General features: G+C 56.8%; 4 protein-coding genes across 12 annotated transcripts; 2 read left to right on the plus strand and 2 right to left on the minus strand.

The window, feature by feature from the left end:
• Positions 1-10,762: 10,762 nt before the first annotated feature.
• CTBP1 (C-terminal binding protein 1) lies at positions 10,763-36,326 on the minus strand. Of its 3 annotated transcripts, XM_066384525.1 has the most exons (10): positions 35,963-36,103; positions 28,005-28,203; positions 25,750-25,904; positions 17,542-17,686; positions 15,743-15,949; positions 14,868-15,082; positions 14,067-14,197; positions 12,967-13,094; positions 12,309-12,426; positions 10,763-11,684 (listed from the first exon to the last, which is right to left on the minus strand). In XM_066384525.1, the coding sequence occupies exons 2-10, from the start codon at positions 28,009-28,011 to the stop codon at positions 11,498-11,500; spliced, it is 1,293 nt and encodes a 430-aa protein (XP_066240622.1). In that variant the 5' UTR covers positions 28,012-28,203; positions 35,963-36,103; the 3' UTR covers positions 10,763-11,497. The 3 variants fall into 3 exon arrangements, with proteins under 3 accessions (XP_066240622.1, XP_066240621.1, XP_066240620.1); XM_066384524.1 differs by lacking the exon at positions 28,005-28,203 and having other exon boundaries at positions 10,763-11,681; positions 35,963-36,326; XM_066384523.1 differs by lacking the exon at positions 28,005-28,203 and having other exon boundaries at positions 35,963-36,326.
• A 12,838-nt stretch (positions 36,327-49,164) lies between these two features.
• Positions 49,165-77,279, plus strand: MAEA (macrophage erythroblast attacher, E3 ubiquitin ligase). Of its 6 annotated transcripts, none has more exons than XM_066383841.1 (10): positions 49,165-49,323; positions 64,437-64,619; positions 66,481-66,684; positions 67,946-68,068; positions 68,731-68,844; positions 71,514-71,590; positions 72,658-72,766; positions 75,288-75,421; positions 76,168-76,363; positions 76,506-77,279. In XM_066383841.1, exons 1-10 carry the CDS (start codon positions 49,255-49,257, stop codon positions 76,599-76,601), a joined length of 1,305 nt encoding a protein of 434 aa, XP_066239938.1. In that variant the 5' UTR covers positions 49,165-49,254; the 3' UTR covers positions 76,602-77,279. The 6 variants fall into 6 exon arrangements, with proteins under 6 accessions (XP_066239938.1, XP_066239939.1, XP_066239936.1 ...); XM_066383839.1 differs by lacking the exon at positions 49,165-49,323 and adding an exon at positions 49,865-50,331; XM_066383837.1 differs by lacking the exon at positions 49,165-49,323 and adding an exon at positions 49,866-50,364.
• Positions 77,280-84,796: 7,517 nt separating this feature from the next.
• On the plus strand, positions 84,797-119,064 carry UVSSA (UV stimulated scaffold protein A). 2 transcript variants are annotated; one of them, XM_066387432.1, is made up of 14 exons: positions 84,797-84,821; positions 85,703-85,802; positions 86,677-87,007; positions 87,647-87,767; positions 88,554-88,883; positions 89,795-89,907; positions 89,987-90,132; positions 96,763-96,866; positions 102,323-102,467; positions 102,908-103,033; positions 103,529-103,712; positions 105,377-105,488; positions 108,405-108,579; positions 110,437-119,064. In XM_066387432.1, exons 2-14 carry the CDS (start codon positions 85,705-85,707, stop codon positions 110,528-110,530), a joined length of 2,079 nt encoding a protein of 692 aa, XP_066243529.1. In that variant the 5' UTR covers positions 84,797-84,821; positions 85,703-85,704; the 3' UTR covers positions 110,531-119,064. The 2 variants fall into 2 exon arrangements, with proteins under 2 accessions (XP_066243529.1, XP_066243528.1); XM_066387431.1 differs by lacking the exon at positions 84,797-84,821 and adding an exon at positions 85,202-85,314.
• Positions 119,065-124,789: 5,725 nt separating this feature from the next.
• NKX1-1 (NK1 homeobox 1) lies at positions 124,790-128,167 on the minus strand. Its single transcript, XM_066384210.1, has 2 exons — positions 127,705-128,167; positions 124,790-125,664 (listed from the first exon to the last, which is right to left on the minus strand). Exons 1-2 carry the CDS (start codon positions 128,165-128,167, stop codon positions 124,790-124,792), a joined length of 1,338 nt encoding a protein of 445 aa, XP_066240307.1.
• Between the last annotated feature and the right edge of the window lie 10,028 nt (positions 128,168-138,195).

The following is a 138,195-nucleotide window of genomic DNA, read 5'->3' on the forward strand; positions in this document are numbered from 1 at the left end:
CCCAGCACTAGCTGAGGCAGCAGCCCCAACCAGCCCTGCCCTGAACCCCGCTGCCTGGCTGGGGTCCATGCGCAAGACACGTGGAGGCCTGGGCACCTCGAGTCCAGAGGGAGGATGTGGGTACCTGGACACAGAAGGCCATACTGGCATCATCCTGGGAGGTGCTCCAGGCCGGGACCTCTTCTTCGCAGCTACATGGGGGTGAATGCATTTGACCCTGCTTCTCGTGTCCATGTCTTCACGAGAACTGGTTTATGCCTGTGGCTGTGGGCTTTGTCAGGAGAACACAGGGTTGACTCTGCTTCTCGTGTCCATGTCTTCACGAGAACTGGTTTGTGCCTGTGTGCTGTGGGCTTTGTCAGGAGAATACGGGGTTGACTCTGCTTCTCGTGTCCATGTCTTCACGAGAACTGGTTTGTGCCTGTGGCTGTGGGCTTTGTCAGGAGAATACAGGGTTGACTCTGCTTCTCGTGTCCATGTCTTCACGAGAACTGGTTTGTGCCTGTGTGCTGTGAGCTTTGTCAGGAGAATACGGGGTTGACTCTGCTTCTCGTGTCCATGTCTTCACGAGAACTGGTTTATGCCTGTGGCTGTGAGCTTTGTCAGGAGAATACGGGGTTGACTCTGCTTCTCGTGTCCATGTCTTCATGAGAACTAGTTTATGCCTGTGGCTGTGAGCTTTGTCAGGAGAATACAGGGTTGACTCTGCTTCTCGTGTCCATGTCTTCACGAGAACTGGTCTGTGCCTGTGGCTGTGGGCTTTGTCAGGAGAATACGGGGTTGACTCTGCTTCTCGTGTCCATGTCTTCACGAGAACTGGTTTGTGCCTGTGTGCTGTGGGCTTTGTCAGGAGAATACAGGGTTGACTCTGCTTCTCGTGTCCATGTCTTCACGAGAACTGGTCTGTGCCTGTGGCTGTGGGCTTTGTCAGGAGAATACGGGGTTGACTCTGCTTCTCGTGTCCATGTCTTCACGAGAACTGGTTTGTGCCTGTGTGTTGTGGGCTTTGTCAGGAGAATACGGGGCCTGGCTTGTGGTGGAGAAGGATAGGGGTCTCGACGGACATCAGAATTTGGGGCCACACACACGAGCCTGAATGTCCCTCAGTGGGGCCAGTTCTCAGCCCAGCACCCACCATCCCCAGGGCCCACTGGCAGCCTCTGGGCTCTTCTCACCTGGCCAAGCATCCCAGTGTGTTGAGCAGCAGCCCTTCTGGGACAGCAGCCTCGGAGACGGAGTGGCTGCAGGGGAGCGGGACATCGTCTGGTGCTGATTAGTCCAGATGCACCAGGCCCTCTCTCGGCATGCCTGTCCTCGCTCGCCCAGACACCCCACCCATAAATGCCTGGGCTGCCTGCCGCCAACCAGGCCCCACGCACTGCTCCCTCCAGGGGTCCTGCCTTGGTTGTTCCCTGTTGTGGCGACAGTGAACTATTCAAAGCAGCTAACCCATCGTTTGGTTCCTGTTCCTCACACGGGCACCACTTGTCACGGCGACAATGCACTGCTCGGAGACCAGATGTTCCTATTCGAAGGCCCCAGGGGAGGCAGCAGCCCTCCCTGGTCCACAGACTGAAGGACTGAGGCCCCATCCCCAGCCTTCCTCACATACTTATTAGCCAGTAGAAATAACTCAAGGAAACAGACAGAAGTTTTCAGGGGGGTGAAGTAAAGGACAAGGAACATGGTGACTTCTAATCTTTCTTCTGAGAGCCTGAACAATTCTGCTATTAAATCTTTCCCTGCCCTGGCCGGTTGGCTCAGCGGTAGAGCGTCGGCCTAGTGTCCGGAGGACCCGGGTTCGATTCCTGGCCAGGGCACACAGGAGAAGCGCCCATTTGCTTCTCCACCCCTCTGCCGCGCTTTCCCTCTCTGTCTGTCTCTTCCCCTCCCGCAGCCAAGGCTCCATTGGAGCAAAGATGGCCCAGGTGCTGGGGATGGCTCTGTGGCCTCTGCCCCAGGCGCTAGAGTGGCTCTGGTCGCAACATGGCGCCCCCTGGTGGGCAGAGCGTGGCCCCTGGTGGGCGTGCCGGGTGGATCCCGGTCGGGCGCATGCGGGAGTCTGTCTGACTGTCTCTCCCTGTTTCCAGCTTCAGAAAAATGAAAAAAAAAAAAAAAATCTTTCCCTGCTGTTTTGCTGTCTCCAGCACGGGGTCAGAGAAGCCCTGGACTTCGATTGGCTCAGAGCTTTGGTCTTAGGACCCCTCGCTGTCTCTGATTGTTTACCCTGACTCGGCAGGTCTTCACAGCATATTCCTACAGCTCCTCCTCTGACGCTGGACAGGCCTGAACTGGGTGGAGGCTCAGGGCCAGCAGAGATTGGGGTCCTTGAGGCCCCAGGCCACAGGGGGTAGGGCAGCAGGAAGTGACCTCATCCTTGCCCCCCAGCTGTGAGCTCTCCTGGAGACACCAGGTGGACATGGAGACCTGCACTGGCCTTTGTCTCCTTCCAGTCGCCCCCATTCCCACTGGGAAGGGGCTGGGAGCAAGAGTGGGGGTGGGAGCCCCCAGCCAGGCCCCGTCCGACTGACCTGTTTGGGTCTGGGGAGTGGCCTGCCCAGCATGTGGTCTCATTGTGGGTGTGACAGCTCCTCTCACGGGGTTCTTCCTCATCCCGTGGGCTGTAGAGCCCCCCTCCAGTATACCCACCTAAACAGGCCCAGGCCCTGGACTGAACACAGGGCCCAAGGGAGCGTCCATGGCTCTTCCATGCAGGGACGCCAGCAGCCAAAGTCACCAGGCCAGTGGCTTACGTGGCCACCCCCCCCCCGCTGCTGAACACCCCCGTTCATCCATTCACTCTTGCCATCAAGAGTGACCACAGTAGTGACCACACAGACCAAGTGCCCTCTACCCCATGGAGACTGCATCCTGGGGCAGAGACCAGCTGATGAGATTTGGGAGGTAATGGTCACTCTGGAAAGAAATGGACATCAGAATTTGGGGCCACAGAGGTGAGAGGGCCATAGGGGCAGGACCCAGAGAAGATGCACTGGGCCTTTTCCAGGCCTAGAGCCCTTCCCCTGTGGGCAGGCAGGTCTGCTCAGTGGAGGGCAGTGGGCTTAGTGGGACATGGCCACCAGCCACCTCCTAGGGCAGGGGCACCCTGATACCCATTCACAACAGTGGGCCCAGCAAGCACTCACAGCACCCTCCGAGGAGAAGGAGGCTCCCCCTGCTTAGCACGTGACCTACCTTTGGGAGAGAATTCAGGGGTTCCTTGAGGAGGAGCAGGCCTTGGCCTCCTAAGTGGTCTTAGTTAGGGCTCGAGAAGAGTTGGGGAGCCTCACTGAGGGGCTGTGGTTTAAGTACCCCACAGGGAACAGTTGAGGGTGCAGGTCTCAACTGAGGGCCTGGCCCGATTGGCCATGTTAAAGACCACCTGAGCCCACCCCACCGACTACCCTGCACCCTTTTCTCCTGTGACCCGGGGAGCTGAGGAGCGCAGTTCCCCCATCGCTGTCATCTTCTTGGCCAAGCCTGGATGTGCCTCAGGACTGGTTTTTCCCTCAGCAGTTTCCAGGACCTTCCATTTGCTAAAACACTCACCACTTTTGTGGAAAGCTGGCCCCAGCCCTGAGCTTGGGCTGCTGCCCATGGGCTGCCCCGTCTGGCTACAAGTCTCCCAGGGTGGCTGCAGGGGACTACACACTAGGCAGACAGCAGTGGCCATTGGCGGCTTTACCACTCACTGCTCAGATGGGAACACTGTGATCAGAAGCCCCAATTCCCACCAACAAGATGGAGGTGGCCTCTTTCCCTGGTGTCGCCTGGGCCTGCCCAGGCCTTTTTCCAGGCACTCAGGTAGCCCCCACCCCGAGGACCTCCTCTGCCTGACCCACCCTCCCAGCCCCCGGCCTCCTCCTGTGACTGGGCAGGAGGGGACGGGCCAGCTCTGTTCTGAACCCCACCAGACTGCAGCACCCAGAGGACAGAGAGGACAGAGGCCCAGCTCACAGCAGATGGAGAGGTCAGGAGGCAGGCGACGGGGAGGAACCGGGAAGGGTTGCTTCCGGGGGCAGGGCCTTCCCGGAGATACACCGCCCGGGAGGACGACCTTCCCCTTCCCCTTCCGTGTGGGGACAGGGGCTGTGTGGGGGGGGGGGTTGGAGGGATGTGATGGAACAACCAGGAAGTACAAAGCAAGTGGGGCGCCTGGTGGAGCCCAGAATTGGCCTGGCTGCTGTGGGGGAGCCGTCAGTGCCCTGGGTGATGTGAAATTAGCCGAGAACAATGCATTTAACCCCCAAGGACAGAAAGGAGCCACCTACCTCATCCCTGCCTCCTCCCTTCCTGGAACTGGAGTGTCATGAGCCCCACACACAGGCTCTGACCAACCTCTGACCCATCTCTGACCCTTGGTTGATTTGGGATGGTTTTCCTCTTTTCCTCCATGGGGAATTTTAGTTTCTGGACCCAATTAGGTCCAGACATAACTGACTTGGACCAGAGCCCTCTGGCCCTTAGCAGAGCAATGAGGGAGCCTGCCTCTTGCCTGGGCACCCCAGGCAATGTTTCTTCTTACTACCCGAGGGGCACCCCAGCCTCTTGATCTGGGCCTTGTCCTGGCCTCCATTCCCAGCAGACTCTGGGGTGTTCAGAGGTGCTGGACTAGGCAGACTCCCAGCTGAGACCGTCTGCTGGATCTGGGTGGGGTAGGCTTTTGGAAGCAGTGTATGGGGGGGCAGGGGGCTTAGAGCAGGCTCCCAGATGAAGGGGACATTGTGCTTGGGAAGTTGATCACTCCTTGCTCTTCTGAGGCTGACCGTCCAGTGACAGAGAAGGATGAAAAATGTATATGTAAACAAGTGGACAGCAAATGAAATTATATTTATAACCCACATTATAGTTAAGATGTCTTTAAAATCAATAAGAAAAAGACAAGTCACAATTTGCCGAATAGAAAATAAAGAGTTTGCTTTAGCAGGAAAGCTCAGTGCTAAAGCATCAACCCAGCGTGCCAGAGGTCATGGGTTTGACCCTTGGTCAGGGCATGTTTGAGCAGTCAGTTGAGTGCACAAATAAATGGAACAACTAAGTGAAAAAAAGAGTTGATACTTCTCTCTCTCTCTCTCTCTCTCTCTTTTTCCCTCCTTCCCTTCTCTCTCTTTTTCTCTCCTTTTCTCCCTTTACCACCTCTCTCCATTTTTTCTCTCTCAAATAAATAGATTAAAAATAAAAATGAAAGAAGTTTGAACAGGTTATTCACAGGATATGGGGACATGGCAGTGTACAGTTTCACTAGTACTAAGAGAAAAGCAAATAAACTGGCCTATAGGTGCCATTTTCCACCTGCTACCTTGACTTAAATCATGCAGTTTGATAACTCATGGGGTTCAGGTGGCTGTGGGGACATAGCACTCTCTTAAACCATTGGGGTGTATTCCCTAAAGCTCACAGTGTGGGATGGGACTAGATCCCCAAATTGACCCAAGGACACGCCACAGGCTGAACCATTGTTGGTTAAAGGAAGGATGGGAAGGCATAAGCAGTAACTCATGACCCCAGCAGTGTCCTGCACAGACACCCAGGGTGTCCGTATCACCAAGACCATTGGTGAGTTCAAGAGAACCAAGTCTGCCACCCTTGTGGGAGAGAAGTGGGTGATTTGTGCACAACACTCATAAACACACGGAAAGAAGACACACTGGCTGTCTGAGGGTGCAGCGCTGTGGGTGGGACTGTGTGATGCCACCAGGTCCTTTTGTACCCCCTGGGTGCCAGTCCAGGTCTTCAGCAATGCTGGCAGGGGGACACCTGCTGGTCTACGGAGGGCTTTGGGGACAGCAGGCTGCCGGCACTGTTCAGGTGGGAGATCAGGGCTCTGGCTGCGGAGGAGACTCCTGCCTGGGCCTCGGCGCACCAGGTCTGAGGGTCAGGGACACCAGCTAGGCTGAGGCGTTCCTGCCAGGGCCACTGGCAAAATAGCCAGGCTCAGTGCCCATGGCCCAGGCTGGTCTGGATGCTGCATGCCATGGGGCTAGGCTGTAGGGCAGCCAGGGAGCAGCGCTGGTCACAGGGCCCAAGGTCCTTCTCTGGGCGCTGGCCCAACACACCAGATGGTTGTCTTCACTCAGGAGAGCCGGCAGCCAGGGCGGAGAGCCCGGAAGAGCCGTGCAGCTGGCCCTGACCTCAGCTCTTCTCCCCGATGTTGTTTTTGCTGGAAGACCAATTCTGCACACCCTGTGGGCTCTGGCCAAGAGCAGCAGAGGCACAGTAGTGGGCCCCTTGGTGGACTGGGGCCTGACACCCTTCTTGCTTCCTCTGAGCCCCTTCTAGGCCCAAAGGCAGGGAGGTGGGAGCCAAAGGGGGCCCCCTTGGGAGGGGGCATAGGTCGCAGGGAGAGAGCCTGCCTCACTGACCATCCCCAGGTCAGGACTGCCCCCATCTTCCTGCCCGGGGCCCAGCCGGTACCCACGCATGTCCCCTATGGCCCTGAGCCCCAAGAGCAGCACCCAGATCAGGGGAGAGGGCTGAGGGCAATAGCTGCTGGGCTCTTCAGTGACCAAGGTCATTCGATGGAGGTGGTAGATAGGCACATGGAGCCTGGGGCTAGACCTGTGGTCTGACGCCTCCCTGCCGGCACCACTGCCCCTGCGCCCTCCCTGGCTTCACTCGGCACCAGGTTCATGTTTTGTTCTTGAGGATGGCAGGACCCTGGGTGGGTGTGCCTAGGCCCTCAGCAGTCTCAGCCCACCATCTGCCCACGAGGAGCTGTCCATCATTTCACCTGCTCTGGTACACCTTTCTCCATTCTCTTGTGCCCCGGGATCACGTCTCAAGTTCATGTGCACATGTACACATACATAGCACACACGTGCATGCAGAAGCACACATGCCTCACACCAGGTCTCTCTGGGTTCTCTCTTCCTTTGAGCCTCACCTGTCTCTTGTTACTCTGTTGCTCTGTCTGCTTTTTAATGTGCTCTAAAATCTCATAATCCCAGATTCACAGACCTTTGTTGGTCCACATAAAATGTAGGTATAAGATTGTTGAATTTGCTAAAAATAAACAGCTGGAAATTTGGGGTTGCAATGAACCTCTACGTTGAGAGAGAATATTGCATTATACCACGTTTGTGGTGGTTCCAATGGTTTAGTGTCCACTGTGGAGGCCAGTGCTCTGATGATTCCCAGACCATTTGTCCAGCTTGCAGCCAGGTAGCTGGTGCCAGGTGCCTTCATTCTGGAACCAGCATAGGGGTCACGGTGTGTTTACACAATGAAGAAGACAGTAGGAGGGCACAGAGGTCCCAGCTATTTAATAACGGCTTGCTTGTCTCTCCACCGGTGGTTAGCCAAAGACCTCTGTGAGTGGCCAGTGGGGCTGTTGTTCACTCCCTCCCTCATATAGCAAACACTGCACAGGGGCAGTCAGCAGAGATACAGAATGTTGCTTGCCCAGAGCTCACACTTCTGTGATGGGAATGAGACCAAAAAATTAAAATACAAAGTATGGTTTCAGCTCTGACATGTAAAGAGCTTAGATGTTGTCATTTCTGTCCTTATAAGAAGAAGCTGAAAAACTGAAAAATCAACTTTTCTTGGACCCATCAAAGAGCCAAGGTCACAGGACAAACCACTACCCTGAAATCTGGAGGAACAGGTGACAGAGTGCCAGAGAGAGCGCTCAATGGAGCAGAAGCCACTGGAGCCGTGACTTGTAGGTGACTTGAAGATGACTCTGCAGGAGGCTCACTGGACTCGTGATAATGAGAAGTCTAGGGGAGAGAGTCCCCTTGTCACTAGATCCTCCATCCTGATGCAGGAGCTTTGCAGACGTCTATTCCTCTCTGTTGTGAGATCGCACAACCTGATGTTGTGTGTGGACCTGCACATCATTCATTTTCTTGGCTGTAGAGTATTTCACTATAAAAACTGCTACTGACATCCATTCTTATGCTGGACAGGATGATTCCAGCTTTTGATCTTCTGATAAAAGTGGCTGTAAACATGGCCATACACCAGGCAAGATGGTGGCATAGTGAGATATGGTACTCACATCCTCCCATGACCACATCAAAATTACAACTAAACTACAGAACAACCATCATTCAGAACCACCTGAAATCTAACCAAATGGAAATACTACAACTAGGGATTTAAAGAAGTCACATCCCTAGCCAGATAGCTCAGCTGGTTAGAGCACTGTTCTAATACACCAAAGTTGCAGATTTGATCCCTGGTCAGGGCACATACAAGAATCAACCAGTGAATGCATCAATAAGTGGAGCAACAAATCAGTGCTTCTCTCTTTCCCTTCCTTTTCTCTAAAATCAGTTTTAAAAATGTGAACTCTTGCCTGGCCTGTGGTGGTGCAGTGGATAGAGTTGACCTGGAATGCTGGTCACCAGTTCAAAACCCTGGGCTTGTCTGATCAAGCACATATGAGAAGCAATCAGTGAACAGCTCAAGTGTAGCAGGTATGTTCTTGCTCCCTTCCCCCCCTCTCAAATCAATAAACAAAACATTTTTTAAAAAACTTAAACTCTTAAAAAACGAAGAAAGAAGCCACATGGAGACTGATAGGAGGGGTGGAGATGCAGAATGGGTTTGTCCCACACCCGTGTGTGAGGGATAAAAATCGGGGGGGTATCTCAGCTGCAGAGGCCCCTCCTGAGGAGTGAGGGGTCCCAGCCCAGGTCCCAGAGACAAGAAGAGAAGTCCCCAGACTTCCGGCTGTGAAAACCAGCAGGGATGGAAGCTGAGGGAGCCAGAGGCTGGCGGTCCCTCATAAAGGGCCTGCACAGGGGCTGGCTTGGCCTCTCCCCCTCTGAGCTCCAGCACTGGAGGAGCAGCTCGAAAGGCACCAGAGACACACAGGGGGGACTGGACTGTCTGGCATCAGCACAAGAGCTTGGGGGCAGCCTTCTCCCAGATAGAAGTGCTGGCAGAGGACATTGTTCCTTTTTGAGCTCTCCCCTATAGAGTCTGTTGACCTGGCTTACACTGTTGGCCCTGCGTGGGTGATTCTCTGGGACCCCGCCCAACCTAATTTTTGGGCCCACCAAAGTTGTTTCCAGTGGCTTTTCCATTTTCCTAAAATCTCTCAAACAAGTAGCATTTTGCTAAGTGGAACGCTGAGGTCGCCAGTTCAGGCTTGGCCTTACCTGGGCACTTAGAAACCTAGCACAAGTGGCAGGCATCTTCAGTTTATGGCTCATGCCAGGGGGTCCCAGGCAGAAAACAGGCGGCACCTGACCTTAGCCTGTACCTCCCAGGAGGCCAGAGCCAGCGCACCCAGTGCACAGCTTGAGACCACAACAAAGCATCACCACCCAACCATCTTCACAAGCAGCACACTCAAGAGGTGCGCTCAGCAGGCACCAGATCCCTGCTGAAGTAAGTCCTGCTTTGTGTGGGCCCCTGCACAACTGGTCCTCCACAGTGGCTGGTGGTCGCAGCCAGTCCTTGCAGCTCATCGGCCTGGGGGTAAGTCCCTCCCTCCCACTGATGTGCCAATAGCAATCAAGGCTCAACTACAACAGAAGTGTGCACACAGCCCACACAGGAGGTGCACCTTAAATGCCCAGCTTGGGTGATTGGGGAGACTGTGCCGCTGGGCCCTACAGGACCTGCTTGCTACATTAGGCTACTCTACCAAGCCTGGGAGCTGTAGCAGCTCTACCTAATACATAGAAACAAATACAGGGAGGCTGCCAAAATGAGGAGACAAAGAAACATGTCCCAAATGAAAGAACAGAAGTTGAGAGGGAAAAAAAACAACACGAAACAAAATGGGGACAAGCCATCTACTAGATATAGAGTTCAAAACACTGGTTATAAGGATGCTCAATGAACTTAGTGAGAGCTCAATAGTATAATAAGGATCAGTCAGAAATGAAGGTACACTAACTAAAATGAGGAACAATTGAAAGGAGATCAATAGTAGAGTAGATGAAGCCAAGAATCAAGTCAGAGATTTGGAATATAAGAAAGCAAAAAACACCAAACCAGAACAGCAAACAAAAAAGTATACGAAAAAATGAGGATACATTTCCCACAAATAGGTATTTGTGGACTGTTTCCTCCTGGCAGAACATGCTGGAAAGACCATTAAAGGGTGCACACCAGGAGGCACGGACTGAAGGGAGCAGTCAGAGAACTCGAGAGGAGACCCCAGGCACCACGGGCGGCCCTGGGGGCTTGAAGGGAAATGCCAGCATGGATGCAGCCCATCTTGTCCATGGATAAGTACGCAGAACCAAGGGTGGAAGTCACGCAGCGCCCAGGAAGGCAGAGGACAGGAATGGGAGCAGAGGGCGCAGGGCCATGTGTGGGAGCTCGGAGGCATTCTGAGGCATGGGAAACGGAGGATTCAGAAGGCATCTGTGCTCCCACACCCATGGGCTCTGTTCTTGGCACCAATGTGGTTTCCAGGGGAGCTGTGAAAACCACTGGCTGTGGTGAGTGGAAGACAAACCGGACTCATCTTGAGCTGTGCGAGGACTGGTGTGTTGTGCAGCGCACGGCTCTGGAAGTTGTACAACCCAGGTCTCTGCTCTCCCAGGTCATAGGCACACCTAAGTGAGCAGCGTTGAGTGGGAAGGCCACCTTCCTGGCCGAGGCTGGTGCTCAGACTGTTCCACCAGGTGGCAGCTCCCTCCACAGCAGCACACAGGCGTGTGCACATCTGAGGGCACAGGACCACTGCCCCTCACCCCAGCGTCCCCAGGGCTGCCTGCTCCGGCCCCTGAGAGCCTGGACTAAGACCCACCAGTGTCTTGTGAGACAAACCCACTAAAAGAGACACTAGGCATACTGGCTCTTTCTGGGATTTTTATTTCTTTAAAATAATTCATACAAATGGTTACAGTCACAAACATGATTTTAACCAAAATATTGCTAGCCTACCACATCAGCAGGACGGCACCTGCGCAGGCCGGACACTGTGCCTCGCATCCCCTGGACAGCGCCCATGGCCGGAGCATGCTGCCCGTGTTCCCACCTCTCCAGCTGCTTGCGGTGCCGTCTTCATTTGGAACGGGGGTTCATGCCAAAATTAGGAAAAACAGCCTTTGTTTTGTTTTTCTAAAGTATTCTAAAAATAAGACAAGCAGGTAGAAAAAACAATGCACTGTGTGGCGTAGAAAGAAAAACGGGTAGGATTCATTGTCCTGAGAAGTTTGCCAACTGCCTTGCTCCGGGCACGTTTCCGCAGGAGTGGGAAACCGTCTGATCTGACCGCTGAACATTCCCTTGGGGTTCTGGTTGTTGACAGCTAAGCAAACAAATCCTTTGTGATGTTCTAAAGGCTGCACACAGACAAGAACATTCATGATAGAATTAACTACTAACTTCTTTTGCTTAACGCGGACGCAAAGAACACAGGGCAGCGCAGGCCTAGGGAGGGGACTAGTCAACGTGGAGGAGGCTGGCCCGCCTCCCACCGCCAGGACAGTCTCTGGAGTGCCGCTGCCATCCAAGGGCACCTCCTCCCCACACGCCTTCTGAGGCCGCGGCTTTCTGGCGCTGAGGCTGCACAGCTCCGTCCGCGCTACAACTGGTCACTCGAATGCTCTCTATCCGTCTCGGGCTTGACAGTTTGGCCGGGAGAAGGGGCGTGGGGTGGGTGAGACACAGGGGGCAGGCCGTGAGACAGGGACATGGCGCTGGGGACAATGCCTTCGACAGCAGCTGGGATGCCGCTGGGAGCCACGCCCACCACGCCTGGGGGGTACCTGCTGGGAGAGGAGGGAGGACACCGTGAGACCAGTAGGACAGCGAGCTGCTCCCTCGGGCTGCTTGCTGGGAGGACCTAGCCCTCTCTCCTCCCACATACTGGGGTCCCTGCTACCAGCATGGCCTCCACCCAAATGGTCTTGTCTACCAGGGCCAAAGGCCACCCCTGCTTAGGCTCTTTTTTTTTTTCTTTTTTCTTTTTTTTTTACAGGGACAGAGAGACAGAGTCAGAGAGAGGTTTAGATAGGAACAGACAGACAGGAACAGAGAGACGAGAAGCATCAATCATCAGTTTTTCGTTGCAACACCTTAGTTGTTTATTGATTGCTTTCTTGTATGTGCCTTGACCGTGGGCCTTCAGCAGACCGAGCAACCCCTTGCTCGAGCCAGTGACCTTGGGGTCTCGAACCTGGGTCTTCCGCATCCCAGTCCGATGCTCTATCCACTGTGCCACCGCCTGGTCAGGCTGCTTAGGCTCTTAAACCCCTGACCTGTGTCCACTGGGGCCCACATGAGCACACATGCCCAGGCCTGAGAGCCCCCGGCTGGGCCACTGTCCCACCCAGAGCCATCACGGAGACTTCCCTTGTCCCCCAGCCTACTGTCCCCCTCGCCCGCGTGCTCACCTGTAGGCAGCCCCGTTCAGCTCGGGGTGCACAACGGCTGGGTCCATGCTGGCCCAGTGAGTGGCAGCTGTCAGGTGGTCCTTGTTGACACAATTCTTCAGGCTGTCGGGGATCCGGCCTGGGCAATACAGGGGAAGGACAGTGTTTGTGTTAAACAGCTGCCACTGCGGGGACCTCAGGAGTGTGGTGGCAGTTGAGAACACAGGCTGCCACCACAGAGCTTGGACTGAAGAGCCCAGCAGCCACATCTGCCTTCCTCCCAGCTCCCCTCAGGCATGGGACTGTCCACCTGGCTCAGTCACCCTGTTCATAGCTCAGTGCCCTCAGCCCCCTGGTGCCCCCACCCCATCCACTAGGCCTGGGACTTCAGGGAGCAGTGGACAGGGCCCTGCCCAGGTTTGTAAGTGTCTGACTTTTTAAAACACAGGCTGAAACCCCTATGGGTCATAAACGAGACGTAGAGGCCCTGGGCTGCACGTGGTCAGCCAGAAGGGAGGCCAGGGCTGACCTCCTCTGCCTTGGCCACGATGTCTTTCTTCCTGCCCAGGGCCGGCACAGGACAGTCTTGGCTGGATGAGTGAGGACAGAGGTGCCCCACCTCCGGCCACCTGGTGGGTGCTCACCTTTGAAAGAGCCTCAGGGGCGCCCCCCAGCCCACCTGTGATGGCTCTCCGGATCTCCCGGGCTGCCTCCTCACGCATCTCGATGGACGCCTGCTCACTATACCAGGCCGCATGGGGGGTGCAGATCAGGTTGGGGGCATCCTTCAGGGGGCCCTGGCTGAAGCTAGGATAGCACACTGCAAGTCAGCGCCATGGCCTGGGCGTCCACCCCGCCATCAGACCCAGTGGGTCCCCACGATGGTCACAGCTGCCCCAGGCTCCCGACAGTAGCAGGGAGGGGCCTCCCTGAGGGGTGATGCTGTTCTGGAACTCCCTGCAGGGGCATCCAGGGAGCTTCCAGCTCAGACCCCAGGCTCCCGACAGTAGCAGGGAGGGGCCTCCCTGAGGGGGTGATGCTGTTCTGGAACCCCCTGAAGGGGCATCCAGGGAGCTTCCAGCTCGGACCCCAGGCTCCCGACAGTAGCAGGGAGGGGCCTCCCTGAGGGGTGATGCTGTTCTGGAACTCCCTGCAGGGGCATCCAGGGAGCTTCCAGCTCAGACCCCAGGCTCCCAACAGTAGCAGGGAGGGGCCTCCCTGAGGGGGTGATACTGTTCTGGAACCCCCTGCAGGGGCATCCAGGGAGCTTCCAGCTCGGACCCCAGGCCCTTGTGCCACTGGCTGCCAGGGCAGAAGACCCACCAAGGGTGCCTGCTGTCCCAGCCTGGCTCCTTAGCTGTGGGGCACCCTGGGCATCGCCACAGGGGGGCTGGCTGCCTCGCACAGCTGGGCAACCCAACAGCACAGTGCCCCTGGCTGCCCAGAGGGAAGCTCAGATCTGAGCCTCTCCCTTCTCCAGCAGGTACGGGGCACTGAGGACGGTCTGGGCCCATGTGCCGGCCGCCTGCCTGCTGAGACTTGGCCAGCCGTGGGGAAGGTCCGCTGGGAGCAGATTGTAGACTGGACACAGCCCATTATGCCCCTGTTCTTGAACAGTCAACTGCTGGAGGCTGAGGCCTGGAGATGCATGTGAGCAGTGGGGCCTCACTTCCTGGGTGCTGGTGCCAGCTGTTGTGGGGCGTGGGCCTCAGCAGGCGGGTGCGTGCCTGGCCGGAGAGACGCCGTCTCGGGACCACCCACAGCGCTGCCAGGAGTCACCTGAAGGGCTCTGACTCGTGCACGTCCAGGGCTGCACCGCGTATCCGCCCCTCCTTCAGGGCCTGGGCCAGCGCCTTCTCGTCCACCAGGCCGCCCCTGGCTGTGTTCACCAGGAAGGCCCCTTGTCTCATCTGGAAGACACCAAAACACCACCAAAGGTAAGTCAACACAGAGGCCTCCTCACTACCCTCCCACTGAGGAGGAGGGCTGGGCAGGAAAATCGTCCTTGGGCCTTTCCCAGCCCGGCCACCCAGACCAGGCTCTGCCAGGGAAGGCCCCAGGGGCTGTGCCCCGTGATCCTGGCGCCCCCACGGTGGCCAAGGGCTCAGGGCCTGTGTGGCCCCCATACCACTGTGGGAAGTGGTCCCAGTTCCAGCTCCTGCTGGATGCAGGGCAGCAAGCCTTGTGCCAGCTGCCCTGGTGCCAACTCCTCAGCTGTGATATAAACCTCAACCCTCCAGTGACCCCAAGACCCTTGGTCCCTGTGTCTCCTCCATTTGCCAGGAACTTGGCACCAGAAGCTGAGCAGCTAGCTCCACCTTTGCCACAGGCCCACAGCTTTCCAGGAGCCTCTGGCAGGAAAGTCCAAAGCCGTCTGTGTGGCTGGCTTCCCGGCAGGGCCTGGCAGCTCAGCCACAGGGGCAGGGAGCTGGCCTCAGCCCCAGACGCAGCTCTGAGACCAGGAGGGACCTCGGCTGAGGGCGGTGGCACCTTCAGGAGCTGTTACCGTGTGTGTGTGCCCTTGTGGGCCAGAGGGGGCACCCCAGCACCCAGGCTGTGCCCTCGTCCCCCGGCCCCCACCTGCTTGACGGTGAAGTCGTTGATGAGGTGGTGGTTGTGCTCGTTGAGGCCGCAGTGCAGGGTCACGCAGTCGCTGTGGAACAGCAGGTCCTGCAGGGTGCTCACTCTCTGCAGCCCCAGCGCCCGCTCCGTGCCATCCGACAAGTAGGGGTCGTAGAAGAGCACGTTGAAGCCGAAGGCCTTGGCCCGCAGTGCCACCGCCTGCCCCACGCGACCTGGTGGGAGACTGGTGTCACTTCAGCCAAGACCACTCCCTGCCTCAGTGTGCACACCACCCAGTGTGGGAGCAGAGCATTCTGGGCCCCAAGGCTTCCTCCCTGGTACTGAGCATGGGGCCACCAGGTCAGGAGTCACAGGACCCCCACCTGACCTCGCTGGGGGACAGGCTTTGGAGAGAGCAGGAGCTGGAGGCAGCTTGCAGAGAGCACAGATGGATGCTCAGTGGACGTGAGGGGGCAGCACACAAGGGCTGTGGATCAGGCCTGCTCCCATGTGTGCTGGACCCAAAATACCACCTGGCCCAGGACAGCCACCTACTGTCAAGTGGGTGAGACTGCATGACAGGTGAACACCTCCCTCTACCCAGAGCAGCTGCTGGTTAACAAGCTCTGGTGGGCAAGGTGGGGAAGACGCCCCAGGCCCTCTGGCCCTCACCTGAAGGCCACATCCACTTAGCTATCTCCACAGGTGAGGGGAGGGCAGCAGGGTGTGTGTGTGACCCTGTGGCACTTGGATGTCTGTGCAGGGTGCCCATGCCTGGTGTTCCTGGGGAGACAGGCCAGCACAGCATCTGTGGCAGAGCCTCCACCCCACACTGTACCTGGGTATAAGCGGGAACCACCTTGTCCACTGAGCCCATGCACAGGCTTACACACCTAATCCGATGATGCCTAAGGTCTCCCCACGGATCCTGGCGGCTCCAGAAGCCACTTCCCGGATCTGCTCGACACTCTGGACCCGTGTGCCTTCCCGCAGCGCCTGGTGCAGCCAGGTGGTCCTGCGGTACAGGTTGAGGATGTGGCACATGGTGGAGTCAGCAGTCTCCTCCACGGATGCCGCTGGCACATTGCAGACAGCGATGCCTAGGGACACAAGATATGCCTGCGTGGTCACCAAGCCCATCTTGGCACTTGATCTAGGAAAGCCCGGAGGATACATCCCCAGGTCATCCCAGAAGGCTACAAGACAAATGCAGGTGCCATGTGGCAATGCCACCCGCAGGCCCCCTGGTCGGACAGGGAGGGGACAGGATGATCAGTGAGTGCCTGGGCAGATGCCACACCTGGTTCTGCCTGGCTGGGCCACCTGCCCCTCAACCTTCCAGGATTGGGTCACGGTAAGAACAGAACCAAGAGGCAGCCCCACAGCCACTCTTCCTGTCTTCCTGAGCTCCCCAGGCTAACGGGAACCCTGCTTTAGACAGAGAGGCCCCCACAGACCCATGTCCCCACTCTCCCAACCCCTACACAGACCTCTAAACAGAGGTCACTGCAGCAGCGGAGTGACCCTGGAAAGTGAACTGGCTCAAGCTTCTCCACACTGAGCCTCAGTCCCCACTTCTCTGTGTGGCCCTTGCACACACTGACCAGCTTGGTACCCACTGTGAGCTGACGCTGCTCCTGAGCTCGTGTCCCAGGTCACCCTATCTCCATCGTCTGGCCCCTGTCTCCATCATCTCTCCTCATTCCCAAACAGCCTGCGAGACTGCCCTCCTTGTCTCCTCTCATGCAGGAGGAGGGGGCACAGGGAGACAGAATAACCAAGCTGCTACCCGGCTGAGAAGGTGCAACAGGTCCTGGGACTTCTGTGTCCCCACCTGCCAGGCCTTGATAGGGTGACCACATGGCATAGCCCCAGACTGTCCCTGGCTAATGGACAGAGCCCAGACTGAAATTATGACACCGAGGGCCGATTCAGCACAAGGATGAGGCCCTGAGGTCACCTAGCTTAGAAAGTCCAGGCCACAGCCCAGCACTGCAGGCACCTTCTTGGAGATGCTGTCTACGGACAGGTGTCAGCAGGGGGCAAAAGAGGCTCATACAGGAGTAGTGTCCCCAGGACATGAGGTCAAATCCTCAGCTGCTTTGATTCTAGTTCCCCAAGCTATACCTGGTGGTGGGATACCACCAGACTCCAGAAGTGCTGGCTACAACCATGGGCCTGCTTGGATGTGACCTCACCTTACTGGGCTGTGACCAGGAAGAGGGGGCAGAACAGCGCATCATGGAAACAGAAGGCTCAGCATGATGTAGTTGGCATTAAGTTTGCTTCAGTGTGTCACACATGTACATGCCTTCATGTGTGTCATAACTCACAACATAAACTACCCTTCTCACTGTTCACTGTGTCTCAGAGGCAGGCATGAAACCCAACATTACACACTGGCCGCCCTTCCCCCCAGCCCTAGGAAGCCTGGGGAGTGGAGACTGGAGCACCAGCTACCTCCAAGACAGGACAGGACATGTGCCCTAGCAAGGCTGAGGAAAGCCACTGACCTTGCACCTGCTCAGGGGAACCACTTGGGCCCCAGACACCACAGCCCCATAGTACCAGCTCACAGAAGGCTGTGGCAGGATGTCCATTATAAAGTAGAACCATCATACAACATGAAGTGTAGCAAGGTCATGCCAAGGACATACAAAAAGACATGCAGAAAGAAAGGGGACCAACCTACCTAAGTCCCCAGCTGACTTGATGTCAATGTTGTCAAAGCCACTGCCAATCCGGACGATTATCCGAAGGGCTTTGAATTTCTCCAGGTCCTCCCGGGTCAGCGTGATGGTGTGATACATGAGTGCGCCCACCGCCTCATTCAGCACCTGCATTGAGGACAGTGGCGGTGAGCACTCTCAGACTCCAGTGCCTGCGGTCTGGAGTCTGAGAAGCAGCCAACACAGGGAGAGGCCACATGGACATTTCCCCCAAGTCTACCCCTGACTGGGGCACTGAGTGTCCACAGCCTCCAGTGTGGGCTGTAGGCTTTCTGGGGTCAGAAGCCACCAGATCTAACCCTGTGACTCAGCTCATTAAGGAAACCAGAGGTTCCTGACACCAACACCACCACAGGAAGGGCAGTAAGAAAATGCACTGTATGTGATTGTGGGCACCAGACGTTAAATAGGCAGAAAATGTTGAGCACTGGGGGACACAGTATCAGGAACCCCAGACCCCATACAACATGGAAAGCCACAGGGCCCTTGACAAACTTTCACCAGAACAGAAGCAACCCCAACCCACCCCTACAACTCTGCACCTAGCCAGGGTAGCTGTAACTAGATGGTGGCTGACATGCACACCAAGCCCTAGGACAGTGAACAAATTCCGATAATCTCATTTCATCCCACATGCAAAGGAAGACATGTGCTGGGTCGCTGGTACTGAGTAAGGAAGGCCTGGCCATCAGGCCAGTCCCTGGAGGTAAGGTCTGACTGGAACTCCTCCCACAGGGTAGGGACAGGATGTCAGGGCAGGGCTGGTTGGGCCTGTGGAGAGCCTATGGGGGCAGGGTGGGCTGGAGCATGTGCTGCACGTGCACACAGGACAGTGAGGGGCCCCAGGGTCCAGCTGGGTGTCAGGCACTGTGCGCACAGCAGGAGCAGCTACAGGGCTCCAGTCGGCAGGGAAGTGTGGTCAACGTGGGTCCAGGGGTGATGGCCCAGGGTCTCCAACAAAGCCCTGAACGTCTGCCGAGATAGTGTCTGCGTGACGCCCACAGGTACAGGCTGGTGCCAGAGTTTACTAGGGGTTTGGATGACACAGAGGGACACTATTTTTCTTGCAAAACCACCAGACGGCAACACAAACCTCCCCACAGGCAGGGCATGCATCGCGGCCCTCACACAGACAAGCGGTGGGGGAGGCCCTCGCAGCCTGTCTGCGCAGGGCAGTGAGCGCGCTCCCCTGGGGGTGCACCTGGCTGTGTGAGTGAGTGTGCGCTCTGCGGGGACTCCACGAGGGTAAAGGAGGGTTGGGGTCTAGGAGGGACACACTCTGGCAACAGCCATACTGCTGGCAGAGGACCCACAATGTCCAATTTCTCAGATCTAGGGCAGAGGCTGCAGCCCAGGCTACCCTTCAGGAAGGGCTGGAGACATGCTGTGACTCAAGATGTTGTTGGGGGATAGGGCTTATTCCTAACAAACATAAACAGTGAGCTTCATAATCAAGGACACCTCAAAAGTCACTGAAACCTGTGGCTGCTGTCTGCCCTCCCTAAACTGAGCTTCTGCGCTGACCCTGGATGGTACTAGAGGCCAACCAATGGCCATGCTGACCCTGGGTGCCCAGGACAGGGAGGCCAGGACCCACCATGCACAGCTTGCTGGACTCCCCGGCATCGCATGTAAGCTGAGGGAAAAGCCTGTCACCCCAGGAAAACCCAGACTTGGGGCCCATCAGGTGAACAAGCAGAGTGAGTTTCCATGTGTGGGATAAAGGCTGTTAACTACCCACCACCTCCTTAATAACAGCTTCTGTTTTAGCTGGACATACGGACACTCAATGCAGACAGTTCCCTTTGAGGCAGCCTGGAGGATGTGGCCAAGAGGACCACTCTGACCAGGCAGAGATGGCTGAGTAGCTGGGCAGAGGGCCTGGATCATGGCCCTGCAGGCACCGTGCTGGCCTAGACTTCTGAGATGAAGTTGCCCTGCCTCTGCCCCTGCACTGAAGTCCTGGAACCAGCTCCTGAGTGGATGTGCAGCTGACCAGATGGGTCCCTGGTCCTGGGGAGGGTGTCGGGCAGCATAGGCACACAGACCTCTGGTGCCAAGACTGGGCCTGGTAATGGAATGGTAAGAACAGTCTGACTTGAGGTGTCACAGATAAAGTGATGACCTGGAACACTGAGGTCAAAACCCCAGGCTTGCCTGGTCAAGGCACATATGAGAAGCAACTACTTATTGCTTCCTTCTCTTCTCTCCAAAATCAATAGAATCTTTAAAGGGCAAGGACCACTGTGGGACAGCAGAGCAGCAGACAGTGCCAAAAGGGGACCAACCAGGAGCACATGGGAAGTGGACAGAAAGTGGAGACAGGTAGTGGGCATGGCAGGGGCCACGGAGTGGAGGGGCAGGGAGAGTTCAGCTGGTGGGACCCCAGGAAGATCCCTCTGGACTCTTCTGTTGCATGGACTGGTAGGATGACCATAAGAGCTGGTGAGGAGGGGCCCCTATAGCAGTTGGGGTAGGGCAATGGCAGCACATCGAGGGGAGGCAAGTCTGTGGCTGTCCACTGGGCAGACACTAGAAATGGAGAGGACGAAGCAAGCAAGAGGAGCATCCCTGGCCTTGTAGATGTGGGAGGTGGAGGGGGTGGCAGCAGAGGTGAGCCCTGATGCGGCCTGGGCAGGACAGACACACAGGCTCCTTGCTGAGATGTGTATGGAGGAAGCTGGCCTGCAGACTGGCCAGAATGACAGACTGTAAGCACAGGCTTTGCAAGTGCAAGCTGCATCTTGCTTTAATCCTGAGCGTTGAGCCATGGTAGTGAGGTCTCCACACTGACAGTGCTGCATCTCCATCCCAGTGAAGATGGTCCAGTAGGTCTGCAGCTCCCATGGTTGGAGCACTCAGCTGCGTTTATTTGTTCATCTCCTTGAGATCGTTCTTAGAAATTCACACTAGTGGGTGGGCCGCAGAACTCTCTGAAGGCTCTAGGGGTGGCTGCCAGCCACACCCTAAAGACTCAGCCCAGCACCAACCAAGCAGCACTGGGCACCTGGAGTTTCAAATGGTAAGTGTGATGAATGTAAGCTGGTGTCTATGATTTTACCTTTAATTTGCATTTCTGAGAGTGACTTGCCCATGTGTTTCTTAGTAAATTATTGTTCATGTTCTAGTCCTCTGGATACTATGCAAGCCACACTTCTCCTCACAACCCATACCTGGGAAGCCAGGTTCAGACACCAGATCAAAGCCTACTCCAGTGGCAGCTCTGTTCAAGGATCCACTGGCCGGGGCCACTGTGGCTGTTCTGTCTGGCCTCCAGATCCACTGTCCTTGCAGATTCCATATTCCTTCTTGCGGTTGGAAAAATGGCCGAGACACTCATGTCAACCACCCAAGGAGCAAGTCTACAGAAAGCCCCAGACCGAGTCTCCCCACATGTTGGGAACCAACAGCCTCCCAGAATATGCCCTGGCATATGTCCATTCATGTCACCCTCCCCCTGCAGCTGCATGACAAGGCTAGTGACTTTAGTGTCCTCGACTCCAGAATGGAGGTGATGCAGGGTCTGCTTTAGAACTCTCACAGCACAGCCCCTGGTTGCTCCCAGTGGCAGCCGGGCCCAAGGCGTGCTGGCCGGGCACCACAGCAAAGGCAAGCCCAGTTTGGTGGGCACTGGCCAGATCCACCCACTCCCCTCCTCAAAGACAAGTGTCACCTGCTCACAGTCAGATGTGGTGCTGGTCACAAGTTTTTGGGGTGCTTCTTTTTGTTTTTTCATTTTCTCAGGCCCATGTGTACAGGTAGGGCTACTACTGCTGCTCAGAGGCACTCACACCTTCCAGATGCTCGTGCAACGAGCAGGCCCAGAGTGGACACCAGCTTCTCAGAAGTGCCACCAAAACCATGTGTGTGCACCTCACACACCCAGCTGCCTCGGGCCACAGTATAGGGCACCCTGAGCATAGGAACAATGTCACCTGCTTCTCGCAAGCACTGGGTTTTCCCAAACAACCCCTGCCCATCACCCATTTTCTGCTGGTTAGTCTCCTGTGGGTTGGAGCATCAGTGGACTATTTTGGGGTCAGCCCTCTGGCTACTACAGGTCCTATACACACCGCAGTCACCACCTGTGTGTGATTGTCATTTAAGCAAATGAACTTCTCTACCTGTCATTTCCTGTACAACTTACCAGTTTTGTCCTGATCTCAGGGTGGCCAGCACTTTTCCAGATGGTCCTCTAATACCCCCAAGGACACAGAACGCTGAGGACACGACCCCAAGGCTCACCAGTCCTCTGCACACACTGAAAGTCCTTTGCACACATCTCATGTCCCTGGGCACCACCCCAGGGTGTGGGGGCTGTTACACAGTTTCTGTCCCATCCACTCAGCACTGACACTGCCTGCCCAGCAGCCATCCCGCCACATACTACAAAGCCCGTTTCCTCATTTTCCTGAATTTTTATCTCATTTCTTACACGGCCCCAGCCCTTCCTCCCAGGACTGGGTGCTTTACTTCTGATAGCACCCACACCCCCACGGCTGAAATGGCCCTCACAGACCCACTGGGCCTGCTCCAGGCTGGCTGGCTGGCTGGCTGGCTGGCTGGCTTCCCCCGAGGAGAAGGGACAGCACCCCCACCAGTGCTGATGGAAGCATGGTGTCTTGGTTCCCAGTTTTCCTTTTTCATAGTTGCCTCTTCTTTTGCAGGTGCCCAACTGTAGGAAGCTTCCCAGGAGTGAAAGAGAAAACCTGTCTCATTCATTGGATTAGTAGTTTGCTCAGATATGCAATCCTGGGCCTAAAATAATTTCCCCCAGAAGCTGGAAAGCACCCACTGTGAATGGGTCTGGTTCTTGTCTTTGTAGGTAATACCCCACCCCCGGCATTGGTGAAATCTGGAACTTCAATGGCAGAGTGCCCCCTGGGACCCCCAGCACATATATGTACTGAGTTGGTTGTCAGGGAAGCTGGAGTCTCCATTTAGTCCCAGAAGTTTTCTTCACTGTATTGTGGTGATAACTCCAGTCTTTCCTCCTGTCACACTTAGATAATGTCAACATCCCACTAGCTGTGAGGAGGTGAAATGCCTGATCAAGGGTGATACACAAGACAGACACTGGCTCCCTTCCACGCCAAAGCCTGCATCAATGTGGTCCGGGGTAGTGGTGTCAGCTCCAAGGCCGCCAGGGTCCCGGGCCTCCTGCCTCGTTCCTCCTCCGTCCTCAGCACATGGCTCCCCTCGTCTTCCAGGCGGCTGCCCAGGCGCCAGCCATCACGTCTGCCTTCCAGGCAGAAAGAGGGAAGGTGACCCCACACAAAGCCCGTTCCCCTCCCCTTGACTGGACTGTGACTCGGCCACCCTGGCCACAGAGTCTGGGGACGAAGGTGCTCACCCGGAACTATCCACTGGAAGGGACACACCCCACGGCACGTAGCGCAGAGCTCCCCGAGATCTGTGAGCCACTCTTGCTTCCTCATGTCCATCTTCTGAGCTCCTCTTGACGGTGGCTTCCAACTTTCCCATTAAAATTTAACCTTCCGCTCATTTGTAATCTTCCAAGTTATTTCTTGGGCAGTGATGGTTCGTGTCAGGAGTCACTTCAGACCTGAGGACACAACTCCGGAGTTCCTGACACCAGGCCCGTGGCTGTGCTTCCCATGGAAGTCGGGTAGCACCCCCTAAGGCTGGGGGTGCCATCGTGCTGAGGGCCCTGTCCCTGCCCCTCCCCAGGACGGCTGTTCACTTATGTGGGTTTTGTATTAGCATCCTGAGGTGGTTTTGGTAAGCTATAATTTTAGAAGAAACCATCTGTGTTCTTAGTAGTCAAGATTTATTGGCAAAACTTCTTTTAATATTTATAATTAAAAAAAATTTTTTATCTGCATCTCTTTTTCACATGCTGTTTATTTTTCTCTTTGAAATATCTTTATAGGCCTGCCTCGTGGTGACGCAACGGATAGAGCATTGACCTAGAAAACTGAGGTCCCAGGTTCAAAACCCCAAGGTCTCTGGCTTGGACATGAGATCATTGAAATGATCCCCTGGTCGCTGGCTTGAGCAAGGCATCACTGGCTTGACTTTAGCCCCTTGGTCAAGCAATCAATGAACAACTACATGTTGATGCATCTCATATCTCTCCCTTCCTCTCTCTCTTGCTTAAAAAAAAAAAAAAATGAAATCTCTTTCGGCCTGCCCCAATGTTGGTGCAGTGAATAGAGTGTCGACCTGGGATGCTGAGGTCCCGGGTTCGAAACTCTCAGGTTGCTGGTTTGAGTGTTGGATCATCAATATGATCCCAAGGTCGCTGACTTGAGCCTAAGGTCGCTGGCTTGAGCAAGGGGTGACTGGCCTGATGTGACTTTATCATCTGTCGCTCAGTAGCCACCACAGGACACAGGACAGGATTGCCAGCACCAGAAAGACACCGCCGCCTGACCAGGCAGTGGCACAGTGGATAGAGCATAGGACTGGGATGTGGAGGACCCAGGTTCGAGACTCCGAGGTCGCCAGCTTGAGCGTGGGCTCATCTGGTGTGAGCAAAAAGCTCACCAGCTTGGACCCAGGGTTGCTGAGTTGAGCAAGGAGTTACTCAGTCTGCTGAAGGCCCATGGTGAAGGCACATATGAGAGAGCAATCAATGAACAACGAAGGTGTCACAATGAAAAACTGATGATTGATGCTTCTCATCTCTCTCCGTTCCTGTCTGTCTGTCCCTATCTATCCCTCTCTCTGACTCTCACTCCGTCTCTGTAAAAAAAATAATAAAACAGAAAGACACCGCCTATCAGCTCCTCAGGCACACTCGTCCCCATCCAAGTCCCCATCACATCCACACAGCCCTGGGGCGTCAGCCTTGCCCCAACGTGGCAGCCCCAGCACCACCCGGCAGGCTAACGATCCATCAGCAGCTTGTTCCTTTACTGCATCCGTGGCCCAGGGGACAGCCGTGTGCTTCCTTCCAGGTCCAGTTACTAGGAGTGCAGCTGCCGTGAACCTTCATGCGCAGGCCTTTCCGTGTATGCTGAGTTGCACTTCTCTGGGATAAATATCAAAAGTGTGACCCTGTAAGCGTGTAATAGGCATGTGCCGGCTTTACAGGAAACAGGTGTTTCTCTGGGACCGTCCCAGCAAGACTCTGCCGGGCCCACTGCCCTCATCACCCTATCTGCTGTGGGACCTGTGAGCCGCATCTCAGCAGATGTTGCTCTGGCCACCCCCTCCGTCATTCCGAGATCCCATTAGAAGTGTGTGAACTCCACAGCATGGCCTCTCGCCCTGCCCTTGTGTCCTCCCTCCCACCCGCTGAACTCCCACTTTCAGCTTTCTCCTTTTCACTTCCAGATCATCTACAATGTTTACCCAAATCTGCTATGTCACTTTTCATAGTGATCAGTTCCTTGTCGAATGCTGAGCTTGATTTCTTTGGCTGTGGCTGTCCCTCAGCCTGGGGATCTTGCTCAGCCCTCACCTTGACTGAGATGGACGAGGCACTAGAAGTGACTCAGAGAAATAATCTGAGGCTGAGGCCAACAGCATGCCCCTCCTAAGGGGATGGTACCATTTGTTGGGCAGGCAGTGGGGGGTCACCTAGTACTCGGGGTTCAGGCTCAGTGCACACTGGGTTCCAGCTCCTTTCTCCAGGGTTGCACCCAGACCAGGGTTGGTCGGGCATGGCTCCTCAACCTCGGGCTGCACCTGCCTCCTCCAGACCCGCCCACACTGGGCCCACACTGGCTGTCCAGCCTGTCCCCACAGACTCGGGCCTCTCCGGACCCTGCTGGCTCTGGATGCTGTCGGGTTTTTTAAACTGTGGCTAGTGTCCTCCCATCTCAGTGGAAAGGTTGCTCTGAAGGACTTAGACGTGACTACAAACAGAAAGCCAGGTTAACGTACTTCACATCGTGGGACCCCGTGACCTCCTGAGCAGAGAAGGTGAGCTGACCGCCAGCTGCACACCGCCCAACGGCAGGCCGCTGGGCGACGGCCGGGGCCACCCACCTGACAGGGACTAGGCACTGCATTCACGTCCCCAGGCTCCACTATCTGGGAAAAGCTGGTTACCGTGGAGACGACTCAAGAAGCTCATGTCTACTTCCAGACAGCGCCAGGTGACAACAGCCCTGATGAATTTCCCCAGGTCTGCCTGGTCGGCGCGATCCAATCCCGCCCCCACCCCACCCCACTGCCCGAGCGCCTCTGCCCGCCGTTACCTTCTCGTGGATCTCCTGTGTGGACTGCGCGTCACAGAAGGCCACCGTGGCCACGTCCTTCAGGATGGGCATCTCCACCGTGCAGTCCCGGCCGTCCAGCAGTGCCACCAGGGGCCGGGGGTGCAGGGGCCCGTTCATGATCGGAGGTCGGACGCCTGCAATGACACACGTGGCTGCTCAACCTCATGCTTGGTGGCCCCAGGAAACTGGCTGTCCCCACCGCCCAACACCGCCAACCCCTGGGGACAAACGCTGTCCATGTCCAGTCACCTGGACCCTTGTCAAGTGTACGTGAGAACTCAATGGAAAAAAATCAAAAAACTGTGGTGTTGGCGACAGCTCACTGAAGCCTGAGTGGACACAGACCAGTGGTGTCCACCCCCCACCCCCACAGGGCATGGGGCGCAGAGACAGCAGGGGAGGTGGGAAGGGCGGGTGTCCGTGGCCCTGTAGGGTCGTCACCATTCAGCACTGGACTGTGCAGGGCTGATGTCACAGGGAAAGTGCCCTGTGTTTCTTTTCTGCCTCAGGCTGTAGCTTAGCTGCTCCAAAAGCCCGACAGGAGCACCCCGGGAGTCACTCTTGCTAGGTCTGACAGGCAGGACGAGCCGGGGCAGAAAGTCTGAGCACCTGGAATGCATCAGGACCTGGCCGTCCCACGTGAGAGCGTCAAGAATCATTAAACCCGGCCCTGGCCGGTTGGCTCAGCGGTAGAGCGTCGGCCTAGCGTGCGGAGGACCCGGGTTCGATTCCCGGCCAGGGCACATAGGAGAAGCGCCCATTTGCTTCTCCACCCCTCCGCCGCGCTTTCCTCTCTGTCTCTCTCTTCCCCTCCCGCAGCCCAGGCTCCATTGGAGCAAAGATGGCCCGGGCGCTGGGGATGGCTCTGTGGCCTCTGCCTCAGGCGCTAGAGTGGCTCTGGTCGCAATATGGCGACGCCCAGGATGGGCAGAGCATCGCCCCCTGGTGGGCAGAGCATCGCCCCATGGTGGGCGTGCCGGGTGGATCCCGGTCGTGCGCATGCGGGAGTCTGTCTGACTGTCTCTCCCTGTTTCCAGCTTCAGAAAAATGAAAAAAAAAAAAAAAATCATTAAACCCAGCCCCTTCTGAATCTGAGGCAACTACAGCTCATTTCCAGCCGAGGTAGACACGAGGGCTTCACCGGTGACACCCACCTGTGCTGAGCCACACCGCCCTGTCCACCCCATGGCTTCGGAAAGACTCACCAGGGTTGAGCAGGGCGTGGGGCTGTGGTTGGGCACAGGATGAAAAACAGCACGGTGACCCCGCCAGCCCCCCAGTGCCCACCGCCTGCAGGTGTGCGGCCCACCCACTGTGTTCGCCAGCAGCAAAGATGTGGGGATGTGAGGCCTGCAGGACAGTGTCCCTCAGAGCGAGGTCTGCAAGGCCAGGCCGCTGCTGGGTGTCTGCCCGGTTCCCAGGCCCGCCTGCACGTCCAGACAGCAGAACCATGCACACGCGACAGGCCGTCTCTCCGACTTTACTTGGAGGGCAATAACCTTTCATTTTAAAATGTCACTCATTTTAGCATTTAATGGATTCACCGCTGTTATTTTTAAGTGCCTGCTTTCAGCATTTCTTGGCTTGAATGTCTAACAAATAAACACCGATTGACACAACCTGGTCCTCAATGGCCTCAGGCAGAAAGCAAGTGGCAGAGTGGAGTCTGACACCACTGCCCAGGGGACTTGACGCTGGCCGGGTGAGGACGCGGGGCGCTGGACCACCCCAGCCAGGTCCCCAGGGGAAGCTATGCTGGAGACCGTGACACCCGACTCGGAAAACGCAAACTGGAAACGCCACCACGGGGCTGCCCCAGCTCAGCATCAGGGCTCGGGCAGCAGCCCTGCCGGGGGTGGGACACACCGGGCATCTGACCACGCAGCTGACCGAGAAAGAGGTCTCAGCAGCAAGAGCCTACCCTGGTAACAAATTCACAGAAGGACCAGAACAAATGCACCGCCCGCCTGCTCATGGACTGCTGGCCGGCAGTGGCTGCGGGACCTACCCTCACTGCGCGCACGTGGCATCCGCCTGCCTGCCCAAGCGGCTCCCTCACGCTTCTCCATGGAAACCAAGCACAGCAGCAAACGCGGCACATGCTCCAGAAACGCAGGCAACTCCCTGGGCAGCGTCCCGGTCCTAACGCACTGCCCTCCCAGGGCCGGAGGACACGGACGCGCCCCCGGGCAGCGGGCGGGTCGGGCTGCTTGCGCTCCAGCGCCCCTACCAACCTGACATTGCCTACTATGGGCTCGGCTTCCACGACCATGAACTCCACTTTGCAAAGCGTTTTCTCTTCCGAATCCCCAGGCAGAACCGCGTCCTGTCACTGGATCCTCATCCCACGTCTTTAATTGTCTCGAACCAAAGCTCTTAGGCTCCTGATCCACGGCGACCACTGAAGCCTGCGCCAGGGGGGTCAAAGTCTGACTAAAAATCAAACACAAGAGACACGTTAAAGTACCGTCGAGGGGCAGCTAGAACTCACAAACTCCAGAGCTTCCACAAGGCGGAGCTTCTCACTGCAGCCTCGAGCCCCGCCCACAGCTGCAGGGCTGGGACCCGCTGGACCCAGGGGCCCTACCCTGGCCTGGCAGTGACCCGCGGGGATACGGCCAGGAGGAAGACACAGTGAGCGGCTTACTCTGAAGGTGCAGCCCCAAGGTTGTGTCCATGTACCTGGGAACCCCCACTGGGCTCTGCCCCCACCCAGACGCCACCAGCGTCCACGAACCAGGAGGCCGGGGCACTGGGAGCAGGTCTGCAGCCAGTTCTGGAAACTTCTATCTCAGGTTCCTGTAGCTTCCTAGGCCTCTGTGACTTCCAGAAGGGTCACCACAGAGGGGCCTCGGATGCAGACCTAACAGGGACGTGAGTCTCCTGCATCCCACAAGTGGGAGTAGGTGGGGCTTCCCCAGGTCAGCACAAGCACCAACGCCCTTCCCTGGACAGCGCCCCAGGGACCAGCACTCGATTCAGGCACGGTTCTCCCCAAAGTGCAGCGCAGAGCTTCCGGAGGGCAGGAGGGTGGGGGACAGAGGCAGACATGCACGTGGTGACACACCTGTCAGGGACCAGATCGAGGTTCCCGTGAGCACAGGGGCTGACTATGCCTCAGGCATGCACTGGGACATCCGGCAGCACCTGGGGAGTCTGGCTGGGGCAGCCTGGGAGACTGGACCGCCTGACCTCACCACAACCAAGGATGGCCCCATGGAATGCACAGCCCTTGCCCTCACGGGACCCTGGTACTGTGAGGCCCTCTCAGGGCCGTAGCAGTGGGCAGCCACACATCCCAGGCACCTAAGGTGCTGCTGGGGGCAGCCACTTCCCAGGGTGTCTGAGTCTGGAAGTGTCTCCCCTCCGTTCTGTCTGTGGGGTCAAGCACCAACACTGACCCTTCATCACTAGCGCCCCGGAGCCAGTGCATGGCTCCTTGCCAATGAATGGGGAACTCACGGGCCTTTCTCCCCATGGTGGGCTTTGTGCCTGACCCCTAGCAGAGGGCACTAGGCCAGGTGGCAGGAGGCAGAGGTCCCAGGGTCCACAGTAAGCCTCAGTTCCTTCTTAGTCCTAGATGGCCATGCACTGAGGCCCTTGCCCCCACCAGGCTGGACCCCCCACTTGGATCCTGCTCCTGCCTGAAGCCTGCTGCTGGCCATCTCCACCCTGACCGAACCTCCCTCCAGTCACAGCCACCAGCTCACGGGGCCGGTGGGCAGCGGGTCTAGGAAGGGGCACAGACTTTCCCAGCTGGCCAGACAGGGGCAAGCCACACTCCGCCCAGGTCAGACACCTTCCTGCACGGTGCCCACACCACAGAGTGTGTGCGAGGTCAAGCCACAGGGACAGCGGCCTCGACGGGAAGGATTCCACGCCCAGAGAGACCCTGCTCCTGAGCTCTCACGACTCAGACTCCCAGCCACACGCTTAGCTCTATGACAAGCGTGTCTCGAAACACAAAATACAAGGAACTGAATGTTGTCACGTTGCAAATGATGGACCCTCCTTTAACTTTGTTGCCTAAAGTACCTAGTGAGTCAGCACAACAGCTGTCACCCCACAAACCAAGACACAAGCTCCTGGGGGCTGCTCTGTGACGGGGCAACAGCTCAGAGAAACTTCAGGGGCCCTCAGTGACTGTCCTCAGGCCAGTGACCACTGGCAGTAGGTGGTGGTGGGCGAGGCCTGGGATGGTCAGAGGCCAGCCTCACCCTCCACCCTGATCTTCTCAAGAGGAGCATGGGGACAGTGACGGGCAAGAGGGTCTCGGGCAGCAACCTGGCCACGGAGGGTGCCAGCTGCCCCAGGAATACCAGCCCTGGATCAGGCGATGGCCGTTGGCAGTTGAACCAGCCCCGGGTCTCGGCTGGCTCAGCAGGGCTTCCTCCGGGCCCCAGGCCCAGCAGCGAGTGTTGAGGGTGGGTGCGTGGGCACCGGCCCGCAGGGGGCCCCCTCCTGTGGTGGGGCTGGCACAGCCAGGAGGGGCTTCCACAGAACCCCAGAGACCTGCAGCCCAAGGTGAACTAATTCCTCACCTCTTCATGCTCCTATGCTTCCCAGAGTCGCCACAGCCCATTCCAAACAGGCAGCAGAGCCACCCGTCACCATTGGCAGTCACAAGTGAGCAGCATCTGTATACCCGCTACACACCCAATGGCCAGGGCAGGTCCCTGCCCTCCGAGGGGCACAGGGCTAAGCCCCACGTGTGAAGTGCTGGCATTGCACACAGGCCCCCCAGGTGTCCGAGCACCGCACTGTGTTCTCCCATGCCCACCGCTAATCTCTCTGTGGAAACAGTTTCAAAAGGAAGCCCTGCTTTGCTGACGGGTTTCCAGGCCCAGGAGTGGCTCAGAGGGGCCAGCGTGTCTCCCTCATTACGCAGCATGTGACTGTACAGTGACAGCCCCAAGCTCCCTGGAGAGGGGTCCATATTGGCCAGTGCCCAGGGCAGCGATGTAGTGGGCCCCAGCGACAGGGACCAACAGGGAACACGAACAGGTCACCTCACATTGCGTTAGGCTGCCCAAGGTTTTTAGGTATGAGACTGCCCTGGTTAGACCTGCCCCCTGGCTCTTAGTGCAAAGGAAGGACTTGCCCAGTCTCCCACCAGCTCATAGGAACGCTGAACTTCTGCCCTCACCCAAACAGCCTCACCACAGAGCCAGGCTGGTGAGATGGGCTTTCAGCGTGCCCTAGGCTGCACCTGCCGGGGTCCGACCCTGGGGGACAGGTCTGCACCTGCCGGGGTCCGACCCTGGGGGACAGGGCCGCGCCCGCCGGGGTCCGACCCTGGGGGACGGGGCTGCGCCCACCGGGGTCCGACCCTGGGGGACAGGGCTGCACCTGGCTGAGGGCTGCGCCTGCCTGCTGGGAGCTTCTGCCCCTGCACTTCCCAGTACTGGACACTTCCGGGCTCCCTGCTCTTCACCTGGGCCGCGTCTGCTTCCAGCCCCCCAGGCACCTCCTGCCCTACTCCGGTGTTCCCCTCCGGGACAAAGCTGGTTTACAGCGAGAGATGCCGAGAGGTCAGAGGGCCGACTCTGCGGGCACAGGAGCGTCTGCATGCACCGACCTCGGCACCTCGTGGGCGCCCTGCACAAGTGGCTCTGGCACTCAGCAAGCGTGCGGGGAGTGAATTCTGACAACCACCCTGACAGGCACCTGCTTACCCCCATCCCATGCCCAGATGCAGCCTTCACTGTGCCCCTGGATGCCACCTGCACAACTGCCTCCAGTAACGTGCGAGGTGACAGAGCCCAGCGGAAGGGTGAACGCCGGACGTCCTACACAGACCTCCAGGACGGGGAGGTGACATGCTTGTGCCATATGCCCCCCCCAGCACCAGCAGCTTGGACAGGACAAATGTAAGCACCACACTTGTGAGACCCCCGCAAGGAGCCTGTGCAGGGCACGCAATGCTCCGTCTTCTGGCAAGTCTGAAAGTGGTCTACAGTCGTTTACTTATATATATTTTTTAGGTTTTTTAAAAATTGGATTGATTTGGGGGAAGAGAAACTGCAGAGAGAAGCAGGAAGCATCAACTCATAGTAGTGGCTTCCTGTGTGTGTCTTGAACGGGCAGGGTTTTGAACCGGTGACCTCAGCATTTCAGGTTGACACTTTATCCACTGCGCCACCACAGGTCAGGCTGCAGCCGCTTATTCTAAAGAAAAGGGAGCGAGGGGGAGGGCTGCAGGCAGGCGATGACGGGGCAGTTCCTGCCAGTGTCAGGCGCCACACAACTATCTGCTCAGGTGTCCTGCCTGGTGGCCACAGCTCTCTGCTAGACAGTCACTCTCAGGAGGGCCCAGCGGCTGCAGCTGGCACACTCTGAGGTCACAGGAGATGCTGAGCTCCCAAAACAATCAAAGCAGGTCCCTATCACCCCTCACAGCTCTGATGAGGAGCTCAAACGCAGCTCACCCGGAACTGGGCCCCCAAACGTCCCCCTTCCTCTCTAGCCTCAGTCAGGGGCCCTCTGCTCAGGCCCTGTGCTCTGATCCTGGAAGGGAGATCTTCATGCTCACGGAGAAAACACTGGGGCAGCGACAGCCCCCGTCTCCCACCCCCCCACCCCCCGTACATGACATGTTACAGCTGCTGCAGGGAGACCCCAGGTGGGGACCGCAGGACTCACAAGTCACACTCAGACCTAGTGGTTAACAGCGAGCCAACGGGCGTCACAGCCTCTGCCACAGATGATGCCTAGTGAGTCCAGGTGGATGGACACCAAGCCCACCTACAACAAACAGGCCACAGGCCACACCCAGGGGCCCAGACAGGACTCCCATAGGGCTGCAGAGCTGCCCAGGCTCCCCACCAAATTAGGGTCTTCCTGACACCCCAGGCTCCAGTCCCACCAGGTCACCGCCCTCCTCCCACCCTGACACCGTCCGCAGCCGGGCTCTGGGGCTGATGGGTGACAAGCAGGACCACCTCCCGAAGGACGACACAGATGGAAACAACAGCACTAAGCGCCTGTCCCTGTCGTCAGTGTGACGACAGGCCCTCCGACTTCTCTGGCTCTGTGGGAAGATAGGCGAGTTTCCTCTCTGGAGACCGAGGGGCTCCATGGCCAGCCACTCCAGGGCCTCAGGGTCCCAGGCCAGTGCATGGACAGCGTGCTTGGTCCAAGGCTGAACATCTTTAGGAGAGGAACCCTGACATGGAATGCGAGGTCCTGTCCTGGGGAGGACACAGGGAATTACAGCATGGGTCACCTCCACCTGTGTTGATGGCAATGCCAGAGCCACCCAGGGATTTGAGCCGGGCGTCCCCCCAGAGTGAGGACCAGGACACAGCCCGGCACAAGTCCTCCTTCACGCCACCAGTGGAAGGAAACTATGAGTCTTCTAGAAGAGTTGTCACAGGATAAAAACCTCACAAACACCAAGCCTGTGACCATGTGTCTGCCCAGAAGAGGGTTTCTGCAGAGTTCCAGCTGAAGGCATCACAGCACCAACAAGCACTGCCCGAGGCTGCTCACACAAGACACAACAAGGGCAGGTGACAAACAGTCTGCAGAGATGTCCCATCAAGAGCCCAATGCTCTGCTTTAAGTCAGCTGACCCAAAGGAGGCTCCCACCAAGCGTCACCCGCCACTGGGCTGGTGCGGAGTCAGGGCTGGACCTACCTCTGAACCCCAAGCACCTTGCTCCTGCAGATAGGTGCCTGTCTATGCCTGGGGTGGCTCACGGAAACATCTGAGAATGCCTACGATGGGACAGGATCCCTGGGATGCCAGCACGCAGGCTGGACGGGCTGCAATGCCCAGATGCCCAGCTTTCTGCTGAGTGTATTTCTACACAAGTGAAGTTGCTACCTTGAGAAGGAGACAGGGGTTGAGGGGCCTGGAGAAGGGGAGGAAGTCACGCTGTCCAGGCCCTCAACCCCCATGTGCAGCCTGGCCCCCCAGCCACCTTGAGAAGTGGGCGCTGGGTGAGGAGGGGTTCATTGCACCCAGAAGAAAGCCATTCTGTTCACCTCTCAGTGACAGTGGCTCCCTTCCCCCAACGGGAAGGTGAATCTGCCCTGACCCTAACCAGTCATTGCTTGGAAGGGGTCTGGCTCCTGGCCAGGTTCCTGCTGCTCCAGGAACTACCAGTTTAAAGGCCGGCTCACGAGCACCCCAGAGGCAGCACCCTCTCAACGGGCAGGCAGAGGGCAGGGCTGGGCGCCCAGCCAGGGAAAGCTGTAGCCTCCAACCCACTGGCTCAGGTGTGGCGGCAGCCCCTCCCACTCACAGGCCCGAGCCCCAACTCCACAGGCTCCAAGGGCGTGGGGGAGGGGTGAGGAAGAGGAAGCTACAGACCCTCCAGGGCACCAGGAGGACAGGCGAAGAGGGCCCCTCCCTGCCGCACCCCACAACCGTCCCTCCCATGAGTAGGCCCCAGCCCTCACTGGCTGGAAGTTGACAAGGACAGCAAAATGCGCAAGATGGCCACCAACAGTCAGGCAGGACTGAAAAGCAGGCCACCATCAGGCCAAATGCCACCGAGGGGTAACCCCAACCCAACCTGCTCCCTTCACAGCCCTGGCTCAGGTCCCCCCAGTGTGGCCTAGAGCATTTGCAAGGTCCCTTGTTTCTGACATCTTCCAAATACAACGGGTGAAAAAGTGCCTCGTGAAAAACATATTTGGGTCCAAAGCTCCTGAATTAATTAGATGGAAACAGATCGGCACAGGGAAGGGACGGCAGCGCGCAGTTTGCTAAGTTCTTGTGGTGCAAAGCAGACGCAGCTGCAGAACTGTGCGTCGCCGGCTTCCACCTCTACCTGTGCACCCACGCGGAGGCTGCAAGGCTGTGCCCAGCTGCCCAGCTGAAGGCCACTGGGGGAAGGGCCGTCCTCCCCACCAGCTGAACGCTATTAATTTTATACATTTTTAGAAATGGTGGGAAACACCCCAATGGCAGTCCAAGGCCAGCTATTAGACAAGCCCCACTGAAACCGCGGTGAATACACGATGGTGCTGGAGGGCGTGGCGTCCCCGCGCACCTGTTCCTCACAGAAAACCCGCTAGTTGGAGGGAGGCAACCTCCCAAGCAGCCCAGCATCCAGAGTAACCTGGCCTTCCACTGCGACCACGACAGGGCCAGGGGCAGGGCAGGACAGGCCCAGCCAGTTCTGGGACAGGACCAGTTTCCCACTGGACCAAAATGCTATTCGTGAGATCTTTTTCTTTCAAAGCAAGTTGTCTGCAGTTCATCTTGTCAGGTGCTACTTAAGAACGTGCCGCCGCCCCCCCACACACCCCCCCACCCCCGCTTAAGCCCCGGGGGAGCATTTACAACAGGAAGACAAATAAGCAAAGGCTTCATTCACCTCATGGACACAAGGCCTGTAGCCCCAGGACAGACCCAGATGAAAGCTAAGCGCGGAGGCCCTCTGGCCAGGCACCAGTGTCTGCAGGCAGGGCACCTGGGGTCTGAAATCAGAGGTCTGGGGGGCCGGGCACCCAGGGTCTGGGATCTCTGGTCTGGGGGGCTCGACACCCATGATCTGAGTTCTGGAGGGCCAGACACCTGGGGTCTGAGATTAAGGTCCGGGGATCCCGGACACCTGGGGTCTACGGAGGGTGGTATCTGAGATCTGCGGGGCCTGACACCCGGGATCTGGATTTGGGATCTGAGGTCTTGGGGGGACCGGACACCCGGGGTCTGGAATCGAAGGTCTGGGGAACCGGACACCCCAAGTTATGAGGTCTGGGGAGGCGAATACCAGAGATGTGAGATCTGGGGAGCCGGGATCTGAGATTAAGGTGTGGGGGCTCCGGACACCCGGGGCTCTACGGGGTGGTATCTGAGGTCTGGGGGGCCAGACACCAGGATCCGCGGTCTGGGGACAGTGTGTGTGGGAAAGCCTGGATCAAGGGATTACAGGCCCGGGACTGGGAGTTACGGGGCTGGAATGCGAGGAGACGGCGGGCCTGGGTTTAGAGGGTAGGGGTCCCGCGCCCCTTTGTGTCACCTGCGCGGGAGGAGAGCGTGAGGGCGGTGCCGGCGCACGCGCACTCGCACGCAGCAGCCCGCGCACGCGCTGGGCGCTCCCCGGCCCGGCTCCGCCCCAGGCCCCGCCCCAGGTCCGGCGGCGCGCGGACGCCTGCGCGCACGCGCACTCGCACACAAAGCGACGGCCCCGCCCGCAGCCCCGCCCCCGCGGCCGGAAATGCGCGCGCGCGGCCTTACCAAGCGGCAGGCCCTTGTTGAGCAAGTGCGAGCTGCCCATTGAAAGGCGCGGGCGGCTGCGGGCCCCGACGAGTCCGGCGCGCTCCGCCGCGAGCCCGGCGCCTGGGGCGGCCTGGGCACCGTCCGCTGCTCCGCCCGCTCGCCTGCGCCCGGGCGCCGCCGTGCCGAGCCGCGCCGCGCCGCGCCAGCAGCCGCTCCACCGGGCGGGCGGGGACAGGCGCGCGCGCGCGGGCGGGGCTTCCGGCCCAGCGGCCTCCTGTTTCCCGGCGCGGGCGCCGCGCAGCACCACGCGGGCGGCTGCAGACGGCGCCCGCCCGCCCCGCCCCGCCCCATGCTGCCCGGCCCGCATCGGCTCCGCACCAGCGTCTGCCAGGCCCGGGCCTCCGTCATCCCTCCCAATGGTTGTGCCAAACGCGGCAACCCCTGGGCCGCACCTGCCCCAAACATGCACACCCGCCTGCCCTGCACATGCAACCACCAGGCCATCTGCCCCGCAGAGGCACCTGCACACGCAGCTACCAGGCTGCACCTGCCCCACACCCACACAGGCACCTTCCACACGCACCTGCCGGGTGCACGCAACCACTGGACTGCACCTGCCCAACATCTGCACACCTACCTCCCCTGCACACCTCCCTGGCCTGCACATGCACATGCTGGGCTGCGCCACCCCAAGAAGGGCAGCCCAGACAGGAGGTCCCTGGACTAGCTTCGCTAGCCTGCTGTGAGCACAGCGCTGGAAACTAGCACCAAGACTGAGAAGGCAGAGTAGGGCCTTCCTGGGCTTGGGCTGGGCAGTCCCTGGGAGGTGGCCAGGTGTGGCTGAAACTGGATCCACGCCCCAGTCTGTGGGGCCATTGCTCCCAGCCCAAGAGAGTGGCCGCCTCTTACTGCAGACTATCCAGAAGGGATCGAGGCCCTTGAGGGAACTAGCCTGGTCCTAAGGCCAGGTTATCCAGTAATGGGAAGAACTGCAGGCCAGCCGGGGAAGACCCTCATGTCCGGAAGGGACGAGCACTGAACTATTGGGACAGTTCTGTGAAACAGGTTGACCATCCTGAAACCATTCCTGATGTCTACTTTTATAATTCATAAGTCAGTAAAAAAGTGGTGAGATTCCTAAAGGGTGGTGGGGAACTGGGTATCAACTTGCAAAACAAATAAATGCTTTTAAACCCTCACTTGGTACTTATCTGTGAAAATACCTCCAAATTGGATTAATCGTAACATACTGAGGAAATGAGAAAACAGGATATATGTGAGCATGTAGCAAACCTTTTAGAGAACTTTCCTAAATGCATATGCAAAAGGAGCCAGAAGGAAAGATTAAAATCCCAGACCAGGTCGTGTCTCACTCACACCCACCCACCCTCATTTTCTCAGGCAGCGGGTTACCACTGAACTTTTTCCTGGGGGCCCTGGCTGGTGGCTTGGTGAATAGAGCATCGGCCTGGCATATGGACATCCTGGGTTTGATTCCAGGTCAGAGCACACAGGAGAAGCGACCATCTGCTTCTCTCCCCCTCCCTCTTCCCCTTCTCTCCTTCTTCCCTTCCTGCAGCCAGTGGCTTGATTAGTTCAAGTGTGGCTCCAGGTGTTGAGGATAGCTCGGTTGGTCTGAGCGCACCAGCCTCAGGCTCTAAAAATAGCTCGGTATTCGAGCATTGGTCCAAGATAAGGTTGCCAGGTGGATCCTGGTTAGGGTACAGATAGGAGTCTGCATCACTATCTCCCCTCTTACCTAAAAGGAAACAAACAAATGAAACAAAACGTTGTCCTGGACCAGAACCCCTGATGTGGCCTGGACCAGCTCCTCCCTGCTGTCTTGCCTCAGCACCTCCAGTGCTGAGACCCAGGTTGCTCCTTGTTACCTACTTTTGCCACCTCACAGCCAACCACAGCAAGGTCAGACACATCATTTTGTCACTATGAGTGGCCCTAGAATGTAAATCAGATTCTATCATCTCCTGCTCAAAATGCTTTAAGGTTTCCTGTCACAGTCAGAGAGTCCTTGGCCCAGGCACCCTCTCACCCCCGGCCTCCTGTTCACTTTCTAGCTACATGCTTCTTCTTCCCACTTGTCCTCACGAGGCTTCCGCATGTGGGACTTCTGCTGCCATCCTCTGCTCTTCCCATGGCTACCTCCTCCCTACCCTACGCCCAGTACAACCATTTCCGTTCTGTCTGGACTTTCTTCCTGCTGTAGTGCCAGCAACACGAGGAGAGAGGGGAGGTTTCTGCTGCCCTCCTCCATGTATCTGAGGTGGGAACGTGCTCTGTGGAGATGCGGGAAGAACCACCCATTCTGAATATGCCTGTAGCTGCATGCTCCTCCATCCTCAGGACAGGCTTGAGACACCAAGGCCCCCAGGCTCCTGCCTCTGGAAGAGGGCCTGGGGACCAATTGGATACCCTGATGTCTTCTACTTGCCCTCCCTACCTTTGCCTGTGGTCCTGAAGACCCTGAGTTACTTGCAGAGAACTGGCCTGCAGACAGTGGTCATGGGTGGACAGATAAGAAGGCCAGAAGAAGCTTATTCCTGTCCAGCTGTCTCCACCAAAACTCAAGGGTGGACCCGACACCTAGGGCCCTGCCTGGCCTACCAAGAGCTGTCACCTCCTGATAAGTTGTCCCCTCCCAGGAGAACTCATCATCTGGGAGGAGCTTGAACCCTTTGGTCTTCAGCCAAACCAAAATTTGTGCCCAAGGAATATCCTGGTCCCTGAGCTCTGCATCCCATAAAAGCAACCCAAGCCACCACCTACAGAGGACAGCCACCAGAAAGTGTCCCTCCTCTCAGAAAGAGACCAGGCCTTCCCTTGCCAGGCCCCTGGAGGCAGTGCCCCTGCAGCTGGGCTGTCATGGACCAGAACAGAGAGAGAGTAAAGGGTGGCCCAGGACCATGATTTCCAACGTCATGAAGGACAGGACAGAGGCCAGGCTGGACAGGGGCACTTGCCACACCCTCAGGAGGTGCAGGAACAGAGCTATGTGCCCACAGTATGGGGACGAGAAAGCCACACATATATCCAGCTTGCAGGGACACACTTGTACTGAGAGTTTGTAACCATGGCTCAGAGCCTCGCCAGGGAGACTTACTGAATTTTCACAGGTCCCACGGTCCAGGCCCATCACCCCTGCAGCAGGTACACTCACATAAAACCTGGGCCCAGGAGAGAAGCAAGCATCACTATGGGGAGAAGCTCGATGCAGCCCTGTCTGATTCCTACCAGCAAAGGTGGGCTCACTATCAGAATGTGCAGAGCACATGAAGGGAGCCACCATGGGGAGGGGGTGGCCAGCACGTGACCAGCAGGCACCCATGCCCCACAGAGAGCGTCAGAGATTGAGCCCATCATAGGAGAGACTGTGATCTACATGGTTAATGTGGGAAACACAACTCAATGAACTCAGTGGTGGGTCAAATGCAGTGCATACTCTACTGCATGCCAGGTGTGCAGGTGTGAAGGGGTGTGTGGGTGTGCTGAGTGTGTCAGGTGTGTGTGGGGGGGTATGAGTGTGCATGCATACCCGATTCAACCCAGTGTGGCTCAGAGCGGAATGTGGACAGGCGTTCACATTAGGGAGCAAAGAAACTGAGGTGAAGCACAATTCACGGGACAGTGACTGAGGCTGTTCCACACGTGATGAAAGATGTGGGACCTCACACTCAGGAATACTGCGAGTCTTAAATTGGGAGGGAAAAAAAGATCTTCCTTCTCCATTTGGGAGTGTAACCACAGAATACAAAAAAACAAAACAAAACAAAAAAAAACAAAACCAAAAAGATTATCTCAAAAGGAGTTGTAATGAGAGCAGACATCAATGTATTTTTTCAAACTCTCAAGATAAAATAATGATTAACTTAGGGTTTCCTACACAACACTATAATTTATTGTGCTGTAAAAAAAAAAAAAGTTACTCTCAAACTTAGCAACTTAAGTCAGAACACATTCAGTATCACATAGTTTCCGTGGGTCAGGAGTCCAGGCACATTCAGCTCCCTCCTCTGCTTACCGGCTGTGCACAGGGCTGCACCAGGTGGCGGCCAGGGCCCCATCTGAAGGTCTGGATGGGGGGTCGGGCCTCGGGCCTCCTGGCTGCTGAGTGAAGCCCCTCACTTCCTGGCCTCATAGCCTCTCCCAGATGGCAGCTTGCTTCATCCAAGTGCAAGCCAAGAAGGCAAGACAGTCAGCAGTGACCTAATCATGGAGATGACCCCCCCCTTTGCCTGTCCTGTTGGGGACCAGCTCACATTTGGAGGTGGGAGGGACATGAAGGGCTGCTGAGAAGTCTACCTCACTACTGAGTCCATGGTGGCCACCACTCAGGAAGAGATGGTGAGGCTGATGCAGGAGAGGCAAGAGCAGTTGTGTTTCACTCACATCAAATAATAACAGCAGCAGTTTGGGTACAAAACAAAGTGGGACTGGGACCGTGAAGAAACAGGATCTTAACCCTGGCCGGTTGGCTTAGTGGTAGAGCATCGGTCTGGCGTGTAGGAGTCCCGGGTTCGATTCCCGGCCAGGGCACACAGGAGAAGCGCCCATCGGCTTCTCCACCCCTCCCCCTCTCCTTCTTCTCTGTCTCTCTCTTCCCCTCCCGCAGCCGAGGCTCCATTGGAGCAAAGTTGGCCCGGGCGCTGAGGATGGCTCTGTAGCCTCTGCCTCAGGCGCTGGAATGGCTCTGATTGCCGCAGAGCATTGCCCCTTGGTGGGCGTGCCGGGTGGATCCCGGTCAGGCGCATGCGGGAGTCTGTCTGACTGCCTCCCCGTTTCCAACTTCAGAAAAATACAACAAGAAATAAAGAAAAAAGAAACAGGATCTTGTGACTTTGAGGGGCTAGGACAGGGGAGGCCACTGGAATTGAAGCGTTGAATAAACTTGTACCCTTGAGTCAAATGTGAATTGTTAAAAGATTAAAGGTATCCACTAAAATGATACAGATAGCTTCCAAATCTGTGGTGGGGGGAATCAGGAAAAAATTGATCAATGCAGCAGGAGTCAGGCAAGGAGAGAAAGAAGTGAAGTTAAAATGTGGTCAAGAGTAAAACTAAAATGTGGAAATCTCAACCATTATCACAACAAAGTTAAATGCATTAAACTAGCCTTTTTAAAAAAAATCACTTAGCAAGCTAGATGAAGAAAATCCAGCTGTGTCCTAATGTGAAGAACACAGGCCTGACCTGTGGTGGCACAGTGGATAAAGCGTCGACCTGGAAATGCTGAGGTCGCCAGTTCAAAACCCTGGGCTTGCCTGGTCAAGACACATATGGGAGTTGATGCTTCCAGCTCCTCCCCCCTTCTCTGTCTCTCTCTCCTCTCTCTCTCCCTCTCTGTCTCTCTCTCTCCCTTTCTCTCTGCTCTCTAAAATGAATAAAAATAAAAAATAAAAAAAAAGAACACAGGGCAGTAAGGATAGATGTATAGGTAGCTGCCAGTCAGAGGAAAACTGTTACTATTTCATTAAACCAGGTGGCATGGGCCTTAAGATGAACTACGTGGTTAGGAACAGAATGGACCACATAACATAACCACAGAACAACTTCCCAGGGGAGGTTTGTGGACCCTGAACTTGTATGAACCAAAAACACAGCTTGAAGACCTGTGAGACAAATAATTGGCAGGACTACAAGAACAAATGATCATATCCACAACTATGGAAGACTATCGTAACACACATCTCTTATTGTTGATAAGGCAGGCTTCAAATCGATACGTTCACAAGAAACTGAAGAACACAATTAACAAGCATGAGTCCACAGACGTGTAAAACCCTGCTTCCCAAATCAAAGAACTTATTATTTTCAAAAGCGCATGGAATGTTTACCAACAATGGACCCATTACAGGATCACAAAACCGAGTGCCCCAAAATACTAAAAATCTATATTAATCAGGTTCTCTGCTCAGATGCAATGACAACAAAACTAAGAATTATGATCACCAGACATTTGGAAATATAAAAACACAAAATTCCACTTGCCTAATTCTTCAAAGAATGAGTCAGAATGGGAGCTTACGGTATTTTGAGCCCAAAAGAGAGGAAGCGCTTCATGTAAATGTTTGGGGTGGAGCCAGGCTGGTACTTGAAAGGGAGTTTTTCATCTGAAAATGCATATCTAGTACCGTGTAAGGAGAAGGGTAGCAAAGCCGTTGTCTCACCTCCAACTCAAGAAGTTAGAAAAGGAATAGCAGAGTAAACACAAAGGAGGAGAAAGGGAGAAGAAAGATCACAGAAGGGAGGGCTGAGGATTAAAAATAAGAAAGAAAAGCCCGCTTTAGGATTAACAGAGCCAAAAACTGGCTCTCTGGAAAGACGTGTAGTTGGGATGGCCTCGGACGCCCCCACCACTGGTACTCACACCTGCAGGGTCCCTTCCCCTGAGCGTGAGCTGGACTTGCTGGCCATTCCGATGAGCAGATACCGCAGAAGGGAGGGATGCCACCCCCAAGATGGGCTACAAGAATGTTGCGACCTCTGTTTCTCTCTCTATTGGCAAAGAGTCAGAAAGTTAGCCCCGTGCCAGAAGGAACACTGATGGGAGCCAGAGCCGCATTCCAGGACTGAAGCCCTGATGGTGGGTGGCTTTGGCCCTGCCCTCCCCTCCCTTCGGAAGTTTCTGATGCGAGTGCCGCCCGCCCAGCACTCAGCTCTGAAGACAATTTAGCCAACTCCTGGGCAGGCTGTGTCTCTGTGGTGGAGGTCAGAGGGGTGAAAAACATACTACCAACCGGACAGAGAACCATCACCATGTCAACGGGTGACCGCCTCCTTCCTTGGGCAAATCCAAACCACTCGAGATATTTTAGGCATTTATGAAAGGAAAAATGGCACTTCAACCTTTAAATTGTGTCGGCGGGGAATAGGACAATGGCAGCCTGAGGTGGGAGGACCCCTTCTGCACCTGGCAGACCCACGGCCTTAAGGTGCAGATGCTCTTCCTCTCACATCACACATCCTGCGGCCCCTGCCCCCACCCCACATACCTCAAGAACCCCCAGACCCCACTGAAAGCAGAAAGCTGCCCCACTCGTCACCCCTTTTATTCATGACGTGTGTTTAGCACTGACTCTGAGGGAAGCAAGATGCAGGACACAAGGATACAGAGGGACCGAGATGTAACTTTGACTTACCACACAGCCTGTGTCTCATCAGAAGAAATGCAAATGTTGGTAGTTAAAAGGTAAAATATGCACAAGAAGTATTTAGATTATTCTGGGGGTGAATTGAATCTAGGGGTCGTTAACTAGGCTGCCTTGTGCTTTTTGCACCAGAATTTCTGGCCCAGAGTGGCTTCAGTGCAGGTGGCTATCCTCTCACCAGTGAGCTGTCCAGAGTCAGGAGGATGCAGGGGTGGTAAATCCATCCTGCCGGCAGGGGCGGGTGTGGGCCTCAGCTCTTCTGGGTTCTCTTTCCTCAGGGTCTCCTTTTTGCCGCTACAGCTCCTGACCATCACATAATCACCCTACCAGGTCAAAGGCAAAGAGTGATGGACTGATTCCTGCCATCTGCTTTTCTTTTTTTTTTTTTAGAGTATTTCTTTTTCTTTTTTTAATTTTTTTTAATTTATTTATTCATTTTAGAGAGGAGAGAGAAAGACAGAGAGAGAGGAGAGAGAGACAGGGGGAAGGAGCTGGAAGCATCAACTCCCGTATGTGCCTTGACCAGGCAAGCCCAGGGTTTCGAACCAGTGACCTCAGCATTTCCAGGTCGACGCTTTAGCCACTGCACCACCACAGGTCAGGCCATCTGCTTTTCTTTAGTGAAAGATAAACGTCCTGGAAGCCATCTCTCCTCAGCAGGTCCCCTCTCAGGCCCTGTTGCCTGGAACTGGGTGGAATGCCTTCCACCCTGAGCCAGTCCTAGCAAAGCAGAAGGGGAAGACCATGAGGGATGGCCTCCAGTCAGGGGTCATACCCTAGGAATGCCTTTGTCTGAGCCACAGCATGGGGAGATCAAGACAATTGACTAGTATTAGCATCATTCAGCGTGAGAGAAAGGAATGGGTGCTGGGAAATACGAACAAAATTTTCAACAGAAGGTCCAGGGCCCAAAGTCCAGGAATAGAATGGATTGTCTCTGTAGGAGAAGACGACGTCACAAATGACGACAGCACGTGGCGGCCCAGCAGCAGGGAGCGGGACTGACACCTTCACGGATGGCGCGGCGGTGGGAAGGAGGGTGCTGGGTGCTGTCTTGTATGCTCTCAGCTGCCGCCGACTCCGTGTGCCGGCCCCCGCTCCCCTCCGTATGATGACCCTTCCCCTTTCTGCAGTGTCATCTCCTCTGTCCCTGCCCCAGGCCACCTGCAGCCTGCCCAACCTGCGCTGCATCTCTCCCCGAGGTCCCAAGTCACCAGGTGGGAGAAGCGCTGCCGCGTCAGCGCCCCCACCTCCCACCGCCCAGCGATCACCATGGAAACCCCTGGGTAAGGACCCGCCCACGTGGCCGAGAGCCCGCGCCAGCTGCTCGCGGGTTCCCCACCCGGTTGCTGCACTGGGGACACGAAGGATTCCGCATCCGGGAAGAAGGAGCCTGAGGCCGCAGAGGGCTAAGCCAGCGCCTGCCAGGAGGGGTCGGGAAAAGGGGCCAGTGAGTGCCGCTCTGTGATTGGCTAGGGCGCGTGGTGACGTCACGAGGAGGTATTGTGACGTCTAGGCAGCTATAAAAAAAAATCCGTGTAGGCGGCCCCTGCCTGGTGCGGGGCGGTGGTTCCTGGTCATGGGGTCCCAGGTCCTGGCCGCGCCCCTCGTCCCCACCCTCAGGTCCGTGCACGCGCGCTGCGTCCCGGCTGCTCGCCCCGGCGCCCCGGTTTGGCTGGGGAGCGACGGGTCGCTGGTAGTGCCCGCGCACCGGGCCCTCGGCCAACCCAGGAGGACCCGCCCAGGCCTCTGGCATCGGAACCGGCTCCCCCCGGGTGGGCAGAGTCCCCGGACACACCACTGATCACGAGACCTCCGACCTGGTATCCTGACTCTAAGGCCTCGCTGGGCATAGAGGGTATCCTCCAGCCGCCACCTGGACACCTATCAACCGAGGGCGCCTGAGCCCCACATCCAAGGTCTCCCCTCTGGACTTCCTGCTTCACGCAGAGCAGCTACCCACCCCTGCTTCCCAACCTCTAGGACCCCACCCGCAGGCACACCGGGAGTCCTGCCCCGAGGAATGGGTTCCTCGATGTTCTCCAATGCGGTCATGGTCTGCCTGCGGTGTTCAGGTGAGGTGGGGGAAAGAGCTACCACCTTGTAGAAGAGAAATGATTCATACCAATCCTCATATGGCTCATTACCAAGATAGATATCGATATGTCCAAGAATCTGAGCCTACAAGGTAGGAGTGAGGCGAGTCCACAGAGGGAGGGAAGAACCAGCCCCACCATGATTCAGTTTCTCTGGCAGACAGATGAAAGGCCAGGACATGGCAGGAAGAACAGCCTGGAGCCCAAGGCCACCAACCCAGGTGATAATCCATCTTCCAGGTCAGGGGTAAAGGCAGAGGTTGCTGCCTCTGTCAGAGGTGGGCTCAAGGACACCATGCGCTCAGATCCTGCAGGCACAGGCTGAAGACAAAGCTCCCTCTTCAGGCACCACAGCCGGCAGGCATAACCCTGGGTCCCCAGCTCTGTGCACTTCTTCAGTGCAAGTGTAGCAAGAATGCTTGGATGAAGACCCTGGACCGGCAGGTGAAGCAACTTCTCACCTTTTGTAGTGGACAGGTAGCTACTTACTTTGTGTCCCCTGTTTAAATAAGGGGGACACAAAGTAAATATCTCCCCAATTGGCAGGTCCCTGCAGCCTTGTGATCATGGAGAACCTCTTGGATGACTTGTGACTTCTGCCCTTAGCTGGTCTGGTCAGGTCTTGGGGCCAGCTGACAGGGGATACCCTTCCACAGGCAGCCCCCACGCAGTGGCCCTGTGTGCCGCCTCCATGGGCAGCACTGAGAGCCACAGTCAACCCTCATTAACCCTTCACCCCCAAGCAGAGCCTCAGAACCCTGCTGGCTGTTTGGGGGTCAGAAGATTCCCCCGTAAACTGACGCTGTAAGTAGTACCTTCACTCCCCAGCCTCTCCTTTGGACTAGATGCGCGTGTTTACAAAGAAGTCTCATAACAATTAATTACCCATTGAAACAGCGCTGATTGCAGTTATTAACAACTGCCAGTTCCAATGTTTTTCTTGGTAGAGTAAAACACACATTTCTGCAATGCCCAAGAGCTGCTCTGCTGCAGGTGAGCAAATGCCAACAGTCAGCCAAAAACTGTGACAAATGACATTCCTGGCACCCGTGGTGGTGGAGGAAATGAGGCACCAAATTAATAAAATGGAGACTGCAAAGCATACATTTTCATTAAAGAATAATGTTGTGGTAACCAAGTCACGGGGAAGCCTCCACGAGAAGACTGTTACGTTTTGAGCAAACCTGGCACTTTGTGATGAACTGCAAAGCTGGGCTTTCCATGGCAGCTGGAAGGACAGTGTTGACCATGAGTGTCCCCAGGCTTGCTGAAGCAGCTGCCAAAACAGCAAAGAGATGGCACAGGCAGCCAGGACTGGTGGCTGCACCCAGAGTGTTGCTGGATTCACAGCGGCTTATGTGGAAGATATGGTCTTCATTGACATGCCTACTGCTCATACCTGAGATTGCGACTTATTTTCATGGGGAGTTGTTACATAACAAATTAACCCTCATTTTGACTTCTTGAGATAGAATATTATGGGCTTAACTACCTTTTTCTACAGATACTACCAGATCTACAGATTTGGGAATATTTTAATGTAGAATATCAGTATTTTTGCATTAAGCATATGATACTTATTCATTTTTTTAAAAACAATGCCAAATGTCAGCCATGGACCCAGGGACACACCTGCTACAGCTGAGGGCCTGGGTGGGAGAAGCCCAGGTTCCCCCACAAGGTGTCTCTCCCACCTCCAGGGCCACTCTGCCTTCTCAGGGATCCAGGGCACCCCATACCCCATACTTCAGCCCCGCCTCTCTGTGGACTCTTATTGGAAGCGATATGCCAACATGTTCAAGTCCCTCCATTGGTCCCGTGTCTTCTAGCTCCCACCATGGTTAGTCTCTTCTCCTCTATGTCCAGACTTCATGGAAGCTGTGTCCCTTCCCATCATTGTTGTGGCACATAACTCCGTGGCTGGTTCTGTGAGCAAGCACTCCACACTAAGTCCTTGTGGGGTCCAGGCAAACGCCCACTGTCAGAATGTAATGTACACTACTGTGGCAATTATGATATAATGTGTGAAATCAATAGTTGGTACATCTTAAATTCCCACAATACTGTATGTCAAATATTTCTCGATTAAAAAAAAAAAAGTCTAGTTCTGTGAACCTGGAGAAGAGATGATGTCTGAATGACCAAATTGCAGGTTCCTGTTGGTGACAATGCGTTCAAATGACGTCAGGATCTATTTTATTGGCCAAATGCAATGCACTTAATTTGTACGCTTCTGAAATTTGATAACAAGACAGCCTAGGTTAAATCATATAGCTTCCCAAAGCTGCCTGTATTCATATAGAGTTCAATTTTTGTGCTTGAAATACAAAATAACTTCCTAAAACTCCTAGGCAGAAACGCTACTGTTCTGATGGCCTGTGGTTCAATAAGCTGATCAAGCTCAGCAGGTAACATCCTGTTTCTGTTGGGGAAGGTTTAGAAAATTCTAGAACAGCTACCTTTTTCAAAGTCACACCAACACTTTGTTCCAAATTTCTCCTGATGGGACTCCGTTTTTACCCTCTCACCTTCACACCCTTCCAGTATCCGCGGGAACACATGCACCAGCAGGAAGAAGGGTATAAGCTTCTGATTATCTTGATAAATGTGCACACATGATGGACATCAGATACAAGGAACTCGGTGTGTCCAGGACAGGAAGCTGCTTCTCATCCTCGCATGGTCTGTTATCACAGGATTTTGCTGGGATGCTGCATGGTATAGGGGTTAGGCAGAGGTGGGGGCAGAGTCCTGGCAGCTCCCACTCTGGGGAAAGCAGCTTCCCTTGTGTCACCTTAGGGTTTTCTCCAACACTAAAAAAAAATTTTTTTTTAGCCTGACCAGGCGGTGGCGGATAGATAGAGCGTTGGTCTGGGATGTAGAAGACCCAGGTTCAGAACCCTGAGGTTGCCGCTTGAGCGCAGGGCCATTTTCTTGAGGGTGGGATCACAGACACGACCTCATGGTCGCTGGCTTGAGCAAGGGGTCACTGGCTCCGCTGGAGCCCCTGAGTCAAGGCATATATGAGAAGGCAATCAATGAACAGCTAAGGCGCCGCAGTGAAGAATCAATGCTTCTCTTTCTCTCCCTTCCTGTCTGTCCCTCTTTCTCGCTAAATCTATCTATCTATCTATCTATCTATCTATCTATCTATCTATCTATCATCTATCTATCTATCTTTTAAATTGTTCAAGAAATGAGCCTGAAAAGTGAAACATAACAGATGGTTTAATGCGGAAATCTAACTAATGAAATAATTTCATTTCTTTTTGAAAAAGAGAATGAAAGGATTATATTTGAAAGGATAAGAATGTGAAATGGTTGAACGGAACTCAGAGTACCCCCGATGCACCCACCTCCAGCGCACAGGCCCCCATTCTACATTGGGAGCCGCTTTCCTGTAAACTAGTTTTACACGCTCCCCCTTTTCTCTTCCAATAGGAAACCTGGGGTTCCATATGAAGCCTCCAGCGGCTAATCTGGCAGTGGGGCCCCATGGCTGACATACAGCCCCGGCCTGCAGACATTTCGGCCGCCTTGCTAGAGGAGACAGTCGGAGTAGGACCAATGCCACGACGGACCACTGCTCTGAAGGGTCACTTCCTGGAGGGTCACTGCCACGAGGGGTCACTGCCTTGCACGGTCACTGCCACGAGGGGTTACAGACGCCAGGGGTCACTGCCATAAGGGTTACAGCATATAAGGGCAGCTTTGCGAGAGACCCCACACTAGTTGCCCCCACAGCCGCGCCCCTCGTGGGTCCCAGCGCATCCTAGTCGAGGAAAAGGGTCGACAGGAGCAACCTCCGGCCAAGAGGCCACCCTGCCCCGCCCCTAGTTCAAGGAGGGCACTGCCCAGCTTGTCTTCCCGATGATTGGCTAGAGGAGCGGAAGAGCGGCGGTGATTGGTAGCGGCTTTTTCCGCCGCCAGGCCGGTGGGCGGACACGATTGGTGCAGACGCGTCGCCCGGCTACCCAGCCCCGCGACGTCACTACCCGGCGTGCCGCGCGGCGCTTCCCCCTCCGCCCGCTAATGTTTTGGCCGACTCAAGATGGCGGTGCAGGAGTCGGCTGCTCAGCTCTCCATGACCCTGAAGGTGCAGGAGTACCCGACCCTCAAGGTGGGTGTGCGGGCGGGGCAGCCGCGCCGGGCTGGTGCCGGCGGTCAGCGGGTGCCGGAGCGCGGCCTGGGGCGCCGGGCGGGGTCTGTGGGGTCGGTGGGGGTCTGCAGGCGGTGGGGTCGCGGGGTCCGGGTCTGCGACTAGGCGAGCTCCGGCGGGGGCCGCGCTCCCGGGGGCGGCGGGCTTGGGGCCTGCGGGGTGTGCGGGGCCCGGCTCCCCGGGTGAGGCGCGGCCTGCGACTGTGGGCTCGACGGGGCGGGGTCTGGGGGGGCCGCGGGGTCTGGGGCCGCGGGGTCCGGGTCAGGCGGGTCTGCGGCCCGCGCGTCTGCGGGGCTGGCCCGGCGGGTGTGGCTCGGGGCCGTGGCTTCCCCTGCCCGGCCTGCGAGGGCTTCGTGGCAGGGCGGGGAGCGCGTCAGCCCGGCGCCGGCTTCGCCCTCGGGGCCGGCGTGTGTGCCCCCTCTGCCGGCCCCGGCGGGGGCGGGCGGGCCGGGGTCCGGGGTCCGGGGTCCGGGGCGAGGCCGAGCTTCCTCCCTGTGTGGGGCGGCTGGCGCCCGTTCCCGGAGCCCGACGAGGGTGGCCAGTTGCCCTCCGGAAGCGCCGTGTCAGAAGCTGTCGTGTGTGGGCTTCCAGTCACCGATTAGGGAAGTTGTCAGGGGAGCCCCGCCGGGTCACGAGAACCCATTTTGCGGGGTGTCACCAAACCTGAAATACAGCCCTGGCCGCTTGGTTGGTGCCGGTTGGGTGACCTTGGATGGTCAGTTAGCCAAGTCGCATTCCATTAGGGTGGAATTGGTGTTCCTCGCGGGAGGGCCTGTCCTGGCTTGCCGCTCACCTGATCGGGGAAGGTTTGGACGGCGACGGCCTTGCGGCGCCACACCTGGGAGGGAGTTCCTGCAGAGGTCAAGGTCGTCACTTTCCTGGGAGAGCGTGGCTGAGCAGGAGTGGTTCTGGGTTCTGTCCCCTGCCCCCCCATCCACGTTGGTGGGGACTGCTGATGGCGGGTGCGGTGTGAGTCCTCGCAAGTGTTTTCTCCTGTCGGATGTAGGTACTGTGGGCTCCGATGTCACCTGCGTGTGAAATGGGGGACTGCACGTTAGAAGACACAGGACTGGAGCCAGGCAGCATCGGCACCGGCACCGGAGCTGGGACCCTGCCCTTTCCCCAACCGGTGGTTGACGCAGGAGGGGCCAGGAGCAGGCCGCTTGTTTGAGGGACCCCTGCAGGGTGTAGGTGGTCAGTGTGTGGCTCACAGAGGCCGCAGACCAAGCTGCCTGAGGACTCAACAGGAGTGGGGGGGGGGATGGTTACCTGCTGGCCTGGGTCTTACTCACTCAGTCCAGCCTCAGGTTGTCTTTTGAGCTGACAGACAAGGTTCAAAGGTGGTTTGTGTCCTTGGGTCCTGGCTGATGAATGTGAGAAACGTCGGGAAAGGTTTCTTTCTCTCGTCCTCCCCTGTTGTCACAATCAGGAGTGTGGCTTGCGTTCTGCAGCTGTTAAGTAGCCTTTTATTGAAACAGTCATGCACATACCATTGTGTCATTTCAAGGGAGCTTGCCATGTTTTTAAAAAAGCTTTATTTATTAGTGTTTTTTTCATTTTTTAAAAAAAATTCTTAAAATCTTAGTGATTGGAGAGACAGAGCAAGCATCAACTTGTTGTTCGACCTAGTTGTTGCATTTTTAGTGTGCACTCACTGCTTGCCTCTCGCAGGTGCCCTGACAGGGGATCGAACCTGCGACCTTGGTGTGCCAAGACGATGCTTTACCTACTGAGCCACCTGGCCAGGGATTTTTTAGAGTATTTTTAAAAGCAGAATGTTAGCAGTCAGAGAAGCTGCCTTCATCGCTGCCCTCTAGGTTGTTTAGGTCCCATTTATTCCTGTTCTGTGGAGTGTGTCTCTGCTGAGTTAACATTTTTCTTTCTAGAACTTTTCAGGACTAATTCCTAGTGGATAATGAGGTTTCACTGGGAAACTCAGGGTCCTTGACTTGGACACATTTGTTAACATGGATGTAACCGGATGTTGGAAGAGCTGATGGTGCAGGAGCTGAGCTGTGCAGTTTTGAGCAGGGTTCAGACCCGAGGCACAGGTTGAGGGCACAGCCCCGATGTCCAGGGAAAAGGCAGCAAGGGCTGGGGCCTGGGCCCTGGACGGTGTCATGGTGCTTCTGTCATCCAAGGGCATGTGTCCTGTAGGGTCATGGGGCCAGGCGTGTACAGGACTGAGTCTTCAGACGAGATAGGTGTCCTGATATTTGTAGCCGTGGGGCAGGTTCGTCACAGCGTCAGGGCCTGGGACCCTGGGTGCCTGGAGGAGGGGAAAAAAGGGAGCTGCAGTGAGGCGCTGCTGTCCTTGCTCAGACCCAGGCACCCTGCCTCCTGGCACCGATCTCACAGGGGCCTGATGATTCTCTGGCCTCTCTCCACCAGATGCCAGTAGCATGGCCTCGGAAGCTCTCCAGACATGGCCAGGATGTCCCCTGGGGGGCAAAGTCACCCCCGTGAGAACCATGGGACCGGATCTGGCTTCCCAGAATTTGTTTTCATGTTCCTGTAAGAGAGGGTGCGGTCGGTGGGAACACAGCCTCATGGTCGGGCCCTAGCTGGTTCCTTATCCTTGAGTGCCCTCGAGTGTTACAGGTCATGTCCCTCAGGCTTCCACAGGTGAAGATGGGAGAAACTTGGGTGCCTAGCTCGCTATCTTGAACTGATTTTGTTCTCAATAGCTTTTTCTGATCACAAAAGTAATTGATGTTTATTCTCTTGTTTATTCTGCTAATCGTCCCGTTAATGTTTTGGTGTATTTCTGTTTTTTTCCTTCAGATAGCAGAAATAAAGTGGTGTTTTAGAGGTCTTCTTTATCACTACCCAAGCTGGAGAAGGGGCCTGGTATTAGTCACCAGGCTCCTCCCTGAGTCTCACCTGTGCCCACCTCCAACCTGCCTGGAGCCTCATCTTGGTGTCCCAGTCAGGGGTCCCCAGCTCAATCCAGCTCAGCCCCACCCCCCAGCTGTCTTCCTCACAGGTGACAGACTGCGGGGAGTGTGGGGTGTTGCTCTCAGCTGGGTCTGTAGACAAATTCTCTATGGGAATGTTTAAATTTTGTACTTTTAATTTGGTGACAGTTTTTTGACCAAGTACTACCCTACAGTTTCAAAGCCTGGGTTTGTACATGTCGTAGAAAATTTGGGTGACAGTTATGTGCCTAGAATTGTAACTTCAAAGTTGACCTTGGCTGCCTTTGGGGCTTTGTGATCTCGAGTTTGAGAACCTCTGGAAAGCATGAAGTTTGGACGTAAGAGACGAATGTGCTGGGGGGTTTGTTGTTGGGTTTTTTTTTTGTATTTTTCTGAAGTGAGAATCGGGGAGGCAGTCAGATAGACTCCCGCATGCGCCTGACCGGGATCCACCTGGCATGCCCACCAGGGGGCGATGCTCTGCCCATCTGGGGCGTCACTCTCTTGCAACCAGAGCCATTCTAGCGCCTGAGGCAGAGGCCATGGAGCCATCCTCAGCGCCCAGGCCAACTTTGCTCCCATGGAGCCTCGGCTGCGGGAGGGGAAGAGAGAGACAGAGAGGGGGAGGGGTGGAGAAGCAGATGGGCGCTTCTCCTGTGTGCCCTGGCCGGGAATCGAACCCGGGACTTCCACACGCCAGGCCGACGCTCTACCACTGAGCCAACTGGCCAGGGCCTGCTGGGGGGTTTGGTCCTGGGTGTGTTGTGTCCTGGATGGTGGCCATAGGCCAGGTCTTCATTTCTTTCTACTGTAGGTTTTCTGACTTTAAAAGTCAGGCAGTCCCTCCCTCACAGAGTGGTTGTGCTGCACTGCAGACCCTGCTACTGTCTCTGGTCCAGGGCACTTGACTTGTCCCCTTCCTCTCCCAGGTCCCAGCCTGTCAGACCTTCAGGCACCGGCTCCTCCCTGCAAGCCTCGTGTTGCCTTTTCCCTCCCAGACCCACCAGATCTGGAGTGCAGCTGAAGTGCCTGCTTTGAAGAGCTGGCCTGCCTCCTGCTCTGGCCTTTCCCTCTGGTCTTTCTCACCATTTGTCAGATACTTGACTGCACGGCAGGCCTCTTTGGGTGGCTTGTCCTGTCCTGGAGCACGTCTGCCTTGCGTGTGCCTGGCCCTTCCCGGTGGTGCGGACAGGGTGGAAGGAGGACTCCCGCTTGCTGCAGGTGGTTGTGCTGACGAATTATTTTCAAACACATATTAAGTCAAGGAAAGAAGAGGTGTCTGATACCCAGTGTTTTGTGATGGATGGGCTTAGCCAGAGTCGGTGCTGACTCCCAGCTGTGGGCTCCTCATAGCAGACCCAGACGGCGACCTGTGGTGCCTTTGTCTCAGTGCACAGCAGGCAGGCACAGGGCGCAGGCTGAGGGTCCAGACGTGAGGCCTCGCACCCCTCTGGCGGCTCTTGGAGAGCTTCTGAGCCCCAGGCACTGCTTGGGTACTGGGGTATCGAGAAGAAAAAGAAAGACCCTGTCCTGGCACAGCTCCAGGTTGTGGGAAGGAGGTGTTGAATGAGTGGACAGGACGGTCCAGTTCCTTTTAATGACCAGGATGAAGCTGAGGCAAGTGTGGGTCAGCAGGAGGGCTGGGGACCTACAGGGTGGAGGCGGTGGCTTCAGTGGGTGGCCATGGAGGTGTGTTCTGGGAGAAGTTTGTGGGCCGTGTTGAAGTCTTGGCAGACCCTGCCTCATCGGCACTCAGTCCATTTGGAGCAGTGTGACTCAGGACATTCCCAGAGCTATCCGAGGTTATGACCGCAGGGCCACTGAGTGCCTGGGCCCGTGACAGATACCATGGGGGCCCTGATGCCATGGCTGCAGGTAAGCAGGAACAGGGAGCAAACCAGGAAGGTAGGGTGGCCCCAGAGAAGAGCGTGGCTGGCAACATGGCAGCACCAGAATGCCACATCATGGAAGTGCTCCCCTTGGGCTGTGGGTGGAGGGCAAGCTCCATGTCCACCAGAGGGGACTGTGGGGTATTTTTAAATATAATATGTTTTAGACTATACATGGATACCATTATTTTGAAAATTTTCTGAAGAAAAGAATTTACTGTTTTAATAACTATAAACTAATAGTTAATAACTAAATATCCCTAAATAATTTAGTACCTGAACTGATCAACCGAATGTGGCTCAGTGAGAAAATTACCAACTGTGCTGATGCTCTAGCTGTCATTTCCTGACCGTGGATCTGTGGTGCTCAGCCCGCCCTCAGCTGCTGCCTCCTGGCACACAGCCTCCTCACCCTGCCCCCTTAAAACAGGACCAACCTCCCTGCTCCGTCCCACACCCAGAGGGAGCTGCCCTGTCCACAGCCAGCTTGCACTGGAGCCCACACCCTGAGGGGAGCTGCCCTGTCCACAGCCAGCTTGCACTGGAGCCCACACCCTGAGGGGAGCTGCCCTGCCCACAGTCAGCTTGCATTGGAGCCCACACCCAGAGGGAGCTGCCCTGCCCACAGCCAGCTTGCACTGGAGCCCACACCCCACACCCAGAGGGAGCTGCCCTGCCCACAGTCAGCTTGCACTGGAGCCCACACCCTGAGGGGAGCTGCCCTGCCCACAGTCAGCTTGCATTGGAGCCCACACCCCACACCCAGAGGGAGCTGCCCTGCCCACAGTCAGCTTGCATTGGAGCCCACACCCAGAGGGAGCTGCCTGTCCACAGTCAGCTTGCATTGGAGCCCACACCCTGAGGGGAGCTGCCCTGCCCACAGTCAGCTTGCATTGGAGCCCACACCCCACACCCAGAGGGAGCTGCCCTGCCCACAGTCAGCTTGCATTGGAGCCCACACCCCACACCCAGAGGGAGCTGCCCTGTCCACAGTCAGCTTGCATTGGAGCCCACACCCCACACCCAGAGGGAGCTGCCCTGTCCACAGTCAGCTTGCACTGGAGCCCACACCCAGAGGGAGCTGCCCTGTCCACAGCCAGCTTGCACTGGAGCCCACACCCCACACCCAGAGGGAGCTGCCCTGCCCACAGTCAGCTTGCACTGGAGCCCACACCCTGAGGGGAGCTGCCCTGCCCACAGTCAGCTTGCACTGGAGCCCACACCCCACACCCAGAGGGAGCTGCCTGTCCACAGTCAGCTTGCATTGGAGCCCACACCCAGAGGGAGCTGCCTGTCCACAGTCAGCTTGCATTGGAGCCCACACCCTGAGGGGAGCTGCCCTGCCCACAGTCAGCTTGCATTGGAGCCCACACCCCACACCCAGAGGGAGCTGCCCTGCCCACAGTCAGCTTGCATTGGAGCCCACACCCCACACCCAGAGGGAGCTGCCCTGTCCACAGTCAGCTTGCATTGGAGCCCACACCCCACACCCAGAGGGAGCTGCCCTGTCCACAGTCAGCTTGCACTGGAGCCCACACCCAGAGGGAGCTGCCCTGCCCACAGTCAGCTTGCATTGGAGCCCACACCCCACACCCTGAGGGGAGCTGCCCTGTCCACAGCCAGCTTGCATTGGAGCCCACACCCTGAGGGAGCTGCCTGTCCACAGTCAGCTTGCATTGGAGCCCACACCCTGAGGGAGCTGCCTGTCCACAGTCAGCTTGCATTGGAGCCCACACCCAGAGGGAGCTGCCCTGTCCACAGTCAGCTTGCATTGGAGCCCACACCCCACACCCTGAGGGGAGCTGCCCTGCCCACAGTCAGCTTGCATTGGAGCCCACACCCCACACCCTGAGGGGAGCTGCCCTGTCCACAGCCAGCTTGCATTGGAGCCCACACCCCACACCCTGAGGGGAGCTGCCCTGTCCACAGGCAGCTTGCATTGGAGCCCACACCCCACACCCAGAGGGAGCTGCCCTGCCCACAGTCAGCTTGCATTGGAGCCCACACCCCACACCCAGAGGGAGCTGCCCTGTCCACAGCCAGCTTGCATTGGAGCCCACACCCCACACCCAGAGGGAGCTGCCCTGCCCACAGCCAGCTTGCACTGGAGCCCACACCCCACACCCAGAGGGAGCTGCCCTGTCCACAGTCAGCTTGCATTGGAGCCCACACCCCACACCCAGAGGGAGCTGCCCTGCCCACAGTCAGCTTGCATTGGAGCCCACACCCAGAGGGAGCTGCCCTGCCCACAGCCAGCTTGCATTGGAGCCCACACCCCACACCCAGAGGGAGCTGCCCTGCCCACAGTCAGCTTGCATTGGAGCCCACACCCCACACCCAGAGGGAGCTGCCCTGTCCACAGTCAGCTTGCATTGGAGCCCACACCCCACACCCTGAGGGGAGCTGCCCTGTCCACAGTAGCTTGCATTGGAGCCCACACCCCACACCCTGAGGGGAGCTGCCCTGTCCACAGCCAGCTTGCATTGGAGCCCACACCCCACACCCAGAGGGAGCTGCCCTGCCCACAGTCAGCTTGCATTGGAGCCCACACCCAGAGGGAGCTGCCCTGTCCACAGCCAGCTTGCATTGGAGCCCACACCCCACACCCTGAGGGAGCTGCCCTGCCCACAGTCAGCTTGCATTGGAGCCCACACCCAGAGGGAGCTGCCCTGCCCACAGTCAGCTTGCATTGGAGCCCACACCCCACACCCTGAGGGGAGCTGCCCTGTCCACAGTCAGCTTGCATTGGAGCCCACACCCCACACCCTGAGGGAGCTGCCCTGTCCACAGCCAGCTTGCATTGGAGCCCACACCGTCTTGCCTACTGCTGCAGCACTTGGCGCTCTCTGTTGCCTCAGTTCCCCCTCCAGTGGCTCTGACTGCCCCGTTATGAACCATGTCCTCCTCCAGCTGCTGGTCCTCTCTCTGCCCTCCACCCTGTCTGGGACCTTCTGCTCTTACATGCAGGAAAAACCAGAGTTGTCAGAACAGACCTCAGGCCCTCATGACTTGGCCTCCCGCGTCCCCTTCTCTGTCCCTACTCTCCCCCTTCTCCCTGTTCTCCCCGCCCTCCCCACCCTCCACTGCCCTTGGGGCTTAGCCACGGGTGCCTCCCTGCTGCCACAGGGTGGATCCTCAGAGCCTGTGCACTTGTTTACCCAGGAACCTTTTCCCCCAGATGTCCATGTGACTTGTTCCCTAACCTGCTCTGGTCTTTGCTCCGGTGTCACCTTCCAGTGAGGTCACCTTATTTAAACTGGAAGCTCCACCACCTCCTGCTCTTTCTCGGCTCCCACCTCCACCTGACACAGTGTGTTTGGCTCCTTGTCTGTTTTGACCATGGGGCTGCAAGTCCTAGAGAGGACAGAGAAGAAATAAGTTTTCAATTAAAAAACAGAGTATTCAATATTATTTTGTCAATTCTGTCCAAAGCATTAAGAATGGAAACAGTTCTGGCCAGGTAGCTTGGTTGGTGGGAGCATCATCTGGAAGTGCAGAGGTTGCTGGTTCGATCCCCAATGGGGGCACGTACAGGAGCAGTTTGATGTGCCCTCCTTCCTCCTTCCTTCCCCTCCTGCCTCTTTCCCTTCCTCTCTTGCTGAAATCAACAAATAAATTATTTTTTAAAAAAAAAGAATTGAAACAAGTAAATGTAACTATTAGATTGAATGAAAGATAATATGTATATGTACCCAGAAAACACAAACCAACTAACTGGGAAGCGATTACAATGAGTGAGAAAGGGCAGCTCAGTCACTGGGCACATGATGAAGGCACAGAGCTCATCACTCCTGCAGCAGCAGCAGGAGCAGCTAGAGCTGTCACTCGCAGTAACCTAGTAAACCAGGTGACCAGGAGACGTGGCCTTGCATTGAGATGAAGAAGGGCTGCATCAGCACGGGCTGTCACGCTTCTGTTTGAAAGTACAAATGACCGCTATACAGGTACCTCCTGCCTCTGTGTGCTTGGTCAGGTACGTTTATTCATAACAGGAGGGCTGGACCCTGCTTGGCACCAGAGTGGGATGTGAAGTGACAGAGTAACCTGGTTGCAGAACAACTGGCTTTCATTTATATCTTTTAACTAAAAAGTGAGAGAGTAAGCTCTGTTACTGTCACATACTCAAATTGACACAGGTGCCCATTGGGGCCACGTGTCTTTTGGACAGTGAGCCCTCTCAGGCGAGAGGTGCTTGACCGTGAGGAGGACAGCCAGGCTCCTGCATGCTGGTGGCCGTAGTAGGCTTCCTGCTGTGTGAGCACCCCAGCTGACTCAGGATGGGCAGCTCGTTTTTACTTCAACTGCCCTTTCTGAAAAGGACCGATGTGGCCTGACAAGAATTCTGCGGGTAACCAGTGGATTGTGGTGGCACCTTGGCATGAGCACTGGAGGAGAGTGTGGTGGTCCTGACTGCTGTTCCCTCCTGCTGCTGGTTTCATCACACCCCTGTGGCAGGTGACCAGAAACATGCCGATTTTCTTTTCTCTTTCTAATTTAAAAACTTTTCCCCATTGATTTGAGAGAGAGAGAGAGAGAGAGAGGAAGGGGAGGAGAGAGAAAGAGAGAAACATCAATTCGTTCCGTATATTTGTTCATTCATTGGCTACTTCTCCTGTGTGCCCTGACCAGGGGTCAGACCGCAACCTTGGCACACTGAGATGACACTGAGCCACCTGTCCAGGACCTAATTACTATTTACTGATTTTAGAGAAGAAAGTCTGGTGTGTGTGTGTGGGGGGGGAGAAACATTGATTCATTGTTTCACTTATCAGTGCATTCATTGGTTGGTTGTTGTATGTACCCTGACCAGGGATTGAATTTACAACCTTGGCGTATCAGGATGACGCTTGACGCTCTAACCAACTGAGCTACCTGACCAGGACCAGACTGTGTCATTTTTCAAGGAACCTATTTAAAATGGGGGCTTTGCACCACTCCTGTTCGTGGTGATCCTCCCTTGGGGTGTGTGCTGTGCTTGGGGAGGTCAGCTCAGTATACCACGAAAACACCGAGGTTGGGAGACTGTCCCCTGCACTTACCTGAACGCGAGACGGCTCTGCAGAACATACAGTGATATATACTGCTGTTCAAGGCTCAAGGAAACACTTTAGAAGATGTATTGGCTTTGTGATAAATATTTAGAAGCCTCTTCCGAGGTTTCTTAATTGTGAAAGATAAAAAGCCTCATGCCATTGGGGAAATACTTCCTTCCTGTGCTGGTAAAATGGCTGAAAACATTATGATGACAAATGCAAATGCATTTCTTTGTCAGCAAATACTGTCAGGAAACCCACAGCAGACACTGGAGAAGCAGTGACGAGAACTCTAAAGCACGACACTGTGTGGGAGGGCCGTGTGGAGCTGGGTGTCAGTGCAGATGTGTCACACAAGGCTCCGCTGCCTGTTTGCCAGATTTCGTTTCAGTTTTGAAAACAGGAAGGATACTTTTTGTGAGTCACTGAAGGGGAACAGAAGTGCGGAAGGGAAACACCATCAGCTCTTTGGCTGCAGAAGGCCCAGGGTCTTAAGCTATAACACAGCCAAGTTCCAGGGAAACACTGAGTAGATCTGAGTCTTACAGACTCAAAGTCTCTGGTTTAGCAGATAAGATAGAATTTAGAAGCAAATAACAAAATTTTCGCCAAGTATGAACCATAAAGAGCTGCTTCAAATTGAGGAAGATCCAAGACCTCTCTTCCTTGTGGAGTGTTGGACAAGGGCACAAACTGAACATGTGTAGAAGGGAAAATGTGTTTAATTGAACCACATAAAATTACTATTTTGTAAAGGTTAAACAATGATGGCGGAAGCCCTGGCTGGATAGCTCGGTCAGTTCGATCTTGTCCTGATGCGCAGAGGTTCCTGGTTCGATCCCTAGTCAGGACACACAGGAACAGCGCAATGTACCTCTCTCTCTCTCCCTCTCTTTCCTTGCCTCTCTTAAAAAATAAAAATAAAAGATGACTGAATAGGCCAATAGCATTTAAAGAGATTTTTAAAAACTGCATAAAGAAAACCCCAGGACCAGATGGCTTCCTGGTAAATTCATTACAAGTTCAAAGAAGAATCAGTATGGATTCTTGACATACTCTTCCAAAAAAATAGAAAGGAATGTTCCCTAACTCATTCTATGAAGTCAGTATTACCCCAATACCAAAAGCAGACGCAGCTGTCTCAGGAGCACTACAGACCTGTATTCCACATGCATGAATATAGGTGCCAGGATCATCAACAAAGTGCTAGAAAACTGAATTTGACAAGTGAAAAGGAGTGTGAAAAGTGACTGAATGAGGTTTACCACAGGAATGCAAGGTTGGTTCAACATGCAAAATCAGTGCAATTCACAAATTTAACAGCACAAAGGGCAAAACTGCATCTCCATCTCAATGACAGACAAAAGCACTTGTCAGAATTCAACACCTTTTCATGATAAGAACACTCAACAAACTGGGCGGGAGTAGAGGAGAACTTCCTCAACCTGGTAAAGGTATCTGTGAAAACTCACAGTTGATGAGGTGCTGTATCTCTGAGGTCAGGTACAAGGCAAGGCTGTCCCCTCTCTCCCTTGTCATTCAGTGTTGTCCTGAGGGACTAATCAGGGCAGTTAGGCAGGAAAAAGAAATAAGGCATTCACATCACAAAGAGACAAAACTATTTGCAGATGGAATGCTTTTTGTACATGGAAAATCCTAAGCAATACACACACTTGTTAGAACCAGCAAGCAGGATACCCAGTCAGTATACAAGATGTATTTCTATATCTAGAAATGGAAATCAAGAAAACAATTTTATTTATAATGGCACCAGGAATAACAAAATATTTAAGAATAAGATTTAATACTATTAAGATAGCAGTACTTTCCAAATTCATCTACAGATTCAGCACAATCCATATGAAAATTGTAGCTGGCTCTTTTGCAGAAATTGACAAGCCAGTCCTGAAATTCTTGTGGAAATAAATGCGAGGGACCCAGAATAGCCAAACCAGTGCTGTGAGTCAGCTCAGGCAGTTGCAACAAAGTACCAGAGACTGGTCACACTTGAGGAAGCTGCAGGTCCAAGGTCAGGATGCAGCGTTCTTGCTTTCTGTGAGACCTCTTCCAATTATAGATGGCCGACTTGGCGGAGAGTGGGTCCCTGATAAGGGCACAAATCCCATTCATGAGACTTAACCACCTCCCAGAGGCGCCATCACAGTGGGGTTAGGGGCTCAATGTGATTTATGGGGGGGACATAATTGGTCGGCGGCACTGTTGAACAATAGCTCCCCACTCACTCTGCTGGCTCTGGCATCCACCCTATCCCTTCTGTCTCAATAGATTGGCCTCCTGGAAGTGGGCACACACAGTGTTGGTCTGTGCCTGGCTCATCTTATGAGCGTCATGGCCTCTTAAGTTCATCCCGTTGCAGCCTGTGGCAGGTGGCCTTTGTTTTCAAGTTGAATCGTATTCCACGTGTATAGACAGTGTTTCTTTCTCCCGCATAGATAGGTGCGTGGGCTGCTTCCAGTTCTCAGCTTTGGGAAGGTTGCTTCAGTGAACATGGGTGTGCAGGTGTCTCTTTGAGACCTTGTCTTCAGTCCTGTAGGGATACCATAGACCCTCGGACAACACAGGCTTGGACTGCCCAGGTGCACTTACACGTGGATTTCTTCAGTAAATATGCAGTTGGCCTTCGTATCCCTCGGCGTCACAGCCACAATGTGACCAACCACCCACTGAAGACGGGATTTTCTCTTCTGAGGTTGGGAATCCATATTGTGGGGGTGGACTTAAGTATGTGTGGATTTTTTACTGCAGGGGGCTCAGTACCCCTCCTCCCTCTTTTCAAGGGTCAACTTTCTCTGTGCGTGGAAATGGAATCACTGGGTCATACCAGTTTCTGAGGAACTCCAACCCATTTCCACAGCGGCTGCACCATTTACATTCCTGCCACAGTGCACAGGGTCCCAGTGTTCCCATGTCCCACCAGCACTTGTTTCTGGTTTTTGAGGCGCCAGCCGAGTGGGTTGAAGTGGGACCTCACTGTGGTGGCAGTGCCTCTCCCTTGTGGTCAGTGATGCGGAGTACCGTTTCACTTGCAGTGTTGCATGTGAAAGGTACAAGTGTCTGTTCAAGACCTTTGCCCAGCCTGACCAATGGTGGTGCAGTGGATAGAGCATCAGCCTTGACCCAGGTTTGAAACACCAAGGTCGCTGGCTTGAGCCCAAAGGTCACTGGCTCAGCTTGAGACACTCCCCCCCACATCCCCATGATAAAGGCTTGTATGAGAATTAGTGAACAACTCAAGTTACTCAACGATAGTGATGCTTCTCATCTCTCTCCTTTCCTGACCTTGTCTGTCTCTCTATCTCTCAAAATAAAAAATAAAAAAAGACCTTTGCCTATTGTTTAATCAGATTATTTGGGGTTTTCTGTTGAGTTGTAGGAGTTCTGTATGTGTTCTGGGTATTCACCTGTCGATTGTGTGGTTTGCACACACCCCTGCCGTTCCTGGGCTGCCTTCTCACTGTTGATGGCTCCCTTTGCTTCACAGTTTTTAAAGTTTGATGTAGTACCATTTGTCTACTTTTGGTCTTCTTGCTTGTGCTTTTGGGATATATTTTTATTTGCTTTTTCATTCTTCCAAAGCCTTATAATCCTAGTCATGTTATCCATGTTTATGTAGGCAGTGTCTTTTATTTTTCCTTTTAGTCTAACGACATTTTCTCGGCCTTACTGTATCTTTTATTGGTTTTTTTCTTCACTTTTGTTTATTGTATCTCTCATTGACTTTATAATTTTGTTTGACTGAAGCTTTTCTCTGAGTCTTTTTTCTCCCAAAAGATTTGTGAGTACAAAATGTGGAGTCCCTGAGCATCTGAGAGCGTTGTACTTTCCCCCTCATTCTCAAGTGATAGTTTGGTGTGGTTTAGAATCTTCAGCATTTCTGAAATTCCATTCCTTTTTGGCAGAAGCCCTTTGCTGGCTGTTCGGTGACTAAACAGCAGGGTGGGGTTGGGAAAGGCAGGAGAGGCGGGGGCCTGGCTGGGTGGCCGGGTGCACTGGTGCGGAAGGTTGGGGAGCAGCTGGCATGAGAGACTGCCACGTGACTCAGCACCACACACGTGGACCACACGATAAACGCTAGGAGCTCCTGCTGGGAGGGGGGCGCTGGTCACACCCATGACCTTCCCCACGCCCAAGGTCCTGGGCTGCGCCCAGACTGGTGGGGAGGGGAGGGTGGCTGCAGGCGGGGCTGAAAGCTCAGTCCTGGGGAGCTCGCCAAGGGTGCAGGTCCTGAGGACTGAGTGCAGGTGAGTCCATGCCTGGGAGGTGGTGGCAGGAAGTGTGGCTCTGTGCCACCTGGGGATGAGTGGAGGCACAGTGGCTGGCACTGTGCTCGAGGAGGGTACTGAGGTGACAGTGTCTGCAGCTGCAGGACATGGGTAGTGCTGGGACACCCTGGGTGGACCAGCGCAGCGTCTGCCTGTGGACACTGGGGCCCTGTGCCCACCGGCAATTGTACGACATTTGGTTACCTGCATCCCAAATGTTCTGAGTTGGTGTCTTTCATTAAAAAATTAAAAAGTTAAGGCCTTGGCCATTAGCTCAGTTGGTTAAGAATGTTGTCCCAAAACAAGGTTGTGGGTTCAATCCCTGGTCAGGGCACACACGGGAAGCAACCAGTGAATGTGTGACTGAGTGGGACAACAGATGAATATATGACTGAGTGGAGCAGCAATGAATGCTTCCTCTACCCCTCCCCTCTCTCTCCCTTCCTCTGGCTGACTAGCTCCGCTGGAGCCTCCTCCTGGGCTGCTGGGGCGTGGAGGTTGCCGCTCAGTGACAGCACATACAGGAGCAGCTCAACGTGCCTGTCTCTCTTTCCTTGCCCCCCAATATAATGATAAAGTTAAATTTGGCTATAATCTTACAATATAAGTTGTTGGGACAGGACACCGATGATGGATTGTAGATGAAATTATAGCATCGCCTACTTCCTTTTTGGAAAAAAATACAAAATGGACCCTTGTGCCCAGGCTGAGAAGCTTGCCTTGGCGTCCCCCCGCATTTTGTTGGTGCTGTGGGTTTGGGACAGTTTGTATTTTTCTGTTGGTCTTTTCATCTAGGAATATGAGTGACCCTCCTTCATGCCGTCTTCGTAGGCCCAGGTCAGAGTTCAGAGGAGAGACGTCTTTAGAGAACCAGAGCCCTAAGAAGGTGCAGTGCAGGCGTCTGCAGGCCCTGCCTGGACTGAGGGTCGCAGCCGTTTCTCTCTCCTCCAGGTGCCCTACGAAACCCTGAACAAACGCTTTCGCGCTGCTCAGAAGAACATTGACCGTGAGACCAGCCACGTCACCATGGTGGTGGCCGAGCTAGAGAAGACCCTGAGCAGCTGCCCTGCCGTGGACTCCGTGGTCAGCCTTCTGGATGGTGTCGTGGAGAAGCTCAGCGTCCTCAAGAGGAAGGTCAGTGCTGGTTCTGGGCCTGCCAGCCCTCGGGCCGCTCAGTTTGTCCTGAGAAAGGGCCATCTCTTGTGGAACCTACGGCCATCCTCTCCTGAAGGGGGCTGGTGGTCATCGCCCGAAGTGGGAGGCTTTGCTGGACAGGCATTCCCTTCATGCTGCCTGTGCTCTGGAGCCTCAGGCCCCCACCAGGCCCTGCTCCTCGTCCTGAGCCTCGCTGTCCTGGCCCCAAAGTATCCCGTGCCCACATGGGCAGGCCAGGATGGGTCATTTTTAGAATATCGCTTCAAAACAGCATGTAGGGTTCCTTGTTTCTGGGAATGGTAGATAGAGTGTTTGCACTAATATGCCCACTGAGAACAACCCCCAAAATGTGGTGTTTTAAAATATCTTATTGGATATATCAAAGAGCTCCTGAGAAAAAGGGCACCGCCAGGAGGGCGGGGTCAGAGGAGCCCCGGAGGAGGGTGTGTTGCTGCTCTGCGCACACAGGTGCTCTCCAGGGCCTGGCGTGCAGGTGACCCGGGCCCTGTGCTCAGGTGTGGGTGCCCCAGGAGTGGATGCCCCCAACAGCATTGCAGCTCTTCAGCATGGCATAAGTGGTCCTGACAGGGGAACCCCCTGGCACCAGGCAGAGTAAATGCATTTCTGTGGTGTGCATCCTGGTGTCTGCATAACCGGGTACACAGGACACTGTGACCAGACAGAAGGAACAAAGCAGTGAGGTCGGCACAGACGTCAGATTCAGAAGAAGTCAGACCATGCTTACTGTCCTTAAGGGATAAATAACAGCTTGGAAGTATTTGCAGAGAACAAAAATAAAAAAGTGATACAGCTTAAATGAAATAAAACTTGAAGAAAAAGAAAGCAGTAACTGAAGTGAAAAACACAAATGTTTATAGCAGACATTTAACACTTAAGCATCCGACAGCACTGCAGTGGAGACTAAGGTGCTGGCATGTGGGCCTGAGGCGGTGTCCGGAGTGCAGCCCTGGGGTGGGAAGGTGGACGTGCAGAGGAGGGCAGAGCTGTGGGAGCGAGTGGAGATGCTGGGTGTGGCCAGCCCAGGCAGCGGGCAGGCACAGAGGTGGTGCAGAGAGCAGGACCCGTTCACACTCCAAACAGGAAGAGCAGAAGCAAGCCCAGAGGGTTTGTGCACAGGGATGCGGAAGGAGACAGGAGAAGACCACTTGTGACAGCAGCTGGAAGCCAAAAAATAGTGGTGTGTGCGAGAAAGCGAGGGCCAGCCAGAGCTCCGGGCCTGTGTTGTCCATGCCTGGCCCCTGGCCACACTTCAGCTCATCGGCAGTGGTGGCTGTGCTGGACGACAGTGCAGGTGCAGGACATTGCTATCTAGCTGTATTAGTTTTGAACAAAATTGACTTTAAGGAAAAAATGTATTGTGTAAGATAGAAAATGATTCTATAAAGATAAAAAGTTTAAGCCCTGGCTGGATAGCTCAGTTGGTTGACGCATCCTCCCAAAGCCAGCGGTGGCCAGTTTGAACCCTGGCCAGGGCACATACAGGAGCAGCTGATGTCCCCCCTTCCAGCAGCCCCCTTCTTTCTCACTAGAATGAATAAATAAAAGAGAAAAAGAATGGTTTAATTAAGAAGCTATAACATTAAAATTATGTGTATGTGACAGAGCTGCAGAACTCCTGAGCCAGTAGCCCCCATGGACAGAGGTGCTGGTCCACAGGCGGGGGGGGTTGCTGTGCGTCAGGAATGACTCCAGCACCAGTGCGCCTCCTGGGTGCTGGGGGCCGGGGCCTGGAGGCTGGGGGCCGGGGCTGGGGGCTGGGGGCGGGGCGGCGACACCCTGGCCGGCTGGCCTGAGCTTGCCTCTGTGCCGCGTGTCTCAGGCAGTGGAGTCTATCCAGGCTGAGGATGAGAGCGCCAAGCTGTGCAAGCGCAGGATCGAGCACCTCAAGGAGCACAGCAGCGACCAGCCGGCAGCCGCCAGCCTGTGGAAGCGGAAGCGCATGGACCGCATGATGGTGGAGCACCTGCTGCGCTGCGGCTACTACAACACCGCCGTGAAGCTGGCACGGCAGAGCGGCATCGAGGTGGGCGGTGGGCGGTGGGCGGTGGGCGGGGACTCGGCCTGCGTGCCCACCCTACGGGGGCTCCAGGGGCCAGTCTTTGAACCCGAGGGTCTGTAGGTGCCTCGTTCCTCCCCAGGAGTTTCAACATGCTGTGATTAGGGAGAGCTGCAGGGTTGTCAACGACACCCATCTTTCCCTGTGTTCCCCGTTTTTCCTGGTGTGGAACTCTGTTCCGCAGCAGGGCCCGGTCTCCACTGGTCTGTTTACAGTAGCTCCAGTGGAGCAGGTACAGAAACAAGCCTGCTCCTTCCTTTAGGTCAGGGCTTCATGGAGCAGAGCATGTCCCTGCTTCCCACTCTGTCCCTGTCCAGATCCAAGGTATCTATGCCCCTGACAAGTCAAGTGACCATGTTTTAACCTCTGGTGGCAGAAGCTCTTCACGGTTGTTGGGCCCTGGGTGTCCACCTCAGGTGACCTCCTCGGGTGATGGTCTGCCCTCCAGCTCTGTGGCCTCTGCCCTGTGCAGGGACCCCCTGAGCCCTAGCCTCACTCCTCAATGACACACTGCGCCCACCATGACCTGATCCGTCCTGTAGCTTAAACCCCACGCATGTGTGTGGCTGCCACCTTGGGCTGAATGGGGAGTGATCTGTGCAGGGAACTGGCAGGCGCTCAGAGCCTCAGTTTCTCTTAAAATTCAAAGGTCCTTTTGTGTTGATGTTCCACGCGTCCATTTCAGATGGAGAAATTTACCCTTCGAAAAATTTTTTTTCTTTGAATGACTTCCTTCTTTCCTGATGTCTGAGCATTGGTCATCTCAGCTTGTGCTGTGGATGGTCCTTCCTTACTGGCTGTACCTGACCTCTTGCTGGGGCCTGCGTCCTGGGTGCCTTGCCCTGCTGGGATCCCCCGGGCTCAGCAACTGCAGTCTCACCCATCCCCTCTGACCACCCCTTTTCAAAAATCTCAAGTTCAAACAAATCCTCGGAGGGAAAACCTCAGATAATGAGGTGCGGGGTTGCTGGGGTTTCCAGGTGTTTTTGTGAAGGGTGAAATGGGGGGCGGGCCTCAGTTCCATCTGGCTAGAAGGTTCTGCTTGGGCTGGGGCTCACGGGCAGCCCACCTGGCAGTGTGCAGACCCTTCCACACCTCTGGGAGCTGTTGGTGTGGGGTGCACTTGTGTGATCAGAGCGGTCCCAGCAGTGCGGGCTGCAGGGCGCTGGGTGGGGGTCTGAAAGAGTCTGGGTCCAGTGCTCTGACTGCACTGCTTCCTTTCCCCAAGGACTTAGTGAACATCGAGATGTTCCTGACGGCCAAAGAAGTGGAGGAATCCCTGGAAAGACGTGAGACCGCCACCTGTCTGGCCTGGTGCCATGACAACAAGTCCCGGCTGCGCAAGATGAAGGTGTGAGGAGCTCCCGGAGGGGCGGGTCTTCCGGAGGGTGGGGCTTTTCGGTTTGGAGCCTGCCGGGTGGGGCTGAGGCTGTGCCACCTGCACAAGGGAGTCAAGGCGCGTTCATCTGCTGGTTCCGAGTTCTTTGGTTCTGGTCATCAGCTGGGTTGCTGGGTTTGATGTGGGCTTTGGGCATTTTGGATGATGCACCACCTTCTGCGTTAGGGTTTGGACTGATGTTCTGAGCATGAGGTCTGAGGGAGCAAGGTGGCAACCACGTGCAAGCAGCATGGTAGCCGCTGCTGGGGTTGGAGCCGGTCCCTTCCTCCTACCTGTCATCACGGGGACTCAGACAAGCCCTGTAGAAAGGCTGTTGTCCACCTGCAGGGGGGCAGTGTTCCAGGCTGAGATATTCTTCTTGAATACAGCTTTTCTTGAGACCCACAAGCAGCTTAAAAAGTGGACATCTAAACATAATTACAGAGTTTAAATATGCTTATGGAGAGGTGTTTTCGCTGTGGGGCTTGCGGAAATGTTTAACATGTATTAACCCTCCCGCCTCCGTTAGAAAACTTTGTTTCTGTTTTCTAAACCGAGCGCCTTTAACCCCTCCCTGGTTGAGTTTGTCGTGTGCACATAGTGACCAGCCAAGGGTGACACTCTCTGCCACTCAGGGCCGCCAAAGCGAGCATGACGTGAAGCCGGGACGGAAAAGTAGAGTGGCCAGTGGCTCCCCTAAGGAAAGTGAGGATCTTGGTATGGAAACCATAAAAGGAAAGCCAGAATTGGTACGTAACACCCGCCCTGCTCCCTGCCCCAGCCCCACAGCCGTGCTGCTCGCAGAGTGGGAACTGGGTCGGAAGGAAATGGGCTTCCCGTCTTGACAGGTTGTCTCTGCAAGCCCGTTGCCTCCCAGACCCACGGCTGCTTGGCGAGAGCTTGCCCTTTCAGGCGCTCTCGAACGGGGCCTCGCAGCCACGTGTGGGCAAGCGGGCGAGGCTGAACCCACCGATGGCCGTTGAACTTGAAAGAACAGGTCACTCAAAAGTGCATTTGGAAGATGCCCTATGACCTAGCACCATGCTCATAAAACAATGACTGCACAAATCAGGGTGCCCGACTGCCTCTACAGTATGTGTGTACACACGAGCTCACGCAGGCCAGGAGGAGAGAGGATCCTGGGAGGGCTGTGCCAGGGCCAGCAGGGTCCCACAGCTCATGCAGGACACTAGCCGAGAAAAGAAGCTTTGAGACATGCGTTTCCAGTAGTTGGAAGGTATTTCTGAAGTAGTTGGTCATGCCAAGTTAGTGTCTAGTGAGTTGACTGGGGTCTCAAGAAATGGGGCGGTGTGTGCACAGTGACCTGTGCCGGTGCTGTGTGTCGTGGAAGTCTCAGTGCAGGGTGCAGTCAGCGCTCAGTACTTCGCCACTGCCTAGCCGTGGTGTTTCTGTATACACACCGTCACCACTGGTGGCCTGCAGTCAGTCCTGCCCTACCCGGTCAGTGGGTTCTGACAAACCACGAGACCAGTTGTACCCCTTGATACCCTATGGTGCCTTATCAACATTATCACGAAAAGACGTGGTTCAGGACCTGCTGTGTTTGAAACTGGTCCTGGTGGAGCAGAGAGCCATCGTAAGCAATGGGACTCGCCAGTGTGTAAAGCTGTAACCTGGAGCACAACCAGGGCACCGTCGGAAACACCCTCCCAGGGCCTCCGCCGCTCGGAGACCGGAGGCAGGCGGGCTCTCCCTGCTAGTCTGTACCACACCTGCCCCTTGGACGCAGCACCTGCCTCGCCCAGTCAGGGGTCGGGCATGGGAAAGGGCCACCCACATGGAGGTCAGGGGTGGGCGAAGGGAGGGAAACCAGCCTTGCTGTGATGTGAGCACCTGTGGTGTGGACATGAGGGCACCAGGCGAGTGGCTTTCTGCACCTTCCCTGGCTGGCCCAGGGTCTGGGAAGCCTGTGAGCGGTGCTCCCGCCTGGTTCCTGGCGCAGGGCTGGGCCTGAGGAGTCCCTGCTGAGCTGTGGGGCCCGGGCAGCCAGGAGGCGGGGCGGGAGAAGCGTGCAGGGTCAGTAAACTGAGGACCGGGTGTCTGGGGCTGACGGACCTGACTTGCCGGGGGCGGTTTCTGTTCACACCACCTTGGGATATGGGCGCTGTGAACGCAAACGAACCCTAAGATTTGCCTCTTGTTCAGTAGTTCACATAACTGTTTTTGGTTGGAAATACTGAATGTTATCTGAAACCACGTGAAAGATATTTTAGTTTAGATATTTCTTAAAGTGTTTACTGATTGACAGTAGAGAGAGAGAGAGAAACTTCAATTCTTCTTCACTGATTTATGCATTTGATTCTGACTGGGGATGGAGTTGAAAACCTTGGCATATTGGGACCATTCTCTAACCAGCTGAGGGCCCCGGCTAGGACAGTTAAGTTTGAATTACTACCTCTGTAAAGCAAGCAGTTTGTTTTCCATCTTAGGTCACAGAAGTCACCTTTGCCTGCTGGCGACCCCTACCCCCAGCCACAGCATTTGAGCCCAAACTGACTTGATAGCACTGAGACCTCAGAGTTAGTGTGTGGGTGTTCATATGAAGGACCCTGCTGTGGCGTCTTAGTGCCCCTCAGGATCTTCAGTGCAACTGTCCAGGTGGCTCCTGTCACACACATGGCAGGCACTGGCCAGTCCTGGGGCTTCTGACCAGCTCTCCCCACCTGTGCTGGCTCTGCCTGGTCCTGGCCAGCCGCTCACCCCAGCCTTCGTTCCTTCTGCCTGGGCCGGCCTCCCCAGGTGTCCATGGGGCCTCAGCCTGCGGGTCCCTGCTCCTGCCCACACTGCCGTCTGTGTACAGTGCCACCTTCCGGCCGCAGCACAGGGACGGGCCTGCCTCCCCCAGCAGCCCCTGGCAGGGTGGGACCGACCGGCAGGTCAGGGTGGATGTGAACTCGACTCTGACACTGAGGCCGGCGAGGTGAGGCCCCAGCTAGGCTGGTGACCGAGGAGGAGGTGACCAGGAAAAGGACTCGGTGCGGAGGTGGCTTTCCCCGCATGGTTACCTGCTTTGCTTGGGACATTGTGTCCCACACACCGTGAACTGCTGATGGCCGCAGGGCCTTGCAGGGACTCCTGGCTGTTTCTCACCCCTGGTCACGCCTGTCAGGCCCACCAGACATCCTCCAGGGCCCAGGCCTGTGGTGGCAGTCCTGCTCCTGCCTCACTTCACTGAGGCTTCGCCAGTGAGGCTGGGCCCGTGGACCGCAGACACCGGGAGGCAGTGGGCTGTGGGCTGTGGACTGCAGTTAGGGTTGGGACGTCAGAACTGCCCCGGTGGCTCTGAGCTTCCTTCTGCAGTGCTGTAAACCCAGCATCGAGCCCGTCTGCGGGGTCGGCCGGGGATGCTGCTCTGTGGTGCCGCTGTCCCAAGTCCTTGTCCTGTTCTTGCCCTCAGAGCTGCCTGGAGTTCAGCCTCAGGATTCAGGAGTTCATTGAACTTATCCGGCAGAACAAGAGGCTGGACGCCGTGAGGTATGCAGCAGAACGGGCACAGTTCCGGTGGGGGGTGGGGCGCTGGGGCCCGCAGTTCACGTTCTGGGGAAGGTGGCTCAGGCTGTCCTGATGGGGGGTCTCTGCCCAAGGAGAGCAGCCTGCCACTGTCACTGGAAGAAGTGAGGGTGGGGGAGGCTGGGGGCCTGGTGGTTTCGAGACCCATCCTTGGGCAGACCAAGGCGGCCTCAGCCTGGCAGGCCCGGTGGTCTAGGCAGAAGGACGGGGACACTGGCCTGTTACTCTTGCTCAGCCTTGTTTTGGATGCAGTGTCCCCAAACAAGGACCCCTGGGGAAGGGCGATGTGTCAGTGTCCCGCTGGTCCAGCGTGGGGCAGAGGCGGCCCCTGGAGTGTAGGTGTCTTGTTGCTGCTCTGCTCTGGTTCCCACCTGGTTCAGCCTGTGCTCTGACCCAGGAGGAGCACCGTGAATGGAGTGAGCAAGGGGTTCCCCACGGCCAGGCAGTCTCATGGCCACAGTCTCGGTGTCTCCCCAGTGTGCTTGTTCTTTTTGACTCCGTTCTGCTGACCCGTCCAGTCTCTGCAGGATGGCACTGGCCCCAGGGTGGGGTAGGTCTGAGTGCAGAGGGCTGACCAAGGCATCTATGAGGGCAGGTTCCTCTGAGGAGAGAGGGGGTCTTGGGGAAGGAGTGCAGGGTGGAGCCCAGCTTCCCTGAGCCCAGTGGCTCCCAGTTGCATGCCTGGGGTCTTCTAGGGTCTTGTCTCCTGGGATCCAGACACAGTGTGTATCCTTGGGATTTGGGTGCTAAGTCAGGGTGACGAGAGGGGCTCGGGCAGGTGCCCTGTGTGCTTGAATAACTGTCTCCAGGTGTTTCTGTGTGAGAGTCTCTACCTGTGCATCTCATGCTGTCCCCATCCCCGTCCCGTCGAGGAGAGGTGCTGGAGTAACTCTGCTTCCGAGCACTGGGTGGGAGTCCAGCCCTTGAGCTGAGCTCTGGCAGACCCTGGCCCATGTCACTGAGTATAGACTGAGCTCAGATTCTTAAAGATGACAATGCAAACTTAGAAGAACCAAACTGCTGTTTTCTAGACATGCAAGGAAACACTTCAGTCAGGCTGAAGGCAGCCAGCTGGATGAAGTCCGCCAGGTCATGGGCATGCTGGCCTTTCCGCCGGACACACACATTTCCCCCTACAAGGTAATCTACGTCTGTGAGCCCTGGGTCTTTGACCAACATCCCAAATGAGCCCTTTCTCATTTGGTTCCCATTTTACTGTTGAGAAAGTGGATCAGAAGAACCTGAGTTCGGGTGACAGCACACATCTCCCAGGACCCCCTGCCGGTGCCTCCTGAACTGGGAGGCCTGCCCTGCGTGTGCCCGGGTCTCAGCATAGGTGTCCTGGGGCCTTTCCCAAGGTCGTCTTCCCTGAAGCCTAGGGCAGCCCCTCTGATCTCGGAATGGACCCAGGGTCCTTCTCCCCTTGTCCTGAAGATCATCCTGTCCTGACATCCAAGTCGACTCCTCACTCCTTCCCCTCCCCTTGGTTCTGCTGGGCGGGGATGCAGCGCTGTCCTAGTCACACTCGTCTCCTCGTTGGGTCGCTGGGCTACGTACATTCTCTGAGTTCTCTCCCGAATCCTGAAGCCCTGCTTCCTGTTCATGAACAATTCCGACTTTCAGCCATTTCTCTCGTCTGGCTTACTGTGAGCACCTGGGAAGCCAGCTGCCCCTTCACCTCAGAAGCAGCTTCCACCGTTGTCCACTAGTGCAGCATGCTCTGCCTGTGACAAGGGTCATCGTCCCTCCAGCAGAAGTGACAGGCCCCTCAGTCCACTCAGCTGCCGCTAGCCTTTCCCATCTCCATTTGCACCATCACCTGAAGACCAAGGCCCCGCTCCCACTGCTGCCCCCGCACGGAGCTGCCCCCGCACGGAGCTGCCCCCACTCCCGCTGCTGCCCCCGCACAGAGCTGCCCCCGCTCCCGCTGCTGCCCCTGCACGGAGCTGCCCCCGCTCCCGCTGCTGCCCCCACACCCAGAGCTGCCCCCACTCCTGCTGCTGCCCCCGCACAGAGCTGCTCCCACTCCCGCTGCTGCCCCCACACGGAGCTGCCCCACACCCAGAACTGACCCCACTCCTGCTGCTGCCCCTGCACAGAGCTACCCCCACACCCAGAGCTGCCCTGCGTGTGTGTGTGTTGTACAGTAGCACCACTCTGCACTCATGTCTCATCTTGGTCACGCCAGCTGCTGTCACAGAACCCGGACACTGGGGGTTGTAAAGCAGAAACATAGTCTCATTGTCCTGGAGGTTGGATCTGTGTACTGTGGTGCCCCACATCTGGGGGTGGACACCAGGGAGCCATAGTCTTGTCATGGGGCTCCATTCTCATGGCCAGAGCTCCCAAAGACCCATCTTCTACCACCACTGCACAGCTTAGGATTCAACACGTGGATTTTGTGGGGACACAATCCGACCGCGGCACTCATGTCATAGGTGCCCATGCCTGGAGGACTGACATGAATTTTCCTCCTTGTGGTCTGGACCAGCCATACTGTCTGGGCCTTGAAGCTGCTCTGTCCAGGGCTTGCCCTACCCTCCACTCAGCCCAGGGCTGGGCCATGCCCAGGGTACTGGGAAGCCTTTGGCGGGACTGCCCCCACCTCTGCAGTATTGGCTACAGGCCTTCTGCACAGCATCTGAAAGCTTCTCCAGACTGAGTTCACAGAATTCTGTGGTATTTGGGGATGTGTTACAATCAAAAGTCATGAGGTCACAGAACTTTTCAGATGTTGAGCCTGAACTCAGATCCTAATTCGTGCTGTTTTAACTCTTCCCTGCTGTGGAGAAGGGTACTGACAGTGACAATGTAAGTACCCAGGGGGACCTACCCCTGGGACTGGACGTCTGGCCCAGGGTGGTGTGACACCCAGGTCTCCTCCCTTAGGGGCCTTACAATGGCAATTCTCAGGCAGGTCTGCCTGCCGGGGGGTTCCCCAACAAACAGCAGTGCTCACCCACTCCCCCAGAGTCGAGGCCTGCCGGGTGACAGGTGACAGGTGCAGCTCGGGGATACACATGGGAGGACCTGGGCTCAGGGAACGGGCGATATCAGGTGCAGACACCCTGGAGCGGAGGCTGTAGGGTGGCCTGGAAACAAAAGCAGGCGGCTCAGAGGACAGAGCAGAGGACCCCAACACTGGCCTCATACCCTGGTGGGAAGTCCTGGGTGGGTGGGACTGGGTCACCCAGGAAACAGCACAGGGGCTGGAGTGGAGGGTGCAGGGCTGCTCTCTCCAGGCGCAGCCCTCCCTGCACTGGGCTCGGAGGGGAGAGGTGTTAGGACAGTCTGTTATGGTTGGGCTGTGGCTGTACCCTTCTCTGAGGGCTGCAGGGGGGTCACACCCTCCTGGGTGGATATCGGGGGTTCCACTTTTGTTTTTGTATGTGCCTCCCCACCCCACGCCTCTGAGTGTGAACCTTGTCATTTTAGGGACACATTGACCAGATTTAACCTTCATTTTCTGTAATGTGGCTTTTTCACTTAGAGCTCAGGGCTCCCTGCAAGAGGGTGCACTCAGCTGAGCTGCCCTTCTAGCCCACAGAGTCCTGTCCTTGTCACGGGGCCGCTGAGCACCCAGCCAGCAGGAAGGGGCTTTGTCCTGCGGTGCTGATCTGCGTGGGTGCTGTTCCGTCCCAGCCTCTGCCTTCTCTTCCAGGACCTGCTGGACCCGGCCCGGTGGAGGATGCTGATCCAGCAGTTCCGATACGACAACTACCGGCTGCACCAGCTGGGGAACAACTCCGTGTTCACCCTCACCCTCCAGGCCGGCCTCTCGGCCATCAAGACACCGTATCCTTCTGGGCCGTGGCCCTGGCTGGGCTAGGAGCCTGCCCTGAGGCTGCTAGCACACCGTGTCCACAGAAGGCTAACGCTGGCCTGTCTCTGGCAGCTGGTACTCGAACCATTCAGAATAGTCTTCCTGTGGGGTTCTGAAGTATTCGGCAGTGTCAGTTGCTCTGACCCTTGTCCCAGTGGTCACATCTTCGCATAGTGGCAGCCCCCCCGTGGCCAGAGAGCTGACACTGACCTAGTGTGTATGGGTCCTTCTCCAGTGTACCACATGGTCTCTTCTAGGTCTCCATCAGGGCTGTCTGCCTCTTGCTCATCTAATGCCGGGCACTTTGGGCAGGCCCTGCCTGTGATGGGACCAGTGGCTATCCCTGGGCCTGTGTCGAGCACTCAGAGGGAGAGAGAGAGCTTAACTTGTTCGTAGCTCACAGCCTTCCCAGCTTCCCCAAGGCGGCCTCAGCTGACATTGTTCTCCCCTGCCCTTCCGTGGTGAGGGTCGTGTAGGGTCAGCTGTGAGTACATGTCCTTTGCTCTCCAGTAGTGGGAGGGGCCTGGCTGTGGGACTCTGGCCCCTGATTTTGCTCAGGCCTCGGGCTGTTTTCCTGCCAAACACAGTATTTTCTTTGCTTTGAAAGAACTCTTGCTTATTTTCTGCCTGGTCCCCGTGCAGCAATGAGTGGCCTCCACGTACCTAGTCTCACCCTGGATCTCACGACCCTGTGACCCTTCCTTAACCCGAGGCACAGACAGTGCTACAAGGAGGATGGCAGTTCCAAGAGCCCCGACTGCCCCGTGTGCAGCCGCTCCCTGAACAAGCTGGCGCAGCCCCTGCCCATGGCCCACTGTGCCAACTCCCGCCTGGTCTGCAAGATCTCGGGCGATGTGATGAATGAGAACAACCCGCCCATGATGCTGCCCAACGGCTACGTCTACGGCTACAATGTGAGGGGCCTGGGGGGCGGGGCGGGGGCACCAGGGGCGGCGGGTGTGCCTTCAGGAAGTGACTTGGGCAAAACCCAGATGACTTACTTCCTGACGGTTCATTGTGAGGTTTGTCTTAATGAGTTCTGGTCTTGTTTTCCAGTCTCTGCTCTCTATCCGTCAAGATGATAAGGTCGTTTGCCCGAGAACCAAAGAGGTCTTCCACTTCTCACAAGCAGAGAAAGTGTACATCATGTAGGCCCCGCTGTGCCCTGCCTGCGGCGGTGTTCCTGTTTCTTGCGACCAAAGACCTGTGAGCCCCGACAGGCACTTCGGAGGAGAGGAAGGGAGAGGGTGCAGGCGCACGTGAGAACCACAGTCTGATCGGCAGGATGTTGTACCGTGAGTCAGCTAGCTGATCCTCTGGAAGGGGCCTCCCCCAAGAGACTCGGGGCCCACCTGACACTGAGGGACACTCGAGAACATTTCAGAAACAGTTTCCTCCCTGTGCTGAAGGTGAGCCCTGGGAAACAGGTGTGTCCTGCGTGGTGGCCGGGGCAGGGGTGGCTGCTGGCTCACCGGCCATGATCGAAGCACCAGGAACGTGGACCACGGAGCTGCTGCCACGCCCGGCACCCTCAGGTTGACCGGCTTCAGCGTCCCCGCTGGCGTGGCCTGTGCACCCCGTGGGACCCGCTGGACCGAGTCTGTGAGGCCTTGTGGTGGTTCCATCACTCGGTTCTAAATGGCGTTGGTCACAGAACAGTCCAGCTGAAGTAACCGCGACAACCTGGGACCGAGGGAACCACTCACTGTAGTCAGCACCGCTGTCCCGTAGAGGTTTGTACCTAGTGTCATGTTTGCATGTGGATGTTGCTTAGCTAATAAACTGTAAATGTAAAACATGTTAATAAAAGGGTTTTCTATTTCTCATTTCCCTGTGAGGTGGAGGCTGCTGTGTGTTTCTGACACCACGGCCCTGTCTGCCGTCCCTGCTGTTAGCAGCATGCAAGGTAGGGCCCCTTGAGCCGCACCGCACTCGAGGGGCACCTGCTAACACGGTCCCACTGGTTCCTTGGGAGTGTCTGAAGAAGAGTGAGTGTCCTGCTGAGCAGTGTACCTGTCCAGTGGCCAGGCCACCAACAGGGCTCTTTTCATGCTCAGAGGCCCCTGCTGAACTTGGGAGTGGGGCAGTGGCCTCACCCCTTCTCCACGACAGGGGAGGTTTCGTTGGAACTGTGTTTCTCCCCAGAAATTGCTGGACAGAGACTGGGCAGCGGGTCACACACACCCCGGCCTGCCCCAGTCAGCACACACTGGGACATGAGGTGTCGGGCCGGGCTGCATGGAAGCCAGGTAGGATGCCCTTGGCCAAGGGCCCCATCCTCTGCTCAGCCACCAGGAGCTGCCTAGCTTACTCTGGCAAATTCCCCTTCATCTGTGTAGCTCCTGTTGATGTGGCCAGAAGGGGGCTTAGACTAACTGGATCACATAGGACACTGGTGCTTTGGGGAAGCAGCCCCGTGTCTCAGTTCTTGACCCTGACACACTGGGTGGTTAATTTCTGTCCCCACTGCCCCTTCAGATGTTCCTGCAAAAGCCACAGATGGTCTTCACAGCCCCCAACCAGCCCCTCGCTGGCCTGCTGTCCACCTGGGCCGCATCTCTCCTTCCGGGCTGCTTCCCGGCTCTGACTGCCTGCACTCGACCCTCTGCTCTTCAGCCCAGGCCTGAGACCACGTCCCAGAGAGACTGCAGCCTGTGGGCTGTCGCCATGCCTTGCTTTGGGGGAGCACAGTGTGGCAGCACCGCCCAGGTGTCACTGTGAGAACACCCACATGGTGCGGTCCCTGGTGGCTGGCCTGGGAAGCAGCCTCGTGGTCTGTGGACGGCTGTGCATGCCCTGCGTGACCTGCGGTTGCTGGGGCAACAGTGCAGCTGTGAGCAGGCTTCTCTGATCACCCCGTGGCACTCACCCCTCTGGCCTGGCCTTCGCTTCTTCCTTTATTAAAGTAAACGGCACACGCTGGCGGCCACCAAGACCAGTATGGCCCCACGGGGGCCTAGGGTCTTGCTCAGTCAGCATCCCCACAGGGATGTGTCAGCAGTGGAGTGGCTCAGTCAGTTCTTAAACCTCGTGGACAGGAAATGGCCATGTGGGTCCTAATGGCAGGCAGGTGAGCCGGACTGGCTCTATACTGCTGGACAGCGCCCACTGGAAGAGCACTTGGTGGCTATCCCGTCACAGGGAACACTGGACACAGCCTGCTAGTGGGGTGCCCGTGCTCACCGTCTGGGTGTGGGAGGCCACCTGCAGCACGTCCCCACTGGGCTGGACACTCACAGCTCAGTTATCAGTCTGTTGGCCATCAGATCACTGGGATTTCAGTTGTAGTCAAGACTGCACACACTGAAATACACAGACCTTAAAACAATTTGATGTGTTTTTATAAATGTGGACCTGTTTCCCCCAAGTCTGGCTACAGCATTTCCGAACCCCAGAAAGTGTCACCAGACCCGCGGCTGTTGGAGAGCTGGAGTCACTGCTAGAGAGATCTGGGCGTCGACGGGGTTCAGCGAGTCCCGAGTCGTGCGGTGTGGTGCCTCTGGTCCTCTGCATCGCTGCGCAGTGACCATCCCATACTAAACCACACGTTCTAGAGAGATCTGGGCATCGACGGGGCTCAGCGAGTCCTGAGTCGTGCGGTGTGGTGCCTCTGGTCCTCTGCATCGCTGCGCAGTGACCATCCCATACTAAACCACACGTTCTAGAGAGATCTGGGCGTCGACGGGGCTCAGCGAGTCCCGAGTCGTGCGGTGTGGTGCCTCTGGTCCTCTGCATCGCTGCGGAGTGACCATCCCATACTAAACCACACGTTCTAGAGAGATCTGGGCGTCGACGGGGCTCAGCGAGTCCCGAGTCGTGCGGTGTGGTGCCTCTGGTCCTCTGCATCGCTGCACAGTGACCATCCCATACTAAACCACACGTTCTAGAGAGATCTGGGCGTCGACGGGGCTCAGCGAGTCCCGAGTCGTGCGGTGTGGTGCCTCTGGTCCTCTGCATCGCTGCGCAGTGACCATCCCATACTAAACCACACGTTCTAGAGAGATCTGGGCATCGACGGGGTTCAGCGAGTCCCGAGTCGTGCGGTGTGGTGCCTCTGGTCCTCTGCATCGCTGCGCAGTGACCATCCCATACTAAACCACACGTTCTAGAGAGATCTGGGCGTCGACGGGGTTCAGCGAGTCCCGAGTCGTGCGGTGTGGTGCCTCTGGTCCTCTGCATCGCTGCTCAGTGACCATCCCACACGTTCTAGAGAGATCTGGGCGTCGACGGGGCTCAGCGAGTCCCGAGTCGTGCGGTGTGGTGCCTCTGGTCCTCTGCATCGCTGCGGAGTGACCATCCCATACTAAACCACACGTTCTAGAGAGATCTGGGCGTCGACGGGGTTCAGCGAGTCCCGAGTCGTGCGGTGTGGTGCCTCTGGTCCTCTGCATCGCTGCGGAGTGACCATCCCATACTAAACCACACGTTCTAGAGAGATCTGGGCGTCGACGGGGCTCAGCGAGTCCCGAGTCGTGCGGTGTGGTGCCTCTGGTCCTCTGCATCGCTGCGCAGTGACCATCCCATACTAAACCACACGTTCTAGAGAGATCTGGGCGTCGACGGGGCTCAGCAAGTCCCGAGTCGTGCGGTGTGGTGTCTCTGGTGCCTCTGGTCCTCTGCATCGCTGCGCAGTGACCATCCCATACTAAACCACACGTTCTAGAGAGATCTGGGCGTCGACGGGGCTCAGCGAGTCCCGAGTCGTGCGGTGTGGTGCCTCTGGTCCTCTGCATCGCTGCGCAGTGACCATCCCATAGTAAACCACACGTTCACCCAGTCTCTCCATGATGGACTTCTGGTTTGTTTCCATGTTTACCTGTGATAGATGCTGGAAAAGACTTTGTGGGCGGTTTTTCATTTCTCAGGTAAGACCTGGAAGTGGAATGACTGAGCCATGGTGTTGCTGTGCGTGTAACTTCAAAGGTCTGAGTTTTTCCAGAGGGAAAGCAGTGTGTGAAGGTTCCCCTGCTGCACGCGCTGCCAACCTTGGGTGCTGCAGTTCCAGTGCAGGTGAGCGCCCAGGTCGGTGCACTGGGCCACATGGGGCGGAGGGGGGCGGGGCTGCGTTTCCTTGACCGATGATGTCTGGCTCTGATGAGCTGATTGGTTATCCCTCTTATCTGTTGAAGTCTGCCTGTTTTTTATTGGGTTGTCTACTTTTTCTTGATTTGAAGGAATCTGTACATATTCTGGATACAGATCTGTTAAGTGTTTTTACCCTTTGACAGTTCATTTGATGGGCAGAGGTTTCCATTTTAGTTAAGTTCCAGTTTATCAAATTTTTCTTTTATGGTTAATGTTAGTTTGTGTTCTGTGAAAAACTTGCCCATCCCAATGTCTCGATGATACCCTCTTAAATCTTTTCAAAGATTTTGTTTTAGCTTTGATGTTGTCTGTAACCTATTATAGGTTAACATGTGTGTGGAGGGAGAAATCAACATCATTTGTTGAGAAGATTTTTTTCCTTCCGATGGAATGATGTAGCTTCTTTGTTGAAACAGAATTCCCTGACAGTATCTCCTGGGTCTATTTCTGGGTGCTCTGTTCTGTGTGGCCCCGCAGGGCTGTCCTCACACCAACACCCCAGGGTTTCGGCCACTGTCGCTCTATAGTCGGTCTTGAATGGGGGAGTATGAGTCCCTTTTGTAATAATTTTCTACTTTCTTGAATTGTTTTGGCTTTTCTAGTTCCCTTGCTTTTCTACAAAAATTTTACAATCAGCTTGTAAAAGTATCAAAATATGTCTTCTGGGATTTCAATGGAGAGTACACTGGATCTGTAGATCAGCGCAGGACTGAGAAAACGCCTTTCTGTTGTTATGACTGCCGGAAAAGACCAACCTTAATTACCTCCAGATACAGTCGTAAGGGGGGGGGCACAATTGAGTCCATAGCGTGGACTTAAACATCTTGACAACATTGAGTCCTCCATTCTGTGAACATGGAATATCCCTCCATGTGCTTAGAACTTTCAACACTGTCATCTACACTTGATAACTCAGTGCACATACTTGTATGTATTGAATATTTTGTGAGCCCTAAGTAGGCCACAATTTTTAATGCTATCACAAACGTAATTTTAAAGTTTAACTTGACAGCTTGTTCCCATATGGTGACATACGTACAGACATATAATTGATTTTTTGTGTGTCTTGATCTTGTGTCCTGTGACCTTACTGAACTCACCCGTTATGTCTAGTAGCTTCTTAGTAAATTTTAAAGCACTTTGGACCTACGGATGTGTCACCGCAGAATACTTGCTCCCGCCTCTGCCCTTTCCTCTTCTTCCACCACTGCAGCTGCTGCACCCCAGCACGTGTTGAGTGGGGTGACTGCGGACGCTATCTGGTCTGCAGTCTTCAGTGGACCACCACGTTCTGGCAGGTTTTTGGATCTGTCCTTCAAGTTGAGGATGTACACTTCTTGTTTCATGATTTATCGTGCATGGAGGTTGAATTGTCAAATGTGTTTTTGTTTCTCTACAAACATTACCATGTTACTTTTCCTTTATTCTGTTGAAGAATTACCTCGATTTGAATAGTCAGCCCTTGACTGACTATTCAAGGTATCACCCTTCTCCCCCCCCACCCCCCATGGGTGCATTTTATTTTGCACATCTCTGGATGGTTCTAGAACTTTGTAGGTGAGTTGTCTGTGACACGTAGTAATGTCACCCTAACACTGGATCTCTGCTTCTTTATGTCTTATTGATTGGTCTATCAGGGGTCGTCAAACTTTTTATAAAAACCGCCCACTTTTGCAGTGCTGGTCAACCTGGTCCCTACCGTGCAACCAAACAGCGCCACCATTGGCCCATCATGAAAGCTGGACCGCCCGCTAGTGGGCAGTAGGGACCAGGTCGACCAGCACTGCAAAAGTGGGCGGTTTCTATAAAAAGTTTGACGACCCCTGGGAGGCTCATCAATTTTATAGATCATTTCAAAGAACCACTGTTGGGGGTCAGGAAGACCTCCTGCACAGTATGAAAGGTTTTGTTTTCTTTGGGGTGGCAGCCAGTGGATGGGGATGAAGGGGTCACGTGATCAAACCGTAGGCGTTAAGGGCCACTCTCTGGCGGCAGCAAGGTGAATGGGCTGGGGTTATGAGGGCAGAGCTGGGGACCCACTGAGGGGATGGTGGCTGGGACCTGGTGGTGGCAGTGGGGTGGTGAGAGGTGCTTATGTTCTGAGTGCTTTCTGAAAGTGGGGCTGTTGGATTTCCAAGTGGACTGGATGTGGGGTGAGAGGAAGAGGCCGAGTGAATGGAGGGAGGGTCGCCCGCCCAACAGCTGGAACAAGGACACGTCACTCAAGTCATGCTCATAGGAGACAGAGCCGTGCAAAGGCCAAAGCGGCACGGTGGACACAGGTGCAGCCGAGACCGGGAGGCACAGGTGAATGGAAAGCTTTCCAGGAATCTTGGTGTGAGATGAGACAGAGGCAACAGGCTGGAGAGAGAAGATGGGACAGAAAGTTTTCATCAGGATGAGGGCTTGAAACTGCCGCTGGAGAAACCGCAGGCCTGGGACAGGGCACGGAGGCTGGCGTGGCAGGCACTACCCCTCTTCTCCTGTTTCATAACTGCTCATTGATGTGTAATTCACGTACCATAAAAGCCACCCTTTCAAAATGTACAATTCAATGTTTTTAGCATTGTAACCAGGTTGTGCGACCACTGCCTCTCACTGCAGATCTGCTTCTTCTGCTGCTTCTGCATCTATGGACTTGCCTTTCTGGACATTTCACACACGCAGCCACATTGTGTGGCCTTTTGTCTGGCTTCTTTCACTTCCGGTGAAGTTTTAAGGGTAAAGGAGACGCATTTTGTACTTTGCTTGTTGATGGACATTTGGGTATCCACACTTTTGGCCACTCAGAACAGTGCTGCCGTCAACCAGTACATCCATTCTTTCCTATGTCCTTAACACTTTCATCCCATTCGGCCACCACATCAGGTCCAAGGAAGCATCCACTCTGCTTGAGCACCATGCTGAAGACACCCCAGAGAGACTCAAAACACCTGGAGGTTAAGCAGGCCTTCCTGAGAAAAGGCAGCCAAATCAGGAGGAGGGGTTTGGCTGAGACTGGTGACAGCATGGCCTGTGGGGCAACATCAGGGCACACAGCATGTACAAAGGCCCTGAGGCCCGGTACACAGCACAAGAGGAGGACAGAGTGGGGGCTCCATGGGAAGATGAGGCCACCTACCATGTCCTCTGAGAGGACCGCTTGGGACCTGGTGGGATGTGTGCAGGGGCCCTGCTGTGAGTGCGACTCCCAGAGTCCTCCTCTGGGCTGCTGGCCTGGAGCCCTAGGCAGGTGTTGGGTAGGTTAAGGTGCATAAGGAATACCTGGGTGCACATGTCCAATGCAGCTGGACCACAGGTTTGGGCCTGGGGCTATCATTTGAGCACCCGTTTCCAGACTGCACCAGGAGCAACTCAAAGGGATGTTGACACCCCTCAGCCTCCCAGGATGGGTGTGGGGGAGGGGGTGGGGTGCGGGGTGGGCACACAGTGGGATGCCGGCGGTCAGAAGGGCAGGTGACTGGGCAGGGGTGAAAAGCATCCTGGTAAAAGACGAGCCCAAGGAGGTTCCAGGCCAATGGGCCGGCAAGAGTGGTTCAACTGGACAGAGGTGGCTACCCGAGCTGACGTGTCCGGAGAAAGTGTGGCTGGGCAGGAGTGCCCGTAATGACAATGCGAAGCTCGAACTCTTGGGACCGGGTCTGGGACCTGGCCATCTGCCCCTTGAGGACTACTGGCCCTCCTCCCCAGGGGCAGCCCGCCCTGGTCGGGGCCGCGCGGTGCGGCGGCTCTGGCACTCCCCGGAGAAACGCACTAATTCCCATCCGGCCCTGCGCAGCCGACCCGTCGCCAAGGACAGGGCTAGGGTACCGCGAGCCGCCTCTTGGCGGCGGCGTGCACACAAGTTTACACCCTTCTGGCCGGGCTAGCCGGGCGCAGGCGTACTCGCACGCATAAGCGCAAGTGGTCCCTTTAAGAACTTGGAGCGCCCTCCCGCTTCCTTTTTTTTGCTCGTCGCTCTCCCGGGACGCCCCGCCCCTCCCCTGACGGGCGCGCGCCTCCGTCGCTCCACAGCCTTATGTCCCGCCCTCGCCTCCAGGGTCAGGAACAACAATTGGCTGCGAGCGGGGGCTAAGCACGTGATTGAAGGCGGACTCTCCGCCGGAATGGGCGGGGCTAAGGTGAGAGCGGCTGCGTCGCGCGGTAGATGCGGTCGTCGCTTCCCTGACCTTCTCCACGCGCCGCCGGAGCCAAGGTGAGCCAATGTCTGTACCGATCTGGGGCGCGTGACAGGAGGCGGGACCTTCGCCGGAAGGGGCGGGGTAAGGCGAGCGACCTGGTGGCGCGGTAGGTTTTGTGGTGGCTCCGTCGCTGGGTCCGAGTGCGAGTTCCGCCTCGGGGGGCCGCAGGTAGCGGTGCGGCGGGTTCCGGGCCGTCTCCCCGCCTCTCCTGGCGACGCCCCCGCCCTGCTTCCCGGGACGCTCTCCCATCTTCATTTCCTCCCGAGACACCGCTTCTTTCCTCCTGCCTGGGACGCCGGCCACGTCCGCCCGCGAGGGCCCACGGGCGGCGGGACGGCTGGGGCGCTCCGAGCCCGCTGCCGAGTGGGTGCCGAGCCGGCCGCCGTCCAACGCTCCTTCCTGGAACGCTCCCCGTTCCCCGAGCACACGGGCCCGCCGGTCCCTCTTTCCACCGAATCGAGCTGAGCTCCGCAGCCAGCCGGTCCCCGGGCCGCCCTTCCTTCCCCGGCTCGGGCCTCCCGAGGGCGCCGTCAGCGCACACCCGGCCTCCGCGGGAAAGCGCTCCGCAGCTCGCTCGCTGTCTCCGGAAGCGGAGCCTGGTGCGTTGCGAACGGACAAGATCGGCACGGGGAGAGGTGCCCCCATACATCCGGGAAAAGCTAACTTCAACGCGGACGTTCTGTCCTCTCCCTGAACGCGCGCACCGCGTCTCCCACTCCGTGATTGTTGACCTCCAGACTTAACGTTGTCCTGGTTACCGCCCAAAACGCCTCGTTGGGCTGGCCGGGAACATCACCTTGAATGGCTCTATGGCAGCATCCCGGAAGTCATCTCCCCAGGGCCGGGGAGGAGGACCCCAGCCCTGCCCCCTGCGCCCCCACCCCGCCCAGCTAAGGGTGGAGCTCCGGAAAGGAGTGTTGCTGTGAACTGAGAGCTGGGGCAGAACTAGGTGGTCCCCTTAGCGTCTCTGCGTTCTGTTGTTTCTAGGTATGGATCAGATACTTTCCGAGTTGGTAGAAGACCTCACAACCTCGGGAGAACCTCAGTTGAATCCTGAGAAAATGAAGGAGCTGAAGAAAATCTGCAAGTATGTCCGTCCTAAGGTTCAACGTTTCATGGTGTCGCCAGCCCAGCAAATTTCATGCCACCCCTGGGAGATTGTGGGGCTTCCCCTGGGGCCAGGCATATACCTCACCTGCATATATCCCAGCCCTCCACGGTCGCCTCTGCTGCAAAACATCCCCCAAAGGAAGACGTCTAGGATGTTACCCCAGAGCTCTGCGGTGTCCTGAGGCAGTGGTGGTGTTGGGGTGTTGGGGTGTTGGGGGGAATATGTTAGGACTGTGGTTGTCTTTGTCTCCACCCCCAGTGTGGGTTTTGGAGCCTGTCCCTTGAGTGTACATATGTGATGTAGAGATGAGTGTGCACCTGCTCCTTTACTGTCAGGATATGTGGCAGAGGAAGGTGAGAGGTCACAGGTGGGCAGGTCACCCCTTGGTGTGCAGCACTGTGTGTCTACCGCCCCCTGCTCTCCCACTGCAGACAGCTGAGCCGGGAGGGATCCCCAAAACCCCTAAACAGCAGCGGCTTACAGGGCAGGGGTGGCACTTTAGTCTGTGTGCTGCAGCTGCTCCGCTGAGGCAAAGCCAGCGAGGACGGGAACAGATGTGCCAGGCTGTCCCAGAGAAACCTTACAGGCACCGGCACTGAAATCTTGTATAATTTTCATGTCATGAAATATTACTCTTTTTGTTTCACCCATTTAAAAATGTAAAAACCATTCTTATGGTTTTGTGGGTTTTACAGAAACAGGCAGGGACTGGGTTTGGCCACACGAAGGGGAGGAGGAGGACTGGGAGAGGGTGCGTGTCCCTGCCACTTGTGAACACTGTCTCCACTCCGCGTCTAACTACCGTGTCCTCAAGCATTGGGCGCTTGCTAAGGACAGCTGGCATCCCCAGGTCCTCGGAGGAGCAGTTGAGCCACACCTACCACCTGCTGATGGCCCAGCTGAGCCAGGAGCACGCCGAGATCCGCCTCTCCGCCTTCCAGATTCTGGATGAGCTCTTCGCCCGGTCTCACCTATTCAGGGTGCTGGTTGTGTCCAACTTCCAGGAGTTCCTGGAGCTCACACTGGGCACTGAACACAGGCGACCCCTGCCACCCCCCAGGGAGGTGGCCCAGAAGCTGAGGCAGGCGGTCATCCTGGCGGTCCAGCGGTGGAACGAGAAGTTTGGCGCAGCCTATAAGAAGCTTGCTTTGGGCTACCACTTCTTGAGACACAGCCAACAGGTGGGTTGGCCTTGGCAGTGCCAGTCTACCTTTGGCTGCTGGGCCAGGGTTGTGGACCAAGCAGACCTGAGAGCAACGAGTAAGTGGGGGTCAGGGGCCGGGAGGAGCAGCTTTGGGAGGAATCTGGGAATTCATCCCTGGGTGTGGGTGGAGCTGAGCCTGTGGGCCTGGTGCCTGCGGGTGTACATGTGACAGGAAGGACAGCGAGACTCAGCTTCTCAGATCAGCCCTTCTCGGATGCGCTTGCACCCTCGGAGCCCACCCCTTGCTTACACTAGTTGTTCATCCAGGCCCCTCTCCCACTGTCCCTGCTCTTGGCCTGTGGGTGCTGTCTCTCCCACCACAAGTCGGGGGCCTAGGCTTAGGTGGTGGCCTCAAACCCCTGGGTCTGGCCAGCAGCTGCCCTTCCGTGCTGACAGGAGCGAGCATCCCTCCCCCTGTGGCATATTTGGGACCGGGGTTTTCTCATCTGTTTGTTGGGAGGTGCTGCTGGCTGTGCCCCTTCCGGGGACCCAACGTGTAGTCTGTGTGTTCCCTTGTGTTTTGAACACTGACCGGAGGGCTCCTGAGGTTGGGCCGTGTGCTGGTGTGTGTGTATGATCTATCTAGTTGGGTCTCATCTTCATCTCAATTTTCCAGGTTGATTTTCAGGACGTGAATGCTAGGACGCTGGCGGAGAGAAAGCGAGAGGAGGAGAAGCAGAGGCGTTTAGACAGAATCTACCGGGAAAGGTCCGAGCAGGCCGTGCGGGAGATGGAGGGTGAGTCACCAGGACCCGGCCGGGGGCAAGGGAACAGCAGGTAGACAGACCAGCTGGGCAGTGACCCCCGCCCTGTCCTGGTCAGCAGCTGGAGGGGCCCTGCGGGCCGCACAGGTCTCTCCTGCACCTTGGTGGTAATGCTGGCAGTGACGCCGACCCACCTTGCTGGGCAGGGGGATGAGAAGTGCATCTGATGGGTCTGTAGTCAGTTTCACTTCTGCATCTCCTGACCTCGCTTGCCCTTGCCAACCCCTCGCCCAACTCCAGTATTTGCTTTCTGCCAGCCAGGGTGCAAGGAGCGGGGAGGTGGCCCAGCCTCAGGCACTTCCGGGAAGGCCACGCCTGGGAGAAGGCTCAGTGCAGGATGCTGGGACCCAGGAAGGAAAGCCCTGGCAGGGAGTGGGTGCAGGTGCGTTCAGGCTGGGCGGCTGGGGCGTGGCAGGTGTCCCCACGGCCCTCAGCTGGCTGCTCTCTCCCCCAACTTACGCTCGTGACAGTGAGTCCCACGTGTACTCAGAAACGCGCCAGGGAATGGCCATTGCAGCCCAAGACCAGACCCGTGGAGTCACCAGGACGTTGGGGGGGATGGCTCTGTGGCTGCCACTGCCAAGCAGTCCGTCCAGCAGTTACAGAGCCTCAGCTGACACTTGAGGCCAAGGCACTGGGCTTTGCTGGTGGGGAGGCCAGGCTGCAGGCAGCTGAGCTGCGGCTGGATGGGCCTCCCTGCCTCTGGAGGGCGGTGCTGTCCTGTGATGTGAGCAACAAGCAGCTTCTTGGTTTCCGCAGAAATGTCTGAGGAAATCCAGGGCTGCCTTACCGAGGTGAACAACTGCTTCCGGCTGCTGGTGCCCTTTGACTTGGGGTTGAGCTCAGGGGCCACCTCGCCTGCTGGGGCCCCTGGTGTGTCTGAGGGTACCCGTCACCTGGCCAGTGCCCCTGACTTTGGAGATGAGGAACAGCCATGCTGCAGCAAGACGCTGCCCACCTGTACCGGCCGCCTGCCCCAGGCCCCCACAGGGGCTCCCTCGGAGGACGAGGACAGCGACCTGGAAGAGTTTGTGCGGCACCATGGACTGGGCTCCCACAAGTACACGCTGGATGTGGCGTTTTCCTCAGGTAGCACAGCCCCTGCTGCCGCTCAGGCTCTCCTGCACTCCGCCCCGCCCAGCCCCGCCCCACCCCGCCCAGGCCGCTGTCCAAACCAGGCCTCTTGGCCACAGGCCCTCCTGACAACTCAGACTTCTTGGGGCTGTGAGCAGAGCAGGGACCCATTTGGAGTTAGGCTGTGGGTCCCAGGGCTTTGCTTTGCAGCCCTTGTCGTGACAAGCTGGCAAGGTAGCCAGGGTGCCCCAGGAGTTCCGGGGGCGGCTGTGGTTTGCTGCCCAGCCATTGGGTCAGAGTGGCCCCCAGGCCTGGGAGAAAAGTGAGATGGGGAAATGGCTTCTCACCACATTTGCAGTGATAGAGGTGGTGTCACTGAGCCCATGTGGCCCTGGCGTCCCTGCCTTGAGGTTTTCCCTCGTGCCTGACCCTGGGCCCAGTTTTCTCACTGGCGCCCTGATGTCTTTGTTGGGTGTGGGTGGGGTTGGGACCCTTCAGGTATGTTCCCAGGAGGAGGGCAGCCAGACTCCTAGTTACAGGAAGTCCCGGCCACCCGCTGACACTCAGCCCTGCTAGCTCCAAGAAGCTGCCCACCTATGTCTAGGGGTCAGGGGCTGGCTGCGTGTGGGAGGTGGGATTGCTGTCGGGTGGCAGGGTGCAGGGAGGAGCAGGGCCTCCCCTGAGCGCCCCCTGAGGGGTCGGGGTGGCTGAGGGGGTGTCTATGTCCCGGAGAAGCTATGGAGGTGTTGGGCCCGGCGTGTGGTGTGGAGAGAGTGTTGGGTTAGGATGAACTCATAAGGCAACCAATCTCCTTGGGAGTCAGGTTTGGGGTCCCAGGCGTCTGTGGTGGGGGTGGGAATAGGGGGAAGTGCAGGTGACCTGTCTGGGGCTCCTGGTCCTTCTGGTGACCCTGCACATCTCCGTAGACAGCTTGAGGGTGCAGGAGGATGAGGACAACTCTGCAGTCATCCAGTCGGCCCAGGACACGCTCAGGCTCATCCAGAACAAGCTCCTCCCGGCCGTGTGCTCCTGGGTCCAGGTGAGGTGTGCACGGGGCGGGCAGGCATGCGTCTGGGGGAGGGTGCCTACTGCCACGTGACGCGTTGCCCTGCTGGCAGCTGTTCACTCGTACAGGGACACACGGAGGACACTTAGAGGCCGCCATCAGCCTGAAGGCGGAACTGGAAACTGCCCTGAGGAGATCCCGGGAGCTGGACATCGAGCCTGAGGGGCCGCGCCGGAGAAAGGCGAGTGCGGTGGTGGCGTGGTCCCAGTCGGGAGGTTGTCCTGTGGTCTCAGCTCAGCCCTCTGAGCGGGACCTGCGGGGCTCCAGAGCATTCGAGTTCCTCTCTCCCTGGGCCTGGCGGTGCGGACAAGGCTGCCTCAGGCCCTCCCCTGGGGTGGGGGGGCAGTGGGCTGTGAGCTCTGGCTGAGGGTTTGAGCAGTTGAGCGCTACCTTCTGTCCTCGGCTCTGTGGAGTGTGCAGCCCCTGGGGACCAGCAGAGGGCGATCTTGTCTTTCTCCCTCGAAAACGGTCAGTGGGGCCAGGCTGGGCCCAGGGTGCTGAGGAGTGAGCTTGCCGTGTCTGCTGGTGTGGCCCTGTGAGTGTGGGCTCGCTGAGTCCTTTCAGAGGGTCTCTGTCAGCACCTCGACCGCCTCCGAGCTCGTGTCTGGCTCGATGTCTTGCTGGTAGAAACCTGGGAGCTGCCCTCAGGCATCTGTGGGATGATGTCCAAGGTGGGAGGCATGGAGTTTCCCGGCCTGGTCGTCCAGTGGGGCAGCAGCTGCAGGCTGCTAGCAGCAGGACTGGGCTTTGGGGTTGGGAAGCTGTTGGTTGAAGAGATGCCACTATCCATTCTAAAGGCTGGAGGGCAGGCCAGGTGAGGTGCTGACCCGGAGGCTGAGTCTGTGTCCACTGACTTGGAGACACAGTAACTGAGGTGGGCACCGTGCATGCTCACGCCGGCCGTGGAGGGCCAGAGGGGCTGATTGAGTGCCGGGAGGAAGCGGGCAGGCGCGGCGGTGCACCTGTCTCTGCCTGTCGGTGACACAGACGTGCTCCAGAGCTGATGGAGAAGGCGCTGCTCTGAAGTCCTCGGAGACAGTGCTCATTCCTCCAGGCTGTAGATGGAGCGATTGGGCCACGGGCTGAGTGGCAGCGCCCTGCTCAGGTGAGCGCCGTTCCCAGAATAGACACGCTATCTGCACATCTGCTCCCGTTCTGCGCAGGCGGCCGCCAGCAGCCTGGTAATTAGAAACGAGGGTCGCATTGTTCTTGTCCGGTTCTCATGTAAAATGCCTGGGGTTACATCCCTGGCTCTGGTATCTCCCCACCTAGCTCGGGTCCTGGCTGCACAGAGAACGGGCTGAGCTGGGTGCTGACTCAGCAGGTGACTTCAAACATGTGAGGAGTTGTCACAAATGTGTGAGACCGAAACAGAGAGGGCGCTTCTGGTTCCAGTGACCACAAGGCCAGATGCTGGACGGGGTGGGAGCTTGTCCCTAGAAGGTCCCCGTGCCGCACTGAGGCAGCAGGTGCCTCTCTTTGTTTTCTTTGTGTGGCCAGTGATTTCTGTTTGTTTTTCCCTTTTGAGTAGACTTCTCATCTTCTAAAAATATTTAAGCCAGTTTTGCATGACCAGTGGTGGCACAGTGGGTGGTGTCAACCTGGGACACTGAAGTCCTAGGTTGGAGACCCCGAGGCCACCAGCTTGAGCACGAGGTTGCTGGCTTGAGTGTGGGGTCATAGACATGGTCCCGTGGTCACTGGCTTGGCTTGGCTGCCCCCCCCCCCCCCAGGTCAAGGCACATATGAGAATACAATGAGCAGCTAAGGTGCTGCAACTCCAAGTTGACCATTTCCATGTCTCTCCCTTCGTGTTTGTTTCTCTCTCCCTTTCTTGTGGAAAAAAAAAGTTAAAAATATTTAAGCCAGTCTAAATAGGTTTAACTGTTTGCTTTATAGAGTGCTTTGCCTGCATTCCGTTTGGGAGCTGGCTGGATAAATCTCACCCAGATCAATAGGAAGCATCATTGGGGAGATTTAGTTTCCAGCCTGGCTGTGCTCGGGCTCGGGCAGGGGTGATAATCCATGGTGGCTGCATCCGTTACACTGATAAACATCCTTTGAAAACTTTTAAATTGCCTGCTGTTTAATTATGTCGCTAAGACCACAGGTTATTCTGTGTTGTGTAATTAACAAAATAGCAGAATCCCACTAACCAGTAAGCCAGAAAAAATTATTTCAAGCATCAGTCTATTTAAACTCTCAGCAGTGGGGTTTTATACAAAACGTCGGCTAATTGAAACGGCTGAAAGACCCACACAGATGCCCTTGTTCTCACCCGTCAGCGGGCTGGTGTGGCAGCTACAGGGTCTCAATGGCAGCACCTCCCTGCCCATCCGCTGGGCTCCACGTGAGGTTTTCTGGGTCGGGCAGCTCTGAGCTGGGACCTGCGGGCCGGGCTTCCTGTAGGTGAAAAGGACAGCAGGGGAATGAAATGTTGGATGCGTCAGGCTCCTCGGGAAACAGGGAAACTAAATCAGCAGCGTGGGGACCTTGTACTCGGCAGGGCCAGTAAACAACCTCCCCGGTGATGTGGTCCCTTCCATCATGCCGAAGGCCGGCCGCTGCCGCCCCGAGGGGCTGAGAGCAGGGAGGGTCTGCGCCCAGGAGGACTGGGGAGCAGCTCAGCCAGGCCTCCCCCTCTTCTGCTGTGCGAACACCTGCCTGACCTCGCCGTCCCCAACACCCTCCCCGGTGTCCCTGTAAATCCGAGAGCAGCTCCACTGGGGCTTGTGTGGTGGCCCCATTCTACAGGTGGGGAGACTGAGTCGGGCAGTGGTGTGAGCCGTGCCTTCCTCTCAAGGCTGGGTCATCCAGGGACAGTGCCACCCACAGGGTCACAGGGCTGGAGTCCCGCCTCCAGAGCACTGAGGAGGCCAGGCTGAGCAGGGAGGGCGTGATTCCCGAACCCGAGCTTGCTTTCCAGGCTGGATGTGCCGCCCAGAAGCGATTGTGCTCCACTCCGAGCAGGAGCCCCGGGGCACCTCTGACTGGCTGCAGGCTCTAGTGCACGCCCGGTGTGGTCTCCCGAGAGGAGAGCTGTTTATCTGGACCACACACAGGCTTGGGCACCCACCCGTCTCTCGGGCTGCCTGCTGCCCCCTCCCCCAGACCTCGCGGAGCTCTGGACCCCAGCCTCAGCCTCACCCTAGAGATGGACCTCCAGGTGGTGGCGGCCTCCCACCCCAGCAACCGGACGGGCACTGGAGCGGCTCCCACAGCAAGGCCTGCCCAAAGCTCACTCCTGCTGCGCTTCAGTAGGACCAGAAAGGGAAGGGACAGCCCTTCTCGGATGGGGCGGCTCCTGACACCAGCTTCTCCGATCCTCCTTCAGGAGGGGCACGTGTCCCATGGCTGGTCCAGGCAGGCTTTGGGGTCCTTGTGCTTGCCATGGTCAGCCTGCCCGCGTCCTCTGCCCTCTGAAGGTGCTTTGCAGCCCAGATGCTAGATAGCGGCTTGGCTGGGCAATTTGCAGGGCCTTCAGGGAGGGCATTAGCATATAAATAGCCACCGGATGACGGCCATCACAGCTGAGCACGTTTAATTTTTAGTTTATAAGAGAGAATGGGGTTTTAAATGCATAGCCATCAAGCGCTGAGAGACAAATGCAGGTGGGAGCTCACTTGTCTGACGAGGGCTTACATCATTTTTTTTTAAAAGGGAAACACACATAAACTGAACAAAAGTGATTTCTTGGGTGAAAAGTAATTGAGATTGTGCACCAAGTTAATTAGATGGTACAAAATTTATTTAATGGTCCCAGCTGTATCTCGGCACAGGGTGGCGGGCGGCAGACCGCTCCAGTGCGAAGCCACTCTTCCCGTCCCTTCTCAGATAATTAGTAACCGCTACCCGACTTCTGTAAACTGATTGCATTATATATTTTAGCCGTTTTACTGCTTATTTAATTGTGATTGTAGAGGCTCATTTTTCTAAATCCTTTTAACTGTGGGTGAAAATCAGTTTGTATAAAGCCAGCCAAGGCCGAGGCCTCCTTTGGGCCTCCCAGCCCCGGGCTGGCTGACCCCCCTGGAGGGTCAGTCCAGGGTCCTGGCCGGCTCTCAGAGCCTCATAACGCACAGGAGGCATCTGCTGGCCACGGGGGACGACTGCCTGCCGGGGCCCCACCTGTTAGGGGACCTCGTGACCGAAAGGGGGGCCAGGTCTGCTTTCACCGCGGTGGGACAGCTGCTCCAGGGAATGACCAGGTTACATGTCCAACCCATTTGGAGTGTGACCTGCCTTTAGCCAGTGCCGCCTCAGGGTGTGTCCTCTTCCCGGGGTCCTGAGTGCCCTTGACCCCTGCTCTGCTCTGCCCTCAGTGCTTCCTCTCCCCTGGCTCAGGAGTGGCTTCTGACCCCATCTCTGACCTGGGACCTTGTGAGGCCATCTCTGCTGCCCTGAGCTGCTGGACTAGCCCCCAGGAGCTCGGGTGCAGGCCTTTTCTTTCCCGGCTGTGCTGGTTCCTGGGTCTCGGGAGGGCCGCCCAGCCCGGGAGGCGGTGCTGCTTTTCTCTGAGCAGGCGCTTGGTGGCATGTCCACGAGCAGGTCACAGGAGGGCCACGCAGGTGTCTCGGCAGCCGTGACTTCCCGTGGAGTTTTCTAGCTTTCTCTGGCACAGCCACCTGGAGTTGGACACACGGGCTCACTGTGCCCATTGAGCTCACCTGTGACCTGACACCGTTCGGTGGACGCTTCTGAGCTGAGTGTGCTGTCAGCTGGGAGTCCAGCTCCGCGACGCAGCACGGGAGAGCCTGGTCCATGATGGCGAGGCTCTGGCCAGGGGCCTGGCCGCAGGACTGTAAGGAGGACAGTTCTTACAGGCTCAGCCCTCCCCCCAGCCCCCAGCCCCCGGTGCGTTGACAGAGGACAGAGGACGTGCATCCTGCACACGGGTGCCCCTCTCCAGCCTCTTCTGTGCTGATTTAAGAACAAAGAGCCCAGGGCTCCGTGTTTAGTGACAGGAAAATCACTTTTAGTTGGGGAGAAGAAGGTGTGATTCTTAATAGTTCCTAAATATTTTTTAGGAAATGGAAATTTAATAAAAGTCTCTGGTGAAATTCGATGATGGGAGCAATAAGCATAATATTTTATGAAAATGACCCCCATATTTAAAACCTGGCATCTATGTTATGCATTGTAGCCCCGGTCGGTCAGCATCTACCTTTTAGAAAATTAAAACACATAAATTCTGTTTAGTGTGTGATGCGCACTGCACAGGCCGGGAACCATGATGCCGGAAACCTTGGGCTGCTTTCCACCTTTCATAAATTCCTGGGGAGATTCTATACAAAAATAATTTTCAGGTTCGTGGCTCATTGTTATTCAAACGTGATTGATTGTCGTCATTTGCTCAGCTCGGGAGTTAAGTGCCCCTGTCATTTCCAAAGAGTATAATTGGGACGTTTCACAGGTCAGCGGTGGAGACAGGCTTCCCTTTTGATCAGTGTTAGACTGATAACAAAAATTACAGTTTCCAGTGATTAATGTCCCCGCACCTCAGACAGGGCTGCAGGCCAAACCCAAACAAAGTGCATTTGCATCTGATTATGCCTCTGGGGTGGTAGAAGCTCCTCCACCTGCAGGTGCTGCCACCAACAATCGGATGTCCTGGGGTCAGCCTAGTGGCTGGGCTGGTGTGGGGCCGCCCCCCTGTGGTCAGTGTGGCTGTGGGAATGTTTTCAGAAGCGAGGGCCTGTGTCGGATGGTCCCGTTTTCTGAGTTTGCTTCTGACCGTCTTACCGGCTCCGTCGATGGCGTTCGTCTGATGGGCCCCCTTCCGGGCCCTTCCTGCAGTGGCAGCCAGGTGGTGTTGCCATTCTGGGGGCAGCGCCTGCTGCGTAGGGCAGGGTCCCTGGGCTGTTGCTCTGGCCTGAGGGCCGGCAGCAAGAAGCTGAGCCCTGGTGTGGCTGCGCCGCCCCAAGTGTTTCAAGATGGTGGGCAGGGAGCAGGGGGCTTTTGGGTGCCTCCCCTGTGCCCCTCAGGAGAGCCCATGGCAGTCGATGCTGTGGGATAAGGGGAGATGGAGGAGGAGGCTGAGCTGGCCCTGGAGGGTTTTCTGAGCAGGGCTGGACTGGATGTGGCCCTGGCACGTTGCTGTGTGTGCATGGCCGTTGGTCACCCTCCATGGAAGACCCTCCTCCAGGAGGACCCTCGGCCTGCCTGAGATGAGCCCTCCCTGGGCGGGGCCATGCCGCTCCCACTGCGCTGGGTGCTGCCCAGGAAGAGGGTGGGGGGCAGGGTCCGGTCCCCCCCCTTCCACCCCCCACCCCCGTGCAGTTCCGAGGCGGTCCTCCTCACCTCCAGCTTAGTGTCGGGGACCCCACCACACCCACCTGAGGGTGGCCTCTTCCAAAGTACTTTCTTCGGTGGCTTTTTAACATTGTTAAGAGCAGAATATTTCAGAAGTGCTGTGGTCACGTCCTCACCAGCCAAGGCCCAGGTGGGGGTCTTGCCCAAGAACAGGGTGCGAAGCTTCTGCCCAGCTGTGGCCAAGCCTGGAAGGAGGGGCTGTCTCCTCAGTTCAGAGGGCCTTGCCTTTCTCGGGTGAAATCTCTGCGAGAGTTTGAAGTGGTGCCTGTGTGCACATGTCAGGGTCCCGGGCAGCCGCAGGTCACCTCTCGTGGTTTGAGCTCTGGCCTCAGGTTGGGTGCGCAGAGCTGGTGGTTTTAGGAGTGAGGGGGGTCAGCTTGGGGATGGTTCACTGTGTTCAGCCTAGCGACGCTGGCACCCCAGTTTGGAAGGAGAGCCCCACAGGGGCCCAGGGAACATCAGCCTCTACGTTGTTTCACACACGGTGGGGGTGTCTCCACAGATGGAGGCCCTGAGGGATGACGACGATGATGATGACGATGACGATGACGACTTTGTGGAGGTCCCTGAGAAGGAAGGGTACGAGGCCTGCGTTCCTGACCACCTGTGGCCTGAGGATGGTGAGTGGGGGGCGGGGACACTGGGAGGAGGTCCCACTCAGACAGTGTCCCTCAGCTGTGGCTGTGGGTGGCACTATGGAGCCGCTTTCACTGAGACCCTGTCATTATCCTCTTGTGCCCTGGGCCCTCCCTGAGGATTCCTGTCACCACTGCCTGTGGGTGCAGCCAGGTGTTCACCCAGAGCAGGACCTCCGAGGCCCTGCACTGACCTCCCACGGGTGAGGGGCAGCCCTGCTGAGGACGAAAGGTCTTGGCCTCGGGAGTGAGTCCAGGGTTGGACGGGGTGTCCCAGAGCAGAGTGAGGGTCCTGTACTCAGGGGGGGTTGGCGGGCCTGCCGTGTGGGGTGGGAAGGAGTCCGTGGCAGTGGCTGCTGCCTCTGCCTCTTGTGGGTGGGGAGTGGCCTCCCCCACATTCTTCAGGCTCCCCTGTTCCTCGAGTGCCGTTTCTCGGGCACCACGGGTAAGGTGGCATCCCTCCCGACCCGGGGAGTCAGACCCAGCGTCTGGACTTGGGCGACGTCGACCTCAGGAAGTGCAAACCTGTCTGTCCCAGGTCCTTCCTGTCTGGAAGGTTTTTCTTTCCTCAAAACCCTCTACCCGTCTGCATCCGAGGACTATGCTCCCCCAGGAGCGGGGGTGCGGGCCCACGTCAGGGTGGCTACGCACGGTCCAACTCACATCCAGAGGAAGCAAGTGACAGCGGGGCCCATGGCTTCTGTGGTGAAACAGACCAGTCAGTTTGAACAGGAGCGTGTAGTTGAAACGTGATGTGTTCAGAGAACTTACACAGTTGGACACTCAAGTGTGAAGAAATGACCCATTACGGGTGTCACATTAACACAACCAGCTCTCAACAACCCTTCATGTGCCTTGTCCCTGTTTATTCCATGTGACCCCTCTCTGGGTGGTTCCTGCCCTCCAGGGCCCCAGCCGGGGTCGGGACAAGCAGGTCTCCCTCGGACCAGTGGGCTATACGCCCGCTGCTAATCTGACCCTGACCTTGGGCCAGCGGTCTCTCCCCACACCTACAAGGCACCTTGGAGGGGCTTAAGCTATACACTGGGTGCAGTGACTGCCTGTTTGTTCCCTGGGTGCTGCCCAGCAGAAGCCTGGCCAACCTGGAGGCCTCACATGCCCAGGTCAGCACAGTGGGCAGAGGGCAGGACTGCAGGGAACAGCCTGCTTCGCCTGCAGCCACTTCTCCAAGTTTCTGCAGTGACAGAGCCCAGTGGCCAGCAGCCCTGCCTTAGTGCCAGCTCAGGGCCAGCGGTCTTGTCTGCCCGGATCTCCTCGGGCCTGCATGCCACTCCCGTCTTCCTCTGACTGGGCCAGGCTCCCTGCAGAGGTCAGAGTCCCTCTGAGCTCTTGGCGCTGGGCTCTGGCAGTGCCGTGGCCCCTTGCCAGCACGTGGCTGTGCACTGACGGTGGCGTGCAGCGCCCATGGAGCGCCTGGCTGTGCGGGAGCCTCACAGGGAGGCAGAGACCCGTCGCTTCCTGTCTGGACAGCTCAGGGCGGGCTGCGATCGTGAGGTGACGGTGGCTGACGTCTGGGCCAGGTGCTGGTGGTTGATGTTCTCTGACTGGGTGCAAACAGGTGGGTGGTGGAGGGCACTGGCAGCCCAGGGTCCCAAGTGGGCCCCAGGCCCTGCTCTGAGGACCAGGTGGGGTCCTGTTCTGGGGTCCTGCTCCACCTCATCCCAGAAAACGGGGGCCGCTGAACACCTTCCCTCGGGGAGCCCCGTGGCTGCCGACGGTGTGGGAACCCACAGTTCATAACGCGGGTCCGTATCCGACACGGCGCTTCCATTACGTGCGAGCGGGTGTGTGGCCGGCTCAGGCCGAGCCCACGGCAAGGAATCGCGAGCCCTCTCATTTTCTCTGAATTTTCACGGAGGGGCTTTTATCTTCCCCTTAATCCTGCCGTCTGTCAGGACAGTAATCTCTTTCTAAATTTACATTTTAATTACAAGGCCAGCTGAACTAGGTAAAATCAATAGTGTCAGGCAGGAGGCTAACTTCGCACGAAGCCCCAGCCTCTCCGTTTCCTGCCATCGACCGGTCCCACCCGGCCTGCCTGAGCGCCCTGGGCCAGTCGGACCCCTCGTCCACTCAAACAAAGGGAGGTTGGGCATTTTTATGATTCTTTCTAAAAGCCACCGTGGGAATATTTGTGTGCCCAAATCCTGTGCTTGAGTCGGATGCCCACGGGTGGTGGTGCGGCCGAGATGGGTCGGTGGTTGGGACGTGGGCTCCTTTCTGATGGCCGAGTTCTCCCTGAAAACTCTGCCGGCCGGGGCATGTCTGCTTCCTGGGCTCTCACTTTGAAAATGTGTCAGCGAGATTGATTTTCTACCACAACGTGAAAATGGTGGGGGTTTTTAGTGCCCTGAGTATTTACCCTGCTCTAACATGCTTACCCATCTTTTTAATGGTTTAAAACAACAAATCAATGAAAAATATATTTCATTCTTGTAACTCAGGAATTCTCATATTGATCTTTGGCTATGACTGTATCCACCCAAGTTCTAGCATTTACTTACCAGCCTCTTCCTCCTGTGTGCGTGGTGCACGGGCTCGTGCGGCCTGACCCCGTGTTCTGACGACGCACAGTCGGAGCCCCGAGTGGGTATGTGGGTGCTTCTGTCAGCTGGGCTGGGAGACTGCTGGGGAGGCCGCAGGGCCATGCCGCCTCCTCAGTGCTCCCGGGGCCACGTGGCTGGTGGACCCGGTCACCTCTAAGTGGCTCTGTCCTGTGTGTCCCACTCCAGCATGGGGCCCCAAGAGTAGGGCAGAGTGCAGGACTCAAAGGGCATCTGGGGTGGGGGTGAGTAGGGGTGGGACAGACATCTTTTGTGAAAGGCTTGTGGGCCGTGCCCAGCCTCTGCGGCAACTGCTCACCTCTGCTCACCTGGCCAGTCTCTGCTTACATCTGCCCTCTGCCTACCTGTGCCATCCCCTGCTCACCTGTGCTGTCCTGTCCTCCGCTCACCTGTGCTGTCCTGTCCTCCGCTCACCTGTGCTGTCCTGTTCTCCGCTCACCTGTGCTGTCCTGTCCTCCGCTCACCTGTGCTGTCCTCTGCTCACCTGTGCTGTCCTGTTCTCCGCTCACCTGTGCTGTCCTGTCCTCCGCTCACCTGTGCTGTCTTCTGCTCACCTGTGCTGTCCTGTTCTCTGCTCACCTGTGCTGTCCTGTCCTCCGCTCACCTCTGCTGTCCTGTCCTCCGCTCACCTGTGCTGTCCTGCCCTCCGCTCACCTGTGCTGTCTTCTGCTCACCTGTGCTGTCCTGTCCTCCGCTCACCTGTGCTGTCCTGTCCTCCGCTCACCTGTGCTGTCCTGTCCTCTGCTCACCTGTGCTGTCCTGTCCTCTGCTCACCTGTGCTGTCTTCTGCTCACCTGTGCTGTCCTGTCCTCCGCTCACCTGTGCTGTCCTGTCCTCCGCTCACCTGTGCTGTCCTGTCCTCCGCTCACCTGTGCTGTCCTGTCCTCCGCTCACCTGTGCTGTCCTGCCCTCCGCTCACCTGTGCTGTCTTCTGCTCACCTGTGCTGTCCTGTCCTCCGCTCACCTGTGCTGTCCTGTCCTCCGCTCACCTGTGCTGTCCTGTCCTCTGCTCACCTGTGCTGTTCTGTCTTCTGCTCACCTGTGCTGTCCTGTCCTCCGCTCACCTGTGCTGTCCTGTCCTCCGCTCACCTGTGCTGTCCTGTCCTCCGCTCACCTGTGCTGTCTTCTGCTCACCTGTGCTGTCCTGTCCTCCGCTCACCTGTGCTGTCCTGTCCTCCGCTCACCTGTGCTGTCCTGTTCTCTGCTCACCTGTGCTGTCCTGTTCTCTGCTCACCTGTGCTGTCCTGTCCTCCGCTCACCTGTGCTGTCCTGTCCTCCGCTCACCTGTGCTGTCCTGTCCTCCGCTCACCTGTGCTGTCTTCTGCCACCCTCTGTGCAAGCCACACAGACAGCACGAGCAGGTGAGTGTGGCTGAGTGCTCTGCATAGAAGCAGGCGGAATGCCAGATTTGTGCTCCGTCCCTGACCACAGTCTAAGCCTGCCAGGCACTGAGGGACGGGTTGTGTCAGGCTGACCTGCTGCCGAGAGCCACCCCTGCGGCAGAGGCGACCCTTCTAGCAGCTAGGTCTGTCTTAGTCTTCCCCATCCCTACCCAGCTCCCTTTCCAGGAAGCTCTTCCCCATGTCCAGTGTGGATGCCTGTCAGTCCCTACCTGTCATGTTGCTCGTGACCCTGCAGGGAGACGGTGGACAGAGGAGTCTGGCAGCACAGCCAGTTTGCATTCAGGGGAGTGTGGGAGCAGGTGCTGCAAGTGCCCATGTCTGGGACTGCCAGCTGTCCTGGCTTCCCTCGGACTGCCCTGTGGCTGAGGACACCGTCTGGGAGACGCGGGGTCTGCAGAACTGTGGTCTCTCCTGGGTACCTGTCAGCCTGCATGTGCTTGGCATGGGTTTCTCAGGTGTGAAGCCCGCGGTGCTGGGGTGCTGCCTCCGACCTTCCCTGGAGCCGGGACTGTGCTTGTCCTGTCCAGGCCTCACAGGGCCCTGCGGAGCGGCAGGGTCGTGCTGACCTCACCGCCTCTCCCAGGCGGCTCCTTCCAACCAGAAGCTGGTTTCTCTCTGTTCTGTCCGGTGCTGGCTGTGAGCTCGGCTTTCCTTTGCTCCTGGGTGCGTAGTGGACCTTCTCTCCTTCATCTCCAACCCTCGTCAACTGTTTGAAGAGGGTTTCACCCAGGTGACAAAATTTAAACATATTGTGCCTGTCTTTGATTTGTCTTCACCCCTTTAATTATCTGTGGCCGTACACGTTGGGCCGTGGCTGGTTGCTTGTTTTCCACACTTTTTTTGATTTGCTGTTTTGCTTTTTCCTTTTTCTATCTTTTATCTGCTAGAGTAGTTTTTCCTCTTCTGAGTTTAAAATATTTAGTAGACTAAAAGAATAAAAAGGCTCCCTAGTTATGAAAGGTTCACACCTAGACTTGCTGTTCACTGTTAGCTTCTGTAGTTGACCAATGTCTACACGTCCCCACACGGGGTGGTGGCCTGGCTTCTGTAGTTGACCAATGTCTACACGTCCCCACACGGGGTGGTGGCCTGGCTTCTGGGCATAAGCCAGTGCCCAGGGGCTGGTGGTGTGGTTGAGGCTAGCCAGTGGGGCTCGGGAGGGCAGTGGGCTTCGTGGTGCTAGGGACACTGGCCTTGCAGAGGTCAGGGGTGTGTTGGCCTTGTTCGAGGCGCTGTCCTGTGGGACGTCAGTGAGCTGCCCGCGTCGTGGCTCCAGCTGGCTGGTGGCAGGGCAGGCCCTCCGTGGACTGCAGCCATGGGCTCTTGGAGGTTTCAGCCCATTATTCACATGTGTGCTACCTCCTGACCACGTGGTCACTGATTTCCCCGCCTGTGTCCGTCTCGGGGAAGAGCGGGAATGGTGGCCAGGGGCAGACACGTGTGTTTGTTTCAGGGCTGGAGAAGGACCCAGCTGCACAGCGCTCACAGGAGAGGACGAGGATGAGGAGGGACGAGGAGGCAAGCGACCCCACCTCTGCTGCCGCCCAGCTCCACCGGCTCCGGGGCCGCGTGCCCCCAGCCCCGGGCCCGAGTTCCAGGTGACTCCCCGTACCCCACCGCGGCCCGAGCATGGCCTGCCTCCCCGGGCTCCCAGGGTCGCTCCAGTTCCTTGCAGGCAGCCCTGGTGTGCGGCCCGGCCGGGCGGACACCTGCCAGCACCTGTGCCCCGGGCAGGGTGAGCGGGAGCAGGCCAGGAGGTTGAGGCTCTGGGGTTTGAGGGACAGATGTCAGGGCACCCAGGCCCAGAGTGAGGACCGCAGATCCAAGGCCAACTCCCTGTGTCATTTCCTGGGGACAGTGGGAGCTAGACTCCTCACACAGGGCCTCAGCGCTGCCCTGGAGACCAGCCCGATGTGGTAGAGGTCATTGGTCATATATGCTGACCCTAGGTCCAAGCTTGGGAGAGGGAGCAGTGGGTGGCTGTGACCGGCCTAGGTGTACGTGATCAGAGCATCCTGTTCTGTTGTGGTCCCCACAGGGCACCGCTGGGACCGGAGGAGGCCCGGAAGCTGGCCACAGAGCAGGCCCGGGCACCCATTGTGCCCTTTGGGGTGGACTTGTGCAACTGGGGCCAGGAGCAGCAGGCGGTCGGGAAGGTCCTCAGGTGAGTGCAGGCGTGTCTGGTCCCCGTGGCTGCCCCTCCCCTCACCCGGCAGACACGCAGCGTGCCGGCCTGGCTGTGCTGGCGTCCTGCTCACGCCTTGTGGAGTCTTTCCCAAATCTGTTGCTCCCTGGGGAGATGTCCTGCGTCGTCCTCCCAGATGGCTGGGAGCCAGGGCCCAGGGCACTTCCCGCTGCCCTCGTCACGGCTGCCCTCACCCTCGGACTCCCAAGTTGGCTCAGCCTGGGGCTCTGGAGGAATTTCTAGGAAAGGGACCGCAGACCAGGCCGTGGGTCTGTGCCCTTGTGAACCCTGGAAGGGAGCGTGTCCCCTGGAGGTCCAGGCCAGGCCCGCGGGCTTCACACGATCCCTGCTCGGTACCTTCTCACCTTATTTCAAGATGCCTGTGACCGGGCCAGACCCGGTGGGACCTGCCGCCCAGGCTGCCTGTGCAGGCGGTGCCCCTGCGAGGGCTCTGACCGCCCGGCTCTGTTGCAGAGCTGAGTCTCAGCATCGCTTCTGGAAGCCCAGTGAGGTGGACGAGGAGGTGGAGAGCGCCGAGCTCTCGGAGGTGCTGCGGAGCCGCCGTATCCCCTTCGCGGGGCGGTTCGAGCCTGTGCAGCACCGGTGCCGCGCCCCCAGGCCCGACGGCCGGCTCTGTGAGCGCCAGGACCGGGTGAAGGTGAGGCGGCTGCAGCCGGGGGGGGGGGGGGGGCTGGGGGCTGCTGCAGGCTTGGGGGGCTGTGCAGCCTGGGGGCAGGCCTGGTGGCTGAGATCAGGGTGCACTGGGTGGCTGTGCAGCCTGGGGGCAGGCCTGGTGGCTGAGATCAGGGTGCACTGGGAGGCTGTGCAGCCTGGGGGCAGGCCTGGTGGCTGAGATCAGGGTGCACTGGGTGGCTGCAGGCTTGGGGGCAGGCCTGGTGGCTGAGATCAGGGTGCACTGGGAGGCTGTGCAGCCTGGGGGCAGGCCTGGTGGCTGAGATCAGGGTGCACTGGGTGGCTGCAGGCTTGGGGGCAGGCCTGGTGGCTGAGATCAGGGTGCACTGGGTGGCTGCAGGCTTGGGGGCAGGCCTGGTGGCTGAGATCAGGGTGCACTGGGAGGCTGTGCAGCCTGGGGGCAGGCCTGGTGGCTGAGATCAGGGTGCACTGGGAGGCTGTGCAGCCTGGGGGCAGGCTTGGGGGCAGGCCTGGTGGCTGAGATCAGGGTGCACTGGGTGGCTGCAGGCTTGGGGGCAGGCCTGGTGGCTGAGATCAGGGTGCACTGGGTGGCTGCAGGCTTGGGGGCAGGCCTGGTGGCTGAGATCAGGGTGCACTGGGAGGCTGTGCAGCCTGGGGGCAGGCCTGGTGGCTGAGATCAGGGTGCACTGGGTGGCTGCAGGCTTGGGGGCAGGCCTGGTGGCTGAGATCAGGGTGCACTGGGAGGCTGTGCAGCCTGGGGGCAGGCCTGGTGGCTGAGATCAGGGTGCACTGGGTGGCTGCAGGCTTGGGGGCAGGCCTGGTGGCTGAGATCAGGGTGCACTGGGAGGCTGTGCAGCCTGGGGGCAGGCCTGGTGGCTGAGATCAGGGTGCACTGGGAGGCTGTGCAGCCTGGGGGCAGGCCTGGTGGCTGAGATCAGGGTGCACTGGGTGGCTGCAGGCTTGGGGGGCTGTGCAGCTCGGGTGCAGGCCTGGTGGCTGAGATCAGGGTGCACTGGGTGGCTGCAGGCTTGGGGGGCTGTGCAGCTCGGGTGCAGGCCTGGTGGCTGAGATCAGGGTGCACTGGGTGGCTGCAGGCTTGGGGGGCTGTGCAGCTCGGGTGCAGGCCTGGTGGCTGAGATCAGGGTGCACTGGGTGGCTGCAGGCTTGGGGGCAGGCCTGGTGGCTGAGATCAGGGTGCACTGGGTGGCTGCAGGCTTGGGGGCAGGCCTGGTGGCTGAGATCAGGGTGCACTGGGTGGCTGCAGGCTTGGGGGCAGGCCTGGTGGCTGAGATCAGGGTGCACTGGGTGGCTGCAGGCTTGGGGGCAGGCCTGGTGGCTGAGATCAGGGTGCACTGGGTGGTTCTTCCTTGCGGTGCACTCGTCCTGGCTGCAGCGGTCTCTTAGTCACTGGATGGTGCCTGAGCCGCCGTCCCAGTGGTGCTGTGTGTGGGCCCAGGCAGGGCTCCTGGGCCTGTGCCTGCGGCTCTCCTCTGCCTGCTCTTGGCTGGGCCTGGGCCGGGAAGGGAGGTTGCTTTGGCCAGACGAACTCAGGTGCCAGGCGCCCCTTCACCCGCTCTGTGATGGCAGCACCCTAGAGTCCTTTCTTGGGGTGGGTGAAGGGCAGGTGACAGACACACAGAGGCTGATGGACACTCCTCTTTGCCACAGTGCCCTTTCCATGGCAAGATTGTCCCCAGAGATGACACAGGGCGGCCCCTCCACCCAGAGGACAGGGCCCGGGAGCAGAGGCAGCAGCTGCAGAAGCAGGCCGGGCGCCCAGGTATGCGCAGGGGCCAGGCGGGGGCGGGCACCTTGTTGGGACAGCCAGGTCCCAGCAGTCCCAGGGAGGTTCCAGGTGCACTTCTGTGTGCGATCCCCTGGTGCTCCAGCGGGGTGGTTTGGGGCCCCTGCTGTCTGCAGGTCTCACGGGTGCTCTGATGGGGGATGTGGGCACACCCACTGCCAGAGCCCCACCTGCTATCACGGGTTTGGTTGTGTTCTGGGTTCTCAGTCATGTTTTTTAAGCAGGTGAAGGAACTAAGGCAAGAAAAGCCAATTGGCTGAGCCCGTGTGCTTAGAGGAAGCCAGCTCGTTTCTGCTCCTCACGTCTGCTGTTCTGGCTCTTGTCAAGCCCCGCCCCTCCTGCTGAGCCTGTGGTGTGTGTGCACGCGCATGTGCAGGGTGCGTTTTCTGTGCTCACACAGTGTGCTGCACGTGGTGTGTGTGCTGCCTGTATGTGGCGTGTGCGTGGTGTGTGTGCTGCCTGTATGTGGCGTGTGTGTGGTGTGTGTTATGCATGTAGTACGTGTGCAGTCTGGATAGAAGTGAGGGGGCGCTGTGGAGCAGCTGAGTCTCGGGCGCTGAGGGGGCTGGGTCTCCAGAGCACTTCTTGGGGTTCTCCTCAGGGCTCCCCATTTTCTGGCCATTGAGCCAGTTTCAGATCGCGTAGCCAACGGGCTGCAGCCTCCTGAACACCACTGTCAGGACAGTTCAGGGAGCTTGTCTTGTCACAGTGTGTGTCAGCATGGAGTTGTCACATGCCACGGGCTGGCAGCCCTGGTCCCCCAGTGGGCCCTGACCAGCAGGGCGGCTGGTGGCATGCAGAAGTGGCTGTGACCAGCTGAGCAGCCTGTGGGCACACTCAGTGCACTGGGGTCTGGAGGTCCTGGCCATTCCAGTGCACTGTGTCCCCAGAGCCTGAGGAGGGCAGAAGGCATCCGTGTCGTGAGGGCAGCACTGGCTGGCGTGTGGGGTCCCAGCCAGGCTGCTTGTCATCATTAGTGGGGTGTTTTCCTTTGTCCTAAGAGACAAAGATTAGACTTCAGCCTGATACCGAGGTCGGTGCCAGGGCGCTGGCCCTGGAGGGGCAGGAGAGCCGGCTGCCCGTCCGCCAGGCTCCCCGGTGGTGCACACTCGGGCAAATTAAGAGCCTCTTTTTTGTGTCAGCTCTGAAGAGTATCTGGTTCTCCAGCCCGCGGTGACTTGTTAACAACAGGTATGGGCCGCGGCCGCAGGCTGGCCTGGCCAGTCAGATGTGAAATAGCGTCTCCTCACTAACTACAGTATCGATCCCGCCTCCCTCGCAGGCGGGCAATTTTCTCTTCCCGGCACTCAGCCCGGCGACAATGCAGCGGGCTCCGGGCCGTGCGCAGGAAGGCCGTGCGCGGCAGCTATTGATTTTCTTCAAAGGCTTTTAAATTGCTCCTTCATTTTACTGAGATGCCCATTCCATCTCGAGCAGGCGCTGCGTTTTCCCGTTGTGTTTAAACAATTGCTCCATTCACTGGGTTCCTAAACTGTGACGCCTTCTTATTACTGGGAGATAAACTGTTTAGACAGTTTTCCTTAATCTTGGATTAATCGTCTCTGTATCTGAGCTGTGCAGCCCCGTTTTCCTTCACTTCAAAAAATCAGCTCGGGGAGGCCTCGCCATCTGTCTGTCTGAGGCGCGTGGCTTCTCCCCACGCCGGACGTGCCCGGCTCACAGGGCTGCGGGTTCCTGTGTGCGCGGTGGGTGCCGTGGGTCTGTGGGGTGCCCAGCACCCTCCCGTGCTGCGGGTTCCTGTGTGCGCGGTGGGTGCCGTGGGTCTGTGGGGTGCCCAGCACCCTCCCGTGCTGCGGGTTCCTGTGTGCGCGGTGGGTGCCGTGGGTCTGTGGGGTGCCCAGCACCCTCCCGTGCTGCGGGTTCCTGTGTGCGCGGTGGGTGCCGTGGGTCTGTGGGGTGCCCAGCACCCTCCCGTGCTGCGGGTTCCTGTGTGCGCGGTGGGTGCCGTGGGTCTGTGGGGTGCCCAGCACCCTCCCGTGCTGCGGGTTCCTGTGTGCGCGGTGGGTGCCGTGGGTCTGTGGGGTGCCCAGCACCCCCCCGTGCTGCGGGTTCCTGTGTGCGCGGTGGGTGCCGTGGGTCTGTGGGGTGCCCAGCACCCTCCCGTGGGCCGGGGTCTCTGTGGGTCTGGGTGTGTCAGGGGTGCTGGGCTGTCATTCCTGACTGTAGCCCTCCAGGCAGGCCTGGGTGCACCGACGCCCGTCTCTCAGGGGCTCCCACGTGTCTCTTCAGAACAGAACAGCCTCCACCGGGGACGCAGAAGCAGGAGCCAGGGCGGGAAGTAGCACTGAATCCGGCACTGGAGGGCCAGAGCTGGAGCCTTGGCCTCTCACCCCAATGCCTGGGCTGGAGCCCCCCTTAAACAGAGTTCCTGCCAGCCCTCTGCATGAGCACACTGGCCTGCGACTGGGCCTTGTCCTGAGGACATGTCAGAAAGAGCAGGGCTGTCCAGTCAGCTGATGCCTTCATTGCTGAGACCTGTGGCCAGGTGACCTTTGGGCCAATACAGAGAAAGCCCAGTGTGCCTGATCTGTCAGCTGTGGCCACCCTGCTGTGCACACCCCTGACTAGCAGGCAGGTCAAGCCCATGGTTGGGGGCCTGGTGGGGCCTCGTCCAGCCTGGAGGTCAGGAAGCGGCCTGTGGAGGGCGCCGTGCCCTGGCCCCGCTCCGCCTGGACTGTGTGGCACGGTGTCTTGGGGGTGTGGGTGCTGGGGAGCATCTCCGCCTGCCCTCAGCCCAGGGGAGCAGCCAGCAGGCTTCCCTGCCAGCCCTGTGTCGTGGAGGGCGGGCCGTGTGGGCCAGGGAGGGCGGGGCCGGGGAGAGGCGCTGTGGTTGGTGCCAGGTGTTTTCTGAAACGCAGGGTCTGTTTGCAGACTGGCAGGATCCTGAGTTCATGCGCGACGTGGAGGCGGCCACAGGGGTGGATCTTGGCTCCTCCCGGGCGGGCAGGAAAGGCAAAGGCAAGCGGAGGAAGCACCCGGGCCTCACCGACCTGAAGCAGCAGGCCAACACCACCCGCACCCGCATCGCCAAGAAGATCTTTGCTAAGTAAGAGCCCCTCCCGCCCTGGGCCTGGGGTGCTGGCAGAGCTCCCGGACCTCCTGAGGCCTCCCTGGCTCCCTCTGTTGTGTGTTTCTTCCTGTGACCGCCAGGCCCCCGGGCAGATGGGTTCTCCCGGCCAGCGAAGGGGGGGACAGGCCGTCTCCCCCAGTGCAGAGCAGCCTGCTCTGCCCTTGCCCGCTGGCTCGTGGTCAGTGCCCAGGGAAGTCCACTTGTGACTTCAGGGAGGCAGTTATCTCCAAGTCTGGAAAGACAGGGTCCCTAGGCAGGTCTCAGCCCCAGCAGAGCTTGGCCAGTTTCACCAGGACAGTGGACACTTGATGTGCTGCTCTCACCACGACTCGGGGTCAAGGGGTCAGGGCATCTCTAGCCCAGCTGGACTCCCTGGCTGGTGGGACCTGGGCAGGACCCGAAGAGAAAGGCCACCAGCCCAGCAGCCCCACCGCCCAGGCTGCTGCTGTGGACAGCAGGAGACTCCCGCCGTGCTCACGGGGCTGCCAGGAGGCATCTAGGACCTTGTTCAGGAAACCACATGAGGTGCTGCCCCTCCTCAGGTCTGTGCTGAGGCCCCGCGGGTCCGTCAGGCAGGCTTCACGTGGCCCCTGGGAGGCTCGGCTCAGCGTCCCAGGCAGAGGGGCCCATCCTGACCTCCTGGCCAGTGTTGCTGTGAACCCATCCAGTGGGGCTGGACCGGGAGGCAGCTTCCTGTGGCCGTGTGCCGCCCTCTGGGCTCATGGCTGTCGTGTCTTCCAGTGTCCAGAGAGGGTTCAGCCCGAGCGCTCCAGGCGTGAGGCTAGTTTCCCGTGGGTCAGCCAGTAGTAAAGGGCACCCTGGGTGCTGACCCGAAGAAGTGTCCTCCCTGTGTCCTCTGTGGGGCCCAGGACTGGCTCCTTGAAGCAGCTGTGTGGCTGGAGCTCTCCCTGCAGGAGGGCCGTGGGGATAGCCCACAGATTAGCGTCCAGCAGTCACTGCTTCATGGCCTCAACGGCTCCTTCCTAGGCACAGGCCCACTGAGGCCAGACCCCACCCTCACAGAGGCCGGGCTGGGCGGGGACGCCATGAGCTCCTCGGGCCAGACACCAGCCTCACAGTGGCCGTTCTTTTTTATTTTATTTTATTTTTTATTTTTCTGAAATTGGAAACGGGGAGGCAGTTAGACAGACTCCCGCATGCGCCTGACCGGGATCCACCCGGCATCCCCACCAGGGGGCGATGCTCTCCCCATCTGGGGCATCGCTCTGTTGTGACCAGAGCCACTCTAGCGCCTGAGGCAGAGGCCACAGAGCCATCCTCAGCGCGCAGGCCAACTTTGCTCCAATGGAGCCTTGGCTGTGGGAGGGGAAGAGAGACAGAGAGGAAGGAGAAGAGGAGGAGTGGAGAAGCAGATGGGCGCTTCTCCTGTGTGCCCTGGCCGAGAATCAAACCCAGGACTCCTGCACGCCAGGCCGATGCTCTACCACTGAGCCAACCGGCCAGGGCCCAGTGGCCGTTCTTAAGTGTTTCCCTACAACTCGATGTGGAGCGCCATGTGTGGCTGGACAGAGTCTGAGTCCCATGCTTCCTGTGCGAATCCCTGCACACCACGCCCCCCAGACCCCAATGCTGGGCAGGCTGTGCCCGTCTGGAGTGCAGTCCAGCCCAGGTAAAGCCAGCTTTGGGGACAGGGCTACCCACTGTGGTCTCTGGCTCTGGTCATTTCTGAGCTGCATCACTCAACAGTCAGGGTCTGTGAGGGCTCTGAGGGCAGCAGCTGCCCCAGGACCTGTGCCCTACCCCTGCCAGGCCGTGGTCTGGCACCCAGGAGCCTGGGCCTCCCTGGTCATGCTTCCTTTGCTCTCTCTGCAGGGCGGCTGTGCAGAGGGTGGTCACAGCCATGAACCAGATGGACCAGAAGAAGCACGAGAAGTTTGCAAACCAGTTTAACTACGCGCTGAATTAGAGGCCACCAGCTGTGCTGTGGTCCTCTCTGCCCATCAGCTCCACCTCTGCCGCCAGTGCCCCAGAGGGAGTGGGCACGGCGGGTCAGCAGCCACCGTCTTGTCACTGTGTGAGATGTGAGGCAGTGGCGCACATTCTGACTACAGTGCCTGAGAGCGTGGCTGCTCCCTGGGCATGGGGCCACTGCCATCTGGGTTGTGGGTCTGCCTTGCCTGAGAGGTCCCTGGAGCACGGAGGATCACCCCAGCAGCTCTGCCCAGTGGGCATGTGGCACAGCCTGTGCATTCTGTGATGCGGTTCAGTGCGGAAGCTACTCGCTCAATATTCAAAATGTGTGTGCAGCACCCCAACCCCCATCTCCCAGCCTTTGGGTGGGTGAGTGGTGACACTCAGGAACTCTAGAACACCCACACTTCTGTGTAAATGCTGTTTTAACACAGACACAAAGGGAAGTGAACCATTCACCTTGTCCCACGTTGACCACCTGACAGTGGTTCCATCAGAATGCAGAGGACTGCCTCACTGTGTGCTCGCAACAGCTGCATGGAGGGCACCCACTCTGCGAAGTGGACAGCTCAGGGGCGTCAGGGGCATTTCCGGTGGTGCACACCCCCCCCACACACAGTTCCAGAACCTCTCCTCACCCTGGGAGGTGGCTGTCCCACGCGTGGCCACTCCTCGCCACCCCCCCAACCCCAGCCACAGGCCCCCTCTGAGCTGCTGTTTCTGGTTTCTCTGTCCTGGACACTGGGCTCTGTGTCGGGCTTCCTGGCAGCGGGCGGTTCCGAGGTTGAGGCGTCGCAGGGTGCCTGCACGCCGTTCCCCGTCATCACCCCACAGCCCTGTGTCGGGTGGGAGTACCCACCCTGTCCACCCCCTCGCCAGCAGCGTGCTTGCTGCACGTTCGGGCCGTTATGCATAGTGCTGCTGGGAACACACATGTGCAGTGTTTGTGCAGACGTGTATTTTCACTTCTCTTGAGCGTATCGTTGGGAGTGGAATTATTGGGTCACGTGGCTACTCTGAGGAGCTACTGACCTGCTTTCCACAGTGACTGCACCTCGGCCACCCGCATGGTTCTGATTCCTTCACCTTCTCACAGGCACTTGTTACCCCACCCTTTTTTTTCTCTTTTTTTCTTTTGGATTGATTTTAGAGAGAAGCATTCATTTGTTGTTCCACTTAGTTGTATGTTCATTGGTTGCTTCCTGTCGGCACCCTGATTGGGGATCAAACCCAAAACCTTGGTGTTTTGGGACAGTGCTCTAACCAACTGAGCTACCCAGCCTCCTTCATCTTAACTACAGCTGTTACAGTGGGTATGAGGCGCCATCTCATTGTGGTTTTGATTGCATTTTCCTGATAACTAATAATGTTGAGCATCTTTTCATGTGCTTACCGGAGAAGTGTCCAGATCCTCTGCCCGTTTTTTTGTAATTTTTTGACAGAGACAGAGAGTCAGCGAGAGGGACAGACAGGGACAGACAGACAGGAAGGGAGAGAGATGAGAAGCATCAGTTTTTCATTGTGGTTCCTTACTTGTTCATTGATTGCTTTCTCATATGTGCCTTGACTGGGGGGCAACAGCATACTGAGTGACCCCACGCTCAAGCCGGCGACCTCGGTTTCAAACCTGGGTCCTCAGTGTCCCAGTCCAACGCTCATCCACTGTGCCACCACCTGGTCAGGCTCCTTTGCCCGTGTTTAATTGGACTGTTTTGAGATGTAAGAGTTCTTTATATATTCTGGGTATGTTTAGTTTGCAGGTATTTTCTCCCGTTTTGTCTTCTCACTTTCCTAATAGTGTCCTTTGAATCACAGGCATTAAGTTTGATTGTACCCAGTACATCGATTTACTTTTCCCAGTTACGCTTTTGATGTCATATCTAAGCAATCATTGCCTAATCCAGGGTCACGAAGATATACCCCTATGTTTTCTTCTGAGAGTTTTGTAGGTTCAGCTCTTAAATTTAGGTTTTTGATCCTTTTTGAGTTAATTTTTCTATGTGGTGTGAGACAGGCGTCCAGGGTCATTCTTTTGAGTGTAGACGTCCACTTGTTGAAAAGGTTATTCTCCCCCTGGTTGAATTATCTTGGCAACTTGACTGATCATCAGTTGACCACAAACAGATGAGTTCACTTTCTGGACTCATCTCCATTGACTGCCCTCGTGACAGTGCCGCAGTGTTGTGATTAAAGTAGCTCTGTGGTAAGTTTGCAGCTGCAGAGGGAGCCCTCCAGCTTTCCTGGTTCCATGCTGTTCTGGTCTGGGTCCCTCTTATTTCCAAGGGGATTTTAGGGTCAGTTTCTATAAAGAAAGGCAGATTTCGATCGGGATTGCATTGAATCCATACATCACTATGGAAAGTGTGGCCATCTTAACATCAAGTTTTCTGACTCATGAACTTGGGCTGTCCTTCCATTTACTCAGAGTTTTTTCTGTTTTCAGGGCACAAGTTTTGCATTTAAGGCTGTTAAGTTTGTTCCCAAGTATGTTATTCTGTTTGATGCTATTGTAAATGTAATTGTGTTCAGAATTTCATTTTTGGGTTGTTTATTGTTAATGTAGAAATAGAACTGGTTTTGTATACTGGTCTTGTGTTTGCAACCTTGCTGAAGTCACTGATTGCTCCATTAGTGTGTGTGTTCCTTGGGCACCTCTGTGCACAGTCCTGTTCTCTCCAGCAGGAGCCCCCGTTTGGGCCTCTGATTTCTTTCTCTTGCCCGTAGCCCTGGCTGCCTCTCCAGTGCGTGTCAGACCGGAGGCGGGAGCAGCCGTGTTCTTGCTGTGTTCTTGCCGTGTTCCTGACCTTAGAGGAAACGTCTTCAGTCCATCACCACCAAGGATGGCATTTCATATACGACTTCTAATATGTTGAGCTGGTTCTCGTCTCTTTCTAGTATGTTGAGGGATTTTGTCATGAAGGGGTGTCGAATTTTGCTAAATGCTTTTCTCACTTACTGAAATGATTATGTGGCTTTTGTCCTTTATTCTGTTGATGTGGTGTATTACATTAAGTGTTTTTCCTATGCTGAAGCATCCTTGCATCCACGGGGTAAATCCCACTTGGTCATGACGTATGATTCTTGTTATGTGTCTCTGCCTGTGCCTCACTGTCATTTTGCTATTCCACTGACCTAATTTGATGGTATTTTCTCAAGGATTTTTGCATCTGTATTCATGGTCAATATTAGAAAGCAGTTTTCTCTGGTAATGTCTGTCTGGCTTTGGTATCAGACTGGTATCAGACTCATAGATCTAGTTGAGAAGTATTACCTCGTTGTCTGTTTTTGGAAGAGTTGGTGAAGGGTTGGTGTTAATTATTTAAGTATTTGGTGACTTCACCAGTGAAGCTCTCTGGTCCTAGGCATTCCTCTGTGAGACGTTTTTGTTTTTGCTTGTTTTATTACTAGTTCAGTGTCTTTCAGGTCTATTCAGATTTTCTTTCTGTCCCTACTTGAGTCAGTCTCAGTAGTTTGTATTTCTAGGAATTTGTCTGTTTGTTGACATACAATTGTTCATACTATTCATTTATAATCTTTTTTATTTTTGTAAGGTTGGAAAAGATGATTTTGGGAATTTACGTCTTCTCTCATTTTTTATTTTCTCCGTCGGTCTGATTAAAGTTTGATCAATTATACTGAGCTATTCGAAGACCAACTTTTGGTTTTGTTGATAGTCTCTATTTTTCCATCTTTATTTCATTCATTTTCACTTTAATCTTTTATTTTCGAGTTTATTTTTCTTTAATTTCTTTTTTATTTTATGTTTTTATTTTTCATTGAATTTATTGGGGTGACCTTAGTTAATAAAATTGTATAGCTTTCAGGTGTACAATTCTACAAGACATTGTACAGTGTGTGCTCTCCGCCCCAGGTCAGGTCTCCTTCCATCACCATTTATCCCCCTGTTCCTCCTTCTGCCTCCCCTACCCTATTTATAGGGTCTTCAAGTGGGAGATTGGCTTACTGATTGGAGACCCGTCTTCTTGTTAACTTGGGTGTTTACTGCGATCACTTTTCACCTCAGCCTGTAAGTGTTGCTATGTTGTGTTTTCCTCTTTATTTATATCAAAGTGTTTTCTCATTTCTCTGGTCGCTTCTTCTTTTACTCATTGGTTATTTAGGAGTTTGTTGTTTAAATTCCACATCGTTGTGAATATCCCAGATTTTTCTGATATTCAATTTCAAATTTCATTCCATGTGGCCAAAGAACACATTTTATATGACTTTAATCCTTTGAAATTTGAGACTTACTTTATGGCCTAACGTAAGTGCTGTCCTGGAGAATGAGTTCCATGTGTCCTGATGGTCAGTGTTCTATAGCTGTCTCTTAGGTCCAGGGGGTCAGTGGCGTTGAAGTCTTCTCTTCCTTGTTGACTCAGCACTATTGTTACGGCCATAATTGGGGTGTTGACATCTCCAGCTGTTGTTTTTCAGTTGTCTCTTTTCCCTTTATTCCTGTGAGGTCTTGCTCTGTATTTTGGGGCTCTGCTGTTGAGCGTGTACAGACAGACCTCGGTATTGTTGCAGGCATGGCCCAAGACCCCTGCGATAGAGCGAGCCTCACAAGAAAGCGAGGCGGCGTCTTTTCACTGGTGGAGGATCTTGTCTTCAGTTTGCAAAACACACATCTGTGAAGTGCAGAGGCGAGGTCTGCCTGTATGTTCACACTTGTTATTTCTCCCTGACGGGTTAACCTTCTCCAGCATGGCCTTCGGTGTCTAATCACAACTTTGTCTGAAAGTCTCTTCTCTATGATACTAGTGTAGGTTTTGCTTGTTGTTTGCATGGTGTATCTTTTTCTACCTTTTTACTTTTCATTTTATCTCTGAATCTGAAGAGTTTCTTATAGACAGCATATAGTTGATCATGTTTTTAATCTAGTCTGCCAATCTCTGCTGCTTGAGTGGTGTGTTTAATCCACTTACCCTTAATGCAATTACTGATAAGGTAAGATTTATGTATGCCATTTTTCTATTTGTTTTATACATGTCTTGTTTTTCTTCCTCTGTTATGTTTTTCTTGTGTGTTAAGTGGATATTTATATATATTATAATACAGTCTAGTCTGAAAACACACCAAGTTAATTTCAGTAATGTACAAAACTTTGCTCCCATGTAGCTCTGTTCCCTCCCAGCTCCTCTGCTGTTTCTGTCGTGCAAGTTACATCTTTTGTAAGGGGTGAGCCCATCGACATAGTTTCGTAATCATTGCTTTATGCAGTTGTCTTTTAAATCAGAGAGGAAAGGAAAAGATTTACAAGCAAAAATGCATTTATACTATCTTTACCTGGCTGTATGGTTGCCTTTACCAGAGCTGTTTATCTCTCTCTCAGGGATTTGGTTCTAGTGTCTTTTACTTTGGCCTCAAAGACACCCTTTATGTTTCTTGTTGGGAAGGTCTGCCAGCAATGGATTCTCTCCATTTTTGTTTATCTGGAAATGTTTTAATTTCTCCTTCCCTTTTAAAGAACAGTTTTGCTGGATGTACAATTCTTATTAACAGTCTTCTTCCTTCAACGCTTTGGATCTGTCTTCCCACCGCCTTCTGGCTTTGTGGTTTCCAGTGAGCGGCCAGCTGCCACTGTAACGGGCGTGCCTGGTGCACAGCGAGGTGGTTTTCTTGCTGCTTCAAGATGCTGTCTGTCTGTCTTCCTGTTTAACTAGGAAGCACCTGGGTGTAGATCTTTCTGTGTGAGTCCTACTTGGAATTTGTTGAAGTGGGAAGGTTTTGGCCATTATTTCTTGAAGGAGTCTTCCTGGCTCTTTCTCTTCTCCTTGGACTCCCATTGTGTGTACGTTGATTTGGTCGACGGTGTTCACTCATCTTGAGGTCCTGTTTAGTTTTATTATCCTTTTTTCTGTTTCTCGACTAGACCTAGTGACTTGTCTTCAAGGTCCGGATTATTTCTTTTGCCACCTAGACTCTGGTGAGCCTTCATTCTCAGCTCTGGAATTTCTGCTTGGTTCTCTTCTACAATTTGTCTTTTTACTGATCTCCACTATTTGGTGAAACATCATTCTCATACTTTAGTTCTTTAAATGTGGTTTCCTTTAGTCCTTTGAACATATCTATAGTAGTGAGTTAGTCTTGGTCTAGTAAGTTCACCAGCTAGGCTTCCAGGGCAGTTTCTTCTGATTCCTTGTTTGCATGTGCCTGGGCCGTACTGTCCTGTTTCTCTGTGTGTCTCATAACTCTCTTGTTGTTGAAAATTGGACATTTTAGCCTGACCTGTGGTGGCGCAGTGGATAAAGCGTCGACCTGGAAATGCTGAGGTCGCCGGTTCAAAACCCTGGGCTTGCCTGGTCAAGGCACATATGGGAGTTGATGCTTCCAGCTCCTCCCCCCCTTCTCTCTCTCTGTCTCTCCCTCTCCTCTCTAAAATGAATAAATAAAAAATTAAGCCTGACCTGTGGTGGTGCAGTGGATAAAGCGTTGACCTGGAAATGCTGAGGTCGCCGGTTCAAAACCCTGGGCTTGCCTGGTCAAGGCACATATGGGAGTTGATATTTCCAGCTCCTCCCCCCCCCCCTTCTCTCTGTCTCTCCTTCTCCTCTCTAAAATGAATAAATAAAAAATAAATTTATAAAAAAAAAAAATTAAAAAAAAAAGAAAATTGGACATTTTAAATATAATGTAGCAACTCTAGAAATCAGATATACCCCTTCCTTCCCAGAATTTGTTGTTGCTGCTGTTTGTTTGCTCAGTGTCTGGATGAATTGTGTAAAATCTGTGTTCTTTGTCGTGCTCAGCCACTGAGGTCTCTGCTTGGTTAGCTTAGTGACTGGCTAGTGACGGACAGAGATTTCCTTAAATGCTTTGGCCCAGTAAGTCTTGCAGTTTTAGCCAACAAATGTCTGTGGTGGGAGAACCTTCCACACTCAGCCAGGCAGGTGCCCACTCGGCCTGGGCCGTGCCTTCCTGCAGAGCGTCAAGGTCAGGCAGAGGTGAGAGCTCAGGGTCTTCTGGTGTTTTGGGTCAGCCTCTTGTTTGGCCTTACCGGTATCACCACCAAGAAGCTGTGCTGCTGAACACACCGCTGATGAGCCAGTTGTGTCAGGCCCAATACAGACAAGCTCTGAGCTTTGGATTTTTCCAGGTTGCAGCTAGACAAGTCACATAGTAACAACTCTCTGAGAAGGAGGCTTTTGGGGGTCATTCCACACCTGATCTCCCCTTCCAGTGGGTGTGAGGCTGCTGGTTGCACAGGCGCCCACGGCTGGAGGGGGAGTGGGCACGGCACACACTAAAGCCACAGAGCTCACCCTTGCTGAGGCTCACTTACCTTTGCTGGATAAATACTCCTTAGATTGTTACAAGTCTTGGGTTAATTCCCAGAGTTTTGAAAAAGTCGACTTCATCTTTGTGTGGCATTACAGGAGAGTGGGTTTCTGAGGTCCTTCCTCTGGTCTGTGGCTCCCTGGCATTCCTCCATGTGGGTGGTGCCCACTGTGGACAGGACAGGCTCAGCGTTGGGGTGGAGACTCCCTGTTCCCACCAGCACTGCAGCAGACGTCCCTGCACATGCCTCTCTTCACCCAGGAGTGTTTCCCTGGAGCCCAGCTCCTGGCGTGGACTTGCTGACTGTGGGTGTTTGTGCAAGTGCAGCCGTGATGGAAACTGCGGAGTTGCTCTTAGAAGTGGCACCAGTCCACTTTCCCACCAGCGCTAAACCAGAGTGCTTACCGCCCTAAACCTCCATCACGTATCCATGACGTTTGAGCTTTGCCAAGTGCTATGAACAAGTGTACCCTCGAAGTTTAACTGATAGTTCTCTTAGGAGTGAGACTTGTTTTCCTTTTCTGTACATTATGGGTGCTAATGATTTGCTCATTTCCTATTGGCTTGTTCACTTGTTTCTTATTGGATTGTAGGAGCTCTTTATTCCTTAAGGACACTAGCTTTATTTATGTGGTGCATTGTTGGTACTTCCTGAGTTTGCCTTCTGATTTTACTTGTCCTCCTGTGTAGATTTTTGTGCAGATGATTTAATCAACCTTTCATGTTCTCTGATTTCTTCCTCATGCAGAAATTATATTAAATAAAAACTCTGCCATGTTTTCTTCTATACTTTTATGGGTTTCAGCTTTACATTGAAATCACTGACCTACATCTCATTTATTTTAATAAAAAATATGACCTAGGAAAATAGTTTTTTATTTCATATGTCTTGCCCCCCCATTTATTAATGAATTCATATCTTGCAGATCTGAAACACCAAAGTTAGAAGACTAGTGAGATAGAAGTGTTTGTGTAAAATTTAATTCAGGGATAATTTGTCACTGGTGCTCTTTGTATCACGTCTTTTAATGCATCTCCATGAGTGTTGATTAAATGACAAACCTGCCTGACCTGTGGTAGCACAGTGGATAGAGCATCGACCTGGAACGCTGAGGTCGCCAGTTCGAAGCCCTGGGCTTGCCTGGTCAAGGCACAAAAAAGCAAACGATGAACAACTAAACCAAAGCAACTATGAGTTAATACTTCTTGCTCCCCCCTCCAATAAAATCAATAAATAACATCTTAAAAAGACCACCAAAAATCTGTCAGTTGGTGTGTTTCTGCCTGGCCGGGGAGAGGGCCTTGCAGAGGGGTCGGGGTTGGGCTGGGTTTGCGGCTGGCAGGTCATGTGCAGGTTCATGCTGAGTGCTGGGTGTCATGTGACTGGGCGCTGGTGGGTACACTCTCCTCAGGCCCCAGGGAGAGCAGAGGGCCTCAGTGTCCTCAGCACCCCTCCCCTTCCCCACCTATACTTGTGTGGTTCGGGTCCCCAAGTCAGGGCGGGACAGCCTGGCCAGAAGGTGATTTTGGTGCCAGAGGCATGAGCCCACCTGTGAATGAGGGGCACCTCTGACCTGGAGATGCCGGAAGGATCCAGGTGACAGTTGGACAGCTGGGAGGCACAGAGGTCTCAGCAGCTCTTCCTCCTGCCCCACCCCTCCCCTGGGTTCAGCCTGTCCTTGTCTCCAGTGCCCAGCACTGGTTTGGGGACGTGTGGGCACAGGCTCCTTCCAAGGGGCCACCACACAGGACTGTGGGATTGGGTGGGACACAGTGTCTTGGTGTTGCAGCCTGTCTGGGGGAGAGGGCCCTAGAATGGATGAGACATCTCTCCCCCACAGACCTTTAGATACTCCCTGCTTGACTATGCTCCCCAGCCCCTCACCCCTCCCTGCCCACTCCAGGGCGACCCCCCCATGAAAACTGCCCCCTCAGGAACCTCTCTTTTTCTCCCACAGGGCTGGGAAAGGTCCCTCTGAGCTGAGTGACACTTCCTGGTGGCACATGACTCTTAAGTGACCCAGAAGAGAGACCTGGGGACTCTGGGCCATGGGTGCCACCTTGGGCTGGTGGATGTGACTTTTCAGGCCAGCTGGACCAGGAGCAAGGGACATGTGACAAGTGAAAAGGGGGCAGGCAAGGGCAGAGGGAGGAGAGGGCACTGATGAGTGTAGGGGGGCAGCCGGGAGAGGCCTCTGCTGTGGGGGCATGGGACAGCACTGTGGGGGGAAGGGCATGGTGGCCTGGGCTGTGGGGAGTGAGTTGAAGGAGGAGGCACAAGGCCACCAGGGTTTACTGCAGGGGTCGGGAACCTTTTTGGCTGAGAGAGCCATGAACGCCATATATATATATATATTTGTATTTTTCTGAAGCTGGAAACTGGGGAGAGACAGTCAGACAGACTCCCGCATGCGTCCGACTGGGATCCACCCGGCACGCCCACCAGGGGGCGATGCTCTGCCCACCAGGGGGCGATGCTCTGCCCCTCCGGGTTGTCGCTCTGTTGCGACCAGAGCCACTCTAGTGCCTGGGGCAGAGGCCAAGGAGCCATCCCCAGCGCCCGGGCCATCTTTGCTCCAATGGAGCCTCGGCTGCGGGAGGGGAAGAGAGAGACAGAGAGGAAGGAGAGGGGGAGGGGTGGAGAAGCAGATGGGCGCTTCTCCTGTGTGCCTTGGCTGGGAATCGAACCCGGGACTTCTGCACGCCAGGCCGATGCTCTACCATTGAGCCAACTGGCCAGGGCCAAACGCCACATATTTTAAAATGTAATTCAGTGAGAGCCATACAACGACCTGTGTACATTATGCATTATCCAATAAAAATTTGGTGTTGTCCCGGAGGACGGCTGTGATTGGCTCCAGCCACCCGCAACCATGAACATGAGCGGTAAGAAATGAATGGATTGTAATATATGAGAATGTTTTATATTTTTAACATTTTTTTATTAAAGATTTGTCTGCGAGCCAGATGCAGCCATCAAAAGAGCCACATCTGGCTCGTGAGCCATAGGTTCCCGACCCCTGGTTTACTGTGAAGTGGCGGGGACCATGGTCCCAGGGGCAGAAGGTCTGGGTGGGCCCTCGGAGCTTATGCTAGGCGGTAGGCATGAAGGGGTACAGTGATCCCCAGCTTCCCCGTGGTTTTAAGAAGGAGGAGGGAGCCGCAGAGGAACCCCGTGGGGAGGGAGGGCGTGGGCAGAAGTGGAGACAGTACAGACAGCTCTTTGGGGGACTCTGGCTGAGAGGAGCCAAGCAGGAGCAGCTGGAAGCAAGTTTAGCAGGGAGGAGTGGGTGCTGTAACGGAGGGCAAGCGGTGGGCACAGGGGGCCCTAAGGGGTAGGAGCAGGCTGCTGGCCAAGGAGTACCCACTTCAGGGTGTGACCATAGCTGGGTAAGGCCCAGAGTCCCCCTGTCAACTCAAGCTGGGCACATGGGCAGCAGATGGGCAAAGCTGCGAGGGCTCTTTGCAAGGGTAGCAGATCTGCTAGCAGCCCCACATGCATTCTTCCCTTTTCACTAGAAATAGCGCTACACCGGCTGAAAGGAAAAAACTACATTTCCCAGCCTCCTTAGGCTAGGAGTGGTCATGTGACCCATCTCTGGCCAATGAAATGTGAGTAGGTGTGCTACCTGGCAAGCTCTCCATAAAAGGAAAAGGGCATGCCCGTCCTCTCCCTTCCAGGGCGCTGACTGGAATCAGAATGTGATGGCTGGAGCCTTGTCTTCCATCTGGGTCGTGAGGATGGCGGGCCCAGCCCAGGGATTGTTTAGGAGACAGCCAGACAGAGCTGGGTCTCCAAGGACTCTGAAGATGTCATCGTTGTCCAGGGCTGCTGATGGACAGAATTACTTCCCACAAGAGAAGACAACCTCCTTTTAACTGTTCATTCGGATTTTCTCTTTCCTGCAGCCAAAGCCAATCCTAACACACAGCAAGGGACCACAGTGTGCTGGCCATGTGCTGTGGGCTGAGCTGGGGGGGGGGGGCGGTGCAGGAGGGGGCCCCCCCAGGGAGGCCTTCTCTTGCTTATTTACAGGAGGCTTCTTCCGGCTGGTGGCTTTGTCATAGAAACTAAATGGGTACAACTTTGGAATCGTGGGATGGATATTGTCTGAGCCAGGATGAGTCCTAGGAAGGTCTGTCCCAGAGTGCACTCAGGTCCTGGGGCTGTGACAGGCCTCAAGACACACCAAAGTGGGACCATAGGGAGGGGGCGTGGGGGTCAGGGGTCCAGCCAGCAATGTCACTTTTCACCTCTGCCTCCAGGGCAGGCCCTGGGGGGCTGGGACCCTGAGTCAGATGCAGGAACTTCTGGGAACTGGAGGGGGGGCACCTTCGTGGGAGCAGGAGTGGTGGGGCCAGCCTGTGGGCCTCTGGGGAAGCGGCCAGAGTGGCCTGCACCACCACACTCCCCAGGTGCGCAGCCGATTCCAGGGACCCGGTGGGACGGTGAGCTGGCAAACTGGGGCTGGAGCCAGACCTCACCTGGGCTCCTCCAGGAGAGAGCAGGGACACTCAGGCTGGGGCCAAGGCGGGGGCCACACCCAGCAAGCCAGGCCTGTCTCCTCCCATGTAATATGTGGATAAACCATAACTTGGAGCCCACAGGGTTGCCAGGAGGCTTGGACGGGCTGATTCAAGCAGGGCAGGCCTAGCTGCCTCTAGTCCTGTGCCTGCAAGAGCCTGGCACATACCAGGTATGCACCAGAGAGACTGCAGGAGCCCCCCCCCCCGACGCCCACAGCAGGACCTAGTCCTAGAGAGTGGCACCAGCTCAGGGCTGAGTCGAGGGAGCCTGGAGTTGGAGAACAGCTCATGGGGTGGGTGCATTGCATCCTTGGATTCATGGCCTCCAAGGGGCCTTGCATCCCTGTTCCACAGCCAGGTTGATGTTGGGGGGTCCACAGGCATGGCTGCTGTGTTCTGGGTGACCTTGGAGATCAGCAGGCCTTGGTGAGTGAAGGAGAGAGGGAGAAGGCTAGAGCCGGTGTGCCTGTGTGCCTGAAACCCTCCCCCCCTCCCCTGCTGGCCTGGCTGGTGGAGGTTGTTGACCCACCCGGCTCATGGGAGTGGGTGCAGGGGCAGCAGGTAGAGATTAGGTTGCTGGTTGAGGTCTGAGCAGCACCCAGGGTCTGAGGCTGGGATCCCCATGTGTCTGTACCTGGACTTTGAAGTTCAGCTGAGCTCAGCAAGGAGGGCTTGGGGTAGGCAGGGGATCCTTGGGGGACAGACCCGGCTCCTTCCGGGTCCTGATGGGCACACCTGTCCTTGCCACTCTGTCCAGCTCCCACAAGTGGAGGTGGTCGCTCCCCACTCTGCACCCCTCGCACCCTATTCAGACTAAGTGCACAGCAACACTGACGGTTTTATACCCCAAAGGCCTTCTGGAAACTTCTGGGATTCCTCAGCTGCCTACAATTGGGAGGCCCTGGTCTTAGCAGTAAGGCCAGGGTGCCCTGACCCTTCTACTCCACCTCCTGTTACCCACAGGTTGGGCGGTGTGAGCTCTGCGAAGCAGAGAGAGTCAGACCTCAGCTCACTGCCTTTCGGGCGGCGCCGGGGCTGCAGACCTGGACAGCAGAAGTGGGTGGCACATGGGAGGAGCTGGGACTGAGGGCGAAGGGCAACCCCAGGGCAGTCATCGGCCCAGGCACTGAGGGTGGCAGCACGTGAGCAGGGCAGGCCTGGCTGCCTCTGTCCCTGCCCCACGAGCTGGGGCTGCCTCTGACCCTGCCCCACGAGCTGGGGCTGCCTCTGTCCCTGCCCCACGAGCTGGGGCTGCCTCTGTCCCTGCCCCACGAGCTGGGGCTGCCTCTGACCTGCCCCTTGCTCACTGGTGACGGAGAGGCCGATGTGAGGCGCTCTCTTCCACTCCCGTCAGGGACAGGGTGGTGACTGCTGTCGCACCCCCGCAGGGTCATCTTGCTTTCCAACGCCCCCCCCCAGCCCTGCGGCAGTGGTCGAGTTGGGTGACTAGCGCGGGGACTGGAGGACTCACAGGCCCAGAGCAGCAGGATCCCTCCGCGGGCGCAAGGCTCAGGCCACAAGGCCGAGGCAGGCGCATCCCTCACCGCGCGCTCGGTTCCCTCCTAGTCCCGGGCGGTGTCACCGTGCGCACCCCCTTCGCAACGCAGCAATGCTCACGTCCCGGGAGGTATCTGGCCCAGGGCTTCGGGATCCCCCGTAGGGACCTCGCCCATTGAGGACCCTCGAGTCGTTCCAGGAGAGGGCCTCGTCGGAGCACTGGACTCTCACAGGCGGCCTTGGAGTCCAGCTGGGGAGCTCTTGGGCAGGTGGCTCCATCCCGCGAGCCCCAGCTTTCCTCCTCTGGGAGCAGCTGGAGCTCCCTCCTTGCGGGGCATCGGGCGGATGGGCCCAACACTGGACGTCCGCCCCAGCCTGGCGCTCAGAAGTGGCGGGCGTAAGGGAGAGAGCGCTGCGCCCCTGCGGCGCGTCTGTCCCACCAGGCACCCCCCCACTCCCAAGAGTTTCCTGAAGCTACACCGGGGAAGAAAGGGCACGTCCCGGGAGTACGCGTTCGGGGGGTGGAGAGAGGGAAGGGGATGAGCTGGGAGGAGTCTCGGACAGGGGTCTAGCCTCGCAGGGCGGTGAACCTTCGCGCCCAACCCGAGCACGCGGAGGTGAGACCGGGCAAGTTTGGCTGTGGGAGGCAGGGCCCGCGGGGAATCTGGGACACGAGCCCCGCGCCTGATCGAACACCCCGCGGGCGCCTTGGTGGCACCGAAGTCCCCACGGAAGGGCAGCGAGGAGGACCGGGGGCGGGCGGCGCGGGGAGCCTGAGGGACCCGGCTGGACCTCCGGCGGTTTATTGATTAAAGTTCGGCAAAGTGCTTCCAAGAGGCCGAGCTCGGCCCCGATGCGGACAGTCGTTTATAAATTTAAAACTCTTCCGTAGCAACCGGCTATACACAAGAGTCAGCGACGGAACCTTATCCAAGGGCCGCCCGAGCCGCGCTCAGAGGTGCGGCGCGTAGAAGGCGGGCGCGCCGTAGGTCTGCGAGCCCAGCACGAAGGGCGAGAGCACGGCGGGGCTCGACAGGAAGGGCAGCTGCGCGGCGCACACCAGGCCGCCCGGGCCGTGCGCCGGGTACCCCGCCGGGCCGTGCATGGTGAGCGGCGCGCCCATGGGCGGCGACGGACTGAGCGGGCTGAGGCCGCCGGGCAGCCCCGCGCCCGGCCCCGCGCCCGGCCCGGGTCCCCCGCCGCCGCCGGTCGGGGCGCTCGTGTCGGCGCCCGGGTTCTGCTTCTTCCACTTGGTGCGGCGGTTCTGGAACCAGATCTTCACCTGCGTCTCGGTGAGGCTCAGCGACAAGGCCAGGTTGAGGCGCTCGCACACCGACAGGTAGCGCGTGGCCTTGAACTTGTTTTCCAGCGCCACGAGCTGCTCGTAGGTGAAGGCGGTGCGCGCGCGCCGCGGCTTCCCGGACTTGGAGTCGGAGCCCGTGCGCTTGCGCTTGGGCTTGGAGGCCGCCGCCGCGCCCTGCGGGGTGGTCCCCGCGCCCCCCGGCGCCGCGGCCGAGGCTCCCGGCGGGCCAGGGACTCCGGGCGAGTTCCCGCGAGCGCCAGGCGCCGCGGCCTCGTCCACGGTGCCGGGGACAGGCTCGGCCTCGGCCGCGCTCGGGCAGCCCGACCCGCGGGCCGCGAGGCCGCCGCCGCCTCCACGCGCCTCCTCCGCGCGGCGCTCCGTCCCCGCCTCGGGCGCCTCGTCCTCGTCGTCGTCGTCGTCGTCGTCCGGCGCCTCGTCCCCACTGTCCGCGCTCGGGCTGCGGCCGCCGCCGCTGCTGTAGCCGTTGGCTTCGGCCTCGTCCGCCTGGTAGGGACCGCCGGCCTCTGCGGGCCGGGTCGGGACGGGGCGGGGAAGGAGACAGGACAGTTGAGACTCGCGCCCGCCTTTCCCGCTTGCCCGACCCTCCGTCCACTCCCGCTGCCCCCGCCGCGACTCCCTTTTCCCGTCTCGTTGCTTCTCTTCGTTTATTCGCCCCCTTCTCTTTTTTTTCCCCCTCCGCCTTCGCTCCTCTCACCTTCCGCTCCGCTGGCGGCCCCGAAGCCCCGCGCCTTTGCCCGAGCGGGACCCGCGGAGTTTCTGGCGGAGCGAAAGCTCAGATCGATCCGCGGGCAGATACAAACTTAATTAAACTCATTTTGTGTAATGTACAAACTAGTTAAGGGCCATTTAATTTATTTCGGCGTATATTACCCTCCCATTATGCAAGGCGCAGCGCCAGCCAATTACCCCGCAATTAAGAATGGGGTGGGCGCGTGTGTGACAGCGGCCGGGGTGGTTTGGAGCGGGACTCGGGGAGAAGACTTCTGGGGACCAGAATCGGCTGCCCAGGCTCCGTCTCTACCTCACGCCTCGGACCTGGAGGAACTTGCCTCCCTGGGCTCCTCCGCTGAAATCTCGGCCTGGGCGGCAGGAGGTCCCCCAGCCGGGCTGGGGCTGCGGCCCGGGAGTCCCCGCAGGCCGGGTCTGAGCAGAGGCCCCGCGGAGGCTGCATTTTGAGTCTCGGAAATTTGGAAGGAAAGTGTCTGTCCAGGGCAGGGCCTGGGTGGAGGGTGGTCTGTGCAGCTCCCATCCCCACAAGTGGTCGTACAGCCCTGAGAAAAGCCAGGGCATGTGCCCTCCACGGTGCCACTCGGTCGGGTACCAGAGTCCCGCGTGGAGTGGGGTTGGCACTGAGAAACCCGGGAAGAAACCACAAATCCAGCCCTGGTGGATTCCTTCGGGGCAACGCAGAGGTTATGGAAGCCGGCAGAGCGGATGCCCTGGCCCCTAACCTGCGTCCTTCAGCGGGAGCAGGGGCCCTGAGAGCACCTCGCTGTCCGGCTCCTGCCTCGTGCAGGGGTGGGCGGAGGAGGAGGGGGCCTGACCAGCTCCCTCCCTGCACCAGCGAGAAACTGGGCCTTTCACTTGGGACAAGCTTCCCAGGAGGATGGAGGCTCTGAGCGGACACTCCCAGCACACTGGCCAGGCAGAAAGCAGGAAGGGTCCCCTCCAGCCAGCCTGGGCCGACGCTCCGTCTCCGCCCCACCTGGAGGAAGCCCCGAGCAGGTGTCCCAAGGCCCCCTGGCCCCAAGACAACGGCCCCAGCCTTGCCCTCCCTGTGCTCTCGTCCCCGGGAGCCGAGGGACCCGGACGCTGGAAGGAGGCGAGGCCCCGGGAGGGGCACAAAAAAGCAATCAGGAGCCGGTCGAATGCAATTCTCGATCAATAGCGGCCCCTAATAAGTGTAATAGGTTTTAATCGAGTAATTATCCGAATTTTGACCCTATAATTTAGATGTTCGGGGGGGAGTTTGCAAGGTGCTTGAAAGAGATATGCATGCTGCCGTAATGGGATATCGACCCGGTCGGGGCGCGGGCCGCCCCATTACCGGCCGCTTTCCGCCGCTAAGCACATTTCCCCTTAACTGTAATCGAAGGGATTTAATTGTTTTTCCAGAGATAACCAGCGTTTTGTCACAATTAGTCTGATTTGTCAAAAAAAAAAAGGGGGGGGAGGAGGCCTCAGGCGGCTGCGGTGGGGGTAGGGAGGTCACGGGCCAGCCGCCCACACGCTCTCTTCTCCTCCAGCCCCGACTACCCTTCAATGCCGGAGACGCGCGGCGGCCAGACCTGGGCGGGCCTGGCAGTCCCGTAGCCCTGGGCCCGGCCCGGCCCGGCCCGGCAGGCGTAGTTCGGTGCGGGCCCCGGAGTCCGGGTCGGACGGAGGCCGAGGGCGGACTGGTGCGGCCTCGCGCGCTGCGAACTTTCCACCCAGCCTTGGCCCCCGGCCCGCCACGCTCACCGAGGCGGTCCCGGGAGCGTAAACGCCTAGCCCGGCCCTTACCCCTGCCCCCCACGACCCAGCGCCGGCCGAGTCCTACTCACGCTGTGGCTCAGCTCCGGTGGCGGCTCCAGCTCCTCCGGCGGCGGTGAGGGCGCGGCGCTCCAGCTCCTCTGCGCGCGGCGGGCGCCCCGGGGCGGTAGGGACAGGGGCGCACGGGGCCGGGACGCACGCGGCGGGCGCCACGGGGCCGAGCAGCACGCAGCGGCGTCTTCTGCTGTTGAACTTGTTGGGGTCCAGGATGTCCAGCACCGAGAAGGATGTGGGGCGCGGTGGCGGGGCAGGGCGGGCCGCCCCTGCTCCCTCGGGCGCCGCGGGCACCGTGTCGCTGGCAGCTAGCGGCGGGGCTCCGGCCCGGGGAAAAGCTGGCATCTCCGCGCGCCCGTCCATGACGTCCCGGGCGGCGGCGGCGGCGGGCGCAGGCGGTGCGGGCCCCGGGCCGGGTCCGGGCGGCGGCGGCGGCAGAGCCGGGCCGTCCCCGGGAGCCGCCGGGCCGCTGGCGCTCATGCCGGTCTCCCGCCAATCCGGCCGCTCGGGACCCGCCAGCTACTGGGCTCCCATCGCCCGCGGCCCGGGCGCCGCCGCACGGTCTCCCGCAGGCGGCAGCGGCTCAGCTGGCTCCCCGCGCTCGGCCGGTGCTGCCTGGCGTTGCAGCCGCCGCCGCCTCAGGCGCCCGCCGCGTCCGGCCCGCGCATTTATGGCGACCCGGCCGGCGGCGCCCACGCGCCCACACACCGCACACACGTGCGCCCGCCGGGCTCCGCCGCCCTCGTTAGCGCGCGCGCCTAATTGGCTGCGAACGGTCCCGGGAGGAGGAGGCGGCCCTCGCGCGGGACACACGGACCGAGTCCCGGCCCGACCGACAGACGCGCAGTCTGAAGCCGGAGTGCGATCCGCGAGCGGTTCTCGTGGTCAGCGGCGTGTCGCTGCGCCTCCGCTCGTCCGGAAACGGCGCTCCCTCCTCCTGGGCTTAGGGGGAGGAGACAGACCGGCTTTTAAATAATTGCGGGATCAATCGGCGACGTAGGGGATGCAGAGGCCCGGGTAGGACATCCGAGCGCGGAACGCGGCGCCCACCGGCCTCTCCTCTGGGTCCGGGCGCGCGGGGCCCCTGCGCTCTGTGGGCTCCCGAAGCTCCAGCGCCCCTCGGTGGCTAGGGCAGGGAATGGGGTTCTCACAGGCCTACTTTTGGGGTCTTCAGCTCCCTTCCACGAGTTCCCTAAGTGCTCAACCCGCCTCTCCCGGTCGCTCCGCTCGGGTCTCCTCTCCTGTGCCCTGGGTCTTTGCCCTTCCATCCGCGCCTGCGTCCGCCCCCTTCACGGCGTCAAATTAGGGACCTCGCCCGTGTATCTCCGCGGGGGGCGGGGCCAGCGGCCGCCGGTGTCGCTCCTAATTTAAAAGTGGAATCGAAAATGAGCCAGGCTTGATAGCCCTCCTGCCCCCGCCCCGCCCCAAATGGGGACCGAAGAATCGTTCCCACAACAAGCGACCTGCACAAAAATGTGTGCCCTTCAAATAAGGGGAAACATCACAGCAACCCCCCTTCCGCACGCCTGGAGAAATAGACGCCCTTGGTCCGGGTCTTGTTTGTGCCCATGTATCTACAGCGGCGAGGGTCGCCCCGCAGGCCCTGCGCCCGAGCCCTCGGGGGACCGCAGCTTTTCCGCGGGCACCCTCCTCCCTCCGCCCCTGCTCAGGCCGGCGGACACACCGGCCGCTGGTGGGACCCAGGTGGGAGCTGCGTACGAGTGTCTGGAACGTGTGCGGCTGCGTGTGACGGGTGTGACTGCGCGCCGCCTCACACTGAGGTCCCCGGAGCCTGCTCCGTGCACAAGGACGGGTCCTTGGCAATTACTGCGGGCAATGATCCTTTGGAAGCAGAAATTAAAAGTTAGGAGAAATAATGGGGGACCGATCGGCTGTGATTTGGGCTAACATCGGACATGCTGAGCCTCAGGGAGGCTGGGCCTGGGGGGAAGCCAGGCCTCCCCTCCCCCAGCCCCTGCCCTCCCCCGCGTGCTGGTCCATCCGAGATTCTAATCAGACCCACAACACTGTGTCCTTCCTTGCCAGGACTTGATTATTCTTTATCTTTAAATTATAAATCACCTCTGGGGGAAGGAGGGTGGATAATCTCTCATCTCAGGGAGGTAATTATCTCCTTCCCACCCCCACCTTCCTGGAGGGACTCCTCGGCTCTCTCCACCCCACCCCCGCCAAGTTTGAATATAGATGTGTATACCCCATTCACACACACACACACACATACACTCATTCACCAGCACACACCATACACAAGCACAAATTCATTCACGATCACCTAGGCATACCATCTGGGGCACATGACCCACAGACACACTCGCATGGCTTCAGCCAGCCTCCCCCTCGACCCCTCCTGCTCTTGCTCCACACCCTGTGCTGCCTGCCACTCTGCTCCTCCACCAGGCAGAGCTGCTGGGAGCCCTGGGAGGCAGGTCCCAGTGCAGACTTGAGACCTAGCTCTGGGGGGTCCCAGTGTGGCACAACCCCTCAGGTGCACCCTCAAACTCCAGTCACAAAGCGTCCATCCTTAGGGGCAGGTTGCCACGAGGTGTACCTGGTGGGCCGGCTGGGGTCTGCTCTCACTCCCACAATACACACTAGGTGTTGGCAAGTGAGGAATAGAAACCAGCCCTCTTGGTACAACTTTCATTCTACACGAATACAAACACACACAGAATGGCATTTTATGTCATGTAGATGTAGCGTAATGTATGGTGAGCATCGCTGAAACATACATAGTAAATGCAACACAGCATGTTACGTATGCTACATAATAAGCCTAATTAAATAATAAATCCTAATAAACAGCCACATGGTGTTCTCCCCAAACACACGCCTGCTGCTCACTCCACAGGCAGGACACTGTCCCTGCTGGGAGACGGCTCCTGCCTCGGGGCTGAGTGCTCCTTGGAAGAAACGCTGTGACTGTCCTGTAGTTTGGAGATGCCGAGAGTCCTTCCTCGATCCTCCCCTCCCCTCCCCTCCCCTCCCTGCAGTTGGTTGAAACATTGTAGCAGGAACCGCAGCAAGCAGGGAAGCTGATGGCCAAGTCTGCAGGGTGGGACAGTGGGGTGTGAGAGCGGACCTCCAGAGCTACACAGGGGACCTCGGGTCGCTTTCCCTTGGCGAAGGGGGTACTGTATGTGGACAAGGCTCAGGGAGATCACGGCATCCTCCCCTGCCCCACCCCGACCCCCATCTCTAAGGAACAACCCAAGTCAGACAGATGCACAGCACCCCTCCTCTCCCAGATACCCTGAAATAACCCTTCCCTCCCCCCAACTTCAGCCAGAGCGTCTAGGGCTATGAAGATGTCCTTTCACTCCTAATCACAATTGATTGTCAATTAGACCCTCATTTGTGCAAGCTTTTCCCATCTGCCATATCGGGTTATCACCAAGTCACCAGCTTCACTCGCGGGGCCCCAGGTGGGCACTGACAGGTGAAATCAGTGCTTGAAATGGGATGCCTCTGCCTACCCAGTGGACAAGAAACACCCCTTCATTGCTAGACCCCCACCCACTGCACATCAGTCAGGACCAGATGGGGTCATTGGTGGGCTGGGAAAGGGGCCTCAAGGCAAGAACCAACATGGGACAAGGACAGAAATCTGGGGGAGGGACGGGTGGTAAAAGGTCTTAGAAGTGGAACCTGGAAATGGAGTGGGTGAGGGTTGAGATCCTGCAGAAGAGAGAGTGTCTGTTTAAGGGAAAGGGTTGGGCAGACCTGAGCATCCAGCCTTCTCAGTCCAGGGCCTGTATCCTCAAAGCCTCAGCATTGGGGCTTGGGAAATTTGGGGGGACAAGAGCATGAGGGGTACACCACAACCCCTGCCACTGACTTATCATTTGTTTACAAAACCCCCGCCTCAATTTTTCATCTGTCAATTGTGGGGGTTGGATTCCATGTGAACTCTAAGGTCCCTATACCCTCCCCTTGAGGGTCGAATGATGATGACAAGATCGCAGCTTTCCTTGGACATGATGGTGGGGGTGGGGGCCTCCTTTCTTCCTTGCACCTAGAGAGCTTTATTGGTCAAATTGGAAGAGCAGCAGTGTTCAGGGGTCTCCAGGGGCCTATGGATAAGCAACCCCCACCTCGTATAATGTTTGCTTCGTGCAAGGCACACCCCAGCCCAGATCGCCTGGGGTCTTCACAACTGTGAAGTGTGCCAGGCAGGTACTACCACCCTTGCCTGAAACTCAGTGCTCCGACTCGAGTCTGGACTGGGTCGTGCTACTGACATCGCGCTGTCTCTGAATGGCCCACCTTCCTGGCAGTGGTGGGAAGAATGGAAGAATGCGGGAGGTAGAGGTGGAGAATGGGGACCGAAGGCTCCTATATTCCTTACTCTCGCCTCTCCACCTCCTCCGTTTTATGGAGAACCCAACCCTTTTGCTCACCCAGAGTTAGGAAAATGACCTTTTCTGATTATTGGCTACATTAGTTATCTTCTCTAAGGTACATCTCCCCTACGGTCTCATGACTCCTCAAGAAAGGGTGTCCCACACTCAGAACACCAGAGAAAAGAGGGAATATGGGATGCTGACTGCCCCTAGAGCACCACAGCTCTGGGAACACGAGAGCACCAGCCCCGGGAGGATGTTCTTGGGAACCACGAACAGCGCCGAAGACGCGTCCCGTCAGGACCACGGACAGCGCACCCACCCTGCCTTCTTCGAGCGCGCCGCAGCACCGCGGACAGCGACCTGGATCCCAGGCGCCTCTGCTCTCGCGGAATTTACCGGACGTCTCTGACAGCTGCATCCCATCCTGGGGTCACCGGGAGGAGCAAGAGGGCTGCGGGCCGTGTGCGTGGTGTGGTGTCCTGGCACAGGATAGGCTACAGCCCCGATCAGAAGTCAGCCCACTCACCACGGCCACGCCAGAACAGGGGATTTTAACAAAGTTTTCCCTGCCTGGGCTTGAATTCTCCTATTTGCAAGCTGCACGGAGTTCAGAAATGAAAAGCACATAGCGCTGGGTCCGGCTCATGGCAAAGGGTCAATCACACATGCCAAGGTGAGGTTTAAACCCTTTAAACTTAAAAAAACACAGACAAAAACACAGCAACCCCAAAACCAACAGCTGGAACAACTGGAGTGGGGCCAAGGGTTCTTCTGTGTGTAGGAGGCACCTGACTCCCCCACATCAAGTGTCAGTCAGTTACTTCGCGCGGCCTCAAGGGGCACGCTGGCTCCAAAGGCTTTTCTGACCAGAGGACAGGGCAGAGTGGGAATCACCACCTTACAGATGAGTAAACCGAGGCTGGGTGACAGGTTCAAGGTCATCCAGCCAGAATGGGAAGGCGCTTTGATGGCCCATCCCTGTTCGCCCACCTTGGGGTCACAGGCTTTTTTTTCTGGGCATTTATCCAGTCGCCCAGACTCAGGTACCAGGGTGTCCTCCCCCCACCCCATATCCCAGGAGGGCCTCACTCTTCCATTCCCATTCACTCCGCTACTTTCCACGGCACAACTGACAGAGTAGGCTCTGTGGGCGCGCGGTGGTGGTGGGGGTGGGGGGGTGGGGGCAGGAAGGAGCAAGATGGGGAGACCCAGGTTGAGGGAGGGACCAGGTGGCTGATGTGGACGTTTGGGGCAGTTAGGGACAAGAGTCAGAGCTGGGTGGGCTCAGGGAGGAAGTGGGGGTAAGAGATGAGGAGTAAGGGTATGGAGAGGCAGTAGAACCCCAAAGGGTGCAGGGACGGGGCCCAGAGCAGGTATATACAGTGGTGCTCAGTGAATGAAGCGGTCCCGGCCCAGCATACACGTGCCACGCTCCTGAGCGCGCCTGCAGAGCCCGCTGGGGGTCGGGAGGGCACGTGGGGGAGTGGGTCATGCCGCTTAATGAGCTTAATTGAGGTTAATGCGTCTTGTGCAGCTCCCTGATTATTGAATTATTATTATCACACGCATGAATCATAATTAGAAGGTTGAGTACAGCTCCAGGGGAGCCTCAGAGGAGCGATTCTTGCGCGCGCCGCTGCCTCGCCCCGCCCTGGCCGCCCCTTGGGGGCAGTTGTGGAGGGGGGTAAAACGTGTGCCCGAGGGGCAGCGTATGCGCGCGCGCGCGGGGAGGTCACGTCCCTGGGGAAGGGGACGGGCGCGTGCCCGCGGGGGCGGGGCGTCTGCAGGGGCGTGTCCGTGGGGCGGGGCGTGCCTACGGGCTGCTGCGCACTCACGTGGGTGTGCGGCGATCCGGAGCGTGACGGGGAGCGATCGGGCAAAGAGGGGCTTAAGGTTTTACCTTCCCTCTTCTGAGGTTGGAACTGCCACACCTCCCACCTCTCCCTCCCTCCCTTCCCAAGGTTCCCTCCTGAGGGGTATTTTCATTTATGACCCCCCTACCCGGTGTCTGGAAGGAACTGGCACCCAGGAGACCTTCAGTTAATAGACGCCGGTTGAGAATGTGCATGTCCATGTGCTCCACGTGCACGCGAAGGTGTGTCTGCTCCTGTGTGTATCGTGTGTGCGTGAGTGTGTATGTCTGCGTAGCCATGTCTCTGTGTAGTGCTCTGTGGCCAGCTTGGGCTCCTGTGTGTGTCAGTGTGTCCACATGTATGTTTGCATGAGTGTGTCTGGGCGTCCACTGTCTGTGTCCACCCGTGTGTGTGTGACTGTGCACGCGTGTGTGACTGTGCACGCGTGTGTGAGTGTGTGTGGCTGTGCAGCCAGTCTGGGTCTGACTTGCCGCGTCGGTGGCCATGTGCCTGTGGGTGGGTGTCTGGGGTCGTGGGGTGCAGCCTGGGTGTGTCGTGTCTGTGTGTGATGCTGAGCCCCGAGGCCCTGTCCTTCAGCTGCTCCCCCTGCACGCAGCTCTGCCAGGAGATTCCAGGGAGAGACGACTGGGGGAGGGTGGGGGGGACCAACTCGGGTCCCCAGGGCAAGAGACAAATCAGTCACCCGTCCCCTGGCCCTGAGAGCGCCCCTCTCTCTCCGTCCGCTTCTCTATTTACTCTCCTCTCTGCTGCTGAAACATACTGAAGGGAGAGAAAAGGAAACATTAAGGTCCACTGTGAGCAGCGCGGCGGTTTAACGATTTCAAATGAGCCCCAGCTTGGTGAGGACCTGACAATTCCCCGTCAGGATGGCAGATGACGGCTAAAATTACCCGGAATCAATATTCTCACCGGGTGTCCTGGGCTGATAAGCGCCACCAAGACAATGTTGACTATTAAAGTCGACAGCTTGAGATATTACACTATTAGTTATGCTATTTTTAATAATCTATAATATTTGGGCTATAATTAATTAATTATACGGGTCAGATAATATCTTGGGCTGGAATGAGGTCTGAAGGACCTATTACGGTGGTAATGAGAAAGGAGAAATCTAATCTGGGGACAGGTGCTGTGAGAGCCTGGCGCACAGGCCTGGGACACCGCCCGCCACCCGCCCGTCTGGCCTGGGCCTCGCCAGCCTGGGCCTCAAACCTGGTCCACACGGTCCAGCTCGCTGGGAACCAGGGATCTGTGGGTTCTCGTGCATGGGGGCTGCTCCGCGGCTGGGGGAGAGGGGGGTGCCTGCAAGTCCTGCTGGGCACCAGGTGCCTAGTCTCTGGCCACCACCCAGCTGCTTTCCCACCTTTCTGTGAAGTGAGGGGGGTCCCTCCCTGCTCCATGATGCTCAGGACAAACATTCCAGGCTTCACCTTATGCCTCTCCAATGTCTTCCCCACACGAGAATAAAACCCAAACTGGTAGCTTTGGTCTGAGAGGCTCTGGCTGCCCACCTTCACCCCGTTCTCGCCTTTCCCTGAGCTGGCCACAGCCCTGCCAGGAGGCCTTCCTGCTGCCGCACAGCTAGCCAAGCTCACTCCTGCCCCAGGGCCCTTGCACTGGCTCTTCCCATGTTCTAGGCTGCCTCCTCATCCCCACTCTCACTGATGCTTATTTCACTCCTCCAACAGCACCTCCCTGAGGGCTTGTCTCAACTTCTCCCCACCGTGACTGTCCCCAAATGTATGATTTACTCATCTGCTGGTGGCCCGAAGGAGACAGGCACGGGGTTCTGCTGCTCCTGAGCCGAGTAACTTTCAGTGAGCGCAGATGTTGTGTGCATAACACCAGGACACAAACGTGATCGGGAGTGAGGGCTGCCTGGGTGAGGGGTGGGCACCTTGTTGTCCTCCAGGGGAAACGGTTCCTTCTGATGCTTTCATGCCGAAGGCAGTGGGAAGTCCTGATCCGGAAGGAAGAAAGGACATGATCGGAAAAACGTTGCTGGAACTGAGTCGAGTTTTACCTAGTAGTTTCCTCCCTAGCGTGTCACCAGTGCTGGGGGCTTGGTTGTGACACGCATGTCGTGTGCGACATGAGCAGGGGTGGACGTGGCAGGTGTGTGTGTGTATGAGAGAGAGAGAGAGAGAGAGAGAGAGCGGGAGCTCTGTCTAAATTCTAAAATTGTTCCAGGATAAAACGTTTATTAAATACATTAACGTAACCTAAAGGTAACCAATGCATTGCCTCGCTGCCTACTTTGCAATGTAACATTTAGTTCCTTCTTTACTGATGGTGGAACATTTCGAGGAGAGAAGGTTTTCACCGCTGGCATGCCTTGTCTGAAACAGTGAGTTGATTGCTGAGAATCATCACGTTGATGTGCTCCTGTGTTGCATGCGTGGGGGCGGGGGGGGATCCTGGTGGCCGCCTCACTTTTCAGGCCCCCCCCCCTGCAGATACCCTGTAATGTTGCCTGAGTCCTCCCTGCCCCTCTTCCAGGTGTCCCTCTGTCACAGATGAGTGTGGGGCCTCCTCCCAACTTCCCTGACACAGCAGAGCTGGGAAGAGCTCAGAGTGCCCTAAACAGAGAAGCCTGGGGGGGGGGGCACAGCCAGGCCCCCACGGGAGAGCCCTGTTATCGATCGATCGACAAGGAAGATGGCCGTGGGCTCCTGCCGACCTGGCCAGGCCCTATGGGGGCCCACGGGAAGCATCCCCATCATGCCGTCCTTCCAGCTGCACCTTTTATTTTATTTTATTTTATTTTTTTCTTTTTTCTGAAGCTGGAAACAGGGAGAGACAGTCAGACAGACTCCCGCATGCGCCCGACCGAAATCCACCCGGCACGCCCACCATGGGGCGACGCTCTGCCCACCAGGGGGCGATGCTCTGCCCATCCTGGGCGTCGCCATGTTGCAACCAGAGCCACTCTAGCGCCTGAGGCAGAGGCCACAGAGCCATCCCCAGCGCCTGGGCCATCTTTGCTCCAATGGAGCCTTGGCTGCGGGAGGGGAAGAGAGAGACAGAGAGGAAAGCGCGGCGGAGGGGTGGAGAAGCAAATGGGCGCTTCTCCTGTGTGCCCTGGCCAGGAATCGAACCCGGGTCCTCCGCACGCTAGGCCGACGCTCTACCGCTGAGCCAACCGGCCAGGGCTGCACCTTTTCTGATAATAAAAGCAGCGTGTGCTCACGAAAAAGTGCCAAGAAGACAAAACATGTCCCATAATCCCCCACACAGCGACGGCCCGCCCTTCCCCTTGACCCCATTTTCTGCTTCTTAATGACACACAGGTGGGTGCTGCCTCTCTGTCCCCACGTTACATCAGAACCTGTCCTGCGACACAGAAGACAGAACACAGTTGTCACAGTCCCACCCATGGCAGCAGGAGGTCTGGGTGAAGGGCTAGTCGGCTTCAGGTGACTCGACACGCATCGCTGCATGGGCCCTGGTTTGGGTTCCGATTCCCTCTTTAGGGGAAGAGACATGAGTCCCTGGGCTGAAGGGAAGTCTCTGGTTAAACGTGTCCTGAAGGCAGCATTTCACAGGACGCCGCCCCTCGCCGGGCAGGCCAGTTACCTCGGGCTGAAACCTGAATTTATGAGGATACTGTGCGGATGAAAATGTTCTTTAATGAATACGGGTCACATGTAGTTTTTATTTTATTGTGACCAGCCTTTGTCCCTTTTCCATTTGTTCAACTATTGGGATTGTTTTGTTGTAGTATATTAAAAAAAAAACACCCACCTTTATTATAAAATATTTCAAACAGGCACAAAGACAACAGAGAAGGGTAAGGTCAGCCCCCTGGTACCTGTCACTCAAATTCTGCAATCACCCACATTTCGTCAATAGGATTTTATCTACTCACAGCTACATTTTTTTTTTCCCCTGAAATATTTTCAAGCGTATCTCCAGACATCAAGTTCCCTCACCTGTAAATATTTTAGGTAAGAAAAAGAAAAAAAAAAATCAAGGGTTATGGATTTTGGGAAGGAAAAATAGAAACTGTCTCTGTGTGCAGATAAGTGACTCTTCCCACAGCAGGTCCCCGGTGCTCACGAGTTAGGGAGGTTGGATTTCCCTAAGCCTGCAATCAACAACTGGAAACTAAATTAAAAAAAAAATTACAATAGCTCCAGGTTCAGCAAGTCACTTCCCATTTCGAGTTTGTTTGTTCTCTTTTCTTTTTAGAGTTTTTATCACCGACTGATACTGCACTCCATCAAACATGTTTCTTCCTCTACTGAGATGACCCGAGACTGACTTTGCA

The sequence above is a fragment of the Saccopteryx leptura genome, chromosome 5 (assembly GCF_036850995.1).
Source record: "Saccopteryx leptura isolate mSacLep1 chromosome 5, mSacLep1_pri_phased_curated, whole genome shotgun sequence".
Classification (NCBI taxonomy): domain Eukaryota; kingdom Metazoa; phylum Chordata; class Mammalia; order Chiroptera; family Emballonuridae; genus Saccopteryx; species Saccopteryx leptura.

What these genes read in the sequence shown, in the direction of transcription:
- CTBP1 (XM_066384523.1), bottom strand. Translation starts at nt 36,311, where the DNA reads ATGCGGGCCGGGCAGCATGGGGCGGGGCGGGGCGGGCGGGCGCCGTCT. An exon ending in CTTAGGCATCATCGGATTAG is followed by an intron (nt 15,083 to 15,742) that starts GTGTGTAAGCCT and finishes GTCTCCCACCAG; the next exon opens with GTCGCGTGGGGCAGGCGGTG. An exon ending in GATCCGGAGAGCCATCACAG is followed by an intron (nt 12,427 to 12,966) that starts GTGGGCTGGGGG and finishes TGTATTGCCCAG; the next exon opens with GCCGGATCCCCGACAGCCTG.
- MAEA (XM_066383841.1), top strand. Translation starts at nt 49,255, where the DNA reads ATGGCGGTGCAGGAGTCGGCTGCTCAGCTCTCCATGACCCTGAAGGTG. An exon ending in CACGGCAGAGCGGCATCGAG is followed by an intron (nt 66,685 to 67,945) that starts GTGGGCGGTGGG and finishes CCTTTCCCCAAG; the next exon opens with GACTTAGTGAACATCGAGAT. An exon ending in AAGAGGCTGGACGCCGTGAG is followed by an intron (nt 71,591 to 72,657) that starts GTATGCAGCAGA and finishes GCTGTTTTCTAG; the next exon opens with ACATGCAAGGAAACACTTCA.
- NKX1-1 (XM_066384210.1), bottom strand. Translation starts at nt 128,167, where the DNA reads ATGAGCGCCAGCGGCCCGGCGGCTCCCGGGGACGGCCCGGCTCTGCCG. An exon ending in CACCGGAGCTGAGCCACAGC is followed by an intron (nt 125,665 to 127,704) that starts GTGAGTAGGACT and finishes CCCGGCCCGCAG; the next exon opens with AGGCCGGCGGTCCCTACCAG.
- UVSSA (XM_066387432.1), top strand. Translation starts at nt 85,705, where the DNA reads ATGGATCAGATACTTTCCGAGTTGGTAGAAGACCTCACAACCTCGGGA. An exon ending in TCTTGAGACACAGCCAACAG is followed by an intron (nt 87,008 to 87,646) that starts GTGGGTTGGCCT and finishes TCAATTTTCCAG; the next exon opens with GTTGATTTTCAGGACGTGAA. An exon ending in GAAGCAGGCCGGGCGCCCAG is followed by an intron (nt 105,489 to 108,404) that starts GTATGCGCAGGG and finishes GTCTGTTTGCAG; the next exon opens with ACTGGCAGGATCCTGAGTTC.